Consider the following 106,727-nt stretch of genomic DNA (forward strand, 5'->3'; position numbering starts at 1 on the left):
TTATGATATAGCATGTTTTATTTTCGTTTGAGCATTTTAAAATATGTACATATAAATATTAAACAAGAATCAAATGAAATTTTAATTAATAACTATCAATATATTTGAGGTTTTATTAAATAACAGGACCAAAACATAATATTGTCTTAAAGACCTCTTAAATTTAGAGTTTAAACTGTTTCTTATCTTTTGCTCTAGTCTGTAGGACTTTGGTGCCATCTAGGGTCTATAAAGTATTATAGAAACTATAGTACAGTATCATAAAAAATAGATAGCCATATGAAAAAATTTGAGTGCTAGGCCACTGGATAGCTTTTACAAGCTCTTCAAAACGTTTTATCAAGCCAGATGTGAACAAATTAGTCACAAGAAAAAAGGAACTGTTAAAATTAAAATTTCTACACTGAAGTCAATGCATACAGAATTTTAAAAATTGATTACAGAAATTTGAATTAAACTGTGCTGAGTGATGACTCCATTGAGTATTTGAGATTGTAGTATTTGCTGTGTGAGCAAGAGACAGCAAGGAGCCTGGGCATGGCTTAGCTCAACTGTTCTCTACTAAAGCTGGTTGGTGCTGTGAAACTAAAACTGAAACTCCTCTCCTCTACTTGTGTTTTGCATTTGGAACAGATTTCTTTTCAGGTGGGGAGGTGGAAGTAGAACTCCTTAGCATCAGAGTGTGTTAATAATATATGAAATGCTAACGCTCTGATGGTCATTTAAAAAAATCCTTTCTTAGTGAGCACCTAGAAGTCAAGAGGAACATATGTGCCAAAGTTTGGAGGCTTTACGGTCCTGGAGATTTTGTGATGATGCACGAATAGTATTTCGCTTTTATATATATATATAGAAGACAGAGGAGGGGGATAGGAAATATTTTGAGGGAAGCCCCATTACACACACTTGGGCATACTTTCAATCAGCAAAGACTTAAGTACATTGCCTAGGTTAGGCTATAAATTATATACCCATGACTATTATACAGTATTATACAGTATACGTTTATTAGGCTTTTATCCTTTTTTTCCATATACAACTCAAGGTAGCAAGCATACTTCTTTCGATTTATCCCTGACAAACGGAGGTGAATTTTGACATATGCTTTCAAGAGCAGAAAATAACTTAAGAAACTTAAGAAAACTACAATTTTAAATATTTAACTATTAGCCTCTTGTTACACTTGCCAAGAAAACTGCAGGGATTTGTCAGGCAACCTCTCAGAATCAAACCACCACTGAATGGAAGGAGGGAAAAATGTACGAAGCTCTGAGCTGTTTTTTTTATTCAATGTCTTCTGTGTATTTGGATCAGTGTCTGTCAACCATGCGTGGATATGAAATCCACTTATCTTCAAACGGCCAAGGTCAAGAAACACTGAACGGGACCCTTGTTTTTTTTACTTTTGAGCTAAACCAGAGATCCCCAAACTTGGCAACTTAAAGACTTGTGGACTTCAACTCCCAGAATTCGAATTCTGAGAGTTGAAGTCCACAAGTCTTAAAGTTGCCAAGTTTGGGGACCCCTGAGCCAAACAGTTCAGTTACCCTTAGTTGTGCATGTTACGGAAAGGCAACTGCAGGATATGTAAAGCTCCGCGGTGTGTACACAAGCAAACACCTCTTTTCAGACCCGTCTTCTAATCAATCAGACGGACGTAATCACAGCAAACACCAAGGTCACCAAACAACTCGGCAGCTCCCGCCCCGCCCGCCTGCCCGCTTCCCCCTCGGTAGGAAGCCCGCCAGACAAGGCGGGAAGAAATAGGCGGAGTCATCGCCCTCCCCCCCACCGCCACTTCCTACTGGAGTCGAACTACAACTCCCAGCATACCTTCTGAGTGCCGGTCTGGCTCTGAAAGTGAAAACAAACTTTTGAAGGGCTGCCCGTTTCAGTGGAAACGCCACAGGTTTCGTTTCCGAGGGGGAAGCTCGGGGACGCGCCAAAGCTGCCGCCGGCGGGAGCTGAACTGGGGAGGGAGTGAGGGCGGGCGCGCTGGGGTTAGAGGCCCGGCGGGTGTCCAGAGGAGGAGGCCGAAGGGGGACAACAAAAAGCAGCAGGTCTGCGGTTCAAGCGGCGCCTCTTGCAAGAGTCCCACATGCGAGCTGCAAACGTGAGCCCGGCGCCTCTCGCTTTCGGACAGCTTTTCCCGGCGGGTTGCTTTCCATGCCGGTCGCCCTGTGTTGTATAGCCATCTAGTTTCTTTTTCAGCCATGTGGGGCTAACTAAGGGGCAGGCGGGGAAGGGAGAAAGACTTTTCCCTGCCGCTTCTGGAGCAATAAACAAACATGGAGGAGGCGACCGGCTGCAAGGAGGAGCAGCAGAACCGCCTGGGCAACGGCGTGGCGAGCCCTGCCGAGGCTGCCATGGACGACTCCTTGCGGTCTCGGGGATTGTACCGCAAGCGGGTGGCGAAGGACGGCTCGTGCCTCTTCCGAGCGGTGGCCGAGCAGGTAAAAAGCAGCCCCGGCTCGGGTCAGAGGGCCGGAGTGAGAGGTGGAGGACACCTCGTCGGGCTCCTCTCCCAACTTGTTTCATACTATTCCCGTCACTCGACGAGAGGCTTGCGGTGGGGGAATAGAATCAACGGCTGCAAATCGATGGGGGAGCAAGCCAGCCCCTGGTTCGCCGTAGGCCGCAGCGGATCGAAATTCCCCTGGGCCGGGCGAGGAGGAGGTCTCGTTGGCTGTGCGGGGCCGGCTGTGGGCTCTCACAAACGGCAGCCGCCCTGGAGGCGGCTACTTCGGAAGCTTTCCGCTTCGGGCTCCCTCCAGGGCGAAAGGGGAGCGGTTAAGGTATAGCGGCTTTTATAAGGGGAAAAAAGCTACCTGGGAAAGAAAATTCGGGATGGAAACTCAGTCTCCAGGCCTCCCTTATGGCAGCGACTCTAGATGGTCGCTCATCCTAGCCCTTTCTAGGGCAGGGGTCTCCAACCTTAGCCGCTTTAAGCCTGGAGGACTACCAACCCCCAGAATTCCCCAGCCAGGAGTTGAAGTCCTCCAGGCTTATAAAGCGGCCAAGTTTGGAGGCCCCTGTTCTAGGGAGACTGAAATCTCACTTTTGCATCCAGAAAGTTATTTTGGCGTTTAAGTTTGTTTCCTGTTGGAAAAAAAAATATTTTGTTGGCCCAGAAAAAAAAGGGGGTGAGGAGGAGAAGAGATTATTTTTGTATTTTGCACTCTGGCCCATTTAAGTCTTAATAATTTCATTGGGCACACACATGGTGTGGATGAGATGCAAAACAAGAAAAACTGCAAAGGATCCAAAGCTTTTAATCTTTTCCATTAAATTTCAAAACTCATTGAAATGGATTGGCTTTCTTTTTCCTGTGGCTCAGCAGACTTGCAGGGTATTTGTGGGTCTCAACTGGCATTTAAATGCAGCCTGCAGGATGTCTGGCCTTTTGAATAAATAGATGCCCCAAGGGGCTGGCTTGCTTTAATTTAGGCTAGCTTCCTGTAACCCTAATGACTAGGCACTTTAAAAAAAGACAGGAATGGGAAGCTTTTCCAGAATATTGATATACTTTCATTCCCCCCCACATAACATTGGATTCTGACATGAAAGTGGTACTTGATGATCAGAGGGGAATTATTAGGTGTGAGATACTTTAGGATGGTTCCCCCAAAAAGTTAATATTCATCAGGAAGTTCTTGCCTTGATTTGCATATCCTTTGTGGAATTTATGAGGTAAGCAATTGTGTTTCCTCCAATTGCTTTGAATTCCAAGTCTGTAAACCCAGCATAGGGTCAGTGAACAGAAATTATGGGAGTTGTGGTCCCAAATAGGTGAATGTTGTCATATTGTCTGTCATTATATAGCCTGCAATAGATTGAGTCAGCTAGTTTTGGATCCTTCTCAAATGTCAATAAAAGAAATGTTTCTAAGGGAGAAATGTTGTTTCCAGGTTAACCCAACACTAAACCACAATCTAGCCAATCAGATTATACTAAATTTTAGTGGATGTTACTAGTTTATGGTTAATAGCTTATGGTTCAATGTATTTTGAGAATCCAGAAAATTGGATAGAATTTTTTGGCTAAGTTAACAGGATGAAGACTGTGGATACAGCCAGCTCCTTGATGCCACGGATTCAGATTTTGCTATAATAGGCCAACATAGCTAATTCTTTGGAAATAGCTGCATTCCAAATGGCTGTAAAATAATGCAGGCCAGGGACAACCATTAATTTAGCAACTTTTTGAAATTACAGTAGCACTGAAAAAAGCAACTTACAACTGGTTTTATGCACTTACAAAGGTAGTAGCATCCCCACAGCCATATGATTATGTGACTTGGCAACCATCATGTATTTACAATGATTGCAATATCCCAGGATCATGTAATTGCCAGTTGCAATCTTCCTAGCCAGCTTCTGACAAGCAAAACATGGGGGAAACCCAATTTGCTTAATGACTGCATAATTTACCTAACAGCTGTGGTGATTCACTTTATTGTAGCAAAAAAAGGTCATAAAATTGATACTTAGCAATCTTGCTGAACCATGGAAATTCTGGTCTCAGTTATAGTTGTACATTGAGGACTACCTGAACAAATGGTTATAAAATCTAGTCAGTACAAGTGTTGATCTGTCAAAATAAAAACCCACACGGTTTTTTCAGGACCTTAAAGAGTATCTAAATTGACGATCTTCAGAACTGTTCATCAGACAGGATATTCAAAAAAGCAAGTAACAGTAAACCTGTCCATTATTGTGGCGCTGGAGTTTTTTTTAGTTCAGATGCAGTTTTTAGGGCTTTGATAAAACAATATCCTGCAGCTTTGAAAACACACACAAAGCCATTTTAAATACAAGTCTGTCTCAATACTGGCTCATAGATTCATTATTCAGGCAAAACATGTATCAACATGCTCTATTCTGTAAAGAAGTAGCTTTTAAGTGCCTTCACCTTCATCCGGTCCTTGAACTTTAAAATTTCAGATATTGGTTTCTTGAGATTTTGCATTACTGTATTGTACTTTGTATTTTAATAATCCTGTCATATATTTATCTGAGAAGTGCTAAAATTGATTTAATATATATCTATGTCTAGCTATTCCTGTGACTAGTTACGTGCAGGTTTGAGAGGAGTCCATGGTTTCTTTGAATTAGGTCTTTTACTTCGCTTCACTGGAAATAACTGTCGCTAACTTATATGGTGGTTGAATAGATAGCCTCAGTTCTGAAGGATAAGAGATCATTTATTTTTTAATTTTCTAGATAAATGAAACAACTATTGTTCTAATAAAAATATCATTTCCAAAATATAAATTGGACTCAGATGGTTTCTTCTGGATATGTTATTTTAAATAAAGATAATCATTTTTGACAGCTTATTTTAAAATGGGTAAAAGCAATTTAATTTATAAATTAAAGCTGAATTCTAGCTCTAATTTAACAACTTTAATCTTTTAGATTTCAAATTGTAAGTAAATATACATAAATTTGGAACTCTTTTTTTAAATAACTTTTTTCCAGGTTTTCCACTCGCAGTCGCAGCATCTTGATGTTAGGATGGCCTGTATAAATTATCTGAGGAAAAACAGAGAGAAATTTGAAGCGGTAAAAACATTATTATATTATGGATAACTAATAAAGCCATTCTGAACCTTTTAAGCTCATCTAATTTTTCTACGATTATGCTCTGAGAAAACGCATGGTCAATTTTGCTTATGACTTGCCATAAGCAGTCATTTTATTCCAACTAAGAGGATCTATGGGTGGTGTTTGAATAGATCACTTCTTGATTATTCCTTGTGTCAAATGATGTGATTTATAATGTACAGAAGCTAAAATATAAAAAACTAAATAAATCATTTATTACCATATCATGATGATCAATTTTTTTGTTTTCCTTTATGACATGGGTGTCAATCTTGATTGTGTCATGTGATGTCATGTGACATTGTGATTTTTTTTGCCTTTGCGGAGCTGAGATGGGCGTGGCCTGTGCATGATGCATCCAGGTTGCCAGTTTGACACCCCTGCTTTATGGGAAGAAACGAACTCCGGATATGAAGGTTTTCATATCCACGAAAAATCCATGGTCTGTTTGCTGTTTTTTGGTTTAGTGTACTGTAGTTGCTAAACCATGTTTTATGGTTTTGTATGTTGGGTAAACTCAACTACTTGTCATTTAACCATGGTTTATTTAACTATGATAGGTGAAACCCAGTTCATTGTGATATGTACCACATCAATATCAGGCAGTTCAGTAAAACTTTCCTACATACTATATACATGTGCATGACTCATTAGGTTTTAAGAATGCTTTGGGTGTACAAGTGGTTAACATATTCTGACAATATAATTATATACGTGTGTGTCTGTGTGTTAATATGATAAATGCATTTACTTTGGCATATAGAAGCATGAGAACTGGATGCATCCAAGATACATGCATTATTTCAAAATTTTGAAATTTCTGTGGTAAAGCATTTATAAACATTGAGAACTTGCAGCGATGCAGCTTCATCTCATAGAATTCTTAGCCATAGTGAATTCCTGGGATTTGAAGTCCATTTACATCTGAAAGTCACTAAGTTTATAAATAGCCTGGAGCTTTTTCCACAGTGTCCCAATGTCTCCCCGAGTTACCCGCTTGCAATTATGGAAAGGAAGTTAATATATGACCTGGTGCGTTCCTAGATGCTACTCAGAAGCTATATCTATAATTTCTGGAGTTTTACTTATGAGTAAATTGTAAGTCTCCACAATTTGAAGATTAGAAGTAAGGATCCTTGATCAAATCTTTTTACAAAAGTGAGCCTTGTTAACTTTACTTAGGAGTAAAGCTGGATGTTTCACAGTGCTATTAATACTTCTTCATTTTTATGCTTTACAGTTTATAGAGGGGTCATTTGAGGAATATCTGAAGCGCCTGGAAAATCCACAAGTATGTACTGTCAAATTAACCTCATATATAACATTTGAGCTATCTCATTCTCTTAAGGACTGAATCTTGCAAATGAACTTTCTTTGGATATTACATGTAACAGTTTTTCAAATAATGGTTAAAAGTAAATGTACAGGTAACTACTGGTAGTCCTCGACTTACGATCACAACTGAGCCCAAAATTTCTATTGCTAAGCAAGACAGTTGTTAAGTGAATGTTGCTCTATTTTACAGCCTTTGTTACTACGTGCCAGTGTTAAGTGAATCATTGCAGTTGTTAAATTAGCAACAATTGTTAAGTGAATCTGGCTTGTCAGAAGTTTGCAAAAGGTGATCACATGATCCCAAGACCCTGCAACTGTCATAAATATGAGTTAGTTGCCAAACATCTGAATTTTGATCATGTGGCCATAGGAATGCTGCAACATAAATGTGAAAAATGATCATAAGTCACTTTTTTCAGTGCTATTGCAACTTCAAACAGGCATGCATGAATTATTGTAAATCAAGGACTATTTGTACCCACTACTTCAAGTGTTTTGGAGAGATTTGAAGTTATACAGAAAATGCACATTTATTGCAAATAGAGATTTATTTATACCCATTTGTTTATTATGGCTTGCATAAAGCAAAAGAAAGACAAACCTCACACAATACACAAAAATAACGAATAGTGCATATGAAAAGGAATCAGTGATTCCTGGTGATATACTTCCTTAAGCAGTAAAATGGGTTTTGGCATATCTTTTCTCTTGTCAGAAACTTAAAATGACTTAGTGAATAAACTGTTTTTGCTGAAAGATTAGAAATAATAAGTCAAAGGAAGGCAATGAGTATAGGAATCTATTATCAGGATAAAACTCCTGACTAATAATTCCTGGGAATCTAACAAGACCATATTTCCTATATAGTTTTTGTGTGTGTGATCTGGATGGTCAGAGAGCACTTAACTAAGTCCCCATCCATCTAGGAGGTGAACAGAGGAGCCCAATAGATATTCTGGGTGGCAGTTCCTTCATATAGAACAGCTTTTCCTCTAATCTGAGGATGGCTGTGTGGTGCAGTGGTTAGAATGCAGTACTGCAGGCTACTTTTGCTGCCTGCCGGCTGCCTGCAATTTGGCAGTTCAAATCGTACCAGGCTCAAGGTTGACTCAGCCTTCCATCTTTCCGAGGTCGGTAAAATGACCCAACTTGATGGGGGCAATATGCTGACTCGGTAAACCGCTGAGAGAGAGTTGTTAAGCATTGTGAAGCAGTATATAAGTCTGTGCTATTGCTAGTGCTATTGCCTCCATTCTCAAAGCCTTGCAGGAGGTATTGAGGACTGAGTGTAGAATCACAGGCCTTAATATGTGTTGTGGTAGAGACATTAAAGTACCTCACTGTGTAATTTGTCTATGCAACCTACTGAACAACCCATAGCTTCTCCACCTAGTTTTGCAAGTAGAATTGGGGATTGGAGGAATAAAATTTGTAGGGAAGTTTTTATTTGCTTCTGTAAATTTAAAATAGGGAGAGTGGTTGTCCATTTGTGATACTCACTTAGGGAGCATATTAATCTGGCTCTGGTGTTCATGGTAATTGGAATGATTGAAGTTCAGTTACTACTTTTTGAGCTTCTCCCTTGAGGTAATGGTGGGATAATTCTTTTCTGTTGGCTCTTCAAAGGAAATGATAAGCCAGAAGAATAAAAGGCATTAGTGCTGGAACAAAATAGGCTATTGTTCTGTCTGGAATAATGTAATTAATAAGTCTCCAGTGCCAGGCTGTGAGGGGGCATATTTAACGCATATCTGTTTTGGCATTTTTGTATATTGCCTCTTGCTCTTTTTTGCTCTTGCTCTTTCTTGCTCTTGTCTTTTTTGACTTTCTCTTGAGTTCTTTCTATATACTGGGCAAGGATAAAAATGCAGTTGATCCTTCGCATATTTGAACTGCAGCATCATTGGAAGTGGAGACAAGGCCAATGTTTTTAATACTTTTCATTATGCATTAAGCCTTACTGTCGAGTTTCCATTCTTGTTTCACATAAAAAGGTAGTATTTGGAATTTGAAGTCAGGGATTATTTTCTCTGGTTAAACTGCTTAGAGGCAGTTCTGTTCTGTTCTCAGGTTGTATTGTTGGATAGGACCCCAACAGTATACAGGAGAGCAAAAATAGGAGTAGCTAGGATACATTCTGCCTGTGTAAGCAAAGCATGCAGGAATTGAAGGATTCAATAAGGTTATAAGGTTATGGATCAAGACTTTTTGGACAGGATATTTTGTATACCAGGCGGCCATGCTTCAGGAAGAATAAGGAGCATATGCTAAAAATGGAAAGAATTGATTTTAAATGAATTAAAAATTCATGAAAACTTTTGTGGAATTACAAAAACTTTAATATTGGTGAGTTGTAAGAAATGCACATTCATTGAGGCTTTATTAAACTTTTTCCAATCTGGAGCCATCGAGATATGTTATATTACAACTTGGGTCATAATTCCTATAATTTGAAATTGACAAAGGTTAAACCAAAGTATTAACTATTGCTGCTTGCTAGTGATTTAAGGGTTCTTAAATAACCTTTGGGAATTTCACTGGTTATTTACATGTTACTTATTATTTACTTAAAATGTTTTTTTCTCTTTCTACTATAGGAATGGGTTGGACAAGTTGAAATAAGCGCCCTTTCTCTTATGTTCAAGTAAGAAATAATTCTTTAAGGTTCAAAAGAATAATGCTCAAACCAATATAATGCATGTTTTTAATGTGGCAGCTTTTAGAAAAATACAAACAAATTGATCAATTTTATTTTGTAGTGGTGGAATAATCCATTTCATCCAGGATCCCATAAAGCTGCCAGGCAACCACCTTCTCTACCATTTTCCCTAACAGGGAAGGTGGAGACTGGATAGAAATTGTCCAGACAGGTGGGATAAGAGATGTTTTTTTGAGGAGCATGTGGAACAGGGCCTTCTTAAAAGGCTCCAGAAACATCTCCTCCTGCAATGAAAAATTTGTCAGTGTCTGAATCCAACTGGCTGTCATCATCCTGGAGGCTTTCTACCATGCAGGAGGGATAGGGATCTAATTAATAGGTTGGTTGACAGTATCAAGAATCGTATCCCACTTCAGCAGGTTCAATGGGATCAAACTTTTCCCCATAACTGGCTGAGACCTTTCCCCATGCATCTCAGATAGACCTGCAACATGCATGGGTTCCAAGTGAATCCAAACGACTTTGTTAGTTTTCAATAATTTCCTCTGCATGGCCCTGAAAATGGTCATTTCAGACTATCTTTAGGAGCTCTTCTGTCCCAGGAGGGACTGGGTGATCCTGAACAAGGTCGCCAGATAACATACTATGGATGCAATAAGGGAGGTGAAATAATGGCATTTTGCCACTGTTAATGACATTTGGTAGGCTTTAATAGCAATGTTTAAATTGTGTCTGGATGGATTCATCCCTTTTTTCATCCAGCGGCACTTTAGGTGTCTCTTAGCTCTTTTAAAAAACCTGTAGCTCCTATGTGAACCATGGGCAGAGTCTGGAGCAGTGGGTCAGGAGAAGGTGCACAGGGGCTATCCTATCCAAAGCCTTGGCCACTCTTTGGTTCTAGGACATAACCAGAGCTTTGGCAGGACTGTGTAGTAAAGCCCCAGGGATATCCCTCAGATCCCTCTGGTACCCATTTGGGTCCATCAGTTGCTGGGGACATACTTCTCAAATGGGTCTGGGCTCCTTGTGGAGACAGATGGCATAAGAGAATCTCAAACCAGGATGTGATCTCACCATGTAAGGAGAGTGGGGAGAAAATAGTGGTAGATTCCCTCATCAGATCACATTGCCAATAATCCGACAAAAAAAATCATATCTAGTGTGTGACCGCTGCCTCTAATCGGATTCAAGATGATGTGAGATAGGCCCAGGGTAGCCGTGAACTCAGGCTGCTTCTGAGACCAAACCCAGCAATGGAAGATTCCATAGGATCAGAAGCCTATGGAACTCCACTGCCAATTCTGGGATGTCATTCAGCTGCTTAGACAGGGAGGCTGCTGTACAGCAGGGAAACTGATAAAACAGTAACAATTCCAACTGATTTAGCTTCAGAAACAGGGTCTCACAACCAGATACTTGGAGAACAAGGGCAGAAGAGTAGGAATAAAGGAAGAATCATATCAACAAACTTTTTTCCAATATAAATGCTGCTATAGCGGATTAGTCTGTTTATTAGGCTGCTCAAATATATAAGCTACTAACATTGCCTGGAAAACAGATGAATGGATAAAACCAAAGTGGAATATAATATATAATGTATTATAGGTAGTCCTCGACTTACCAGCTGTAATGATTCACTTAACTGTAACAAGAAAAGCTGTAAAATGGGGCAAAAGTCACTTAACAAATGTTTCATTTAGCAACATAAATTTTGGGCCCTATTGTGGTTGTAAGTTGAGGACTACCTGTATATTCTAACATTCTGTTTAAGAAATCAGGGAACTTAAGGCATTACGTGCATGATGTGAAGTGTTGTGTGTGATTAGTGCTGCTAGGCTTGTTCATGGCTTGAGGGTTGATCACATTTGGTAGGTCCTTTGGTGAAGTTTGCAGAATAGGCTTAGAATTGGGTATTACTCTGCTAAAGATCCAAGGAGGCTTATTTAATTGACAGTTTTAAGGCAGACGTATTTTAAGGCAGATAAGGGTGAAACTTTGGTCATGAGGGAGGAGTGGAGAGAATATCAGGTTCTGTTAAGCAGTCCTGTTCCATCTAAGAGCCATTGCCAATTCCTGCTGCTTGACCTGAGTCTTGCAGTTAATAGTGTTGCCATTGCAGAATTCACAATATATTTTTCCTGAATTATATAAACTCATTAAACAAAGATTCATGCACAGTTTCATAAAGATCAGTCTATTCTATTTTTATTTATTATCCATTTCATGATAAAACTTGTGATTTACAGATGGTTTTTCCCTTTATACATTTTCTAGAAAAGATTTTATAATATATCGGGAACCAAACTGCACTCCTTCTTATATAACTGAAAATGGCTTTCCCGACAAGGTAAGATGAATCCAACTGTAATATATCTTGAAACGCTTATAACTTGAAGAATTGTGAGGTTTTTGCAGAAGTAATGTAGGAAGTATTGTGCTAGTCTTTAATTTGTGTGTAAATTTGTTAACTATTATATCTTAAGTATTCTTGTGCTCTTTTTTAGATATTGCTGTGTTTTTCAAATGGCAATCATTATGATATTGTCTATCCTATAGACTACACAATCAAGGCTGCTCTTTGTCAGTGTAAGTATTAATATGATATATCAACTTTGAAATGCAATCGTAGTTAGGAATCAGAGATCCCTCACATAGTTGCATGTTTCTATATGTGGTGCGGCTGTTTTAACAGGCAAAAATATAACCAAAATGTAAATGCTGATAGAGAGAGTTGAAGAACTCCGACTATTGGTATCCAGTATAAGTGCCTTCCCTGCTACAGCGCCCACCCTCTGGAACATTCTACCCTCCAAGGTTCCACTGTTCCATTATTTTATTACTGTTATGTTTACAGTTCTTCTCATTTCTCATTTTTATTGTTGTAAGCTGCCTAGTGTATCCCCCACAGTGAGATAGGTGACAAAATTAACAGCAACAAAAATAACTTATTTTCTGTAAACTAACATAACAAATGATGAAAACCAAGTGAATTGGGTGCACTAGTAGCCCTTGTGGCAGGTATCCATGAAATATATATTAAGATGAGTTCCTGCATTTGAGTTGTCCACCTAAATTATATTGTAGCTGGAATTGTAGTTTAAAATATCTAAACACAGCTATTAGTAAAATATGTATATGTGTGTACCGTACCTAAAATGGACATAGTATAAAAATGGATGTGGTATTCGGTTGTTTGCTTCATCTACATGAATGTGTTTGCAAGTGGATGTGGTAAAATTGATTATAAGTAATGGTAGAACAGCCAAACCCCCACCCCCCACCCCCCAGTTTGGGATCCCAAATGTGCCATTTTCAAAAAACCAAAAAGTCCAGTTGCCTCTTGAAAAGGCACCTTTGGGACAACCATGACATGAATGACTGAGAATCTCCACAGATGCTTAGTTTGGGATATAAGTTGGGAGCTGAAGAACTGTCTGGAGAATTCTCCTCGAGCCGCTCGGAGCATCCAGACTGTGGGATGCTTCTTGAGTCCTCTTCTTTCAGGCTGAGCAAAAGACTGCTGGATGCTCCTCGCGGCTCGCCTAGAAGGCGTATCAGGTAAGAACCAACGCCCCATTCCAGTTCTTCAAAAAGTGCTCCTGGAAATGCTGCATGATAGGGTAACTGGAAATTGAAACCTGTGGAAATGCTTCAGATGAACAGGATATAAAACTCATATTTTGAGTATTTGATCTGATACCCCAGGTTTCAGATCTGCTGCTGCAACCGTAAGTTACTTTGCCTACTTGGAAATGAAAAGTCCTGAAGATAGGCTGAAGTTTATCAGAGTAATTGAAGTTAATGTTTTTGCTAACCTATACAAAGCATTATTCCCAGAGGTATAGAGTGTATTTCTTAGGGAATTGCAGTTAGTAAATTGCAGTTAGTAATTAGCTGTCTCTGTTTCCCTTTTTAGGAAAGGATAAACCTGCTTCTTGATTTTCAATTTTACTTCTTTGCAGCATTCCCATCAATCATTCAAGGGAGTTAATAATCTAAAATAAAATACAAATAATTACAATCAAGTAAAATATTTTGATTGTCCAAATAATAATTGTAAATATTTTTATTTTGTTTTTATTTCCATTTTATATTAAAATATTAACACCCTTGAGTGACTTATGGACAGAAAGATTGCATGTACTATAAATCAAAATAAGAATAAATTTTCCTATTAAACCTAAATGTTATACAAATATAGTTCTGGATTCCTTAACAGAATATATGTATAAGTCTGGCTGCTTCCCTAAATCAACTGCTGCAATAATTTTCAAAGGGTGCTGGCTGCTTAACCTCTGGAAAATTATACTTGCTGCCTAATTTTAAAATGTCCTCAGTTTTGTCATCAGTCCCTTTTGGAGCTTTTTTATTTTAATAATAACTAAAGTATGTTTGTGACAAATGCCTATTGGTATTTGTTTTGTGTCCTAACTAGCTATTCTATATGAATTGCTATATGAAAAAGTATTTGGTGTTGATGTGAATAAAGTCTTAGAAGAACTGAACCATGCTGATTTGATTAAGAATGGCAGAAGAAACAGCGAAGAATCTGATTCAGAGGATGAAGATCTAGAGTAAGTAAACCTGCGTGTTTAAAGGTTAAGATGGTAGGACAGATACAACTTATTCTACAGTTATGTACAGAAAAGTGAACAGTATGAGGAAGTAGTATGTTTTCCTCAAAACTACATGCATTATCCCATTTACTGAGTATTACGGGAATTTCACCTCAAAGATATCTGTAAGGTGTCAGATTGAGGAATACCATTGTATATAAATTAGCTAAATAATATAACTAAATTGTTACAGAAATCAATTTTGGTCAAAGGAAGGGATGACGTATAGGAGATTAATTCTACCTTCTTATAATACTTGTGCTTTGTATGGTTCCTTAGGGCCTTATTTCACTCTACTAATCAATAAAGGATACAATCTTATATCTACAGCCTAGGTGCCTCCATAAACCATAGTTCTTGATAACTTGATATATTGGATATATACAGAAAGAATATGTAAGATCATATACATATTAAACATACAATTTGATTTTGCATTATTTTAGCAACAAATACGATTTGATTTGAAAACCCAGTTACTGGTGCAAAATACCCACTCTCAACATTATATCAAAATAAAATTAGAATTTGTGTCTTTGACTCAGAGGGTGAGACAGGAGCTCTGATATTTCCCATCAATAGTATTGTAGAGGGCATTTGAATTGATAGTTAAGCTCTTGCACATTGATGTTTGGTATGGCCAGAATTTTAATAGTTTGCAAATAAGAAAGAGGTTGCTGCTCCATTTTAAAACAGGGTGATATTGAACATGCTGAACTACAAGCTAATCAACTGCCTTTTGTTTTTACTGACACCATAGGCCTTAGTTGCCCAGTTTACACATGCATAGGATATGATCTTAAAGCTAGACTTATAGATAGCTTCCTTTCACTTACTGTCTTCCAAATGCGTTGGAATTTCAAATGTGTTGAGTGTGCAACTCTCAGAAGTCACATATAAAGATTGCAGTTTAGGAAAATAACATGAGAGATTTTTGCCTCTTTGTTTTAATTTCCAGTATCTCTTCTGTTGGTGTCAGAGTTAATACAGAAAGGCATTACAACTTGTGAGCTGGATAGAGTTAAAAATTCTCATCCCCCTGAGATTGAGGCTGGTTCCAACCCTCTTGGCGTTTTGGAAGCCCCTCAAAACAGGAACTAGGAGAGAGTGGAGAGTGTTGGATGATTATATGATAATTAGCGGAGGCTCTATATTTTGCTGCCATTTTATCTTTGACTTGTTTTCAATTTCAATTTAAATTAAATTGTGTTTTTAAATGATAGATATGTATGTATGTATGTATGTATGTATGTATGTATATTATTAATATGCCACATAGAATCACTTTGTGGGTGGCTATAAAAATGTGATTAAATAATTACTGAACTTTACCACTCAACCAGCAACAACTTGAGATTGCCAGTGGGGATGGGGGCCTAATTGATGGTATGAGGGCTATATATGAACAGCTGAGATGAACCACCGAGATGCATAAGCTTCCTCTGTTGTCCCTGTCCAAAATAATATTTAAGGTTAATATTAAACTGGTCTGATATATGTTTAATACAGTGACAATAGATTAGTATTGGCTTCATAGAATATCGTTCTATTGAAGCTGCTCAGAGTGAAATGCACCATATCCCTATGCTCCTCAGTTTACTTCTTTCATAAGAGTAAACATGAATAATGATTGTTTATATGAAAACAGAGTTCTTACTTGATTTTGAAATGTTTCTGTTGTATATCTTTTCCTTTGTCCAGAAGTGAAGAGGCTATAACAAGTTATACAAACAACAAGAAGGTATTTTATTTCAGTCTGTTCACCTATTTATTCAGTGTCTATGGCTGTTCCTCTTATATAGTGTGACTCTGGGTGATCGTATTAACTTCTTGAATTTTTGCAATCCGCTGTAACTTGGAATCACAGTTGCTATGACCTATCTTCTAGGAGAATTACTTGGTATACTCTTACTATCTTTAGTAGGTAAGAAAGAGCTCCCAGAGCCCAAGAGCCTTACTGGCAAGTAAAAATAAATAAAATAATAAAATAAATAATAAAATAATAGAATAAAATAAATTCTGTAGTTTCATCTTCTGGTCATACAGTGTTGTGTGTGACTTAGGAAAGAAGCCCCATTCCTTTGGGAGGTAGATCCATCTTAACAAGGTGTAGAAAAAACTATTATAAAAAAGGAAAGCAGATGATAATTTTTAAAATTTATATATAAAATATTCATTGCTGGAGAGAGAAATAAATTGAGTATTTTTTAAAGTCAATATCTGAAAACGATCTCCCATAGAGAAATTATAAAGAACAATATACAATTCAGGGAATATCCAAGATGGATCTGCTGCTTAATATAAAAACATTTCAGAATTCTTTATCTGGGAAGTAGATAAAGAAGTATAATCTTGAGAATATAGGAAGGCATTAGAACAAGAATGTACAAATGGTCCTCATTTAATAATCACTCATTCAATGTCTGTTCAAACTTTTGACCAGTGTGGAACAAGTGGTATGTATGACTGGTCTTTAAAAGTTCCAACTCTTGGCGGAGTCCCTGTGATCACACAATCTAGATGCTTAGCAATCAGCCTGGGTCTCCAGCCTTTGCAGCATCCCATGGTCATGGGGAACATGATTTGCAATCTTCCCTGCGGAGCTTCCCATAAGCAAAGTAAATGGGGAATCTGGCAGGAAGTTTTAAGTCGTAATCATGTCCTGTTTCACTTAACGATTTGTATGGTCCACATTTAAAGTTGATAACTGGGGCCTCCTGGAACTGACACTGATAAGTGGTATGGTCATGTGACATCACACTTCACAACCACACACTTAGCAACAGAAGTTGTGTCCATCATTAAGTGAGAACTAATTATAATACACTGCAGCTGATGCTATTAATGTGAAAGATTTAAAGAGTTAAACTTTAAAAGGTACTAATCTATGAAATGGTAGAAACAGCATATAAAGGATTATGCTGCAAATTGCTTTGAGCATTTGCGGTATGCACATTTTTCTTCATATGCCTTTAAGGGAAAAAAAATAGCTTACCCACATATCAGAAAAGGAAATATTGAAGTTGCTAATCAGTGAAGTCTTGTGAATTGTGCAGTTGCTAAGCTTTGCATTATATGCTTATCAAGTCATAAATATTGGGCTATTGTATTTTTAACAATCATGAATAATACTTAGAAATTTTTTACATGAAGATGTTCTTATTTTGTATGTATGTTTGTACGGTTTTGATTTAATAATCGATATACTATTGCTTGGATTTGCTTCAAATTCTTTTTATATCCTGTATAGAATCATTTATTTTTCGAAGTATTTTTTATCTTTTTGCATAATAGCTTCATAAACATGGGAAATCTCATAATGTTACAAGCTTATCTGGAAAGGTTCTTCATTCCCTTAATCCATTAGTTTATCAAAATGTTGAATACGAAGTCTGGCGGCAGTCAAAAATAGGTAAGGAGCTAGTGCTGAAATCACTCACTCTGGGAAGAAAGACAGAGGAAGCTGAGTATTTTTTTTTTGTGCTCTCCTAAGAGTATAGTATAATGCGTTTTCTTTTTGTGCTTGCAGATCAGCAAAAAGAAGATTTTTCTATTGCTGCTGGCATGCAGTATTCTGTTGGAGATAAATGTAAAGTAGGTGGCATTACATCTGAGTAACTCTGCTTAACAGCTCTTTCATTTTTCAGCATCATGTATAGTGTTTCACTTAGATTACCACTTTCCCCCCATCAGGGATATATGCTTCTAAGAGCAGCTTTGCAAGGTGGAAATGTGTCTGGAGCAAGGTTGGGCATGATGATTCAGGGATAGAAGAATTTGCTGTTACATTAAATTTGCACTGCCTCTCCGGGATGAAATGTTGATAAGCCCATTGTTTATTTCATTGTGCTACTTTGGCTTATTACCTTGTACTCTGTTTCTGATTCAGCCATTTGTTCATTATCTTCATTGATTCATTTTGCCTGCTTGAGGACTCCCAGTCCTCCCAGATATAGTGACTTTGGAGCATCCAGAACATTGTATAGTTTCTAAATTCCATAGCCTGAAGCCACTCAGAAGACCCCTTTTTCACATGCCTACTAACCATTGTGCTTGGTAAGGAACTGGGATTGCCTTAAAATTGGAAAAATCTATTGGGTCAAAGGAGGTTTTTTTTCCCCCATAGAAGCCTTATGGACTATGGAGTAAAGAACGGCAGATGCCATAAGTTTGGTTTAGTTTCAAATTACTCCATGACAAATTTGGGACTAAAAAGAGTACTAATATTTTTGGCAGCTTTTGAAAGACATTCTGTATCTGGTACAATCATGACATGTATTCATTGTTAGCTTTGTTTTCTTTTTAAAAAATTAAAGTGATTGGCACAACTTACAGCAATCAATTCCAGAGTTTAAAGTGCTATATCATTAAACAAATACTTTATTTAATCTCTCCTGAATTTCTCACCGTTCTGCATCATTCAATTACCTGTATGGCACTAAAATTAGAATGGATTAGAAAAAACTTACTAATTTATAAACCTCTTTCCTGTATTTCCTTTGCATACAATTTATTTTACTTTCTCCATAGGTATATTTAGAGCACAGTGGAAGGTATTACAATGCTCACATTCAAGAAGTCCAGTCTGCAGATGGACCAGTTACTGTTTTTGTGGAAGAACTTGGTGTTAAGTAAGTAACCTTGGGATGAATGGTGGAATAGTAAATACTGTGGGATAGCCTAATTTGTGAAGTAATAGATTCTCTTACTTCACATTTTAGAAGCATTTACGGAGGTCAGACCTAAAATTTTTGATGACCGCACAAGATCTCCCTCCATAATCTGTAATAGAACTATGTAGTGTTCTAAAGTGTACACATTTTGCTATCCAAAATGGAATGTTGTTGGTTTCTGTTCGGTCAGATTTTTCCTGGTTTGCGAAATATTAATGAAAGATTTGTAGATAATGACACTTGTAAGTGGTGCATTAAAAAGGCAGGATGGAGTTTTGTATATAAATAATATTCAGTGCTAGAATGTTTTGAATTAGATTCTTGAAAGGACTATGTATTTTTGACACATGTCATTTCCATTAAAAATCCTTCTAATATTTAAGTAATACACGAAATTACTAAATTTATATTCTCTTAGAAGTAAAGTGTGTTGATAATTGCATGTGATAGTATTATCTAACAATAAATGTGAGATACTAAAATGATTAATTAAATAGATTATGTTCAGAGAAATACTTTTTATGCACAATTATCGGGAAATTCTAGTAATTTATTTAGTACTTTTATGTCGCTAAAAAATTGTTCTGTAATTTGCATCCTTATTTACTAGAGCAGATATAAAACTGCAGTCTAGCAAGAAATGATGGAACTATGTTAAAAACTAGTGGTTAAGGCATCGGGAAGCAAAAGACTGTATTAGTCTTACCTTAGGCATGAAAGCAAATCAATTATTTTGGACCAGTTACTTTCTCTCAATTCACCTCACCTCTCAGGGCTGTTGTGGGAAAATAGGAAGATGAAAGAGTATTAGGTTTGTCCATCACTTGGGTTATTTATAAAAACAGTAAAGGAAGGGTACAAATGAAATAAATAGTAAAAGGTATTAATTGTGAAAAACTATTAAATATAGATTTGTTAAAAACCAATCAAAATATGTGTTTTTAAAGTCAACAAAAATTGGAGCCATTAGATTCAGGAGGGGAAATGGCAGTGATTGCTTATTGGAATGTATTTCAGTTGCCCAAGTTAAGTAAAAACATCACTGGATTTAACTCTGCGTTTCTTGCAGTTCATAACAGCAATGTAAACACTGTTTGGAAAGAAGTGACATTGTGTCACACAGTGAAACACTGGAGAGGAGTGGATACCTCTTGCCTATTTGAAAGAAACATGAATTCTGTTTAAAAGGGACAGTTTTAATTATTGATCATCTAACATTCCTTAATATTCTTTCTTCTTCTTAAAGTATTAAAATAATACTATGAACAACTTGAAGGTGATTTACTTATTTGATTTATACCCCACCTTTCATTCAGGTATTCAGCAAATATAACATTGCAAATATGGCAAATATAACATTCCCTCTTCCCATTTTTCTTCCACAGAAACAACCCTGTTATGCAACTAAGCATAACAGAGGTTGGGTTTCCTGTTCCTAATCTAGACCATAAACTGCTATACCTCTGTTGTGCAATAGAAATGTAAATTAAATACACATACAGAGAAATTAAAAATTATGTTCCATAATTGTGTACAGGTTCTGTTAGCAGCCTGTTTGGTTTTACTAATGCCTTCAGCGCAACAGTGAAATTATTACAGAGGTTTTGTTTCTTCTTTCTTCCATCAGGCATTCAGTACTGCTAAGAAACATTAAACCTCTTCCACAGGCAACTCCTTTGGAAACCTGGAGCACAGTACCAGGGAAGAAAATTAAGAAAGCCACTTCGGTGCATGGGCAAAATGTTCAGACTGGTATGTGTTTTTAACTTGAATTCTACTGACTTGATTGCTGATCTGTTTTGGATTAACTGATGCAAAATGTGTCTCCCAGATACAGATTGCAGAGGTTCCAAAAATCCAAACAAGCTAATAAAAACCACATCAGTTTTATCTCCTCGAACGCAAATCACAAGACAGCATCACTTGCCCAGTTTGGGGGTGTCTTCTCAACAATCTTCTGCTCATCACAAAACTCAAGGCAGAAGCCCTCTTCAAGCTGTAAGGTGACTAATATCTCATACTTTTTTGGCTACAACTTGGCATTTTAAAATAGGAGTTACTAATTGCTCTTTCTATGCTTTATTTTATTTCATTTCATTTTGGTTCAATTTGAATTTCTTTTTCAAAATACTTAAGAGTGAAGATAGAAAAGAAAAAGGAATTATTTACAAAATGTATGAACTTCATAGGAACTTACAAAATACTAAGACAAAGGGAAATATTCCTCTATTATTTTACTAATAAATTAGAACTGTGTAATCATATCTCAATTTGACCCTTTATAAAGACTGTTATTAAAGTCATAGATTAACAAAAACAGCCAAAATGATAGGACTTATTACAATGAGAAGAAACAAGAATTTCTAGCTAAACTTGAAGAAAAATTGAAGTATCCAAAGCTACTTGTCTGAAGTAAGTATATGACATGTAGGAGGTGAGCAGGCTAAGCTGGAAAGTGGGGTTAAACATGACATTAGTTTGGGATAATTGTGCAGCCACAAGAGACCCCGAGACCAGCCTCCACCATGAATTTTGTTGATCCTTCTCTATCACCACTTTAGCTTGGACTGTTAATTTACCAGATTCTTGTGTATAGGTAGCAATAAACTCCTTAGTGCTTTAAATTCAGTGAATGTTCATGGTAGTTTGCACCTGACAGACACCAGACAATCAAAAGATTGAAGACATTTTGTTAAGAGAAACCTTAAACTTGGATTATGCAAAATTGTATGGTTGGTCCTTAATAATTGGAACTGGATTTCTGTTGCCAAGTGATGCAGTTATAAAGTGTGATGCCACATGACCCCATAGTTTAGTGATGTCACTCTCCGTTGCCTTTGTTAAGTGAAGACTGTAAGTGAGCCCTGGATGACTTGTAAACAGATTGGCAGGCAGGTAAATGATTACTGTGAGGAGGGGGAGAATGTGTGGTCACCTGTGAGATGCAGTAGGGCTGAGGGTGGCTGCTGTTGTGGGGTGTGTGTGTGAATGACTTACAGAGCGATTTGTGAACTTTGCTGCTGGCTTCCCTGTTGACTTTGCTTATAGAAGTGCACAGGGAAGGTTGCAAATGGTGACCATGGGACTGTGGGATGTTGCAATTGTCATTAAGTACAAGTGCTTGCTAAATGCCCAGTTCGTGGTCATGTGACTGGATGCTTGGACACCTGGAACTTTGAGAATCAGTCATAAGTACTTGTTCAGCCTCATTGTAACTTTGGTCATTAAACAAATGGTTGTTAACTGAGAACTATCAGTACATGCAAAATTATAGTCAATTAACAATTTCCAAATTATGTTAAAGTTAATACCAGATGGGATTTTTTTTACATCAAGTTATTTTTTGACATTGAAACATACCCACCAACCTTATTCTGCCAGTCCTCAAATGGAGTAATTAAATGTAATTTTTTTTGTGGCAGGCATTGTGTCTTTCCAAGAGCTAACCATACATAATGTCACCTCAGTATACTTTTGTAAGAATATATGGCTCGGAGGTGATGATTAACCAAAAAAAGCTGGCACAAATGGAAAGTCAGCATTTAAAATTGGTATATTTCTGTAGCCATTCATCTTTCAGAACTGCTGAGCTTTGTGTCATTGCCACCAAGTATGAATGAACATATATTGCAATATTGATACATTAATGTACTTTCTGATAGGATTATTCTCCTTGGATTTTCTGTTGAGAAACTAAAACAGTAATATTTAAATGAAGATAGGTTCCAGTGATAAAAAGTTTAGATTAGCTTGAAATGTAGGATTAGCTTTTCATCCAGCAATGTTGCAGGCCAAAGCAGTCAACATCAGATGAAGCACCATTTGGCTATTACACATTGTATATGCAGTGCCCGGTTTCTTAAAAACAAGACCAAATGAATATTTGACATGCTGTAAAAGGATAATGGAGGGGTTTGATGACTCAAGTGATTAAAGATGCTAAATTTGTCAGCTGGAAAGCTAACAGCTGGGGTTTGAGGTCCAAACTCTGCAGGACAGAAGAGTTCCATCACTTGCCCCAGCTCCTGCCTAACTAGCATTTGAAAGCAAGTGAGTAGATGAATAGTTACCACTTTGGTGGGAAGGTAACAGCGTTCAGTGCATCTTGGCATATGGTCAAGGTGGCCACATGGCCATGGAAGTGTCTTCAGACAAAGCTGTCTTCCTCGGCTAAGAAATGGGAGATGAACCCTGCCCCTGAGAGTCAGACCCGACTGGACAAAGGAAATCTTTACTTTTTAAAGGGGTGGTGAAACTGTTGCAGTTTTAATAGATGTAATTCTCGCCCCCCCACCCACCCCCAGAAAAACAGATTGTGAGAAAGTGCAAGAATTGGACCACCGAGACAAGAATTGTAATGTTGGTCTTTCTCCAGAGGAACATAGAGAGAAACAAGCTATAGATGAAGTTAATTCACTGTATGAAATCCAATTCCAGGATGAAGAAGCTTTTCCTGCGCTTTTGGTATGTATGCTGGGTTTGCCATTGGGCTCTGTGTATTCTCGACTATAGTACATTATTCTGTTCCAGTGAATAATGAAAGAAACAGTCACAACCGAAATATTATCTGATATGTTTTGCTTTGCCAGTTGAATCTGTTATATACTATGGCACTCGAATAGTACAGACATTCTGCACCAAATCCTAAGATGTCTAATAAGATAAACCAAATTTTAAAATGTTTTCTTTTCAAAACATGGGAGTCCTTCAGACAATGTTGGCACCAACATCTAACTTAATTAGGTACGTATTGGAGGCCAGTGCATCTAAGAGCTGCACAGCTCATGTAACTATACTGGACAGCTGTCCCATATTAATGACTTGCACTCAACTCTAATATCCATGTTAAGGCTTGGTTTCATTATTAAGAGTGCTGACTCTTAGACAGATCCAGTGCACATTGAGATATCAGTTTGATAATCAGACAAATAAGCAAGAAGGGTGCTGGCAACAATACACTTTGCATTTCTAAAACTAAAAATGGGTCTGCCATTAGCTATTATCATTTTTTCTCGGTTAAGAAACACAACAGAGCTTGGATAGGTATACTGCTATTCAAGGAATACATACACTAATAACTTCTACTGTAGGGACAAAGAAAAACCTAATTCACAAGATTCAACTGATCTATTAATTTGAATAGAAATTACCCCATTACAATGAGGTTAAATATAGTAAAGGAACATAGCCACAACCTGATCTTCCTGATTTTGTTCATAGGCTGGACACATTCAGTATTTTATGATATTTGTCTGTTCAAGTAGTATTTTTGTTTTAATAAATAGTATTCCCTCATATTCCCCAGTCTGGCTTTAAAAATCAGAGGGGAATTTTGTGATGCAGAATGTTTGCTAGGCTAAGGAGGAAGAGCACTTAAAATTGTAGCTCTTCGAGTTTTGACCATTGTGCAGATAATTAAACTTTGCGATTATATATTCAGAACAGGAACAAATGCTTTGGATTGGGACTCAATATAAGGAAGTTCAAAAGGACTTTTACTCATTTTGAGAGTGTAGGTTTAATAATTCATTCTCAGTTTGGGGAAGATGACTTGACTTGGATTTTAACTGCATACTGGATGACCCATCATTTCTTGGGTCATTATTTCAGAGATTTAGGAGCTCTCTCAGGTTCGTATTCCTTTATTTCAGAATACATCTGTGTCTCAAGTAGCTACACAGACTAATGAGACCTCTGCATGGCAAACATCCCAAGTTCCTAACGGGAGAAGAATCGGCAACCTGAAGGAAGAACAGGTGATAAAAAATAAAGATGAAAAGGATAAGAAAGGTATGAACAAAGGCAGATATTGGGCTTTCTTTGGATTGATGGCCAATATATTTTCATATTAAAGATATTAGAATATTATTCAATAAAGGAGATAATGTAGTAAAAGAATAGCACAGATTGGAGTGCTTGGAGACCCTAAAATCTTGGTGTATTTTCAGAACATAGATGAATAATCCTGTGCTCTGAAAATACACCTAGTTTATTAGGTTTTAGGTTCCCGTGTTGTTGGCTATATTGGCGAGAGATGATATAGAAGTTCATAACATCTGAAAGTTGCAGTACCTGCTTTCTGGTATTCTGTGATTTTGTTAATTTTGCTGCTTTCTCACACATTATTGCAGTGTCTAATCTTGAGCAGATTCTCTCAAATCGGAAGCTAGATCCCAGAATGTCTAAGGTAAGCATGGTACACTGTGATGCATCCTGGTCATCTTTCTTCTTTTGCAAAATGGACACAATCAAGTGTTCTTTTTAATTTGCAGGACACTAAGGAGGATGTAGCTGTTGCAGGTATATCATCTCCCTCAAGCAATGGAAATATTCATTCACCGTCAGCTGAGCAGGTAAGAGATGCATGTTTAAATTTCTGTGGCCGTTTCAGGGGAAAGATTACCTTAATTGAAGTTTGTCAATTTCCTGTATATATATTTCCAAGAAATTGGCTAATCAAATAGAATTCTTTTTTTATATTTTTCTTGTGGAGCAATGAAGCATGCACAGAGAGTGAATATTAAGCTACTTCAAACTGAGTTGTCCTCACTAAAGATGATAGGACTGTGTAATGTGTACTGTTAATTTGCCTTAAGTTGTCTTACAAAAGGATGTATATGCAACTGATCATGGAATGCAAATGTTGTCAATGATATTTTGCATGAAGTATACTTTGGCCCATGTTCCCTGCATATTTCCAGAAAGGCAAGACTGGTTCAATTCAACTGAACAAAGAATGGGACTATAAAAGAATGGGACTGAAAATTAATTTTCAGATTTTAACACTGAATTATATTGTTTTAATTTAAAATATATTAAAATTGATTTTTAAAAAGTATTTAAAGTCCATATTATTTTTACAGAAATCGTTATCAGTTATGAATGCTACCCCATCTTCAACTGTTCCTGAAATACATTTGCCTCCCACTGTGCCTTCTGCACCAGCTGTTGTGCCAGCTTGGTCAAGTGAATCAACAGACTATGGATTAACAGGTTTGCAAGGGGAAAACCCTTTTATTCCCAAACTGGTTTTACAATAGAAGATTGTTAGCATTTTTATACTAACCAATATTCAGTTTTCAGAAGTAAAATTAAAGTTACATGTCCGTGTGTGTATGTGTTTGCTTGATTTTGGGATTTCTTATTCATTTACTTAATATATACATATGTCTGCATTTCACATGCATTCATAGCGGTATATAATAAAAGTAACTATAAGAGTAATACAGAAATTATTATCCATAAAGGCCATAATATTTCACAGCTGAAAAATCCAAATATTGACCATGCTATACTTCATTTCACCCTCTGCTCTGACAACAATCTTCAATAATAGCTTTGATTGAATTTGTACTTTTCTCTGCCTGCCTTGGACAATTTGAGAATAATAGCTTCTCTTTTCAGTTGCTTAGATTCATGTTTGTGTTTTTCTTTGTTCATGTCTTAGGTGTTCCATCCCAAATTCCTGTATCATCTGTGATACCAACACCAACCGCTGGAGTAGATTCAACTATGAGTCAGGCAACCTCCAATCCAGTTGCTGCCATTCCAGTAACACTCCAAGCAGTTAGTCAGCCTTTAATATCTATGCCTCAAACACTGAATCTTTATCAGGATCCCTTGTACCCTGGATTCCCAATTAATGAAAAGGGGGAACGAGTTATTATTCCTTCATATTCTTTATGTGGTACAGGAGAAGATCTACCAAATGGTAAGAGTTGCCCCTTCCTTATCAAATGAAGTATGTGTGTGGGAGGGGGTGTGGTGTGTGTGTGTGTAAGTAGTGACAACAGTAAGAAATGCTATATATTTAGTAGTAGTTTCATTGAGTCTCAATAGTTCATTAAGAACTACTGAGTCAAATATAACTCTAAAGCTTTAGAAATATGAACATTTTGATTGCTGAATTTCTATGTTTTAATTTATATGCATAAACTGAACTATATATTTTTTCTTTTCGTAAAGATAAAAATATCCTCAGATTTTTCTTCAATCTTGGTATAAAGGTAATTATCAACATTCTCTGTTTTGTAAAATTGTGCAAAAAGCTGAATGATTTTTAAAGTATTGTTTAAAAATTGTAAATTAGAATAATTAGCTGAGGGTATGGGAAACTAATTATTATAATCTCATTATAAACCCAAGATTGTGAACATATTTAGTACTCCTGCCTCCTATTTTTCCCACACAACTTAGTGAGACGAAGTGGGCTAAAAAAGACTGATTATCACAGTCACCAGTCAGCTTTCATGCATAAAGGAGGTGTAGAACAGATAGTCTCTTGGTTTCTAGGCCAACACCTTAACCACTATACCAAAGTGGCTCTACAGAACAGCTTGCCAGCATTCTACAAAAATGTCCCGAGATTTTGTTATACTTCTGGCTTATTAAAGATTTTCAATATATGTTACAATAAAAATAGTGATTTATTTTAAATATACTTTTACAAATAAAAAGTTACAACAGTTACCAAGTAAGATCTTGTAGGAAAAAGTGGTTTAAACAGCTAGTCGTTATAATCCATGTTTATTTAACATTAGCTCAGGGCAGTGGCATAATCCTAGGCTGTTTAGATTTTGTTTAACCCAGGGGAGATGACTATTACTTTCTGGATATTTGGGACTAATTCCATTAGTTCCATCCATCATGGGCATTTAATTATGGAAATTGTAGTTCAAAACATTTTGAAGGCATATGGTTGCCTACCCCTAGCTTACATATATGTATAATTTTAAAAAAACATTACCATGGAAGAATAATAAACTAATGCTTAGAACGTGTTAATAAAGTTGATGTTGGAAACTGGCTAATGTTATTATATGGGCTTACTTGGGAGACCTCCAGAAAATATCTCAGCAGAAAGCAACACTCTTCCACTTCCTTATTGTTGTTGAGAAGATTTCAAAAGGGTATTAAGGAAACCAATAGGAGTCAAGTTTTATGTTATATTGAATGGTCTACTGCTGTGAATTGTATGGAAACCTCATGACTTGGATATTCTCAACATAGCCCCTATGGCTTTTCTGCATATGTGCCCATTCAGAGCATGTGTGCTGTTGGATTTTTGATGCTTTTATTAATAGTTGGTATATTTGTAACAAATATAAAGGGTACTAGTAATTATTTATAAGACCACATCTTCAGCCCGGAACAATTATTTTATGCATGGAATAAAACAATGCATTAAGCATGTAATAATTTATAAAATAATAATCTGATGTAATCTACTTTTAAAATGTAATGAAAATCATCTTTGTTGCATTTCTTCAGGCATACAGTTGTCCCATGTGGGCACCGCACTCCTATTTGTACCCTCTACATCAAGCTTACCTGAATGCCTGTAGAATGTATCCAAAGGTGCCAGTTGCAATGTATTCTCATCATCCTTGGATGCAGGAGATACCTTTGACTCAGAATGAAAATGAACAAATAGATGGACCATTCCATGTACCAAATGACGTCAGAATGAATGGACAAAGTCTGCAGACTGATCCTATGTCTTCACCCATGCCCCTGTTTATACATGCTACCCAAGTGCCTGAAAGTCAAGGACTTGTCTGCGTAGAGTCTGAGAATCCAGCACAAGCATTACACACTGGTTATGAGGAGTCCCTAGGAGGCAAAAATATATTTCCACAACCTCCTTTTGGGCAGAATCCATTTTTAGGTTCTGTACCACTTGCATCAGTTTTCCCTCAATTTTGGTATGGATATCCTGTTCCAGGTTATATTGAAAATTCTGGATTGAGGCAAGTTGTGGCACAGGAGGCCAAGAGAGGTGATACGGTCTTGTCTGTGGAGGAAACTTCTTCAGTTCCAGTTGCTGAATGTGCCGAGCCACTTCAGGAAACCAAGGGTGAAAGAAATCTCCAAGGCATACCTCTCCCTAAAACTGCCATCAAGAATGAATGTGATGTCCTAAATAAAACCTCAGCCGGAGTGCCTAAGGATCAGCAGACCAGTCCTCCTATCCCACCTGCTACCCAAACAAAATTTCTACTCCAAAACCTCCTTCCCACAGAAACACAGGACATCAAGAGACAAACATCAGCTTCAAAATCTGAATTTAAAAATGTTCTTGGCCATAAGGAAAAGAGTAACAAATCTAATGCATTTATATCAGCAAGTGGGGAGGAAAGTAAAGTACCAAGGGCAAGGGAAGAGAGCTCTGAAGATGAGCATGAAGTATCTGATATGCTTATAAGCGGCCGATCAAAACAATTTTATAATCAAACTTATGGTGGTGGTAGAAGACCTAGAAGTGAAAGGAGCTATCTACCTGGGAGAGGAAGATATCAACATCCCAAAAATGAACCATGGAAGGGGTCACCTACTCGAAATAGAGGGGAAGGCTCGCATTATCATCGTAATTTCAGAGGGAGGCCATATCGGAATGAGAGAAGGTCAAACATGGGAGATAGTTACCGAGGGCTACAGTTGTCTTAACTATCAAATCTAGACATTCAGCATGCATATAAATGCTGAGATATATGCTCAAGGCTTACATTTCTGTTTTGTTAAAGATCAGAGTATTTTTTGTTTTGTCAAAGGAAAGATGGGCCTTTCAGAAATTTAAGTGGTTAGGTATTTTAATTTGGTAATTGATAAAAACTAATTTTGCTTTATTTAATTTCTTAAGACTAAATACGATTGTGTTTTAAACATAAAAATTGTGTTTTTGTTTGAGTTTTATTTTTCCCATAAAGATTTAAGTTTGTGATAGAGAAGAAAGAAGATATAGTGAAAAGTTAACTGGTTATTTCATATCTGATGATAAAGAATGATGCACCAAATACAATGTATAGCATTGCATATGGTATGTTGAATCTGAGAACTCTCAAATCACTATTTTTGATATACTTCCAATCCAAAGCTTTTCATCTCAAAAAAACTTGTGAAACTTGAATATGTGAGACTTTATTTTGCTTTACTTAAAATACCTTAATTTTTTTGCAATCACTATTTTTGTGTCTTAAGATGGTTTACTGTTTTATATCCATAGTGGTTGTGTGTGTGTGTATTTGTGTATTTCTTGAACTACTTAAAAACAATCAAGAATCTCCATATATCACGTGGGTAGTATACTCAGTTGGTAACAAATTCTTCCAAGGAGTCCTAACGCAGGAATGACTAATAGTGCCTATGAGAAAATATGTATATAAGACAAAAGTAGATTCCGTGCATTTCCAAAATAATTTTACACCTGTTACAAACGAACTTTTAAGATAGTTTTGCACTGAAAATTCCCTAAATGAACTATGGGGGAGATGCATGAAATAGATTAAACTGCATTTGTCTTGTACTGTGGGTTGAAGCTTTTTTCTTTTGTTGTTGAATGTTTGCGTTGGTTTATAAAAGTGATTATTTTCAAAAAAATTGTTATTATAGTGTGTGATTTCTAATTACACAATCTGTGTGCTTTCCTTTGGTATTGCAAAATATTGCAAACCTATATTTCATTTTTATGTCCAAAACCAATTTGTGTAGAGTTGTGTCTCTGTGTACATATATCTCTGTGTGTGTGTGTGTGTGTAAAATATGATACTTTTACCATAACTTTTTTGATCAGGTGAATTGAGTGATACTTGGTAAATTCCCTTTATACATATGTTGCATAATTAAATATTTGCCCTTTCTGATATAGATTTGAACTGTTGGCTTATGCATCTATTTCTATGTGTACTATATAACCAGAAGTGACTTAAGTTTTGGACTGAAACTAATTGAAAGTTAAACCTACAGCTCAAATCACTAAAACATAAAGAAATCTTAAATTTTGTTAAAAAAATACCATTTGAAAAATAAAGATTTTGTCATCAGCTGAAATAATTTGTGCATTGAAAATTCAACTAATTTAGCTCTTCTGTCCTTTGTTCCAAAATAATGCCATTTCCCCCCCTTTATACCTCTCTCAGGCAAAAAGTCATACATATATATATTCTAATCAATGTATACTCCATTTCCCAGAAGTGCAATTAAGATGGGTTAGTGAATTCCCAATTTTGGAAGAATCCACAGGATTACAGATAGAATGCAAATCTTAGATAACATCACAACTGCCTTTAAGCTAATTGAGTTTATACACGTTCTTGAATTTTTCCTCAAATTGATGATAGCCTTCCTTTACTTTCATCGCAACACCTTCCCCAAATGTACAGCTTATCTAAAGAAGCCTGTGGTGTGGCAACTATAAAAAAGGGATAAGATAGTGCCATTATAAACCATCAGAATTTAACATCAAATTTTGATCCTATCAACTTGTATTCTGACAAAAAAAATGTATTACAGGTTTATTTTTACACTAGATAAAATATACAAAAGTTGCAATTTAAAAGAGACAAAGCTAAACTTTCCCTTGGATTATCAATGAATACTTACTAGTTAAAGCTTTCAGGAATTTGTGTCACAGTATTGATCTTAAATGTAGAGACATGTAGCATCATCTGAAATGGAGGAACTAGGCTAAAAATAACCTAGAGAGAAATGTGGCCACTTCAAAATATATTAAATGTTTGGGATAATTTATAATTGGTGGCAACCAAAGGATAGATAGTAAAGCTAAACTAAAAACTCAGGTGGGTGTCAGTTCTGATATTTGCTGTCCAATTTTTCCTATGGCTAAAAATATTTTCATCTTGCAAAGGCTTACTGTGTTCACTTAATTTTGCAAAATGATGTGGGTATATTTGGGGCTAGATGCAGACAGGTCATCTTTCACAAAACAAATTGCCAAATACCTTTTATACAACACTGAGGACTGGCTAATTGAAAAGAACTTGCTACTCAAAGAACAAACTGGATTTAGGTTTGGTCACTCTACCATTCATAATTGTTCTGTTTTGTGTCATCTAACAGAAAAATATATTGCTGAAGAGAGAGAACTCTTTGCAACATAGTGCAGCATTTAATTCAATAAATTGGGACCTTTGTATCTATTGTACTTCTGTATTTGCTTTATCGATATGGTTAAAGTTCTATTCACAAAACAAATGGCCAAAATGAAATGGATATGGATATATGAAATTTACAACTGAATTGTAGAAAAGGAGTTTTGTATTTACAAAGACGCCTTTGTGCAGACCAATCATGACTTCCTCCTATAAAAAAATGGTACCTGCAAGTAAATTATCTGACTTAACTGTTGCTCCTATCACTGATTGATGGTAAATTAAAAAGTTTCTCAATAGAAAGTGAGCAAAACAGGGCCTCTAAAACAGCAATATTTGAACTATTATCTTACTTAAAGCTGGAAAATAAATTGACCTAGCAGATTCCTGAAGAAAGAACGGATCCCATGGAAGTAAAGCTTTTTCTAAATTGAGCAATTAAAGTTAATTCTTGCTTATTATCAGTAACTAGAACTTATCAGTAAGCCATACTGTATAAAGCACAATGTCAGATGACTGTACTGCATAGTGATAATTCCTGGTTGTCATTAAGCAAATCCTCTGAAGTTTAGTATGACATGGTCATCATTTGTAGCCTTCTACCGGATTCCCAACTGATCTTGTCAGAAGCCGGCAATGAAGGTAGCAGATGGTGATGTGACCATAGGAACCTTGCAATAGTTACCACTTCTTCAATGCATTGTAAGTTTGAATCACTATGACTTACAATCTTGTCTAAAAAATTTCCAAGCCATTACATGTATTACATTTTCAGTCTGATTATGAATCAAATATACTAGAATTCTAAAATATGGAACACACAAATCATCAGTGGAAGCCACATCTGCTGATACGTGAAAATGTAAAATGAATGGCTAATGAAATTCCATTAGATATGTGGTTTATAGCAGTGGTCACCAACCTTTTTTGTGCCAGGGACCAGTTTCACTCAGAAACACTTTTTCAAGGACGGGGGTGGGGGGTGTGGGGGGGTCCGAGTTTGGTGGTTTGCTTGCAGACGTTTCATTATCTGACTAGGTAACATCTGATGTTGTTACCTAGTCGGGTAATAAAACGTCTGCCAGCAAACCACCAAGTTCAGGGAACGCCAATGCCTCCTCATTGCAACCCTGAGCGACAGATAGTCCCTGCAGGACGGCTGAGAAGCCTCGCCTCTCGGCCCTGCCTTCATCAGCCCCATCCCGCAGGTGTCTCCCTCCCTCCCTCAGCCTCATCCCTCAGGTGTCTGCCTCATTCCTCTCTCTGTCGCTCTCTCACTCCTCCACCAGCCCAGGAAGAAACTGCTTCAAAGAAGCCGGCAGGGTGGCTTTTCCTGTCGGCGCAGCTTCCCCAAAGCGCCCGTTCACCCCAACCCCGCCACCCACGGTTCAATCCTCCGTTCTGCCTGCCTGCCTTCGTTTCTGGTTTCGGATCCTCCGAAGCGCCCGTTCACCCCCGCCCGCCCGCCGCCCGCAGTTCAATCCAGTGCTCCGTTCTGCCTGCCTGCCTTGGTTTCTGGTAGTTTCGGAGCAGCTTCGGCTGAGAAAAAGAGGCGAAAAGTTATTCTCAGCCGAAGCTGCTCCGAAACTACCAGAAATGAAGGCAGGCAGGCAGGCAGAACGGAGCACTGGATTGAACCTGGATTGATTGGCGGCGGGGTGGGGGTGAAACGGGCACTTCGGAGGAGCTGCGCTGACAGGAAAAGCCACCCCCGGCTTCTTTGAAGCAGTTTCTTCCTGGGCTGGAGGAGCGAGAGCGCGACTGAGAGAGGAATGAGGCGGGAGGAAGCCGAAGCCACTGAGCCAGAGAGCAGGACAGGCTTCGGTTGCTTCCTCCCTCCCCTTCTCTCATTTGTGTCCTTGATCCCCGATCCCACCAGCATTCACCGAAGGCGAAGAAAGCCGCCATTTTTTTTATTTTTTTTCCTTTGCGGCCCGGTACAGAGTGCTCCACGAACCGGTACCGGTCCGCGGCCCGGTGGTTGGGGACCCCTGGTTTATAGCACCGTTTTTTACTCACCCCAGTATTCTACCACATTGGGTAGCAGGAATAGAGTAGGAACTCACCAGGACTCTTGCTCCTCAAAACTAATATACACATTTTAACCATAACTGAGTCATTAACATTAACATTAAAAACAACTGCTGTAGATGGGCATTTATTTATGAACCTCTTTGCGGAGGTTTTGATAGTAATTTGTATGACCTTTTTTTGTTAAACCATCCTGTACAGAAAACAGCTAAAGAACATAAAATTGGAAACATGCCAGCATTTGGTATGTTAATAAGTTATATTTGAACCAAAATCCACAGTGAAAAACACAAGAGTCTCTTTCTATGACATCAGATGTATTTGCTTTGAAATATTACATCCAAAAGATGGCCATATCAGGCACAAAAATTGGTACTCTAACACTGCTTTTAGGCAGTAAATGTTACATAAAGAGTATCATTTTTTTACTCTTTTTAACCACTGGAATGAGCATTATATTTTAAAACCTGATTTTTTTTATGTAACAAAAGTTTTCACTGTTCTAAATCAATGAACTTTTCAATTAATCATCCAAGAAAAAGTAATTTCCACTTTTCTTCTGTTCCACGTCCTGGGGAAAGAAAAACACAATGAGTTTACTTAACAGTTGTAACTACAGAAAACCCCTCCACTACCACCACCCAACATTTTGTAGATGCGGTAAGTGTAGTATGAGAAGAAAATTTTTTTCTCATGGCTATTCCTACCTTGATTGAATTGACTTTGTTTATTCTTGGTCTATAGTTATTTGGATCTCTTCTGAAAGTAATTTCCAGCTGAGACAAAAACTTATTCATACCAGCCAGAAGAGTTTGAGGGCTGTAAAGAAAATTGGCAACAATTATTACATTTTAGACAATGAACTTTTCTAATTAAATGAAAGCCATCTACAGTTTGCCACTTATATTAAATATCATTTATGTACAACAAAGCACACACAATTGGATTCATCAGACATTTTGCTACAATCTAGTAGAAATCTATTATGCTGGCAGCTATTTAGGGGCAATGTATACCTGTGGTATGAACTAAAGGGAAAAAGCACACAACAACCTGCAGCCAACTCAATTTTGCTTAGGCTTGTAAAGTTCTGTTTTGAAGTGATTTTACCCAGCTTCCAAATGTACGTGTAGAGCTTTTCCAGCCTAAAAGGGACTTTGGAAATCTTTCCTGTCCCTAGACATAATATAGGAAGCAACCCTCCCCTTCCTTAATTGTGACTACTGGAGGCAAAAATAAAATAAAAATGATCCAAGTGCAAAGATGTAAATCAATTGCAGGGCTGGCAGAGAGGCCTGTGAAATGTAATAGAATTCAGATATTTCTTACACAAAGATTAGAAAATAACTACCTCCCAAACCTTGAAAGGAAGGAGTGGGAAAGAATTTTCCATAGTTCCAATTAGTGTTAAGTACTGACATGAAAGCCCTTTCAACATCTAGCCAGCCTCTTCCACTTTGTGGAAATACCAAATCAGCCTTCTTCCAATTTGTGCCCAAACATACCCAAACAATGTAACAGTTTAATTTGCAAACTACAAAGGCTGTATCTGTTTCCCAGCAACAAATTACTTAAGCGTACCAAACTTCCTTTGTGGTGCTCAGCTCTGTTCTTATAAAGATACATCTGCATTAGAATCCATTTAGTCTAAATTGCTAAGAAATATGCTCTGTGCTCTTCCATCAAAGGCAACTATATTTCTTTTCCTGCAGTTAGGGAATGAGAATCTGCTAACTGAACATAAATTAAAACAACTCCTATCCTAGTCAAATTTTCCTTCTTTTGAGAGAGGCAAATAGCTGCTGATCTGGCTTACTGTCAATTCTCCTCCTACACGGTTTATGATGGAACCACAAAAAACCATGGTTGAGATCAAACTGTGAGCACTTCACTCTAATCTACACAATGGCAGCCAAATATCCATCTAGTACAATAATTTTAGCATTCCTAAAATTCTTTGACAACACCTTTGCCTGATACAGAAGTGTTCACCTTATCTGATTTGACTATTAACTTCAAAGGTAATGGACAAAAGATTTAACATCCCTTTTCAAGAATGTCTATGGAGAACCAATTCGGCCTCTGCTGCTCATCGTTGCTACCAGCTCGGCAGAACCGGCGGAATACCACCACCGCTTGTAACTCATTATAAATAGCTTTTATGTAAACTATAGGAGAGTTAATCCATATATTCCTTAAAAATATCCAATCCGCGCGTAGAATCACTGATATCAGAATGTGTTAATTTCATAGCCAGAAAACTATAGAAATATGTTGTTCTTTACTTTCATTTGTCCCCATCAATGCAGCCTTTTGTTGACTTTACAATGAATATAGTTAATTATCATATCCCATTTTAGCACTCCATCTGTATAATTTCAATATTCCTTCCTCCGTTCCCTTTATTGTCCTTTATATCCCACACTACATTTGCAAGACATTTTCACTAAGTAAGATTCTTGATTAAATTTGTAGCATATGTATATGCACAGTAGAGTCAGCACTGACTCCTAGTGACTGCATCTACAACTCCCTGCAGTTTTCTTGGCAAGATTTCAGAAGTGATTTACCACTGCCTGCTTCCTGGGGCTAAGAGAGTGACTGCCTAAAAGTAAGGGGTTTTTGTGCCTAAAATGGGACTAGAACTCAGTTTCCTAGCTTCTCGCCTGATACCTTACCAAACTGGCTCAACTCTATAGTACCTTAATCTTCATTATTCTCAACTAGTGCTCAACTGCAAAGTCATCTCTGATATAATATACAGAAAATATATCACAAGTGTTTATTGTTTTTGGAGTTGTCAATATTAATTTTCATTTACTTCTACTTTTAATTTATTTATTAGAAGAGCTGCCTGTACTCTAAAGGGTTTTTTTTTTTTTTTGGTGTAAAATACAAAATGGCTTGGTTGAAAAATGTAAGACAAGAATGGAGAAATAATTCATTATAGCATGTGGTTCTCATTTTTTCTACCCATCCTGCTTACCTGTTTGCCACTGTGCACCTGGATGGTATTCCATCAAAGACAATGACACGATCTGCTAGGTATGTGGCCATTATAAAGTCATGCTCTACCACAAAAGCAGTTTTTTTAGCGTGAAGAATGAAACTGAAATAGAAGAGAGTTTATTAATTCTTTGCAATCAGATTTTTCATAAATTACAATCACCTTCGGATACTAGATATTTCTCCCTACCTACGATAAGTGCCAGCTTACCGTTTGACCACTCTAGCAGCCATCAGACGTTGCTCTGAGTCCAGATAGGCAGAAGGTTCATCAATTAGGTAGACATCAGCAGGCTTTCCGAGACAAAGGGCAAGAGCAACTCTCTGCAACTCGCCACCAGATAAAGTTTGCACCTAATGCAGAATCATGTTTTTAAAAGTTTAGCTGGTAAATCAGGGAAGTTTTACAGAAACTAACCATAGTAACACAAGAAGAATACCTCTTGATCAATGATATTTTCAATCTGCAAAGGCTTCATTACATCAGTCACAAACTGTGGATGTGTGTAAGCATCTCTGATCTTCTCATGAAGTAGCTGACGAACACTTCCCTATTCAAATTAAGTCATATTTAGAATTAGGCACACTGAATTGAGTTTACTATATTACTCCTACTACTTTTGTTAGGGTGCACAGTCCATAACCATCTAACGCCTAATTAGTGACTATTAGAATAGGAGAAGACAAACTACTATAGACAAGTCATCTCAAAAATGTGGAATGCCAGCCATTTTAGCTATGAAAAATTCTGAAATAAAGACAGGACTGGTTCATCTTCCAGAGGACTTCTGCCCCTATCCTTACACTCAACATTCTAAAAAAAACTAAAAACCCAAACATATATGCAGAAGTCACTTCCAGGACTTCCACCAAAGGTTGGCAGATTGGATGGTAGAACCCAAGCTGTATAAGTGAAAATGTTCCTAAAGTTGTACTCAGAAACATTCCATGTTACCTTCAGACCATGCTGACTGATTCATTTCTCCAGTGATGCAAACATTTTTTTAAAAGTCAGTGTTCCAAAATATTTAAATATTTATGGTCCTTGGAATGTGGTCTAGCTTTCCTGGAATGTTCCATTCATTGACATAAATTTGTGCATATATCTACTCCCATATCAAATATCTACTACTGTTTCCACGAAACTAAGACCCAACCAGAAAATAAGCCTTAGCATGATTTTTCAGGAAGCTTGTAAGCCTTATCCCCAAAATAATCCCCAGTTAAGCTGGGTGTGACCAGCATGACATTGCTTGTGTCAGGGGCACCTGTGGGGGCCTGGGTGGGGCAGACTCCCGGCTGCCTCTTGGGGATGGGGCTCCCTGCCCTTTCCATTTGCCGGAGCTGTCGTGGATGGGGCAGCAGGCGGGAGGCTTGTCCCGCATATGCAGCAGAGCTGGAGGACAAGATTAGATGGCGGGGGCCTCACCTCATGTCGGCACCAGCAGCAAGGGGAGGCAGAAATGGGGGAGGCACATGATCCAGTCTACTGGATGTGCCGCGTGGCCACCTGCCCCCACAGGAAAGCAAATATAGACAGTAGGATGGAGCAGGTGGCCAGTCACGTGGTGCATCCAGTGGGCCGGATCACATGCCTCCCTCTGTGCCTCTGCATGCTGCTTGGAGGGCTGACCCCTTGGCCAGCACACTCTGATGCTGCGCAGTCCTCACAGCACAGGTAAACCAAAACGCGCACCTGCTGGGCCAGTCCTCCAAACAGAGGTGCGGGGGGAGGCACAATCCAGCCCACAGGATGTACTGCATGGCTGGCTGACCACTTTGTTCCACTGTCTGTATTTGCCCATGGCCATGATGGGGCAGGTAGCCAACGTGGCGTGTCCGGATTGCATGTGTCTTTGTTGCTGGTGCTGCCGTGAGGTGAGGCAAGTGGCAGGGCACGGATGGTGCCACACCGCGGTCCCTGCGAGCTCAGCCCCTACCGTCCAATCTCAAGGACATAATCTAAAAATAAGCCCTAATGCATCTTTAATGTAAGACCCGGTCTTATTTTCGGGGAAACACAGTACCTCTGATTAATGGATAGCACAATTTTTAAAAAATGAAGCAGCACTTACGGTAGATTTTGGACTGATCTTCTGCGGCTTATAGCTTACATTTAAAACAGGTACTTCACCTGAAAGATATATACTATATGTAATCTAAGTTATGGAAAATTATGTTTAAATATTTTAAATGTAAGCCGAATCAATAAACATTACTTTTATCATCTGGAGTAAGTCGCCCTGCAAGCATCCGAATGAATGTTGTTTTTCCAGTTCCTAAAAAATAGAAAGCAGTAGTGTTGGTAATGTCCATCTTAAAAACAAAGCACATATAGTCTGTTATAGTCTGCTGCTCCCTTGCCAGAATTGCACTGTCTTCAGACAGAAGATACACAGTCCTGAACTGATAGAACCCTGTCCACTTACTCATACATATACTAAAACATGAGGGACGAAAGCATCACACCTTGAAGCATCTTATATATCAGACGTCCCAAACTCAACTTCTGCCTCACTGTCCACACTGACTGGACCGACCATGGAGAAACAATTACCATGACACAGGCCCATCACTCCTAATTTCTAAAAGAAACCTGAAGGAAACCATGGACAATGGTATTGAAAACCACTGAATAATCAAGGAACACCTCTTGTACTACCTTTATCCCAGCTCCTCCAGAAATCATCAACAAACAGAACCAACAGTTTGTTGATGATTGTTGATCAGGGGCAGCCCTCGCCAGCCAGAGGCATGAATCTAATAAGTAGGTACCTGGGTTAGCAATCACAAGGACTGTGTCAAATTCTTCAGGAGCTGCATGATCAAAATCACCTCAGATAATCTTAAGATTTTGCTTCAATCACCTTGACATGATTTGTCCAGTCAGAGTCCAATTGAAGCAATCTAGATGTCTATTCTTCAAATGGGCTACTTTACATATGGTTCTATTACACATCTCCCAACAGTAAGGAAATAATCACTTTAAAGAGCTACTGGAAGTACTACACAACACTAAATATCATTTAAATAAGATCAGAAGCACGCAGGGGTGTTTCATGAAAACTCAAGACATTTGTTATTTTTTAACTGAAACTCACCATTTTCTCCTAACATCACCATTATCTCAGAGTCAGTGAATTCTCCGGCTACAATAGACAGCTCAAACTCTCCCATCTTTTTTCTCATTCCAGGATATTTATACATACACATCTTTTTAACTTCTTCTTCATTAGCTGTCTCTGCCACTTTAAAAACTAACGATGCATCTCGAAACCTTAAGTTTTCCGTTGGAACATAACCATCTAAGAAAATATTTATGCCTGTAAGAAAAAAAGCTTTAGTTAATATTGTGAAATTGTCAGAACGGGTTTAAAAAATGCCCCCAAAATTCTCAGTGTCTTAAATGAATCTGGCTTCCCCAATGACTTTTCTTGTCAGGAGGTCACAAAAGATGATCACATGACCATGGGACACTGCAACCATCATAAATATGAAATAGTTACTAAGAATCTGAATTTTGATCACATGACCATAGGGATACTGCAACAGTCCCAAGTGTGAGAAAAATGGTCATAAGTCACTTTTTTCAGTGCCGTTGTAACTTTGAATGGTCACTAAATGAATTGTTGTAAGTTGAGGATTACCTGTATACATAAAAGTTCTGCTGTTTTGGAAATAAGATGATCTTGTAATACAAGGTTTTTATAGGTAAACAGCAAATATTTGGATACATGAAGATAGGGCAAAATCTATCCTAAGAGCATTTTGGGGATATTTTCAACATGGTGCAGCAAGCTCTTCATTTTGAAGTGCACAAATCATGTAACCTTTTACTGAAACAATGAAGAAAGGAAAAATTGAACTATACAATTATAGTACCATATCATAAGTATGGTAAGGGCAATAGACAATAAATTGATTTTCACAATTGCTCTAATTACTATATCAGGTTTTTTTTTCCTAATCTGTGTTCTCAATTCATCCAGAAGTAATCCAAAGCAGCAGGCTGATATTATGTGTGAGAAGTATTTTATCTTTCAATTATAAGAACACACTTCCTAGGATACAGGCATACACTGCTTACATGTTTTATGTATAGGTGTCAATGTATTTATTGCATCAGGATTTTTGTAAAAATATCCAGGACAGATGAAAAAAATAGTCTGAATAACAATTACCTTCTCTTACACTGAAAGGCATTGTGACGACACCATAAGCACTTGGCACACCATACAAGCAGCAGATAAAATCGGAGAGATAATCTAAGACACTCAGGTCATGCTCTACAACAATAATATATCTAGAACATAAAAAGATAAAGAATCAAAAGTTCAGAGATTTCAATTAAGCTTTTCTTCACGTTTCAGTAAAATAACAGCAAGGTACAATATTCGTGCAAAATAAATGTGTGAATATCATTTTCTATCCTACAGGGTTTTATCAACAGCATTTTACATACAGTAATTCTCAGTTAGAGAATTCCTTACTTCCCTTTGTTTGTAAAAAGAAAGAAATAATACTCACCAAGGTAAAGTTACAGATAATTTCAAAGAAACAAAAAGGAGCAAAAATAGTTCAGTTTTATTCTGAAAAGTTTTTTTTTTTAAAAAAAGTATGCAACCCACATCGTTTTAGGAGTCCATTTATAAATGTCTTACCTGTCTGGATTGATTAGAGATCGAATAGTAACAGCAGCCTTCAGACGCTGCTTAACATCTAGGTAGCTGGAAGGTTCATCAAACATGAAGCTACTCACCACAAAAAAGAAGAGATGCTTTCATCAGTGTTAAAAAAAAACATTTTTCCCGAAAAAACGTACACCATTAATTCCAGTAAGCAATAAAAGGAAAAAAGTCAACCAAGACAGATCTGAGCACGGTGAGGTAAAATGTAAACAGAAGACAGGACAAAAATACTCCACACAATTCAGTCAAAGGTGTTCTGAGCATATGCATATGCTTGACAAGTTACAAATTTTAAAACATAACTACTTTGATTGATTAGACCAATCTTAATGTAATATTTTGATTCTTAAAACGGTTGGTTCCTTTGAAAATTAAGGCGATGGATGTATATCCCTCTCTCACTATTATTCTCTTGGAACTTTTTTTTAAATATAATTTTTATTAATTTTTTTCACTTGCAATTTAAAATACCTACAGAAACATAAAAAGGAAAAGTAGAAAAAAAAACAAGAAAGAAAAAGTGACAGACTGCAGAAGAGAGAAAAAGAAAGATATCTAAAGAAGTGAGTTCCAATATTCTTCGTAGCAGTTAAAACATATTAATATTTCCACACTCCCAATATAAATATTGGGTTCCCTTCTTTCCATAAACAAACCTTTTATAGCTATAAATCCCAAAATCACCAATTCATTTTCAGCAAAATGAGTGTGGTTGGATAGGAGAGGGAGTGTTGCAGCCCAAGTGTATGCTATGAAGTACAAGATCTTGGATTTTGTACTTCATAGTGGAGCTCTTCAGGATAAAAAGAGGCAAGGGCAACCTGCAGTTTGCCTGCCAGCTCCCCAATTGACTTTGCTTATGGAAAGCTGGCAGAGAAAAGTTGCAAATGATGATCACATGACCATAAGACACAACAACCATAGCTAGTTGCCAAGTACTTAGATTATAATAACATGACTGCAAGGGTGCTGGAATTGTAAGTACCACTCATTTAATGCAGTTGTTGTTTACGTCTCTTCTGTCATAATTCCCATCATATGCTAAATAAATAATAAAGTACAGCTGTAAATTCAAATGGTTCCTGAATGACTGGTCTTTAACTGAGACTACCTGTATACCAGCAATATTGAAGAAGCTGCCATAATTCTTATTCAATTAATATCATAATCACAGGACACAGCTATTCATTCTAACAATAATGAAAATATTCTGACAAAATACTTGATTGAAAATACGTACATATCAGCTTTCTGAATGCAAACAACAGCACAAGCAAATCTCTGAAGTTCTCCTCCGGATAGATCTTCAACATTTCGTTCTCTTAGATGAGATAAATCTATAAAAGTAGGGTTTTTAAATAGCAATATATATATATCACCATGTGCTAAATATGAAGACAATTTAAAAATATTAATTTATAAGAAATTTCCTACAATAACTGTTGTTCATACCTACAAATTTTCCCATCTATGTAAGTGCTTCATTATTTCCTTCAAGGAAGGTACTAGAGATTATCGTTGGTTAGGTCCATTGCATTTTTTAACATATAGAAAACACTGAATCCTAAATAACAATTCTTGCTGGTAAACGAATATTTTTCTTGATTTATTTTTACTTTCTATTCTTTCTCCTTCAAGTTCCCACAATTTCAGAAAGTCTCATTCAAACCTCAATTTTGTGAAATATGAGATGTTTTAATTGGATATTTTAATGTAATTTTCAGCTTTGATATGAAGCGGTTCCTGGAAATTTAAGAATGGCTAGACATGGGTTAGTAAATGAAAGGTAGGCAAAACAGAGTTAATTCATCTGGGTAGAGTTATAAGGAGCAGTTGTAGTTCAATCTGAAGATTGGTGCTAAATAAACAAATGGCAACTTTGACCAACAGTTGTTGTCCAACCTATGTTGGCATTGACATATTTAGACACAAACAATTCAGACTCAGACTGGTCTACAGGTGATCCTTGTTTAGTGACTGCCTCTTTTTAGCACTTTTTTTGAAGTTATGGCGGTAATGAAAAAGTAATTTTGCAACTAATGTTCGTATTTACAACTTTTGCAGGTCTGTAAAACAAAGGAGAGCTATAATAAAATCATAAGCACACTTGCAGTTTCACTTAGCAACTAAATTTCCAGACTCAATTATGATCACTAAACGAGGACTACCGTTATGTCACTGAAATGTGTTGAAAATCATGCTGAAAATCTTCAATTGGTAAAGAGTGAAAAGCTAGTTTGCTGAAGGCAGCCAAGACTTCTGGGACGTCTAATGCTGATTTTATTGTGTACAATTCAAAACTATGGCATTAATCCTTTAAAGCAATAATAATTGGAAATGGGAGTACCAACATGACTCTTTCATTCAAGTCAAAAAGCACCAATATTCTGTGTCTGAAAAGTACATTATAAACTAGAACCTTTGAGGAGGCATATAAGTAGGTTAAGTATAATAGTATGTTGGAAAGACTTGGGGGATGAAGTGAAGAAACGTTGCTGATATGTCAGATAAGACAGCAATCTGCAGCTGCATAGTGGGCAGAGCAAGAGGCTCCGTAAATTCTCGGGCTGTAAAAGTGATGGCAGGAAAATTGCACTTTCACACTTGCAAGATTCTGTTAATGTCACTTTACAATAAAGCAGAATAAGCTTACTTGGTCACGTTTCCTGTGTGGTCTACCTGGTAAAGCTAATAGTATGGGTGGTACAAGATTGCTGGAGAAGTTTGTTTTGTAGTATGTCTCTATTTAGAATTCCTGCTTTCAATTTTTTTACTCCATTAAAAATATTTTGTAAAATTTATTTTCATCGTTGTTCATCATTTTAAATAATTTCAATTCAATAGGATTTAGTCATGTTTTAGTCCCACTGAAGTCAACCCAATTAGGAAACAAAAATGTTTAAGTCTTCCTGTTTTCAGCCTATTTCATATTTAATTTTGTTTAGTACTCTCATTTCTGGACAGGATTTCACTGTGAATAAATGAGAGTAAATATAAATTTTAACATACTCTACAATATTTCATTAGCAGCGAATGTACTTTATTTTAAACAGAAATAGAATGTTTTAAAAATATTAAATGATTATGTAAACATTCCCAAAATAATTTGTGATGAAACTACCACCTACCAAGCTGTTTACATACAATGGTCTGGGTACCGGTTTCATCCTTCCTGTCCAATATTGAGCCCACTGTTCCCTGTCACAAGACAACAACCAAATTGTTTTTTTTTTAAACCACAGGAGAAACTATACAAAACTGAAGCCTGCTACAAATGTAAGTGAGGTTAAATCTTTCATGAAGCTTTGAAAAACTCTCTCATTCCCATAACTGATGAATTAGCCCTTTCTTCCCCAAGCCGAGCATTGCATATCAGATATGCAATGCTCTTTTTACTCACTTTGGCAGCTTTTGGGATCTGGTCCACATATTGAGGTTTAATGATGGCCTTGAGATCATCTTCCAGAATTTTTGTGAAGTAGTTCTGCAACTCAGACCCTCGAAAATATGTCAGGATTTCTTGCCAATCAGGTGGGTCCTAAACAAAATATTTAAATAAATGCTTATCGGAACACAGGCATGGTTCAGAAAATAAAACCTCAGATGATTATTTTGATTATATACTTCATGTTCTGAAAAAATGGTAATAGCTTCAATATTGCAGGTTCCAAAAAACAGGAGTTATAGTAATTGGCCACTCCCATAGTGTATTTTAGATTGCAGAAGTGACTAGCTGTTTTTTCAACCTTTAGCAATTGTTCAGAAGGAATTAGTCTACAAGACATGTAAGTCAACCCATCTTTTGCATATGGACCACAGGTAGAAAGATCATATAATCCTAACAGTTAACTTCTTAAAGATATGTATTATGATATCAAAGCAGATAAGAATATTAACCTCCTGAATACTTAAAAATTATATCACAGAAAATTGAGTTTCTAAATTCTGTAGACAGATGCAGATGCAAGAATTTATCTCATTTTGCAAGCATGGGGTAACATTAATTAAAATATTAGAAGTACAAGTCTGAATCCATTTTATCTTCATGAATGCAACACAAGCATGTTGTCAATGCAAGCAAACTACATGTAATCCTTGACTTACAATCATTCGTTTAGCAACCATTTGAAATTTCAACAGTGCTGAACAAATGGCGGTTGTGACTAGTCCTCAAAGTTTTGGCCATCACAGCACTCCCATGGTCATGTTATAGTGATCTGGGCACTTGATGACTGGCTTGCACTTATGACCAGTTGCAATGCACCACAATCATGTGATTGCCATTTGTGACTTTCCCTATTGGCTTCCCCAGAAAGTCATTGGGAAAGCAGACAAAAAAGGTTGCCAGTTACTAGAGCAAGTCTCCTCCACCTGTGCACCCTCTTCCAGCCTCTGCAATTGTGCCGCATTGGCCACTTTCATGCCCCAGAGCATCAGTTTTGCCATTTCTGCACCCTTACACACTATGTGAGTCTCCTGCACCTCCCTTACACAAAGCCTAGACTTATCATGCCTCCTTCACTCCCTCATGCACCTTCTGGGGCAGGAGTTACAAGCCACTTGGGACTTGCAACTTCCTGCCAGCTTCTCCACTAACTTGGGGCTACAGGAATTGCCATCGCTAAGCGATGCGATCATACTTTACAACTGCATCATGTAGCAATGGAAATTTTGGTCCAATTGCTGTTGTAAATCAAGAACTACATGTACAAATTAAGTTGTCATATAAGGCAGTCTTTGCTAAACGAGCCTAACTCGGACTGGAAAATTAGTTGCTAAATGACGCAGTCATGGGATGAAAAATTTCATCATTGCACTGCTTCACAATGGCAGTTCCAGTAATCCCAGTTAAAGTAGGCTGGTGAGGCCCTCACACTTTTTCTGCCCTGCCAATTGTTGTCTCCAACTTCTTTTATCTCTCCCACTCCCATGTCTGACCTTTTGGTTGCCCTTCCCCGCCCCATTATCTTCCTCCCCCTCCAGATGATGAGGCAGACCTGTTCAAGTCAGCTGCTAGCACCTGGGAAAAGTCATGGTGGGGGCAGCGGAGTTCAAAGCAGCCAAAGGATAGACATGGGACTGTCAAGGCCCAGATTTTGATAGTGTGACTGTGGGGATGTTGTAACAGCCATAACCTTGAGGAACCAACTAACATTTGTTCAGCACCACTGTAACTTTGAAGGGTTGCTGAATGAACCTTTGTTAAGAGAGGATTACCTTTAAACTGCATAGGCAGGATAACAAATGGGAGCTATAAAATGCTAGCAAAGAATTGCAAAACTGATTTGGAAATAACATGGAAGAAAAAGAGACAAAAATAAAGTGCAAAAGTTTGTGGCACAATGAAGCACATGCTTTTTTAAAAAAATAGTTGCTTTCCAATTTTGTATTTGTTATATTTCATACATGGATGAAATTATGATATAAGCATTTAAAGTCATAATAAAACTAACATGATGAAAGCACAAAATCACCGTGAATATTTAAAAAATCAAATATAAAGTCAATTTGATAAAATAATGGACAAAATTGAAAAGCCAAGCCCAACTGCATTAATAAAGATCAAAGACTTGGGAGAACAATTATAATGACACGGATCTTAATTAAAGGGAAAGCTAACCAGCAAACTTTCAAGCTCTACTAGTTTCCACACACACCTTCAAAAAAGCATCATGGTCTGCCCTATAAGATAGACCAGATTAAGAAACCAATAGCATGTAGATCAATACTACTTTTATTGTAAAGCTATAATAACAGAATCTTTCAAGTCTGGATTTGCTTCTTTCCTTCCCTCCCTTTATCTTAATGTTAACTAGGAGGGGCATCCCTGAGATATTTCCTCAAATTAGATTCTTAAATGGGAAAACCCTGCTTATCTGACTGTTGTTTTGGTAATGGTCTTTCTCCTTCAAGGCCTTTCCAATTCTTTAAAGCAATCATTAGATCATTATATAATTGCTATACGTACATCATATTTCCCAAGATTTGGTTTCTGCTTTCCTGCTAAGATTTTCAAGGCAGTTGACTTTCCAATACCATTTGTTCCAACCAAACCCAGCACTTCTCCAGGACGAGGAATAGGCAACCTTCATAAAGTAATTAAAATGCAGACAATATTATAAAAACAAGGTATTTTATATTTCTTTATTTTCCAGTTCCATTGCCTTTAGAAATAAGTATGCACTTATAATGAAAGTTACAACATTTAGGTTAAGCTCAAATAACAATACATGCTTGTCTAGAAGAAACGGAGAATTATCAAAAGTTTTAACAAAACTTCATGTGTTGTGCAAACTAGTGTTCTTGAAAATATTGTTTAATAAGCATTACAATCTAAATCTGTTTGAATATATTGGGTTGTGACAAAGTGTAGTCTGACCCTGTTTGTCTATAACAAGATAATCCTACAAGAGAAAGCAAACAACTTCCTTTGTAATAGGTTGAACTGTTTGCCAGTGATAGCCTTTCAAAAAACCACAAAGTAGTTAAAATTCTGCTGATTATATGGAAATTGGTAACCTGAAGAACAATTAGGTTTAATTCTTCTCACAATATTTCTTTGACAGAATAATTCTTTCATATAAAGAACATGTGCATACTGGCTCCAAAAATCATACTGATCTTACGAATATGACAATACTACATGGAATCATCAACATCCAATTAATTAATTCAATCCAAGTAGCTATCTTATAAGCGTACTGATATATTATCCTAAACTTGTACTTATGCTATAAAGCAATTTTTATAGCAGAATGACACAAATGACACAAATAAAACACACCCATATCACTTCATATTCACAATTATTTTTTAAGAAATGTAGTGGAGATACCTGTGAAGTTTGAAGGCATTGGCACAATATCTGTGAGTTGTTTCTTTCTCCAGGTTACTAGGTAAGTTAACAATTGACAAGGCTGCAAAAGGACATTTCTGTAAAATAACATGAGTTTATACATTTAAAAGATTATAATTAATAGAGCAAATCATTTTACCTGCAGTTCTCTTTTTAAACAATAATTAATATAATTTTATACTTTATAATAGACTGAGATAGGTGACTATAGAAATTGAATAAATAAGTTTTATTTAAGACTATAATAGGCCACAAGGAGAAATTAAATGAAATTTATTTTGAAGTTGCTTGCAATGGAAAGCTTATTTTTCATTTTCGAAGCAGAATACCAAAAAAATACAGAATTTAATGTATAAAATAATTGTCATGATTTGGACATTACAGCAACCATAATTGGGGAGAGCAAAGAAGCAAGAATTAAAAACTCAAATTCTACAACAAAACAAAAAATTACAATACATCTTCTTCAAAAAGCAGGAATCTATATTGAATAGCAATTCCACTTTTCAGCCCAAACTGATCCACACATAGCGCCAAACTTTATTGGAGTTTGGCTTAGCGTATTGTTTCTCACTGAGGTACTTATCGTTTTGTAAATCATGTTTTATTGCAGGGCTGTCAAACTCCACAGAGCGGCTGCATCACACGCTGGCTACACACACGTCTGGTTTAGCAAAGGGGGAAAAAGTCCTGATACGTCACATGACGCCATCGTGACGCCGTGAATTTGACACCCCTGTCTTATTGGTTCAATACAATATATAATGAATAGTGGCCAATTTAGTAAATCATTGTTGTTTGGCAAGTTGTGTGAACACATGCTAATTTACATGATACATTTACATGATACATAGCTTACTGTTAACATTAAAAATGCTTACAGATTATTCTTAATTTATAACCAATTGCTTAGCAATCATTCAAATTTACAATGTCTCCTCAAAAGCTACTTTTGATTCCATTTTGAAGTTACGACAACTTCACCAAGTTAGTTACATGATTCTATTTTGAAATTTGGCAACTGGTTCACCTTTACCACTCTTTGCAGCACTGTGAGCATGATTTTTGACAATTTTTTTTTATTTCAGGTGTTTACTTCTGGTTTCCAGCCCCTCCCTCAAAAGCCCATTGGGTAAAAGCAGTTCACTTAACAACCATGGAATTTGCTTAACCACCACAAAAAGGTCATAAAATAAGGTCCAGTCATGTGGTGACCTGCTTAACAACTGTACTTTTGGGCTCATTATGGTCGTAAGTTGAGGACTACCTATATTTAATAAATAAATAGTGTGTGTCAATGCTGTGGTTTACTATGAAAATAACCCACAAAAAGAAACCACTTCTTTTTGAGTGAACTCCCAGTTAATAGTCAAGGTGGCTGGCTAGCTGATATTTCTGGTTATTTAATTTTGTATTATCATTATTATAACATTTGACAACAATAAGTTTAAAGTGGACCGCCAAGCATAGAGTGAAAAAAAGACAGCTGCTTTGGTTTCAGAATTAAGATCTTCTGTACCCACATAAAAGGTAAAAAAACAAAAACAAAAGTGCAACTGTAGAAACTGCTCTTCATTTAACTTCATTTCCCTGGAAAGCTAATGACTGCTTATTAAAAGTACTTTACTATTTAATCCTAACCCACAGCTACTTAATCAAGGACAAATCAATCAATTTTCCTAATTGTTAAATCACCTGTTACCTATCCACAAATGTAAAAGAGCACAATGTAACATCAAACTGTGGTTTACATTTATGCAGAATGCAAGCCTTTCACCAGTCTTTTGAACGTCTGGGAGGAGCAAAGAAGCAGCACAAAAAATAAGACCTCTTATCCAATAATGGGGGAAAAATACTTGGAACTGTCCTGTTTGAAAGATATAGAGGTATTTTTCAATTAAATGATCCATACCTTAATACAAATACCGCAACCAATACATAATGTTTCAGAAATCCATGCTATTTTGCATTGTGATGTTACTTCTATGCACAATTTTCCTGAATAAAAAAAAATAAAAAGAACAAAAATTATTCAGAGCAGTATTAGCTCTGGCCAGAATAATGTTTTGTAAATGGTCTCAAATAATCTTGAATGTAAGTACCTTAGGCACATATTTCTTAACTTTAAAATAAAAATTAGTAAACATACTAGGATACACATCAGATATTTACAAATATAACTTTATAGTTGAAAAATATGATTTTAAATGTTTTTTCCCTGTTCTGATTTTACATTTAAAAAAAAAAGTTATAAGTGACCTTGCATTTCTTACCCATTCGAACCACAGGGCAACTCTTCTTGCATTCCTGGCGACATTTCTTTGGCTTACATTTATCGTGGTTCACAATAGCAATTCTTGTTAGTTTATCAGCCATAGTAAGGATTTACAGATTATTCACATATAATAAGTAAGGATTCCAAAATGATGATTCTAGAATAAAAGAACAAACAGAGATAAATATCCAGGAAACACTGAAGAACAGCAGATATCAATGATAGTGAAGTCGAAGAACAAGCATGCTTGGTAGAAGGGAGGTATTTCATCTCAGTCTTGCATTGATTTTTGTGGGTAAAGCCAAAATCAGTCTTAATCCTTCCATGCCAGTGCCTTTTGTGGTAAACTACTTAAAACCAAACTCTGCAGAATACAAATCTGATTCCTTATCAACAACACAAGCAATATATGGACAAGCAATGTAAGAGGCTTTTTTTAAAAACAAAAACAAAACTTCAGTTCTTAAACTGTGACTTTCAATAGCTTATGTCCTGACTGCTTAAAGCTGAAAAGTACCTCTTATCCACATTTTTTTTTCTCATATCACTAAATGTGACAGATTCGGAATGAGATCTGTAGTCGTATTAGCTTTTATAGAGAAAGTAAACATAATATACACAATAAAAAGGGGAAAAAAGGCAGTCATGATTTCATTGCTGCATTCCAAGTATAGGATTTAATTAAATAATTAAAGATTTTTGTAAAACTTTCATAAAACATAAAATTCTGGAGCCTTGATGTTCTCTGAATTTCATTATATTTCATTATCCAATTAGATGACATCATCAGTGTACTCTAGGTTATTCTCTGGTAATCTAGTTGCACTAATATTATCTTTTTGGATGATGAAATGTCTTCAAGCAAACTGAGCTCAGAGAGCAACAGGGACTGTACAGTTCAAGCCTGAAATTACATAAAACTCAAAACTTTATTTACTCATTTGCTGAATTTATAGGCCACTTTTCTGCAAAAATATGGTGCTCAAACAGCACTTAAATGTATCCAATATCAAAGTCTAAATCAAAAACAAACTCGTACTATTTGATCAAGTAAGTATAATTTTCCTAATTGTTAAATCACCTGTTACCTATCCACAAATGAACTGCAGACTGTGTATATGCTTCTAATAGCCCAGTTGAACTTTACATTTTTCATCACAGTACATGGAACTTTAATAATACAATAATTTTACTGATATTTTTAAGTCAGTTTTTTACCCTTTGTAGATAATCAATGGACTGTAACACTAAGTAACAATGGTATTAAGCGAAGTACCGAGCACTGCTTTGTATTTGAAAGGAAAACAGAGCTTCAGAGCACTTACAGAGTATCTGCATAAAGGAACATAAACTTTTTTTGGGTTCATGTGGCCACTATTTGCAGCTGTGGCACAATCTCAAAAAAACAAAAACAAAACTTGAATGTGTTTAAGTAGCTCCTGTCAGGAGGTGCTATCTTACATTACATACACCCAAACTCCAAAGCAGTTTTTCTCTAAAAATTCAAATGTTGCTGAATCCCAATTGACATTATCTCCAGACAGCCAAAATTTTATTTTTTATCTCATTCTTTCCATCCATATTAAACTACTGAAAATGTGGGAAGCATTCACATACAACAGTTTACATCCATGTTGTAGATGGTTAGCACAATACAAGATTCATACAGCAGTTTTGTAATGGTGACTCAGTTAATCTAAGAAAAAATATTTAAATATCCAGGGATTATATTACCAACAATTATCTCTGCTACCTAAATAACACTGACAACTATGCTGTGTTTTATCGCATTTCTAATATAAACGCTCCAAATTATCCAGTGAACAAACGTAAGTTTAATATTTGCCATGATCATCTTTTTTATAGCAACAAACCATACTTATTTTTTACTTCACTGATATAACATGGGTTCCAGCAAAGGAGACATTTAAAGCTTAAACAAATATCTAAAAGCAGAGGTAAAAATAGCCATCTTGACGGTCAAATCAAAAGGGTTTCATAGGGATCAGAAGAGTCAACAGATAAGTGGAAAAAAAGGACATTTTCTAAGCACTGTGCCACAGCTGGAGGCGGGGGGGGGCAGGGAAAACCTTCTGATTAAAAGTATCTTAAATCAAGCCGGTTCTTGGAAAAGAGCGTCGTCGAAAATAAATTCAACCGAGAGGCTTTTGCGGCCGTCCTTTTTTTCCTTGCCCAACTGGGGTGAAGATCAAGGGCTGGAAGGGACGACCCGGGCCCCGTTACATCGAGCCACTCAGAAAGCGGAATAGACATGTTAAGGGCTAAGAAAGAGACGAAGAAGGGCTGTCAATGGAACCGCGGCGGTACCAATTAGGGATTGTTCGGGCTTCTCACCGGCTAGGCTGCCTCTCTTTCACCGCGACGGGAAAGAAGCCTCGAGGCAGCTGGACAGCCGCGGCCCAGCCAGCCTCAGCGACAGCCACCAAACCAACTCCACCTGATTGGAGAAGGAGCAGACCGGGCCCAACTACCGCTAGTTCCACTTACCAGGAAAAAAAATTAAGAGGCGGGAAAAACGAGAAGGGTGGGCTACGAATGAAAAAATTCCCCAGGCCTCCGTGGCTCGCAGGTGGACGCGGAGACAATGTGCCCCGACTGCCACCCGTTCAAAATGGCCGCCACCCTTAAAGGAGGAGCCGGCGGCTCACACCGTAGACATGGAAGTCTGTGATGAGGTAAGTACAGCGACATAGACAAGACGGAACGCCGGAAGTGCAAACGTGAGAGTCTCTCTCTCTCTCTCTCTCTCTCTCTCTCTGTGACATCATCACTTGGCGACGGACTGTCTGGAAACTCAATGGTCTCGGAGAAGAAAAGGAGTCAGGCGATCAGTAAACGGAGAGGGGAAGGGCGTGGCCAGAAAGTAGGTAGCGCTGTTACCTTAGCGGGGCGAGTAAGTAAGTCTTTTACCGCGTGCTAACTATTGGACGTTAGAGAGCAGGGGTCTCCAACCCTGAAGTCCTCCCGACTTAAAGTGGCCAAGGTTGGAGACCCCTGCGTTAGAGAGCGTTGAGTCACGATCTTCGTTTTGGCTTGCTGTTAACAGGCGTTCGTTTGTTTCACACCATATATAACTATTGATTATGATTTCAAGGGGTCTCTGAAATGGCCCTCGGTATTATTCTTATTTTTTTAAAGAAAGTATTAAAAAGCTTAGAATGAAGAAAAAAAAGCGTACACTTCCATGTTGGAGAAAGCTGCTGTATAGAACGTAGGCTATTCCGCACCTGAGCGGACTATCCTTGATGCTTTGACTGAAGTGACAAGCAACATTAGGAGAAGGAAGGTAAAATAGGTTAGGGTAGAAGGCTCAGTTGTAGTTTTGCTATATGCGTGCTTTTCTCTCTCTCTACTTGGCCTGTACTATCGTAGTATTCATATGGATGTCTATGGAGATTCTCAGTCATCCAGGTCATGGCTGTCCCAAATATGTTTTTTCAAGAGGCAACAACTCCTAAATGGCCAGCTGTCTGCAGGGAGTGTAAATCCTTCCATTTCCCACCATCCATCAGAGCTGAAGAAGCTTGCATGAGAAGCGAAACATCTTCAAAGAAAAACCAGAAAATCCAGTTGCCTCTTGAAAAAGCACCTTTGGGATATTCATATGGATTTGTGAACACGGGTGAAGAGCGAGCAACATAAATAAGGTGTCTTAAATATATAATGTATCTATATGAAGATTATCAGTCATTCATGTAGAGTTGTCTGGAAGTTGAGTCATGGTAAATGGACTTTTTTTCTTTTGGTCTTGAAATGTTTTGCTGCTTATTCAAGTAGCTTCTTTAGGTGTGTGTGTGTATATACACATACACATATATATATTTATATATATATACACATGTATGTATATAAATAAATGTGGGTTTTTAGAAATTATACAGAGGGAACATAGAAATTGTGGCCGTGAAAGTAAGGAAGCAGAGTAAGAAATAAGGTAAGAAAGCAGAATAAGAAATAAAAGAAGATTGTATTTGAACTTATTTGAAAACAGGCATTTTAAAAAATGTTTCTGTCCCATGATTTGCAATAGCTCCTGTCATAAACGGGTCATATTTTAATTTCAGGTATAAATGTAATCTGTTTAAGCCATGGGGCCGGTTCATTCTTAGCGATCAAATTCTACCATTATCTTAGCAGGAAAATTGTTTGAACAATGGTTATGCTTCAAGATAGTGATTTTATGGGGATTATTATGCCTCTTATCATATACAACATCTCAAATGTACTTGAAATAGGGAAGCCAAATTTTCTTTTAAGGTTAAATCTCACTTGACTAGGATAAATAATTTAGATATTAGATATCCCAAAGTATCTTCAGTCAAATTATGGAAACACATCCACATTAGATGTGATTTTAAATAACTGCATTAAAATACATTAATTAGAATTTGGATATTCTGTAGATTTTTGCCAACCTTGGGCATATTCAAGTTCTGGACCTCAGAGAAAGCATGGTGCTTCAATTGCTCTTTGTACTTCGCTCTTTGAATCTGATACTTAAAAGTATGCAAAGAAGTGCTTTGCAGCACCTGGGAGGATGTAGAAGCTCTATTTTCTAACTTGTAAATCTGTTGTGTTAATTGTATAACTATTTGTTTTATTGGGTGAAAAAGTAAAATTTCAGTGTATATGTAGACAACTTGGGAATAGCTACTGAAGTAGCTGCATAAGCCTTGCAAATGATGCATATAGTTATTGACTGGTCTAAGTTGAGATTTCTGGGTAATTTCCCCCCCAAACACTGTCTAGATCTATTCTAGTCTATATACTACCCTAGGATTAAGACAGAAACACTTATGATCATTATGACTTGTACTAGTTACTAGATGGTAGAACTATTCAGTAACTGTTCCTTGAATTTGTCCTTATAGTGACTCTTGATAACATGGAACATGATATTCTCCCGTTTTCCTTCTTTTCTTTTCTTTTTTTTGTAACTTTTATTTGAGTTTTCACAAAAAAAATACAAATAAAACATCTTTTTTGAAAGTAGCGTAATCCCGGGTTACATTTCTTCGTACAGACACAAATTCAATTTCATGCGCATTTTTATGTTCTATTCCATATCTTATTCCTGTTTTACATTTTCTGCATACTTCTCCCCTCTTTTAATTTTCTCAATTTCATTTTAATTATCTCATCTCAATTCAAATCATTATATTTATATTTTTTGTCTGTCCTGTTTCAATTATCTATTATCTTTTCTCATTAAACAAAGTTTCTCCTGTAGTTACTGATTGGAGTATGACGCCTTTATATCTTTTAAGTTTATCCATTTAACTCTTATATTTAGGCTTCAATATATACCCTAAAGTTATAACATTCAATATAATATATAACTTCAATTCGGATTCTGCTTGGTACATTCTTAAAATACACACTATATTCTAAAAAAAAGAAAAAATTATAAATATATGTAATTAAAACAACACATTCCATTCCAATTCAATTCTATCATTAATGTTAATATTCATTAAAATCTTAACTTCTTTAACATTACTTTTCAATTAAATATCATACTTCTATGGGAACAATTATAAGCTTTCCATAATTAATCCCCCCCCTTCACTTATATTTTATAAAACATTAACTAATTAAAATGTTCCCGTCCCTTCCAAATTCAATTTTCTCATTTATTTTATTTCACTTATTTTATTAACAAACATTTCACTAAATTACATTATTTTATCCCTCATTTTAATCATACATTGTTTCCAATTTTCTAAAGTTATTTCTATTACTAATATAACAATACAATCTTATGTACCTTTACAGAATCCCTTTTTCAGTTAAATTTTCACCCATTATCTCTAAATAGGTCCTGTTTCTCTATATCTTGTTCCGGTCCTTTGTAACTGCTTTTCCTTTCCTTCTTCCCTCTCTTCTTCTCTCTCCCCTTTTTACCCCCTTGTCTCTCTACCTCTATTTCTCTCTTCTGTATTCCCCTCTTCTGTTGCTTTCCAGTATTATACTTATTTTTCGAATTATTTTTCTTTTCTTTGTTTTTTTAAGTCTTAAATTCTCCATTCTCTTTCCCCCCTTTCCTTTTTCTTCCCCACATAGAATTACTTGTTCATTAAAGATGGCTTCTTCTTTGTCCCAGTCTTCTTGTTTTGCAGACGTTTCTTGTTGTTTCTCATAGCTCCAAATCTCCATTTCTAAGATTTCTAAAAATCTCCATTTCCTTCACTGCTTCCGACTCTTCTTTGGGAGCAATGTTGTTTTTTTGTAAATTTAAATTCCAGAGTACCTTAGTTGTTACTTTTGCAATTTAATCCGGTCAGCCAAAACTTTCACTTCTTATCTTCCTCCTGCACATTTCTTTTCCGGTCGAGTTCTTCTTTGAGGTGGCCATTTCTGACCACCGCTGCAACCGCCTTCGGGAAAGGGAGTAATGGCCAGCTGAGGAGGAGAGATGCGGCTCTCCTCAACCCTGCTGGCAGTCTCCCCCCTCTTCACCACCTCTACAGAGTGGCTTAGCTCCAAAACCAGCCGGCTCGGGGTGCTCCAGCGGCGAGCCCAGACCGAAACCGTGCACGATCGCGAATTTCTGTCTGTTGCCGAAGGAACTCAAACCGGAAGGGCCTGTTTTCCTTCTTTAGCCTCAGTATTACATCTAAACTTTTGAGAAAGTTTTCAAAAGCAATATTCTTATGTTATTTCTATTCTGCCACATAATTTTAGCTTACCCTTATTTTTTATACTGTATAAAATATATCTGCCACAATCTGTCTTCAGGAGACACTATCCAGAGTTTGGACATTATTGTCTTCAAATTCTCAGGTCTCCCTGCAGTTTTACAAAAAGACTGTGGACCTCTTGAACAAATCTAGGAGAAATAGCTCTCTGGAAGGAAGCTGATCTAAATAATGTTGTACAATTGTCAGATGAGATGGTATTTTCCCTGTAGAACTAAATACAAAACTTGATGATACTGTTTCTTTATTTTCAGGGAAAAATAGGTAGTAATAGAAAAATAGAGTAGAATATTCTTTATTGGCCAAGTGTGATTGGACACACAAGGAATTCGTGTCTGGTGCATAAGCTGCCAGTGTACATACAAGTAACAAAAGTAATAACTCATAGACCATAAATTATAGTTACAATCATAAATCATAAGATACAAACAATGTTGCCTTTGTTGCTTTTTCTAGGGTAATTGGATCTGAGCTATGCTTTGTACTATTCCAAAACACATTTTGGTTGTTTACATCAGGGGGTCTCCAACCTTGGCAACTTTAAGCCTGGCGGATTTCAACTCCCAGAATTCTCCAGCCAGCTTGGCTTTTGGGAGTTAAAGTTGCCAAGGTTGGAGACCCCTGGTTTACATAATGACTGTCCCTGATTGTGGCCTGGTAGCTTCAGTTGATGTAAATGCAGCTATCCAGATGCTAATTTAGCTAACATCTGAAGTTATTGCAGTTTTGTGTCAGTTGCATATGGTTACAAGCATACAGGTAGTCCTCCACTTACAACAGATTACTTAGTGGGCGTTCAAGGTTACAACAGCACTGAAAAAAGTGACTTTCAACCTTTTTTCACAGTTATGACCATTGTAGCATTCCCATGGTCATGCGATTTACATCCGGATGCTTGACAATTGACTCACATTTATGACTGTTGCAGTGTCCCATGGTCATATGACCACCTTTTGCAAACTTCTGACAAGCAGTCAATGGGGAAGCCAGATTCACTGATTTGCTTAACAAATATGGAAAAGAAAAGTTGTAAAAATGGGGCAAAACTCACTTAACAAATTTCTCACTTAGCAACATAAATTTTGAGCTCAATTGAGGTCATAAGTTGAGAACTACCTGTATTTTGGGGAACCAATTCCATGCTACTCTGAACCTTTAAATTGAACCCTTAATGGCATTTCTTAAAGGACTTCATGCGTAACATGTTGATCCTGCACCAAGAACTCCCTTGGGGCTCTTCGTTAAGATCAAGAGTCCCCAAACTTGGCAACTTTAACACGTGTGGACGACAACTCCCAGAATAGCTGGCTGGAGAATTCTGGGAGTTGAAGTCCACAGGTCTTAAAGTTGCCAAGTTTGGAGGCCTCTGGTTAAGATCAATAATGTTGGATTATAGTAGGAATAAGGTACATTATTCTAGTAGAGACTCCAGTTTTTTGGAATACCAAATCAAGCTTTGTCCTGCCATTTTATGTATGGCATTTAGTTAGAACTTGGACAATTTTCTATTTAAGGCTGTCTTTGATAGATTTCATCTGCTATCATAGTGGCTTTAACTATTTGGTAACTGATTTTTCACTTATAAAAAGATTATTTTCAGCAAGTATAAATAAATCAGAATGTAACAAACTTGTAAACAATGATCTATATACACAGAAATCTAATTACAAATTTCTGCGTTATTTCTATAATACATCTAAGTGATGAACTGATTGTGACTTTCTAAATATTTGTTTTCTAATCCTGTGTCTAGGGAAATTTTCTTTTTAATGTCATAGGAAGATTCTTAATAATAAAGGACCATATTATTAAAATGGAAAATGGCTTTCCAAAAGAAAATTAACACGTGGCCACAAACCACAAATTCTTGACATTTTAAATAATATAAAAACAGTTTGGAAACAAGATCTAACACACTGGAAACTGTTCTTGCTATTAATACGTTTGAAATCACTCCAGTAGCTGTAATTAATCCACTTTAAAGGTCTTTCTGAATTTTCCCATTGTGTAATTATCTTATAAATCATTCCTGTTAATTTTTATTACTATTACAGCTAACACTCTGAAGAATAATTTTATTCTTTTATTTTTAAGTTAAAGATGAATATCAGCAAAAATATGATATGATTTCAGCAAAAATTGTCTTGTGATGTTTAATGAATGGATGACTCCTTTATTCTATAACTTTTAGTTAAATTCATCATTGATTATTTTCAAGTATAAAATAAATCGGTTGACTCATCAATTATATAAGAAAAATAGGCATTTTTTATATTTTGGTTTTTTCAAGGACTTCTGGATGGACTATGCTGATTATTCATTTTAGCCTTGCAATGGCTTTGATCTAAGACAGGGGTCTCCAACCTTGGCAACTTTAACACTTGTGGACTTCAACTCCCAGAATTCCTAGGAGTTGAAGTCCACAAGTCTTAAAGTTGCCAAGGTAGACCCCTGATCTAAGAGACTGTCCCATTGTTGAGTTTTACCTAAGGGAAAATAAAAAGTCACATCTCCTGTTCTAGGTCCTACTTTATGTTCCTTTTACATTGATGTTTCTCAACTAATGGGAAAAATAAAATCGGGGGGTTTGGATAAAGGATAGAATTTGGGTGGTGATTTCCCTCATTTGTTATTCTGTGAGTTATTTAATCTCCAGTAAAATCCCCAAAGTAATAATTTGGGACTACAGAGGACTATAGATAAGTCAATAAATAGTACAGCCACATCCCATCCAGCTCTGTTTAATGGATTTAGACCTTTTCTTGGTTAGCTTATGCAAGAATTTATTATAAGCATGATTAACCTCAATCCTTTTTTCCACTCTTATATTTTGTTTTAAATTTAAAATTCCTAAACATACTCTCGTTCTTGTTTTTATTAACCAAAAAATATGTTTCTATTCTTAGTCTAAAGCAATTATAAGCCATTAGGTCCATAAAATGTGAAACACTGGAAAAAATGAGGGAGGAGGAAGGTCACCTAAAATATTTCAACCAAAGATTGCTACATTTGTGGCAGACCTTTTAAACATTTTCCTTTCTGTTCCTATTGTCATGAATGTGGAATATTTTAAATTATACTTTTAATTTTTTTTTTCCTAGTGAGAAATGACCACTGCTAACAAGACTCCCCCTGGTGCAGATCCAAAACAGTTGGAAAGGACAGGAACTGTTCGAGAAATAGGTTCACAGGCTGTTTGGTCTCTTTCATCTTGTAAACCGGGTAAACTGCAGAAGCATCTTGTTTATAAACAGGCCAGAAACTCCCTTTAAAAGTAGAAAGTAACGTTTGAATTTAATTTAAATTAGATATTACAATCAAACTTAAGTGTTTTAGGCATTTGGGTGTCCAAGAAAATAGTTCAGGAATATAGAATATGCACTGCTACTTTTTACTAGCAAGAGCTTTTTAGATTACCATTGGACAACCCTTGGGTCATCATTTCAGAGACATTTCCTTACCAGATTCCTCAATGCCTTAAACCAGGGGTGTCAAACTCATGTCACAGCGGCATCATGTGACGTATCGAGACTTCCCCCCCTCCGCTAAACCGGGCATGGGTGTGGCCAGCGCATGACGCATCCAGCCCAGGGGCCAGGAGTTTGACAGTCCTGTCTTAAACAATGGCAGAGCTAACATAGTGGAAAAATTCTTACAAATTCAATGTGATGTTAAAAGATGTATCTGCCTTGAAAGTAGCCCATGTTGAACTGTATAAGACATTCAAACCTTAGGAGTTGACAATAGGAAATGTTTTATAAATGTTTACATCATATAATGTTTTAATAAATTTGCCAAATTTCAGTTCCTTGTGGGTCATGGGCCCCGGATTTTGAACCAATTCTTTTAGTTAGTCCATTTAAAGTGCATTGGTTATACATTTGGCCATATGATGCACCATTCCACCCAGCTAAAGATCACAGACATAGGAGTTTTAGTAGCATATAAGTAGATAGATGCTCTCAGTGTTTTAGTATTTCCTATGCTTCCAAATATAACAGGTTGTAAGCATCCTAGGACGGATTATAAAACTGTTAGTTTTGTTACATTGATTGCCTAAGGAGGCTATGCTGAAGACTCTGTTTGCTTCTGTATATTCAAAATAGGCTTTGGGGTGGATCAGTTACGAGATGATAATCTAGAAACATACTGGCAATCTGATGGATCACAGCCTCATTTGGTCAACATCCAATTCAGGTAGTGAATATTTATGCACCAATTTTTCATTGTTATGCATTTAGCATTTTTAAAAAATCTCTTATACAATTTACACACACACACACACACACACACACACACAATGATCCATGACTCATTCAGTCATCATTTAAGAGATTTCTTCTACCAGATTCCTCAATGCTTTCAATGACAGAACTACTAATGTTCACTGGAAATGTTGGGATGTATTCAGAGAAGTATTGCCCTATGACCATAGGTAGTCCTTGATGTACAGCCACAATTGAGCCCAACATGTCTGTTGCTAAGCAAGGTAGTTGTTAACTGAGTTAAGCCCCATTTAAGTTCTTTTTTTTGCCATAGTTTTTATGTGACACACTTCAGTTGTTAAGTGAATTGTGGTTGTTGGGTTCTCCCATTGACTTTGCTTAGCAGCAGCTGGCTGGGTAGGTCTCAAATGGTGATCACATGACCCCAAGACAGTGCAACCATCATAAACTAATGGCAGTTGCCAAGTGCCTGAATTTTGATCACATGACCCTGGAAATGCTGCAACGGTTGTAAAGGTGACAACTGGTCATAAGTCATTTTTTTCAGTGCAGTTGTAACTTTGAATGGTCACTAAACAAATGGTTGTAAGTCGAGGACTACCTGTATCACAGAAATGATATAATTTCCTTCAGTTACATCACCAGGATAATATTATCTTCAGTTTATTGGACTTTTATGAATATGGCACACCTCTTCACAAAGTCATTCAGTTAAGTGAGATTACTGCAGTTAAATGTACAGTACTGTTTATCCAAAAAGTATTGTGAGGTAAATCTAACTTTTTTTAAAAATTCTGTGAACGTGTACAAGAAGCCTTCTGAAAACTGAATTGATTCAAAATAATATTATGAGAAACATAGTTTAATTGCCTGAAAAATAGATTTAAATATTTTAAAATTAAGATTATTGCTTAACCCTAGCTTTTCAAGGGTAAGAGGGCTAGAGTTATAGTGGGGAAATACTGTACATATTAATCCATCTTCCTTGATAAATAAAAACAGAAAATATGCCTTGATTTGTGTAATCACGGCATGTAAAAATACTAACTTTTGAAAATAAGAATAATTATACATTTGCTTTTATACTACTCTAGCTTTAAAAATTATAATTTAGATATGTATTTTAATAATTTAACTTTAATTCATGGCCACAAAATCTCAGGTATTTCAGCACAGATTATTCTTTCACTGTTGTAACTTAATATTGTATTTTTATCCATTCACTTTTGATATGCAAAAAAGGCCTAGCTTATTGTTTATACATTACTTTAGAATGAAATAAAAGTTGAAAGATATGAATTACCTAAATTATATTTTTAAAAACTTAAAATTACAAATATTTGGTTAATGTTACTAATCTTGAATACTAAGATAAATAAATAAAATTGCTTAGAATTTGAACCTTGGGTTAATTAATGAATCCAAGGAACCTTAGATACAGTAATGTATATAAAGCTACATTTCAGATAGGAAAAAATAGAATTCTTTCCAGTATTTATTTGTTTTGGAGTTAACCTACCATTCAAACAAGTTGCAATATTTCCAAAGAATGGTATTATTTTACTAAACCTTACTTAACCATCATACATTTTTATCATCTAATCTTGATTTTGCAATTGTTTGATTCCAGAAGAAAAACTACTGTGAAGACATTATGCATTTATGCAGATTATAAATCTGATGAAAGTTACACTCCAAGCAAAATCTCTGTGAGAGTAGGGAACAATTTTCACAATCTTCAGGAAATTCGGGTTGGTATGCTTTACTCCTTAAAAACATTTTAAAGATAAGTCCTTCCAAAAGATCTGTGCTTATATATTCACAGACCAATATTTGGAAAGTAAAAAATAAATAAATACATTGGATACAGTCCAGTTAATTGAACTCCTTGGCTGGCTTCAGAGAGCTGCTTGATTGTCATAGCTGTTTTAGGAGATACATGGAATGCTTTATTAGCAGCAAGGAAGGAAGGAAGATATACTCATGTTGCATCCATAGGTGCTATGTTGCATTTTTTGTACCGTTTTAGAAAGCAAATGGCTGAGAAACTAACTAGATAGGCAGGCAGGCAGGCAGATAAAAGGATTTTGTGTGTAAACCAAACAAATTTTCTGTCTATCTTTAAGCAACTGACAGCCAAAATCTCCCAGTATCAGAATAGGCTGGAATTTCAAATGGCTTAGGATGCCATTTATAGATGCCTAATATTTTCACTTGTGCACTTAAGGACTGAACTTTGATGATGTCTTCATAATTGGCATAAACTAGCAGTATACCAATAACTATCTTGAATCCATGAAAAGGTTTTGACTGCTGTCAGAGATGTTTGATTGCTTAATCCAATTGAACATCTATGTCATCCATTGATTATACAATTTTTTGATTGGCTAGGATTGCTCCAGTAACTAAACTAGAAAAAAATTAAAATATAAACAAAATAAAAATTGCAATATATTAAAAACCCATGCCAAAAAAATAGAAGAAGGGTAAAATCCAGTTTTCAATTAAAAGAGAGGGGACAGGGAAAACAATGTGTGTGTTCTCTGGAAGTATTGCTTTAAACCTAAAAATAAAATCAGAAAAATATTTATTACAATTGTCTGTTCTTTGATTTCCCCCCCTTATCATTCAGTTCCACTAGATGTCACTCTTGTCTTTAAATTCTTACTTTGGCTTCATGTCCCAACATTATTCTATGTATACATATATATATCAACCAAATTGCTCAGCTTCTAGGCAGATTATATATCACATTTATTATATATTATATATATATATATCTGCCTAGAAGCTGAGCAATTTGGTTGATGGGGAGAAATCTGAAAAATTATATTCTACAGGCTATCTTTGCTGTTCATGCATGCATGTAAAATGTTTATATTTTAGTGGCCAATTTTAATCTTGGTGTGTAGACTTTCATAGATATGTCAAATCCTGTTTATTTTTTTCAGCTGCTGCCAGATTTTTATTGCTTCTATATTTGTTTCCAATTGATTTTATACAAATAAAGAATGATGATGGGAAAGTCTTAGCATCTTACTAAATAGAGAAAACATCTTACAAGTGCTATTACATTTGCTGCTCTCTACAACTTGCATTTTAACAACAAATTATTAGGACTAGAATCATAGAATTCTAGGGCTTAGAGGACTTCTAATCCAACTTCCTGCCCAAGGCAGGAGACTAGACTATTAGATTACTACACTTATGAAACAGTAATTTGTAAACTGTAACTGTTTATTAAATGTCATATGAGGAGGCACTACCTGGCTAATCTTGATTGAACCCCCCCCCCCCAATAATCAATGTTGAAGCTGGTAAAATCACTAGCTGTCAAGAAAATTATATGGATGTATCTATGTAATCATAAGAGCTGTGCTTAAGAGTTTCTGATGACCATTTTGTTGTATAGGTTTTCATTGTCTTTATATCTATCCAATATATGAAGAAAGAACAGGATAAATGAAAACACATATTTTTATGAATAATATTGCCCAATCCAAGCTATCAAGAAAATGTGCATAGGATTTCAGCTCTGTTCTAGTTCTCATTCTTTCACTCTACATAATTAATTAAAAGTGAAACATCTTGCATTTTAGATTCCCCCTTTTCACGAAAGAAGAGACAATCCAATTCAGTAAAGGTTAACATTCTAAACTATTTAGCATTATGAAAATAAGCCTGAATGATTTAGATTTTATCATCATTCTATATTGTTCTCTCTTTTCTCATCTTCTGATACAGCACAAGAAGATTCAGAATTTCTGCTTCTATTTCAGATTAATTACCTTTTAGTCTGTTATGTTAGTCTTAACCATGGCAATTAGAAATAAACCAGCCCTATAAATTATTATTTAAATTTACTTTATTTTCTCTAAGCATAATTCAGATTACTAATTATTGTTTGTGCTCTAGTGACTGTCAAACTGGTTTATCTGTAATATCACCAGAAGTTTCCTAGATCTTCCTTGGTAGTACTTGAGATGAGGCATAAGCCCTACATCTGCGAAAGTTTATTCTCCTGTGTTATGTCTGATCAAGGCCAGTATGATTATATAAGATAATTTAAACAATGTTACTCATTTTTTATTATCTTCTGTTTGCTGATTAACTGGGTTAACTTCTGTTGTTAAATGCAACAAAAAAATTTGGGGGGGGGGGGTTAATTATAAACATGGAGATACCTTGACTTTCTTTTTACAACACATGCCTTCTTAATATTAATTGAGTTATTTCATTTTTCTTTTCAAACATTCAAGATTTATTTTGGAAGAAATATTTGAACCACATCACTAATTTTTGGCAATTGCAATTAAAGAGGAATATGAGGGTTGGAAAAATGATTGTATCCTAATCACATTGCTCAGAAAGAACCAGTGGGCAGAAACATCATAGTCCTTGATTTATTACTGTAATTGAAGCCAGAATTATGGTCATAAGTTGTGCCAGTCATTAATGGGATCACCACAATTACCACACCCATTTGTATGACTTTTTTGCAGCAGTCATTAAATGAATACCATGGTTCATGAATGAACACTGCAGTTGTTGTTTTGTTTGTAAATTTTATTTGAGTTTTCACAAAGAGAAAAAAAATACAAATAAAAGATCTTTTTTGAAAGCAGCATAATCCCGGGTTACATTTCTTCGTACAGACACAAATTCAGGTTCATGCTCATTTTTATATTCTATTCCATATCTTATTATTATTTTACATTTTCTGCATAGCTTCTCCCCTTTTTTAATTTTCTCAATTTTATTTTAATTATCTCATCTCAATTCAAATCATTGTATTTATATTTTTTGTCTGTCCTGTTTCAATTATCTATTATCTTTTCTCATTAAACAAAATTTCTCCTGTAGTTACTGATTGGAGTATGATGCCTTTATATCTTTTCCCTAAAGTTGTAACATTCAATATAATACATAACTTCCATTCGGATTCTGCTTAGTACATTCTTAAAATACACACTGTATTCTTAAAAAAAGAAAAAAAAATTATAAATGTATATAATTAAAACAACATTCCATTCCAATTCTATCATTAATATTAATATTCATTAAAGTCTTAACATCTTTAACATTACTTTTCAATTAAATAGCATACTTCTATGGGAACAATTATAAGCTTTCCATAGTTAATTCCCCCCCCTTCACTTATATTTTATAAAACATTAACTAATTAAAATGTTCCCGTTCCTTCCTAATTCAATTTTCTCATTTATTATATTCACTTATTTTATTCACAAACATTTCACTAAATTACACTAACTATTTTATCCCTCATTTTAATCATACGTTGTTTCCAATTTTCTAAAATTATTTCTATTACTAATATAACAATACAATCGTATGTACCTTTACAGAATCCCTTTTTCAGTTAGATTTTCACCCATTATCTCTAAATAGGTCCTGTTTCTCTATATCTTGCTCCGGTCCGTTGTAACTTCTTTTCCTTTCCTTCTTCCCTCTCTTCTTCTCTCTCCCCTTTTTACCCCCTTGTCTCTCTACCTCTATTTCTCTCTTCTGTATTCCCCTTTTCTGTTGCTTTCCAGTATTATACTTATTTTTCGAATTATTTTTCTTTTCTTTGTTTTTTTAAGTCTTAAATTCTCCATTCTCTTTCCCCCCTTTCCTTTTTCTTCCCCACATAGAATTACTTGTTCATTAAAGATGGCTTCTTCTTTGTCCCAGTCTTCTTGTTTTGCAGAGGTTTCTTGTTTCTCATAGTTCCAAATCTCCATTTCTAAGAATTGAAAGATGAAGCCAAAAGAACCCTTCCCTTCTTGTGCATCTTCTTTGTACTTTTTAAGTTCCATTTTCAATTCATCCAGAAGTGGTTCCATTGTATAAATTTTTAAACAACCACCCAATTGATTTTAGTCATTCAAATATAATAACCAAAAATCCAAAGATCACCAAATAATCCAAATGCATACAAACTTTCTTTTTTGCACTTTTTTTCACTTTCTCTTCCTGGGGTTACTATTTAGTTGCAAAGTTTCAGTTAAAATGTATCTTTTAGAAGTCTTGTTGAAGTTTTACTTTTAGATTCTTTTTAATTCCAGGCAGTCTCCTCCCTCTTCCAGATCCTGCCCTTATTCTTTTTCTCTCCCTTCCTGCTTATGAAAAAGAAAGTTTTTAATGTCCAGAAATCTTTATTATGCCTTTGGTATTTTGTTTTATTTTCAGCTTAATTGCCTATTGATGTCAAAGCAGATTTTTCCGATTTCTTATTTAAGTCTCTTAGTTGTCAGTATAGGGAAGGAGAGAGAAGAAGAAGAAAAAGCCAAACCTTTCCCTTTTCAATTTCCTTCACTGCTTCCGACTCTTCTTTGGGAGCGATGTTATTTTTTGTAAGTTAAAATTCCAGGGTACCTTGGTTGTTGCTTTTACAATTTAACCCGGCCAGCCAAAACTTTCACTTCTTATCTTCCTCCTGCACATTCTTTTCCGGTCGAGTTCTTCTTTGTGGTGGCCATTTCTGACCACCGCTGCAACCGCCTTCGGGAAAAGGAGTAATGGCCAGCTGAGGAGGAGAGATGCGGCTCTCCTCGACCCTGCTGGTGGTCTCCCTCCTCTTCACCACCTCTAAGGGGTGGCTTAGCCCCGAACCCAGCCGGCTCGGGGTGCTCCAGCGGCGAGCCCAGACAGAAACCGCGCACGATCGCGGATTTCTGTCTGTCGCCGAACCCCTTCAAACCGGAAGTCAACACTGCAGTTGTTAAAAAGAGTCCAATGGGCAGTTTTTGTTGGAAACCCGAAATAAATACCTGGCCAGAAATGTTGTAAATCCTGATCACATGGATACAGGACGCAGAAAAAAGCTGGAAATTCTGGCCTAAAATGTGATCCTGTGACCACAGGGGGACAGCTGTCAACTTCAAAACCAGATTGTAAGTAGCTCTGGGGAGGTCCATCATAACTTCAAACAGTCCCTAATTCTGCTTATGTTCAAAAGATTTTAATCTCAATTTAGTTCTCACTTGCAAACAAAAACTTAGTAATTTGCTGCTTCTTCTAAGAAAGTATCTTTAGTATTCAATTTTTATGTAGCATGTAGTTTCTTGTTTACACCATAATTTGAATACCGTGATATGTGAACTAACTTGGAAATAAATCTGTATGAATCCTTGTTAATTAATTTTTTATGCCAATAGAAATTCTCATTCTATTGCCATTAGTAATCTCTACATTTTGGCACCAAAAATGTAGAGCTAAAGTATTTAGCTTTTCTGCATTTTGGCACCAAAAATATAGCTCTAAAGTAACTAATTATAATGAATTGTTGTCATCCTTTTATTCTTTGTTTGCATCAACAATGGGAATATTTTATCTGTTTGCTAGGTTTTCATTTAATTCAGCAATCAACAAAGATAATCTTGCAACAATTAACATTCACTTGCATGAGATTCTCCTCTTTGACAGTACAATATACATATCAAATGGATATAAATACATTTATTGGAATTGTTCATACTGGTTAAATCAGAGAACTAGAATATTTAGAATTACTAAAATGCTTATGAGGGAAATCTCACATTATATTAATAATTCCATAAAGTTTTTAAAAATCCATAAAGTTCAAATAAAGTTTGTTACCTGAAAAAAGGTGGTTGAAACCCATATACAAAGCTCTTTAACACATGAAACTGGTAACATAGTGAAATTGTGCACCTGCTTTTAGGATTAAACTGAGAGAAAAACTCACTCTTTTTAATATACAATCAGGGAAGAGATGTAGGAAGAAAGGAATATACTGGGGTCTTCAAACTTGACTGCTTTAAGGCTTGTGGACTTCAACTCCCAGAATTCCTCTTCCAGTCATGCTAGCTCAGGAATTCTGGAAGTTGAAGTCCATCAGTCTTAAACTTGCCAAGTTTGAAGACCCTTGGAATATAGAATAGCAGGCCAGTATTATATAGCCACTTCTTGTTTAGCAATTACTTTGACTAGTAACCATTTGTAAATATAACAATAAGATAAAACTCCTGCATTTAGAACAACCTTCTTACACCTTACAACAAAAGTCTTCATTGTGAAACTGATTTATTCTGGTCAGTTTCAGGCAGGGGGCAAGCTGGTCTGAGGGTTATAATCAACTAATTAAGGTAATAATATTGAACTTCTTAACTTGTATTAGCACTTTTCAGGGAAGTCCTGCATTAAGGAGAAAAGCAGCTCAAAAAGAGATAAGCAATCTTTCCACCTTCTGGGAGGGGCTGTAGGAAAAAAATGAGCCAAGCACAGAACACTGTATGAGGTAACTTATCTGAATGATCTTTGCAGCTTTCCGCCATTCACTTACTCTCTATTTCACGATCATACGTGAGCAACCATTTTGTTTAGCAACCATTTCACTTCTGATTTAAGGAATAGAAATGTGTCTGCTTAGTGCTATGTCACTAAATAAGGAGTGGGTATATTCATTTTACACACCTCAACTCTACATTTGGTGGGTCTTCTTATAGATTTTATTTGCATTGTGTTTGTAATGGTTAAGACTCTGAGAATGGGGAGAGCCAGATTCTAATCTTGTCTTAGGTATGAAAGCCAGATGGATGACTTCAGGCCAATCACCTTCACCCCTAGACTGAGGAGTTAAAAACATCTCAGAAGAAGGTAATGACAGTTCATTTAAACAGTTTTGTCAAGAAAACTAGAGGGACCTATCCATGAGTTTGCCAAAAATCTAGATTGACTTGAGGTCTCTGAGAAAAAAACAACAACCTTACATTAAGGACTTGCAGAGATCATTTTAAAAAAAACCCATTTCCCTATTGTAAGCTAATTACATCAATGTGTGCATAGATTCAATAGGATTTGAATCTGAGTTTATTTTAAGGAAACGTTTACTTTTTTTTTCCCATCTAGTATTCTAGATGAGTCCTAGAAAAAATGTTCAACTTTATCAGAGCCAGTTCAAGCTGAATGGAAAAAAATATTGTGGGTTTTTGACCAATATGTGTACATGTACACATATATACATAAAATTCTATATACATCATAAAAATGGTAAAAGTTAAAAGTTACGACAAAAGGAAAGGGAGAGGAGAAAATATTAAAGATATCAAAAGAACATAAGTTTTTTTATTGGACACTATTTGTTGCTTCTTGTAGAAGAAGCAAGGCACAATTTGATTGTGTTATTGGCAGTAGTGATATTGGTATGATCTGCTAGAAGATAAAGAGACATACCAGTGGTCATCTCTTACTAGGAATTGCTGAATTAATAACTTGTACAGGTTCTAATAGATATTATAGTGCAATAGGACATGTGAACATCCTGCATGGTTGTGGGAGTCACAGAGGCAAAGTTGTACATGGAAGAGAATTTTTTTGATTTATTTATCATCAATAACTGTTGAAGGGAGTGTGTTGAATTTATCCAGAGCAAATGCTCTATTATATATTGTTTGTTAAGGATTGGTGATAATTGTCTGCCTTGGTGTTAAAAAATGGTCTCCAAATCTAATCTAGCCTTGGTGACTAAAATTGAAATCTTGTGATCCTGTATCAAGGATACTTTCCAGTGAACTTTTGTTTTGCCAATTGTCATATCCCATCCTCTGTATTGCCTAATTAGGGAAGCCATAGGCTGTCAGTTTTTCTGTAATGGATATCTGCCAGATAGTTTGGCTGTTATCCCTGTTAACCAGAAATGTCAGATCTATTAGATTACATAGTAGTTTTAGCCAGAAATTAAAGATACAATCCAGATCCTGGCTTCTGTCCTTGGTAATTCTTAGTTCTAAGTCTTAAAGGTGCATTAGATGCATATCTGGGCTCATACATATTTTTTCTTCCTAATATTTTCCTTCAAGTGCAGGGTCCACTTTTTTCCGGATCCATTTGAGTGTTGACCTATTAATTGCAACAAGAATTGTCAACTTGTTGCCTGAGCTTGACATAATGGGCAGAGAGAGAATGACTAATCCAAAATCATCCTGCTGGGCTTTCACGCCGAAGGTGGGAGTAGAGAATTCAGTCTCCTGATTTTTTGCCTGGTGCCTTAATCACTAGACCAAACTGGTTCTATCTTGGTTCTTCCATAATGGATCTCAAATACCTGGATTCTGCCCTTTGTTGAATGCCCCAATTGAATCCCCTATGATAATTGTGCAATATTGTTTTCCTCAAATAATTTTAGGGCAGCCACAATGTAGACTAAAAGGATAATATGGCTGAAGCACTCATATGCCAATCTGTGATGTATGGGCCAAGCCTGTGGTCTCTGCATCCAGAGAAATGAAATAACACTCCAAATACCTAAAGCATTTTAGTTGCTTAATATTATTGCCATTAATATACCATTAATATAATTATGAACAATCTTTTGTTCAAGGTTTTGGGTTTTTGGGTTTATTTATCCATTTCCCACAGTATTAAGCAAAGAATTTAAATGCCCTTCATATCCCTAACACAGTGACAGAATAACCATGTCAACCACCATTCATTAGTAAAAATTAAAAAAGTGGAACAAGGATACAACCTTGCTTTATTCTTCATGTTGCTATAATTGAATTAATTAGTTATTAATATATTGATATATTTTTCAGATTTATGGCTAATTCAGATTTTTAATTATGGCATTCTCGATACAGCCATGTAGTCTATCTGCATGGCCCATAATAGAAATAATTTTATTTTTCCTGTTTTCAACATTGGGAATAAAAGCTTTCTTTCTCATCCTGATCCTTTATGTACAATATGCATTCATGTTAAATGAATTTATGACACATTCTGAAGAATTTCAATTCTTTGCAAAATATATTTAATCTTAGATTATCAATTATTTTTTCTCCATGGGAGGTGGGAGGAATATTCAGATATATTTATTAGGAGTTATTTTTGTATCTATAACATTTCAATAGTTGCCTATTTTCATATCAGAACACAAAAGTAAGAAAATTTTGTTTAGTTTGTAATATGATGTAAGTATTTTAGTATCTAAGAGAAGCTCTTCTTAGTATGGCAGATTTTGAATGGCACCATATCCCAGTACTATAAGTCTTCAATTAAGTATGGCATTCTCTGCCAGAAAGAATATAACATTTTTTCAAAAGGATTTTGGATTTGCACAAAAGGTTCCAGAAATATTGTATTGATGAACTATAAGCAATGCCCATAAAGAGTGACACAAATTCAGAATAGTGTATTGCTGGAATTTGCATTTAAATTTATTAATTGTGCCTTAGTGGATAGCTTGTATTCTCTTTCATAGCAGGCTGTAAATAGGTTCAATCAAACAAGCTGCTGAGCTATTGGGCAGAATGACCAATAGGTCACTAGACTCATTGACCCTGTCGCTAAATAACAAACATACCAAACAAGTTTCCTCTGCCAACAATATTACAAGTTAAAAAGTTCCATAAGAAACTGGAACATCGTCTTAAGAACGTGGAATGTATGAGTCAGTCACATAGAGGTTAGGAGATCATGTACCAAATGTGCACATACTAAATGTTTGAATGGGGTTTTGCTCTTTTCATAAACACAAATGCTTTAGTAAAACATTTAGTGAAAACATTTACTAAAAAGTTTTCTTTTGTCTTGGAACATATTTTTAAGAATTTGACTAATACACTCCTATTTCAGTTTGCCTCCCCCTCCTTTTAACTTTTTTTTTGATGAAATCACAAATTTTGGCTGGTGATTGCACTCTGTTGTAATGAGAGTTTGGCTGGTGATTATACTCTGTTGTAATGAGGGTGGAGTATGTTTGACATTCTGTAACCATGCCTGATTTTTACGTTAACAAGCCAACATCTAGAGCAGTACATCTGAGTATCCTAAAATTTGTTTTTGTGAAGCTGTCAGTATGCAGTGGAAGAAAGCATCTATTGTGTAAAAATTCAGCTTTTCTATATAATATTAGAAAACTATTGGCATATCACTATGATTTACCTTTAAAAAATTTTTAAATTTTTACATATCCTTCACAGCTATGAGAAAAATTAGCATAACACACTCATTTTTCCAACAAAGCAGAATTCAATATAGTTGCTCCAATTCATGGTCTATTTAAATATCAAGAAATATCAAATAGAAAGAGACTGGGTTGGGTTGGAAAAGAATTAGGGGGGGGGGGCTTCTATTTTTTAAATAAATTAAAAGTAACAAATATGACATGCTAAGATTCATTATAAGCCAGAGAAAGGTGATTGTTTTTGTCTTTTGAAAAGCAATGATTTGCATTGCACCTGATATTTAAAATGATTATTTAGTTGATTGGAAAGCTAGCCCTCCCCCCCAAAAAAAGTCCATTAGATTTGTAATGAGGGGGAAATGATGGTATGTTTCACCTAAAGTGAGAGAGACAATATGTAATAAGGGATTTTGTGGTTTTACAGCTCACTGCATGTGTTTGAAAGCTGTGCTCTCAGCTTCGTGGGTGGCAGGTTATGCTACCATATAATGTATTGTAGTTGGCTCTCCACACTTGTCAGGGTTAGCATTCAACCATTCGGAAAATTTTCCCATTGTTCTAGCATGTGAACCAAGACTAGTGTTGAATTCCCAATAACTTGACAGATGGGGGAGGGGAAATAGCTTAATCACATTCAAACTTTCTGATTACTTCTCTTATTAACATAATGTATTTTGTATAACTCAGATCGTTGATGTGTGAGCACAACTTACTTACAGTTATTTAAGAGCAACCTATTCAACAGGGTTAAGATAAATTTTATTACACTATCGTCTGGCTTCCTTCAGCACTGGCTCTCCATTTCCATCTTAAACATGTTTGCTTTAGATGGGCCATAGCTTTTGGCAGCTTTTGCATTTTTAGCAAATAATGCTGTTTCTAGCAGACTAGTGAGCAAAAAAAAAAAACTTTGTGTGAGGTCCTTGTAAACTGAACCTCGGGAACGTTATGTTTCTGTATTTTCTGCTTTGTGCTTCTTCCTTATTTGTGTCATGGTTATAAATTATATAGTTTGAAATGAAGAATTAAGAACATTCTAGCTTGTGACTCTCTGACAAGAAAAAAATAGGTAGGGTGCAGCTTTCTCTTTTTATGTCCTTGGCTTTATTTTCTTTTTACCTGTTGTTTTCAAGGCTGGCATGTAGTGAAATAAGCAGTTATGACATTGAAGCTCCATTGTGCCAGGGCTTAATCCAATAAAAACAGAAATACCGCCTGCTGAGCTGCACGCAGCATGCTTGTGTGAACATCAGTGTCTGTTGTTCACACACCATTTTCCCCCCTTAAAAGTTCTCTTTAGAATATTGGAAAAAATATTTGATTCTCTTTGGCTTTTACATTTTAAAGTTTGTAGTGAATATTATTAAATTTGTTGGTCATTACTACATAAAAAAGGTTTTAAAAACAGTGGATGTGAGAGAATTGGATAAATACATTTTTTTTCTGCTTTCTCAGAAAAAAAGCAATGCTCTTCTAACCTGTTTTCTTATTTTTGCCTTGAAAGGAAAAAAATTAAGAAATGTTTGTGTTTATATATGTGTGGTAGTTGGGGAAAATATAATTTAATACTGGTATATAACTATTGAAGGTATTAAACTTGATTTTCATTTTAGATGAACTATCCCTTAGCTTCTGATTTTTTAAAAAAGATTGTGTCAAGCACTTTTGACACTAGTCTTAAAAAGAGCTGTCTGACAATATGATCTAAATATAATTGACTAGAGTAGTTACATTTGTATTTAGTTAAAAGTGTTCTTAAATTCCCATACAAGATGCAGGAAAAAGTAATTTTAAAGAGCTACTGTTGATTCCTTTTTTATTTACAAAATATGTCATTTCTCTTAGCTTTCATTTAGTTAAACGATGTTTTCCAATCTTCAACATCTCTTTATTGTTGGTGACCTGCTTAAAGCAAAAATATGTTGCTGGTTATAATATACAGGTCAGGGTAATCATAATGGAATAACTTGTAGGTGGTCAGGAATAGAAAACATGCAAGCAATTACAATTTATTGTTATACTTGGAATGTAGGATATCCTCTTCAGTTTTTAAAAACATGGTTTTCTCTGATACAGTTGCTATATTTATTGCTGAGATAATGATCTGGCATTGAAATAACACTATTGCCTTAGATCGCTCAAAATCCTGGTTCTAAAACAAAACCAACAAAGAATTGATAGAGATAATCTTTTCATGTGAATCCACAGTGTTCTTTATAAAATGCTTGTTTTACCCTACCCTGTATACTACCATGTATAAAGTTTAGCAGATAAAAAGGTAAGAAGTAATGTTCTCTTTGACTTCTACATGTATGAAATAAGAATTTCAAGCTAATTTGGAATGGAATGGAATGTTTTTTATCGGCCAAATGTGATTAGACATACAAGGAATTTGTCTCCAGTGCATAAGCTCATAGTGTACATAAAACAGCAAGTAATAATCATAGATCATAAATTATAGTTACAATCATTAATTATAACTGATAAATTATAAATAAATTATAATTGATAAATCATCTAGAGAACATTTCACTGGGGCTGCGATCAGCAGCACCATCTTTAACAGAACCTTTAAAAATTTATAAACTTTTTTCTTTTTCTTAAAAGAAGACAGATTGTGTAAACTTTAAATGCAATTGGAAAAACAGTCTCTAAACAACAAAACTGACTTTATTAGCCCCCCTCCTCAATTTAAAGTACCAGCTTTGCCACACAAAAACTCTGTTACTATTTTGTAGATCTTCAACTGAGGTATTCATATCATTGCATATTGCTGCAAAACCCCTACAGCTGGTTTTTTACACACCGAAAGATGAAAATATTAATTGAACATAATATTTCCATATGTATTTCTGGTTAGAGCTTTCCTTATCGATACAAGTGATATGCTTAGTCTTTATAAACAGACATTTTTAAATGTGTATTCATTTGTACAGAAAATGGCAAGGTGCAGGGGAATAAGATGGAAGAATATGTAGTGGATAGAACCAACCTTTCTGATTTCCCCCTAATACACCATTTAGGTTAGTAAAAATAGCTCCAAAGATTTATTTGATTATAGCATTTCAGCTTTTACTTCAGGGTTGTTGTTTTTTTGCTCATGATTTTTTTATATGTAATTAGAAGCTTGTATTTTGCAAAAACTATAAATGAAGTAGGAAGCTGTTATATTAGTACAAGTAGTCCTTAACTTTATGTTGCTAAGTGAGACATTTGTTAAGTGAGTTTTGCTCCATTTAATGACTTTTCTTGCCACAGTTGTTAAGTGAATAATTGTGGTCGTTAAATTAATAACCCGGTTAAGTGAATCTGGCTTCCTCATTAACAGAAAGTCACAAAAGGTGTTCACGTGATCTAGGGACACTGCAACCATCATAAATATGAACCAGTTGCCAAGCATCCAAATCTTGGTCACACAACCATGAGGATGCTGCAATAGTCACAACTGTGAAAAATGGTCATAAGTCACTTTTTTCAGTTATGATGTAACTTTGAAAGGTGACTAAATGAATTGTTGTAAGTTGAGGACTACCTGTATAAGAAAGTTTTCTCACCTGCTGAAATTGTACAGATCCAAAAATACTTTAACGCCATTGCTTAGCTTATAATGTTTTATTTGTTCCTTTATTCATATTCAGTAGTTCTGTCTAGACATAACAAACAATTCTGGAAGTAAATAATGAGCTTTCATTGACACATTCATAGTATTTTTCCATTATAAATGATAAAAAACAGGACCAACTGAATATGCAAAGACTGGAAGTAGAAGAAAAATATTTTCCATGAGTCTTTCAAGCCATAGTACTAAAAAACAGCATGCAATATAATAGTAGAAATAATAACTAGTTATTTATTCTCTGTAGCTTAGAATAATCTAAGTCTAATAGAACATTAGAATAGAATGTGCCAGAATCTGATGCAGGGGACGTCTCCTGGTCTCAGTTGCGGTCTGCTGCATACCCCCAAATTTCTTCTGACGTTTGGGGAACCTCAAAAAAAACCTGGGAAACGGGGGTTGAAGCCTTAGTGAAGAATTGAGGGGAAGGGATTCCTGGCAGTTTACTGTAAAATACATTATTTCAAAAGGCATTGCAGTTTTATGCCGAGTTCTTACACTAATATAATCCCTGTAACAAATGGACACATTTTATATTCATAGGTGATCTTTGCAAAACAAATAACACACACCTAGTGCAGAGTAGGACTGGTCAGTTAACCAAATGCAAGAGAGGGGGATAGGAAGGGAGAAAAATAAAACAGCCAGTGCTGGAATGTTTTCTGATGTTAGTAGGAAAAATTAACATTAAAAAATTATTTTTTGTGCTGAAGAGAAACATTTGTAGATTTATGTTTTGTTACTCCAGAACAGGGGTGTCAAACTGGCGGGCTGCAGGCCGGACACATCACGTGAAGGCCATGCCTACCCCAGCTCCACGAAGGTAAAAAACATCGTGAAACATCATGTGACGGTTGACCCCCGTGCTCTAGAACAGTGTTGCTGGAGAATTTTGGGAGTTTGAAGTCCACTTTCTTTAAAGTCGATAAGGTTGAGAAAACCTGTTCCAGGATAATCTATATCTATCAAGCTCTTTTTAATATTTGTTATTTTATTGCAATATAAAAGAAAAAGGAAAATATTGGGAAAGTAGACAAGGATACAATGTAGGGTCAAAGGGAAAATAAAAAGAAAAGCATTGACTTTCAACTCTTTTTAACACCAGAATAAGGTAATAAATACAACCTCAGCTTTTTACTTTTACATAGTAATATTACTAGCCATTTCTATAATAGAAAACTAATTAGCAAAACTAAAATCAAAGTTTTATTTTTTTCCACCTCAAGCCCAAAATCCCCAAGCGGTTTTCAAGTAGATACAAAATTAGTTGTATTCTTTTTTTAAAGCAATCAATTTGGCCATTTCTGCTAACTCCACCAGCTTTTGCAGCCAGTTATCCATTGTAGGAATTAAAGTATCTTTCCATTTTTATGCATAGAGCATTATTGCGGCTATCAGCATATATAACATCAAAGCTCCATTTTTTTTCAAAGTCTTTGTCCATTAGGTCTTAAATATAAATCTCTGATTTTACCTTTATATACATTTTAAGAATTTTCTGTATGAAGATATGAATCCTACTCCAGTATTTCTTTGCTTTGTTTATCAACTCTTTTTCATATTCACGTAAGCCACAGGGACTATGGCATATTTTAATCTGGCATCTCTCTTTAATGTCGGGGTGGGGGAGGAATTGTATGAAAAAAAATAGTCCTAAACTCATATTATAGTGACCCATCTTGTCTTCCACTTTAGGTCAGAGTGCAGTCCATTAGTTTCATTCCAATAATTAAAGACTAATGCTTTGGAGAAGCTGCAAGTTATCAAATATGATTGTTTAGAAAATTCTTTTGTTTGTACAGAACACTTTGTCTGCAGATCTTGGCTGAAATAGCATAAAACCAATAGACCGGACATGTTGTCATTCTTAAAACAATCCAATGTGACAATCATTTAGAGAGATGTATCATCTGCAAAATAAATATATTAAATCATTGTATGAGGTATTATCTAAATTTTAGCCAGTCATTTGTGTATATTTCCACTTTTTGTGTGAATGTTAATCTTGTTCTAAATTTTTGTGTTCAGTAATACTTGGTAATATTTTATTTTCCAAAGTCCATCTAATATGGACTACTTAGTAATATACTACCATCAAAGAAGAGACTAGTAATAACTGTGAAATCCCTAAATGTACCTTGATAAGATATGAGATATGTGCTTATTTTATGTAGCATATATCTGAATTACAGTACAGAAATAGTCCCAGATTACGTTGACTGATATTGTTACATGTATCTATTTATTTCCATGTATATTTGAACAAAAATGTGATTTTAAAGCATCTATTTCAGGAATTTCTAACTTTATTAAATTTACTATTGATTATGATTATGATTTATTGTGATTTATTATTTACAATTTATTATTTATTAATTAACTAATTATTGATTTGTTATCTTATAAAGTCTATTAGTGATATCATATATGGAAGGTAGACCAAACAAGAATTATATGTATCTCTCAGTGTTGTTATCAATAAAGTATAATGGCTAAAATCCAAAAGAGTGGTACCACATATAAAGTCTGTCAACTGTCCAACTAGCGGACCCAAAAGAAGTGAACAATCTCGGGAGCTTTGAATTACCAAAAGTAAAACTTTATTGGATATACCATTTTGGCACTAAAGAATCAAAACCAGCTCTGGTTTTCCCGCACAAAGTCTTGCTTAGTTAAACAATAGCTTCCCTTTCTCCACCCCCACCCCCCCCGGGTGTTCACATTGTCCAATTATGAGATGTCCTTTTGTTATGGGAACAATCCACCTCCTTCTCAAGTATCTGAAGTGATGGCCTTGATGGTTTCCGGCTCTCACACTCTGCACAACATCTCAACATTCCATTCCATCTTTCCCTCCCCCAAGCTAATTGGCAAATTGAATAGTGATCAGGTTCCGAAAGAAGCAAAGCAGTTTAATCTTGACACAGTCTCTCTAAGATATCAACTTCTCAAGAGCTTAGCTGATAGTCAATTGATTTAATTCTTCTTTGGTTCAATTAACAGTGCCAGAATTTGTTATTGTAGCTGTATATATTAGTTACCGTTTTGGGGGAAATGTGATTTTCTTACCTTTAGAAATTATTCTGAGGAAATTGGATTTTTAATACCCTTTTCACATTTTAATTTATACCACAGTATGAAATATGGCATTCTTTTCCTACATGGGAAAAGTATTATACAACCATTGTCTGCTATGTCTGTACATAGCAAAATGCATAATCATAGGTGTCTATACTCGATTCCATTTATTTATTTACAAATATATTCAGCTGCCTAACTTTTAAACACAACTCTAGCCAACTCACAACATTTTATCCTACTTCCATGTTTGAAAGAAGCCCTATATATAAAGCAGATTTCCCCATTCTCTAAAACAGTTATTAAGCTGCCATCCTGGCCCTATATCATGCTGAGGAGTGGTAGAAGTTATAGTTTACCAGTTTATGGGGAAGCAGAGGTTCCCCCATCTCCTTTAAAACTTTATTGGAATGTGTTGACCAATGTCGTTCCATAACACTGTAAATTTTAATGGTTTTTCTTGTTTTAAATGTTTTCTTTTAAATTGTTGTTAAAGTTATAATCACATTAGGCATTTATTTGTGTCTGGGTATATTTTGTGGGCTAGTCAGGAATGTCTGCTTTAGCTTCTTGGCGAGTAGAAAGCTTTTCTGATCTAATGCTCTGAACTAGCCATATCTAGACCATTTACAGGAAGTGACTGAGGGCCACACAGTCACCTACTTAGGTGGTCGTTACTTGTCTAGACCAATGAGCTTGCCTCTTTACAGTGAGTCCTTTGACTGAGCTACCTTCTGTGTTTCTCATAAAGTTTCTCCTGTGGTGTTCTTCCTTTTGACTCATTTGGAATTTCTGAAGTTTCTCTTGGATATGCTTCACTTTCTTGCTGGAATTGGTACATCATTTACTATTAACTGTTCTCTTCCTTCCTAAGCAAAGAAATGGCAGGCACTCAAAATTTGCACCTTTATGTGTTGACAGTTCCAGTTTTGAAATTACACAGCAGCATGTTTAAACTGGTTTTTTGTAGTTAATATTATGATACGTGGGAGATCTTGATCAAAAGTTGCAGAATTCAGGATAAGGATTCATTTTTCACAAACTATACATATGTATCAACAAGGATACAGCCAATACACAGGAGAAAAAGTTTGATTTTTGCCATTATAGATGATATCAGTCAGACAATGATAATATTACTAGTAGACAAAACTTCACTGTATTGTAGAGTAACATACACCTTAATGTCATAATTTTAAGAAATCTGGTAAGAATCTGAATAGCATTCTGCAGCCTAAATTCTGCTATAAAGAACAGAGTTGCAAAGAAGAGGTGAAAGAAGGGTTAGTTTTTTTAACAACCCAACAACATAACACAACACAACATAACATAACATAACATTTAAATAGCCAGCTATCTTTCAGCTAACTCTGGATCCTTCCAATCAAAAAGCAGATGGAAGAGGATGTAGCAACAGCTAAGAAAAGGAGACTTGGAAGCAGGGAGCACAAAGATGACTTGAATGTTTAGTGAACTAAAGACAAAATGTGATTTAGGGAGCAATGGCTGAAAAATATTTTACTATTGAAAAATTGAGTCTGAAATCTGTAATAAATTGCCAGAAATGTTTGAAATAAATGGATTCCAAACATTTCAGAATACAAAAGCTAGCCTGAATGTAAAACTTTTATATTAAGGAACAATTGTTCAAATAAATAGATAGGTGAGCAGCATTTTCTGGTTGGGTACCACTGATCGTAATGAGGAACTCCAGTTACATTAACAGTGATTCTAATGATCCATCAAAAATATCTCTGGGTGGTCAGGAGACTCTGCTGAGGGAGATATAATAGTACAGTAGTACAATACTACTGGATGAGAAGTACGTCACTCAAAATTGGCTGGACTTCTGCCCAAAATTCCACTAAAAATCCATCCATTAACCAATTACAGATATCATTCAAGAAGTGCAGGTAGCTGTGGAGATTGCGAGAAAATGAGAAACTTACCTTCCATTCATTTAATTATATATATAAACAAGATACAATTTTATGACTATTCTATTGATTTTAATAAAGTATCATCATGGTATGATACACAATTTTTAAAAGTTGATTTAAAGTAAAAAAAAGTGCTTCATATATTCTGTATTTAGCTTTTAGATACACATTGTAGTGAATTACATGGCACCTCCTTTTAAGTAAACTTGAATATAATTACCTTTAATGTTATGTTTTTTAAAAAAATCAATCTTTTTATTACTGATTTTAATTAATATCTTATTTTTAGATTCAAAAATTCACTTTTCTGTCTCCCGCTAACATCTTAGTTTTAACACTTTGCTATAGCATAGCTATCCATGTGGATATGCTATACATTCTGATATGAAGTTTGTAAAATTAAATGGCTGCAAGACCATATTTACAATCCAAATATGATTTATGGAACATATTACTGGACCTATTTGCTTACAGCAATAAGCTACAATTTTCAATATTTTGGTTAAATTATGAAAAAAAACCATAACAGGCATTAATAACAAACCAACATAAATGTCTATGATTTATTTGTTGCAGTGTGTAGATCAGAATAAACAATAGTCAGAAGGTGCATTTCTTGATTTCTGATGCTTAGAAAAATTAGAGATCCTACATGTATTTCTAAATTATGGATGGAGTTATATGGGTTTCTTGCAAAATCTATTTACAAGTCATCAAATAGTACTGTATGTAGTGTACTAACAGCATTTTCATGGGAAGAATTTACCACTACATGTGAATGCTCCTGGTGTCACAAAAATAACATGTCATTAAAATGCAACAACTTGAGTTATACAGCATGAAGGATTGGAGAGATTCACCTTTGTGACTTGTATATTAATTAGCCACGTGGAGGAGAGCACAGGAGTATATTTATCAAGAGAAGTGATTGTAGCATATTAAAAAACAACTTATTTATATCTGCCAAATTTCTGAAAGATTAGATATTAATTTTATTGCTCATGCGAATAAATCATTTGAACCTAATTCTAACCAATTCTTTCTCTCTCTGTTTCTCCTAACACGCCTTTCTTTTACTTTCTAGCAACTTGAATTAGTGGAGCCAAGTGGTTGGATTCATGTTCCCTTAACTGACACTCATAAGAAACCTATTCGCACATTTATGATTCAGATTGCAGTTTTAGCCAATCATCAGAATGGAAGAGATACACATATGCGACAAATTAAGGTTTATACACCAGTTGAAGAAAGTTCTATTGGTAAATTTCCTAGATGTACAACAATTGATTTCATGATGTATCGGTCAATTAGGTAAAAAATATTTTTGTACTGTAATTACTCCACTTTTTAATTTAATTTAAAAATAAAGATTTAAAATCCACTTGTTTATACTGTCTTGTGTTGTTACAGATTTCTGAGTTCTAGTCCTGCTGTCCAGAGATATTTCCTTACCCAAACAGAAACAGAATGACCATAGATGGGCAAAAAAGGAGAGAAAGCACCTTCTGACTTCCTGCTGGCTTCTCCATTGAGTTTTCTTGTAGGAAGCTCGCAGGAAACATTGTTCCCTCCCTTGTTCCCTGCTGTCATCCTTTCCAAGACATTTCCTTACTAGTTGCTCAATGCCTTCAACAATGACAAAGCTTCTAAAGGTATTTGCCTTCATTGGAAAAGTAGGGATACATTCAGATATGTATCTGCTTTGAAAATAGCCAGTGTTGAAATATATAGCACATTCAAACATCAGCACAAGTAATATTTTATGATATTTTGTATTATATCATAAACTGCTTTGTGATCCTTTTTATGTCATGTTGTATAAAATTTTTCCAAATTTCAATTACATGAGAATTATGGATCCCAGATTTTGGATGCATTCTATAAGTTAACCCATTGGGGTACCTTGCTTCAAAACATTTGGCCATATGGCCTTTGGTGTACTGTTGAAGGTTAAGGAATCAGCTTTAATGGTATATAGGTAGATAAACATCCCTTAAACCAGAAGTGATACAGAAAGTTTCCTGGCGCAGAAATCATTGGAGGGAAATATAAAGATTGCTATGTAAATCTGCTCCTCCTGTTTGTCATGTCATCATATAAAGCCTTTGAAACTGTGTAGGTAACTATAGCACAGAATATTTTCAATTGAAGTAACATAGATGCTTTATAGATGGTCATTTGACACAGACATTTCTGTCTTCCAATGCTGAGCATAAATCATGTTAATAGTCTTTGACTTTAGCAAGTCATAACATGATTTTGTTATTATTACATTGTTTGCCTCCTTTGCAGGTGGTGGTTCTCCTATATTGATATATGTACGCTTATTTGATTTTAATTTATGTAGATTTCTGCTTGACTATTATTTTTGGATTGCAATTTATTTCAAGTCTTTGTAGTGGAAAATTTATACAGAGAAGTATGGTATCTAGAATACCATAGATTCTTTGAATGGAACTGAGTTCTGTTCCTATGCCTAATTACACATTGTAATTGGAGATAACTTGACTTTTGTGGAAAATTCACATATTTTTATATGTTATAAACGAAGTAAAGAGAACCATGCAATAAAGAAATAACCTCAAAATAGAATGGCATTCTACTGAACCAAATCTCATCAGTTTCAATGAAATTAATTCTTCCAAGAACTTGGAATTTAAGATTCCAGAAAATAATCAATTATATTCTTAATTGTTAATTGTCCAATTATATATTTCTAGAAATGTGTTGCCTTTGGGTTAAAAAAAAAAAAAAAAAAAAGATGATCTAATTATGTCCACAAGACATAAACCTTGTCCACTGCCTAGAAGGAACCCCTCTGTCCTTATTTTCACTTTTCTGGTCACAGCAGAATAAACACTTGGAATTGATTTCACCCCCTGCTTGGTAGGGTATGAGAAAAGCAGAGAGCAGGTTCCCTGCAACTGATATTTCTTTGGCTAGTCTTTCCACTTTGGGGGATTGATGGAGCAAAGCAACTAGTGTTGCCAGGATTTTGTAAACACAATTAAGCAAATTTGTTTTGTTTTTTTCTTTTGGTGAAGTCTCAGAACTAAGTTCTATATTTTTTATGTATCTCCCCCCACCGCCCGGCAATTCCCTCCATTGCCAAAATGTAATCTCACAATCTTCTTACTGTAGCGGTTCATGAAAGCAAATATATTTCTATATCATGACAAATTTATATCCACTATAAACTTTCATTGGTTGGTATAGTTGGCATGTGCCTACTGATAACGTGCCAAAAGATTTGCACTTAAAGGAAAACTTACACATCTCTCAGAATTGGCATTAAGCACTGTCTATATATCTCTGGACTTCAATACTGCCACATTAAGAGCATTGGATATAACACACATTGGTACTAGTATCAAATATGACTACGTATCCCCTTATGTCTATGGTGAACTCAGATATAAGAACAGATATGTGACTAAAGAGCACCTCTAAAGAAAACACCTAAGAGATGAAATAAGTTTCTGATAGCTGGGAAGCTATGGATCCAGATTGATGAAATAATCAAAATTATGTTACCTCTTAAGATATTTATGTCAGAATCTTATTGTTGGACATCTGTTATTTCTAGTGCTTTTATCAATGGGGCTCTTCTGTTTGGATTAGAGAATGATTTTATGAAGTTATGCTAGGATTTCATAACTATCTTCCTGAAACAGTTATAATGCTGTAAAGAAATATAATACTTTTGTTGTGCTAAGTGGAAAATTACATGTGTAGAATTATTTTCTTTTATCCACCATCTGGTATTTGAAGAGCACTAATAACAATAATAAAATTCCACATTTGGGAAAAGTTGGATTTTTCTAAAAAATAGATGCATCCAAACTATAATGGACGCCTACATGGTCATTAAGATGTTTATCTGTTTCTGATAGCAGAAATTTACTATTAATCTTTGAATTGGCATTGAATGATACCCATGTGGATCTCAGCAAAACACTACTACACATTTTAAAATAAAATATTTGCAAGTTAAACTGGACATAGTTTATACAAAGTTAAGTATACTTAAAATCTTTCAATGTTGCCAGGAAATATTTAAAAACCATGAATAAGTCCTTTAAATAAGTGGGGGTTAAATGTGTCAGCCTTCAATTAAATCAACTTAGTTCATGCTTCACAGAAAATGTGGCAAAAGCAATTGCTTCGCATTACTTTTGGATGCTGAGGTAGATATTCTCTTGGTGGTTTTGCACCTCATCCTGAATTCCTCCTCCAGCCAGATAGCACAGCCGAGTTGCACTTTATCCCTATTTCCTATCCTATCCAAGTAGTAACAATGAAGATGGTGGGTTGTATGCTATCTGCTTGTTTTAGTGGCCCAGTTCTTGTTGGGCCAAGAAGATAGGATACAAATACTGCCTATGCTGGGAGACAAAAACCCTGCCCCATCTTTTAAATAATTTTAACATCTCTTGCCTTTTTTAATTTTAAATTTTATACACTGCTTTTATGCTTTGAATGCCTCCCATAATCCCTCTGCATGAAAGATGGAAAGTTCCTAAATATGATAAATGAATCAAATAAATAAAATAAGCTCTTCTGAAATTATGAATTTGTCAGAAGAAAGCTAAGAAATTTGGGAAAGTCCCAGATAAAAGAATTAATCTACAGACTACTTAGAATGACCTGAATGAGCAAACTAGGATGACATAACAATCTGGTCATATGACTGAATTTAACTGAAATCCATAGTCCTAAAGTGTCACTGATAAACACCACTGATTGATGAGCAATGGACTAAATCTTGATTAACAGTATTACAGTGGTATTACAGTAAAACTTCAATTTAATGGATTATTTAGAGGTAAGCAATCCCCAGTGAATCTGAATTTATGTCAATCTGTATAATTTGTACCAATTTAGGTCATTTCTACAATTATATAATTTATGGAAATGGCATCCTTTATTGTAAACAGTTAACAGACTAACCTTTAATTTTATGAAGATGTCTGTTAAAGAGATGTTAAGGTTGAATGGAGCATTTGACTGTTATATCCAAAGTCAATTAAACTGAGGTCTCTTCAACAGTGTATTGTACCTTAGAATATCCATACATCGTATTATTTATTTATTTGATTTGTCAATTGCTTACAAGATAATAGGTATAAGTATTAACATGAGTAAGAATACAGGAAATAGGTACGAATAAATGGGAACAATAGGACAGGGACGGTAGGCATGATTGTGCACTTATGCACGCCCCTTACAGACCTCTTAGGAGCAGGATGAGGTCAATAGTGGATAGTTTTAAGGTTAAAGGAGTGGGAGTTAGAGGATGTAACAGAGTCCAGGTAGTGCATTCCATACATTGACCACTCTGTAGCTGAAGTTGTACTTCCTGCAATCAAGTTTGGAGCGGTTTACATTGAGTTTGTATCTGTTTTGTACTCTTGTATTGTTGCGGTTGAAGCTGAAGTAGTCATTGACTGGTAGGATATTGTAGCAGATAATTTTGCGTACTATGCTTAAGTCCAACCATAGGCGGCATAGTTCAAGGTTGTCCAAGCCCAAAATTTCAAGGTTGGTGGTATAGGGTACTCTCTATAGGTTAATTATGCCCTAAACTGCATCATTATGTTGCTATCAGGATGTCAGTCTCAGTCCCAATATTAGTGTCAGTAGGGAGGACAAGCACATGAATATTTAAAGGTGTTTTTTTTCTGATTGCTGGAAAGCTTTTTTTTAAAAGTACTTTGGATAGCAATTGGAAGCACACAATTGTTACTCTTCTTGCAGATGTTCATTAGTATTGTGATTTTCTGATGAGGTGAAGCACACTATATATTACTAGGATGTTAATGTGCTAGGCATGTTTGCCAGTATCAAATATTTTACTATTTAAGAAAACTACAAAGTGAAAAAACAAAACATTTGCTTTGAATGAATAAATGGAGTGATTGAATTGGGTTGATCATTCTTTCCTTTGAGATTCCTTTCCAGATAAGAATCAATTCAAATACAGAGAGATTTCACTGAACAATTCTTTGATATCTGACACATTAGTAGTTTCCAGGAGCACTGGACTTCTTTTCAGCTAAGGTCAAGCAAATTAAAGTCATTTATATGTAAACCAATTGCAGGTTTTTCAATGTAATTTACATTTTCGTTTCTTTCTAAGATACTGGCTCACTGTAGGATAGGAATCTCCATTTTTTATATATATTGACCATATTTATTTTACTAAGGGAACCTCTTTCTAGAACGGGTAAAATGTGGCCATTCAGATGTAGAACTACATTTCTAAGTAGACTAACCAACGTGAATAATAGGAATTATGGGATTTGTAGTCCAAAAATATCTGAAAGATTACCTATTTGATTCCTTCTATCCTAGAGAATAAAATAACTGCTAGAAAAAATGCTTATCTTGCTTAAAATATATTTGCCATAAAGGAAAATATGCTGTAATGTAAATATTATGAAAGTACATATATTTCATAAAAGGCTTAAACTTATCCATAAAGAATACCTTACACTAACTAACTTTGACTTTAAAGATCAATATCTCACACCAGTAGTGGGCCACCCAAGAGGAATACCCGCTTGAAGTTTCTAACAGTCCATCTTTGAAAATGAAGTATCTATCTTGAGTTTCAGAATAAATACATATAATAATTACATCATTCTTAAGCTCACACCCATCATAAGGATAGAAGATTGATGTTGCCAAAAATATAGGGTAAATGCCTGTTGGTAAACATTCAACACTTTCATTAGCTTTCCTTGAGTTGTGTCTAATATTTTCTATTTAATAGAACTAAAATGTTCCTAATTAAAGTTGTAGTCCTAAATATACTTCTTTTTATACAGTGCTTAAAAAAATTTTGGTGAGGAAAATAAAAATAAAATCTGGTGTTCACACCTTAAGAAGGTATCAAAGGCTTCAAATCCAAACATTACCTGAAGATTAATCAGATGGTATCATGAAACTGCAGGAATTGAACTCAGCAAGACCTGAAAACCACATGAAGTTCCTTATTTTCTTCGGACTTGAATAGCATCATATAACGACCACATAAATGAGGTTTTTTGCCATGTGTGCTATCTGAAAGCACTTCAAATCATGGGCTTTATTCACACAGACATGTTTTCTTTTCTTAAATCTAATTGTCTTTCCCACAAGTTTATGCCATGCTGCTTCTTACTTTCAGTTATGCTACTTTTTTGTTAAAATAGTATATACATTCTTTGCACTCATATATAGTCACATGCTATTAAGAAATGTCAGTGGAAATTAGCTCTTTTTAACTGTATTTTACATGTATTAGCCAAGTCAATTGGAAGGTAATGATGGTTTTAAATTGTACTGTATTGTATTATTTTATATTTTATTATTAAAATATTTATATAAATAATATTCAAGGTATAAAGGGTTTTTCAATCTCTGTATTTTTGGTTTCACATATCAAACCTAGAGAGTACTAACAAAATTTAGAGTTCAATGAGGACCTTAATGAACAATCATATTTAAATGAAATCAGTCCATCCTCTCAGGTCTTGGTAAACTGACAGGATAACTGTGTGTTCTGGCTCACCACACAACCCCACTGCCCCCAGCTACTAAATTTAAAAATTTAGTTACTAAATTTAAATTTAAATATTCTCCCCCCCCCCCCCGCCAGGTAAGGTTCCATCCACCTGTGGCCATTCCAATGCGTTCCCAGGAGGAGTTTCTGGAGCACAGAGTGGTGGGTGGCTAAAGACACCAGGTACCAAAGTGCTGAGGTGGCTGGTCTCTGCTGTCATTTTAGCCCCCTGATCGCCATGGGAGATTTGCAGATCCAGGGCTTATTCACCTTGGATACAATTTTTCCACGTCATTATAGTTGTACTTTTAAAGTTGTAGCAACATTTCGGCAGAATCTCATCTGCCATCATCAGGCTTCTGTACTGTGTTCGTCTGTGCAGATGAGATTCTGCCGAAACGTTGCTACAACTTTAAAAGCACAACTATAATGACGTGGGAAAATACATATATATGTTTTCTTAAGTTTTCGCGAGTACTTACATGTATGGTATTCAGCTTTGTTCGGGTATTTTCCCACGTCATTGTAGTTGTGCTTTTAAAGTTGTAGTAACGTTTCAGCAGAATCTCATCTGCCATCATCAGGCTTCTGTATTGTGTTCGTCTGTGAGTCAGACTATCACAGCCGTTTCCGTTTTAAATTTGGGGCAGCCTACTGCTGTGCCAGAATGGTTTTTTCTTCATCCTGATTGGTTGGGAGTCTTGGTCTGTGTTTATTGATTGGTGTTTCTAATATCTTGGAGTTTGCTGTGTTCTGCTTGATTGGTGTTTCTAATATCTTCTGTCTGTTTTGTGGCTCTTTTTGTGTCTTGATTGGCTGGCAACATTGTGTTCCTTTATTGGAGGCGACAAAGCTGAATACCATACATGTAAGTATCTGCGAAAACTTAAGAATATATCTATATATCTATATCTCTATATCTCTATCTCTATCTCTATCTCTATATCTATATCTATATCTATATCTATATCTATATCTATATCTATATCTATATCTATAACTAACTAACTAACTAACTAACTAACTAACTAGCCAATAATCCGGCATTGCCTGTGTATCCCAATCCTACATTAGGAAAATCTTGTAGATGGGACTCTGTTGTACTGTCTCTCACACGTTGTTGCAAGTCTTCTATTCCTCTCCTTGGGAGTTTCTTGTCTATGCTGGTGTTTCATTTTTTGGATTGCACTTGTCCAATCACCTGACATTTCTTTGGAGGGCTGAGGGGGAGCCCCCTTGTGGAGTACTGTGAAGCTGTTACCATGGCAAGTCCATTGTGCTGCACAGTAGAAGCCATTTTAAGGCACACACACACACACACACACACACACACACACACACACACACACACCGAGGGATGTCTTACCCCCATAGTATTTGTTTCCAGAGGATAAGTCATCTGTGTACCAAGTTTGGTTGAAATTGATCAAGGTATTCCAGAGTTATGCTGGAACACACATACACACACACACACACACACACACACACACACCTGTTTGTGTGTTGTGTGTGTATGCGTGTATGTACCGTGTTTCTCCAACAATACGGCCTCCACCAATAGGAAGGCCCAGCATGTGTTTTGGGCATAAAATCAAATTAAGCCCCTCCCCCCAAATTTAGGCCTATTTTAAAATATGCAAAATAAGGGGAAGGGCGGAGACTTGCTGTTAGGAGCGCCCGGCGGGCGGGATTCCTCACCACCAGCCGCTCCTAGCAGGCGATCATGGCCAAGCACAAAGAGCTCCCTACTCCCACCTTTGCTGCAGACACCTTTGGCACCGCCGCTGTTGCTTTCCCTTCTGCCCATTATGCCGCCACGTTTGGAGCTGCTGCTTCCGTGATTGGGCGCGGTCGCCATTTGGAGCTCAAGCGCGGAAGTGACAGCTCAAACATGACGGAGCGATCTTTTATTTTGGTCGCGAAGTTCAGAGCAAGCAAGAGAGGGAGACCGCGATGCCTTGCTAAAGAGCTTTCGCCTTTCCCTCCTTGCAGCGCGCATGCGTCCCAAGCAACCTCCGCCCGAAGAGTCGTCCTACTGCCTTCACTCTGCGTCAATTGCGACTCCGCCCTCCCCTCCGTCTCACCCTCCTGCGCTTTGGGCATCTCCGTGTGATCGCGACCCTGTCCTTTCCACCTGGCGCCCTTGCTGCTTTCTGGCTCTTTAGCAACCCGGCCGTGTTTGGAGCACTGCCGCTGTTTGGAGCTCAAGCGGCGGCGGAAGCTCAAATGCGGAACTTCAAACATGACGGTGGGCGATCTTTTTATTTTGGTCAGCTCGCTCTGAACTTCACGCGGACCAAAATAAAAGATCGCCCACCGTCATGTTTGGAGGTTCGCATTTGGAGCTCCGCCGTTGGAGCTCCATCAGCGGCAGTGCTCAAACACGAAGCCAGCTAAAAGCCAGAAAGCAGCAAGGGCGCCAGGTGGAAAGGACAGGGTCGCGATCTACCGGAATGCCAAAGCTGAGGGTGAGACGGAGGAGGGCGGAGTTGTGTAATTGACATAGAGTGAAGGCAGTAGATGACTCTTCGGGCGGAGTGTTGCTTGGGACGCATGCGCGCTGCAAGGAGGAAAAAGCTCTTTAGCAAGGCATCGCGTCTCCCTCCTGCTTGCTCTGAACTGTCGGCGACCAAAATAAAAGATCGCCCACCGTCATGTTTGAGCTGCCACTCCGCGTTTGAGCTCCAAATGGCGACGGTGCCTCCAATCACAGAAGCGGCAGCTCCAAATGTGGCGGCGTAATGGGCAGAAGGAAAGCAACAGCGGCGGGTGCCAAAGGTGTCTGCAGCAAAGGTGGGAGTAGGGAGCTTCTGTGCTTTAGGCCATGATCGCCTGTTAGGAGCGGCTGGTGGCGAGGATGCAAGGGGGGGAATTAAGTCACCCCGGAAAAGGCGGCCTAGCCGTTTTTCGGGGCTCAAAAAAAAATAAAGCCCGGCCTTATTATGTGAGAAACACGGTATATGTGTATGCATGTATGTATGTATGTATGTATATATTTGCAATATAAAAATCAATGTTTCTGCAGAGAGAAGACAATCCTTCTGGAAAGGTTTAGTGGTACAGTTATGGGAGTTTTCTCCAGAAGGTCATCTCTGCTCCTGGGGATGATTTGGGCAGAGTCTTTGAGGGGCTGAGGAGATGATCTATGTTATGGCTGTTCTGCGTTATAATCTTTGGAGGTGAAAGTGGTCCTAGGCCTAGGGCAGTAGGTCCATTACTCACATTTTTAGTTGCCTCTGAGGTGGAGAGATAAGAGTACCGTATTTATCGGCGTATAACACGCACAGGCGTATAACACGCATCTTCATTTTAAGAGGAAATTTCAGGAAAGCGCCCGTTTCACCCCCACTCCCACCCCGCGCGCGCTTCAATCCACAGTGTCCCATTCTGCCTGCCTGCCTTAGTTTCTGGTTGTTTGGGAGCAGCTTCGGCTGAGAATAATAACTATTCGCCTCTTTTACTCAGCCGAAGCTGTTCCGATTCAACCATTAACGAAGGCAGGCAGGCAGGCAGAACGGAGCACTGCGGGCGGGCGGGCGGACGGGGTGGGGTGGGGAGAAACGGGCGCTTCAGGGAAGCCCGCTTCTTTGAAGCAGTTTCTTCCTGTGCTGGTGGAGGAGCGAGAGGCGACTGACAGAGCTGACCCAGAGAGAAGGACAGGCTTCGGTTGCTTCCTCCCTCCCCTTCTTTCATTTGTGTCCTTGATCCCCGATCCCAGCAGCATTCACCGAAGGCTTCTTAACGTTATATCGGCGTATAACACGCATACATCATTTGCCCCCTATTTTCAGGGGGGAAAAAGTGCGTGTTATACGCCGATAAATACGGTAAATCCAAATTTCTTTTTCTGCTTTATAAGGTTTATTGGTCCTAATATTGTTGCTGGGCCTACCCAGGGTTTTTCTTTTACCCTTGGGTGGCGTTTTGAAGGTATTAGCTTAAGCCAGAATTGGTAAGGACTGTCATAAACAAAGAGCTTGTTGATATGTTGCCATCTTGACTCTTTTCCCTGAGGTAAGCTTGGATTTAATGATTTTTTAAAACAAAACAGCAACAGTTTGGTGTCAATTTAGATAGGAATTAATGTAGATTTTTAATCTTCTGATCTGTTACTTCATTACTTAACATGGCCCTCATTTCATGTGTGACATATCCAAAGTATTATGTCGGTGGAGACTTAGGTACATCTTGAAAGTTTTGAAGTTTTCAAAAAGGTTCAAAACCATCTCTAAAATGAAAAAAAAATCATCTTAAAAAGTAGTAGTTGGTATATTCCTTTCATGAAAATTTAATGGGGAGAAAGGGAGATAGACAAAGCATCAGATATTTATTTAAAGATCAGTCTTTCTTGTTGGCACTTGTATGAAGAACCAAAATCTGGACTCTCTTCTTATCTTTCCTTATGAAGTACATCAGGCTTTGGCAAATAACTTGCACACGTGGCCTTCCTGATTTGCAGTTTCTACTTGGCTTCACTACTTACTTTACATTTATTTTGCTTTGCTAATGGTCTATGACAAAGCAAACTTCCAAAGCAGAATTATGTTGGCCAAAGTTTAAGGTAAAAGCATGTTGCATTACTGATTCCAATAAATACAGTTAACCAAATGTATTTCAAGTATAGTTTGGGTCTGGACAGAGATCTTGGGATTGGAGAATTTGCTAGATATAGAGAGCAAGAAGTGAAACAGAATCAAGTATTGCATAGGATGTCTTCCAGTTAAGATGCACAAGCTGAGGAGGCCAGATAGGAATCCAAGTTAACGTTTTAAATATGTTTCATTAAATTTTTTTAGGTACAATAGTAAAAACTAATACAAATTAAACTTAAAGAGAAGACAATGGGAAAAATATAAATAGTGGGAGGAAAAGAAAAGTGAAGAAAAAGATGAGAAAAAAATATAGCAAAAAGAAAACAATTATATAAAGGAGTTACTTCTGTCCTTAATCACAACAGGTGTAAAAACAAATTGTGCTTCTTAACATTTCACATGTTTTCTCCTCCGGATTACAGGGGACATTATTGCCAAAAGGGCAGCTGGATGAAAGATTCAGACTGCTGAAATTTTCTTTGGAACAAAAATAGAACTGGATTTTACCAAATATGTAGATATATTCAGCTTTTTTTTCATGAACCAATGTTTCTACAGCTACTTGTGATCAACTGGGAGTTGCAGGTTCCATCATACTCTGAGCCATAAATGTACACATTCACCGACTCAGGTCTTGACCAAATCATCTTTTAATCACTTTGGAGCTTTATTTTCTTTATTGTTTTCTTTAACAATACAACAGAACCACAAGTTTACCAGTCATTGTCTTGGACTCTACAGTGCACAATCCAGAACTTCCAAGTTGTCAACGAAGGCCAAGGATGGAGTGAAGTGTGTACAAGTGGAAATTTCTTCAGTTGTCTGATGTGCATTGTGAACAGCACGATGAAGGAGCAGGATTGAAGCTTGAGACAGATTGAAATAATAGTTAGGGAATACCAGTTTACTTAGAATGAGTTTAATGTACAGGTCCAGAAGTGTTATGTTCTAGGGAACTGAAAAAAGTTGATACTCTGGCTAAGTCTTTATGTTTTGGAGAAATCTGGGAGACAGAAGTAAACATGTTTCTTATTTTCAGAAAGGAAATGAAGGATCCTTGGAATTAAAAATTAATCAGACACTAATCTGCAAATTTCTGCAACAGAGCATAAAGAAATCAGTACATTACCAGAATTACCAAAAATATCATTGATTTGACAAGAACAAATCTTGCCAAATTAATCTAACTTTTTAATTGGGAAACTTCCTTGATAGACTGTGGGACATAATATATCTTCAGTTCAGCAAAATATTTGACAGAATATCCTGTGTCATATTGATTAGCAAGCTAGTTAAGCAAAGTTTGGGCTGGTATGACAAGTTGATACATAACTGGCATGAAAGTTGTTTCCTCGTTAAACTGAAGTATGAAATGTGGTATGAAATTAAGCTTTGTGAAGAGAAAGTGAAGAAACTAGTTTGTTTACTCTGTAAAATATTGACTTTTTGATGATAGTAGTTTTCAAATACCTTAGGATTTGACATACTGTCTAATTTTTTTCAAGTTCAAGTGCAGGCTAGAGGGTTGTCTGAAATGCTTTAATTTGGATTCCTGATTGAGCATGGATTTGGACTTGATGGCCTAAAATAGCCCTTTCCAACACTACAAACCTGTGGGATATTGTTTTGTACTGCACATGACTCCTCCATATTCTCAGGTGAATGTAAGATGGCTAGATGTTGTTTTATCATAGAAAATTAGGGAGCCTTACATATTGTCAGCCTTTCAAGATAGACCAGACTAAGAAATGTACACCATATAGGTTTAATACTGCTTTTATTGTAAAGCTATTATAACAGAATCTTGCAAGCCTGAATTTGCTTCCACCCCTCCCTCCCTTTATATTTGTGTGAACTAAAAAAGAGTTTGTCTGAAACATTTATTCACATTACATTTATAATTTGTATTTAAAAAATCCTGGATAGGTGGATAAGGAATAGTGTAGATATTCAAGTAGGTTGCACTGAATGTGTCTGGGAAAAGGTAAAAATGGTGTAATAAACACTTGATAGAATCAAAATTGCTATCACAAAAGGTGAAAGGTAATTGGGCGGAAATTTTGTCCATTAAGTAATGTGTAAGTTTTCAGGAACTTGAGTTAGTCTGTAATTAAAAAGTGGGAATGCAAAGAAGGAAATCATGGAGTTGAGGAAAGGATAAAGTAGAGGGAGGGAGAGTAACTAACAACATCTGGAAAGAACAAAAAACCAAAAGTGAAACTGGTAAGAGAAAATATAATATAGATTGCAACCAATTATCAAAGATCAAAAGTATCCTTGAAAAAAATGTGTGGCTGAAAGAGCATGCTGTATAAAACAACTATAATTATTCCTTTTTCTTTGAAAAGCCGTATTGTACTGCACCCTGAGATCTTTGCAGTTTTTTCCTCAGCTTGATATTGAGGCTCTAATAGATCTATCTAAGTGGGCAGTATATGTTTTTGAAATAGTAGGTCTATATTCCCCTGCCCTCAAAGATTCAAAGATCATATTAAGATCCATAGGTTCCCCTCCCCGCCACAACTAAAAAATAAAACAGGCTCATGGGCTTACAATCATCTAAGTAGAGAGCATACTGCTACCTTCTCTGATGTGCCCTAATGGGGTATGTATGCTACAGGGTTTGGCTGCTCATAAATCATGTTATCAACACCTTTTCCAGTCACATGGAGCCAATCATAACTGCCACTATCCCTTTCATGGAAAGGCAATGTACATAATACAAAGCAATCCTTGAATCCCTAAGATTAAAAGCAGAATCAGACTTTGTTGTTTCAACAAATAGCTTCCTTTCTGTTCTAGAGATATCTAGCCTGGGTGAAGATCCAATGATTTTTCAAAGAGCCTTCACTTTTAAAGTACAATAAATAACAAAGAATATAATATAATACAATGCAGCACTATGCAATACAGATTCAACAAATCTTTGATATCTACTGTAGTATTTAGTAATTTCACAGTAAATTTCTGTCTACCTCCTTTTTCATTTCCTCCTCTTTATAGTACACTGATAAGGAGTTCCCTCTCTGCTGTGTAACCCAACATTTTATGACAGAATTGTTGTGCGTAGTGGTTAAGCTGATGGACTGAGACAAATATAAACAAATAAAAATAAGGCCAGATTCAAGTTACTTTCAGCCATGGAAATACACTGGATGATTTTGAGACGGACATTCTCTTTCAGCCCAACCTAGCTCACAAATTGTTATTGTGAAGATAAAACAAAGGAGAATCTATGCTGTCTTGAACTCCTGGAGAAAAAAAATAGGCCTGTACGATAAATGTTTTGTTTTTTTAATGTTAATGATAGAACTTGCAAATTTTATTCATTTCAAAGAGAACCTCTCATTATTTTCTAAGTATTGGTATGATCAGGATGAGCCTTTCCTTTCAAAAGGCAACTTCTCAAAAGCACTCAAAAAGCTTCTATTACAAAACGAGAACCATATTAAAATTAATGTGCCCAATAATAAAGTACAATGGCATTTAACCAATGAGACCACTAGTCTAGATAGCATGTTTTTAATGAATGTATATTACAAATGAAAACTTTATGGTTATTTTTGTTAATAAAAATAATACAGACATGTTTTTGCTTTATTTCACACTGGTTGATACTATTTTAGAGGTATACAAAAAGGGGTAGCATATAAAAACAAAGGGAATTCAAATATACTACAAATTTAAATATTTTGAGCTAAAATACCTGTTTCTTCAAAACTCTTCACTATCATAGGGTTTAAAAGGTTGTGATTATAAAAGTGGCTCCTTGTTGTTCTGTCACACAATAAAATGTGTGTGGATGTGTGCATGCATACTTTAATTTAAAACATTGGTGAGGTAGAAAGCTTGATAGGTATGGGGCGTAGAAGATTTGGCTACCTAGTTGGAACATAGAAAGGAATGCTTATGCTTCAGTTGAGTAGGGCGAAAAAGTACTACAACATTTTCCTGCGAGTCTCTGAAGGGCTCTGCTGTCTACATTTTGTTGTAGGAAAAAGTAGTAAGTGAAAATGTGGTGATTCCTGCATGACATCCTTTGAGTTGTCTGATTTTATTACAATACTTTAGAACTTAAATTACATTTTTGGCTGCCTAGATGAATGTCAAGCAGGATAACCAAAGTATTTCAAGAATAGACCTTTAAGATACAACATTAAGGTCATGCATTATTTCAAAAGGATGAATCCTAAAATATGCAGATTTAACCACAGCTGTTATCTTAGGTCCCTCCCCCTTTTATGCTACCTAACATCATGTGAAGTCATTGTCCAAGAAGCTGGAATTTCACGTAGATTAAGTCTTTTTGTAATAAATTCAGGATTGTTTGTTTGTTCTGCTCCATTAGAAAGGTTGCTTTTGATTATATGTCATCAAATCAGTGTAGATAAACCTTCTCCATGATGAGTTGTGTCTAACCTGGGTTTTCAGATCTTCAAATGGAGCACTTACCACCACTGTAACTGAATTCACCCAACTCGTTGTTGGTTATCAAGCAGCTCTTTATAGAGTGGAAGTGATATTCAATTATTAATGAATTAAAGAATAGTGAAATGTTAGCAAGTGAAACTAATGACTAGCATTTCAGAATTATCTCTTTTTTTTTTCATCAGAAAACCAGATTGAGTCCCACAAAATTGAGCTGGTGAACTGCTTTAATATATGTGGAGTGAGACTTCAGCATCAACCCCCAATTCATATTTAAAATTTAATGTTAGGCCATGCCATGCCAACTTCTGATACACAAAGAAGAAAAGATGGGTAAAAATAATATCTTAATTATTTTCAGCAGTGACTATGGATTCATTACGAATGTGCAGCAAAAACTTACACAGAGTGTATTTGTTTTATGTGCACACCATGAACTACAAATAATGGCTTTGAACTAGAGAATATTTAGTAGTCAGATGAAAAGATTCAACAGATGGAAAAAACACAAATCAATGAAATGTGCTATCAATCTACTTGGGAAGCTGAACTTGTCTGTAGATTACAGATGTTGATGAGAGATCTCAGGATTATATTACGTTCAAGGAATGTATTAGGTGAATGGGTGGTCTTCAGAAAAATTAATATTTGAGATAAAAATCAAAGCAAAGAGCTACAGAGAGAAGAAAATATGGTTAACCTCTTTATTTAGACAGGGATTCAGTTTCAGTAGAGACCAATTTTTAACAAAACATGACAGCATTTGGCTTTCTAAGCAGAAATTGTGGGCAGTGATATGACAACCTTTCACAGCTGCTCAAGAAAGTATTTGGTTCACCTGGTGTTTTGCCTTTGATTTGATGCGACATAATAAAGGACTGAAGCACAATGCATCAAGAAATAATCTCTTATGAAAAATGAAGAGTAGAAAAATATTAAAGATTATTCAGTGTAATCCACCAGAAGATACTGTGTTTATGTCTGTTTGATTTTAGAACTTCAGGATGCATCACCTCTTTTTTCATTCCTCATAAGTATTCGGGGAAATGTGGTGCTCAGAAAGCTGGTACTGGCATCTTTTGTCACATTGCTATTTCTTCGGCTACTTTGGTCCATGGGAAGGTATGAAGATGAAGCAATAAATGGACAAAAGATGCTCTCCGTAAGCATCCTTTTTGAGAGAGCTGGTTTCTTTTTCACTGCTAGCCTTCTTTCTTTTGGTCGAGCCTGCCTGGGTTTTCCAAGGGAGAGGCAAACCAATTTTCTGTGCCTTCCGTCACTGCACGTTGAATTCACAGAAGAAATGGTAACCCATTAAACCTCCAAAACTGTATAGCATCCCATCCCACTGATGCTTAATTCTGGGGTAGGCAATCTTCTGAGTCTGGTAGGCACATTTGGAAGTGTGAGATTTTGTGGGTGCCACATGGTGTGAGGAAGGGGGAGCCATTAAATAATACATTGTGGTGAGTGTGGTCAGTCATAAAGTACCAATCTTCCAAGTAAGTCTTTAGCTATTTTTGTATTCGGTTGGTGTAACAGCAGGATACCACTCTAGAAACTCACCAACTTTGGTATAGGGGGAGAAATGGCCAAATAAAGACTGTGTTCAATGTTGTCCATTCCAGAATATGGAGGGGGGGAAAATTCAGAAAAATTCTCACTGATTCCCTATGAGAGTTGGGAAAGAAACTTGGAGTGTCTATGCAAATGATCAATTTTTAAATAGTTGCATTTTCTTCTCATTTGTGTTTGTAGCAATGGTCCTAAACATTTAAATCATATGATGTGTGTTTTTTTCATTTTTTAAAAAACTATCATATGACCAAATGTTTTCAAAGTTGATTATTTTTTTAATAAATGTTCAGTCAAATATTCTTCTTTTACTCAGTAGTGATAAACAATATCAGATTTGTAAATATGTGTATTGGAAAAAGGATACTAATTCTTAGAATCTGAACTGGAACCAGACTTAAAACAGATCCGTTAAAATAAATGAGATTAACCTTTTTATGGATGTTGGCAGGTTAGAGTGAATCTGGAATTGTTAGAAATGCACTTATTTAAACTATTAGTATGGCTGCCAGAAGAAGAAAAATATTTTCCTGAATGGTATGTCTAAACTGGAGACCAGGACACAATTGTATAGTCAAACAGAAATGGATTTATTAACAAACATCTTACCAGTAGCCAGGAGGTAAACATCCCCAAAGAAGGGAATTACAGTACAAATTCTCTTCATAGATTTGTGCACCTTCATTTCATTGGCTTCACTGAAACCACATTAACAGTGTAATTTGTCATATGTATTAAGTTTAATTTTACTGATAAATCCATATGCCTATTACATCAGTGACAAAGAGGGAGATTCATGCAATCAACTTTCTCTACACAATATACCCTTTAATCAAAACAGTAGGTTTTAGAATTCGAACTAAATTGTTATTTTAGCCGAATAGTTATCATCCTTGCTTCGCAGCACTTAACAGTTTCCAATTCCTATTATAAATTTGCTTTACATTCCTGGAGTTAACACTTCTACTGATCTTGTTAGTGCTTTTTTATTTTGGCCATGCAAGGATTCTAGGTATCTGATTACTTTTTTCCTGAATTTGCAATATGCTTATTAGGAATAATCTATCAATTAAGGTCCCAAATGGATCAATTCCTGCTAGATACCCAACCAGCTCTGAGCATCTCTGCTCTCAAATGCCCTCCAAAATTCCAGAACATTTAACTGATGGTTCTCATAAGCTGGGGCAAGCATATCACTGTCTAAAACCCACAGCAATTCAGTGTTGCTAAGATGGAACTGAAGCTTGTTCTTCCCTATCCAGACATACGTACAAAAAGTTTGATAGAATCACTTGGTTGCTCTGGGAATGGGAATGTAGAGTTGTCTAACATCATATACTTAAACACAAGTTGATGGATTCATGTAAATGTTACACAGAAGTGGAGGTAAAACAGATCTCTGAAGAGCCCTGCAAAGTAGAGGTCTAGGGATAGACCTCTTCGCCTACTAACACTAATTGGAATTATCTAGAGATGCAGGATGAGAACCCTTTATACTATATTCTCTTCCCCCACCCTTAAAATGGATCAGAAAGACATTATGACTGATGGCATAAATATCTGATTGAGGCTACAGTTACCATATCCTTTTAGTTTTTATGAACAATGCTTTTACATTATGGTTCTGTGACAACTTTTTCTTTTCCCAAATTGTAATGTATCATTTTGTTATCAATTAATTTTAACATCCATTGTAAAGCAAAAACAGAGATAGCTTGTGAATGTATTTCATAGGCCAATGAAATTTCATAGCTTTTTCTGAGCTGGATTCAAAGGCAGAGTTATAACGAAATACCTGAGTCACCTTGGGCAAAATAAACTGGCTATCAGAAACAGCAAATTGAGGAGGGAGCTATAAGCCACCAGCCCTTCTCATGAACTCCGGTTGGCTCTAACTCTTGAAAGGCAGAAAGGGATCCCAAGAGCTCTAGTTAACTAGTCTCCCCTCACATGTGGACATAAAACGTCACTAAAGATCCTAGTAGTTCTGTTATACTGACTGAGGAGGGATTTTCACTTCACACAGCAAAATATCTTCAGACTGCCTAGAGTTCAGGTATTCTTGAGGTTATGTTATAACATATTGCATGTTATATCCGTTTGCATGAATGGATATGTATGTATGCAGGGGTGGGATTCAGCTGCTTCGGGCCGGTTCAGGTGAACCGGATTTTAAATTTACATTCGGTTCACTGAACTGGTAGTTGAACCGACCGGCTGGCCCCGCGCACCCTACCCCACGCCTCCCATTTTGAATGCTGGTAAGTGCAGGGTCTGCACGGAGGCTCTGGGAGAGCAAAAACAGCCCCCCGGAAGTTCTGGAAGTCTGGAAATGGGCTTGTTTCCGGCTTCCGGAGGGCCTCCGGAACCCGGGGGAGGCTGTTTTTGCCCTTCCAGAGGCCCAAGGGAAGCCTCTGGACTCTGGGGAAGGTGAAAAATAGTTCTCCCGGAAGTTTCAGTAGGCCATGCCCACCATGGCCACGGCTGCTCTGCAACCGAGCAGAGAACCAGTTGTTGGGATTTTTGAACCCCACCCCTGTATGTACGTACGTATGCATGATTTATTTCATTTGGGTCATTCTCAGAGACTGCCAGGATAGGTCCCTGCGGTTCTCTTGGCAAGGGCCCCCCTCCCCCCCAGATGTGGTTTGTCATTACCTCCTTCCAAAGAGTGAGAGAAAGTGACCATCCCAAGGATACCCAGCTGACTTTGTGCCAAAAGCCGGACTAGAATTCAGTCTTCTAGCCTGATGCATTAATCACTAGAACAAACTGATTCTCATATTTAGAGCTTGGTAAAATCTGTGCTCAGGGAGACGACTTTCACAATGGAAGAAGAATAGATGCGTTGCAGGATAATGTTGCAGGATCCAATCTGGGTCAGTCACCACCAGGACCAGAGGTTTTGTCTTCTGAGCTTTCATACTCGTGCTGGAGCCCATCCTCAGGGAACGTCTCTCTAGCAGAATGTGTCATGTTCTGTGTGTGGTATTGCATTGGCTGGAGAGATGTTCCCTGAAGATGAGCTCCAGTACAAGTCTGAAAACTCAGAAGACAAAACCTCTGGTTCCAGAGACTGACCCAGATTGGATCCTGCAGAAGACTTTCAAATTGTTTCAGAGTAGATTTTATGCAACTCATCATCCCACTGGCAGACTGGAATGGCATGACCTCACAGTAAGAACCAAGAGCTCTATAACTTCTTAAAGGCTAATGCTTGAAATATTTATTAGATGGATTATCCCACCTTCCCTACAGGTAGTTAAGATCAACATATAAACTGATGTTTTCAGGGACTACAATCAGTTTACCAAGTTCATAATGCAAATCTTCCAGAGGACCTAAATCTTTTATAAAAAATATTTAATGTATTATGCATCAATGATAGTCTCCTTTGTATGGATAAGGACCTGAGATGGAGAAATTTGCTAACCCAAGTCAAAGCAGGTATTAGGGACAGTTGTCTGTCAACTAGAGTGAGTGGTTTAATGGGAATGAAAGGGAATGAACTGAAAGACATATAAGACCATTAGTTGCTCTATCCTTTCCCTTCAACCAAATGTTTCTGCAGTGATGTTAATTTTCCACCCAGACAGCACTGAATGAGGTAAGAGAAGGGAACCTTCCATATAGCTTCACCAATGGGCATGTGTTAAACTTTTTCTGCTTGCAAGTCTCTCACAACTGCTTCATACCTCTGGTGCCCTTTCAAAGATTAGTGAACAGCATCTTGTCAAGTTTAACAGATTAACATGCTTTAGTTTACGTTGACGATGTAATAGAAAATTCCCTGAATTGTGTGCTATATCTTAAGGATTTGCATGAAAGTTCTAAGAAAGAAACAGTTGAGAAATAATCATTAAAGGGAATGTGCCAGTTGGGGGAAAGCAGTTGCTACTTTTACTTAAAAACATTGGGTGTCCTTTTCCTTCTTGGATTACATATAGTAGACTAAGCAGAGCTGAAATAATTAACCAAACAATATGTCACAAATAAGATGACTTAAAAATATGACCCAGTAGTAGACACAATTTATACCAAATTATGCCACCTAAGCAGAAGTTAATTAACCTAATAAGACAAAATGCTTCAGCATCTAGAATTTCTAAAATAACAACACTCCCCATTGTTTATTTTGCAAACTTATTCTAGCACTGATATTAAGAAGTAGGTTGTCAGTCTTAATAAAAAGGAGAAACAGTATAGTCTGAAAATAGGATATGAAAATATCAATAGCTTTAGTCCCCTTGCATAGCAGCCTCCAACCTGTTGGGCACCAGGGACAGGTTCCATGGAGTTTTTTCCACAGACTAGAGAGGGGGCGTGTCTGCACCTGCAGATGGGGCTTTGCTTGTTTGCATGGACTGGTTTATGGCATGTTGCAGCCCGGTGCTGGTCCAGGACTGGAAGTTGGGACCTCTGTCCTAACAGGTATATCTGCTTGCTCAACTCATAATTTATGTTTGAAAAACTTTTTAAAATATATTTACCTTTGAAAAGGTGCAAGCCTGTTTACCATAGCTTATCTGTAGGGTATCATGTAGCGTACATGTTAACAGATTCTAAAGTAAACAATTGTATTGATTTTTGTTACATTCCAGATTATTATTGCTAGAATTTGGTGTCAATTGAACTGAATTTTTAGATCTTTCTGAAGATCTAAAGATTATAATGTGAAACTTGAAAACATTTCTTGATTTCATGAGATTTTGGATTTTTGTAGATAAAAAATATCATTTATTTTGGACTTCTGTGAACACAGTTTAGAATAGTGAGCACTTATATACTCAATTACATATTGTCAATCCCTGTTGTAACTTCAATCTATTTATTTATCACATTTAGAAACTGCCCATCTCCTCCTTAGAGGGATTCTCTAATAGCTTTAGGACTACTATATTGTAGTCCTGAAAAAATGTGTTTGTTTATTGGTTGAGATTTTATAGCTTTCTTTTTAATTCTAATTTTTTGTTATAGCATATTGGTATATTGAGTTATCGATTCAGAATTTATTAAAAAAGCAGCCTCCAGGGGTGGGCTTCAACAATTTTAGCAAAGGGTTCTCTGCCCAGTTGCTAGATGGGCGTGACCATGGTGGGTGTGGCCTAGTTGGCTTCCTGTACCATGGGGGGGGGGCTTTTTTGCCCTCTCTGGGCTCCGGAGGCTTTTCTTGAGTCTCTGAGAGGGCAAAAATGGCCTCCCTGGGCTCCAGAGGCTCTCTGGAAGCTTCCCAAACTTCCGGGAGGCCACTTTTTGGCCTTCTCCGAGCCTCTGTGCATTCCCTGTGCTTACCTGCATCCAAAACAGGCTACGTCGGGAGTCCTGGGAGGGGAGGGGCAGGGTGGGCGGGACCAGCCAGGATTGGGATTTGGGGGTTCTCCAAACTGCACAGAATCTTACCTTGGGGCTCTCCCGAACCCCTGCGACCCCCCCAGCAGCCCATCCCTTTCCCCCTCTAAGTGAATAAGCCTTCACTTATTCCATTTAGGGATAATAAGCAGTGAGTTCTCAGCCAGGCACCACCTATTCTATACCTGTGCATTTGGTTTTTCTTGCCTAAATAAAGCACTTTACTTTTCTCACTAAATTTCATTTTTAGATAGGACCCGGTATTCAAGTCTGCCAAGATCCTTCAGTACCTTGAGTCTATCTTCTGGATCTTAGCCTACCTTAGCCTTAACTAGACTACATATAAAGATGGGTATTATTAAGTACGTTTGCTAGCTTGAGTTGAACAAATATAAAGGCAGAATAAAAATCCAGTCATAATTTGCCAAGAAAACTGCATGAAATCCCCAATTGTTGAGTTCAGTTGAAAGGAGCATCGGCCTGCTCGGCTGACGAATATGAGATCCGGCATCCTACTGGAAACGAAGGTTTGGGGTTTGTTTAAATTTAAGGGGTTTGCCACTTTGTGGCAAAGCTATGGGAAAATGAGGAACCAGCTGAGGTTCTGGCTACGTAAATATTGACTATCCTTGGGAAGAGGAAGAAAACACAGGATTTGAGGAGGCGGCAACATCATCGGGGCAGATGACACCATTGGGGTGCAGCCAAGAAGCTGCCATGAAGGCCGAAAAGCGATATAGCCGTCCAGGTTCAGATTTCATCATCTCCCTCTCTCTCTTCTCCTCCTCTCCCGTCTTTTCTCGCCATTCCTCTCATATAACGTGCAATAAACTCTTTTAATGCACTTGGCTGACATTCGTTCAGATTTTTTGCTCCAGCAAGGAAACGATCCCACGGCTAGAAAGGCTGGGCGATGTAGTCCAGCGGCGGTGCAGATCTTTTCATCTGCAAGGCCAAGGAACGATCTCCAGTGGGCGCCGGGACGCTCCCAGAAAACAGCGTTTTCTGAAACCCCGTTGCATTTTTTTAGTTCTGCCTGTGGGAAAAATAGTGAGGTGAGCGGGAACGGAACAACAACAACAAAAGAAACCCCAACA

At 36.4% G+C, this 106,727-nt stretch overlaps 3 protein-coding genes across 20 annotated transcripts; 2 read left to right on the forward strand and 1 right to left on the reverse strand.

Annotated features, from left to right (window-relative positions):
* Positions 1-1,797: 1,797 nt before the first annotated feature.
* Positions 1,798-30,530, forward strand: OTUD4 (OTU deubiquitinase 4). The gene is made up of 21 exons (XM_026668792.2): positions 1,798-2,453; positions 5,481-5,564; positions 6,847-6,897; positions 9,539-9,585; positions 11,875-11,947; positions 12,105-12,186; positions 14,036-14,174; positions 15,918-15,957; positions 17,511-17,628; positions 17,746-17,810; positions 18,747-18,847; positions 20,517-20,641; positions 20,721-20,892; positions 23,194-23,353; positions 24,541-24,679; positions 25,021-25,076; positions 25,162-25,242; positions 25,753-25,882; positions 26,337-26,600; positions 26,855-26,895; positions 28,160-30,530. The coding sequence occupies exons 1-21, from the start codon at positions 2,289-2,291 to the stop codon at positions 29,333-29,335; spliced, it is 3,309 nt and encodes a 1,102-aa protein (XP_026524577.2). The 5' UTR covers positions 1,798-2,288; the 3' UTR covers positions 29,336-30,530.
* Positions 30,531-34,047: 3,517 nt separating this feature from the next.
* Positions 34,048-53,283, reverse strand: ABCE1 (ATP binding cassette subfamily E member 1). Of its 4 annotated transcripts, none has more exons than XM_026668793.2 (18): positions 53,141-53,283; positions 50,631-50,789; positions 50,270-50,355; positions 48,337-48,434; positions 47,470-47,587; positions 44,902-45,039; positions 44,630-44,699; positions 42,742-42,838; positions 41,475-41,564; positions 40,995-41,116; positions 39,915-40,136; positions 39,033-39,092; positions 38,889-38,947; positions 37,254-37,364; positions 37,025-37,167; positions 36,794-36,916; positions 34,515-34,626; positions 34,048-34,378 (listed from the first exon to the last, which is right to left on the reverse strand). In XM_026668793.2, exons 2-18 carry the CDS (start codon positions 50,731-50,733, stop codon positions 34,331-34,333), a joined length of 1,800 nt encoding a protein of 599 aa, XP_026524578.1. In that variant the 5' UTR covers positions 50,734-50,789; positions 53,141-53,283; the 3' UTR covers positions 34,048-34,330. The 4 variants fall into 4 exon arrangements, with proteins under 4 accessions (XP_026524578.1, XP_087819192.1, XP_087819193.1 ...); XM_087963066.1 differs by having other exon boundaries at positions 53,137-53,283; XM_087963067.1 differs by having other exon boundaries at positions 52,988-53,283.
* A 123-nt stretch (positions 53,284-53,406) lies between these two features.
* ANAPC10 (anaphase promoting complex subunit 10) lies at positions 53,407-89,515 on the forward strand. 15 transcript variants are annotated; one of them, XM_087963071.1, is made up of 7 exons: positions 53,492-53,582; positions 53,637-53,939; positions 60,453-60,573; positions 61,458-61,548; positions 63,208-63,328; positions 83,225-83,451; positions 83,551-89,515. In XM_087963071.1, the coding sequence occupies exons 3-7, from the start codon at positions 60,459-60,461 to the stop codon at positions 83,609-83,611; spliced, it is 615 nt and encodes a 204-aa protein (XP_087819197.1). In that variant the 5' UTR covers positions 53,492-53,582; positions 53,637-53,939; positions 60,453-60,458; the 3' UTR covers positions 83,612-89,515. The 15 variants fall into 15 exon arrangements, with proteins under 15 accessions (XP_087819199.1, XP_087819207.1, XP_087819198.1 ...); XM_087963080.1 differs by lacking the exons at positions 83,225-83,451; positions 83,551-89,515 and adding exons at positions 77,871-77,945; positions 78,818-79,453; XM_087963073.1 differs by lacking the exon at positions 53,637-53,939 and having other exon boundaries at positions 53,407-53,520.
* Positions 89,516-106,727: the final 17,212 nt, after the last annotated feature.

Source organism: Notechis scutatus, chromosome 4 (assembly GCF_049901735.1).
Source record: "Notechis scutatus isolate UNSWTSFEM ecotype Mainland chromosome 4, rNotScu1.2, whole genome shotgun sequence".
In the NCBI taxonomy this organism is placed as follows: domain Eukaryota; kingdom Metazoa; phylum Chordata; class Lepidosauria; order Squamata; family Elapidae; genus Notechis; species Notechis scutatus.

Bases quoted from the DNA above. Each gene is read 5' to 3' on its own strand.
- OTUD4 (XM_026668792.2), top strand. From the start codon at position 2,289: ATGGAGGAGGCGACCGGCTGCAAGGAGGAGCAGCAGAACCGCCTGGGC. The intron at 6,898-9,538 runs GTATGTACTGTC...TTTCTACTATAG, and splicing joins AGCGCCTGGAAAATCCACAA to GAATGGGTTGGACAAGTTGA. The intron at 11,948-12,104 runs GTAAGATGAATC...GCTCTTTTTTAG, and splicing joins AAAATGGCTTTCCCGACAAG to ATATTGCTGTGTTTTTCAAA.
- ABCE1 (XM_026668793.2), bottom strand. From the start codon at position 50,733: ATGGCTGATAAACTAACAAGAATTGCTATTGTGAACCACGATAAATGT. The intron at 47,588-48,336 runs GTATCTCCACTA...TACTTTATGAAG, and splicing joins AATGCCTTCAAACTTCACAG to GTTGCCTATTCCTCGTCCTG. The intron at 34,627-36,793 runs GTAAGCAGGATG...TTTTCTTTACAG, and splicing joins AGGTGCACAGTGGCAAACAG to CCCTCAAACTCTTCTGGCTG.
- ANAPC10 (XM_087963073.1), top strand. From the start codon at position 60,459: ATGACCACTGCTAACAAGACTCCCCCTGGTGCAGATCCAAAACAGTTG. The intron at 61,549-63,207 runs GTAGTGAATATT...GTTTGATTCCAG, and splicing joins TTGGTCAACATCCAATTCAG to AAGAAAAACTACTGTGAAGA. The intron at 83,452-83,550 runs GTAAAAAATATT...GTGTTGTTACAG, and splicing joins ATGATGTATCGGTCAATTAG to ATTTCTGAGTTCTAGTCCTG.